This window comes from Uloborus diversus, chromosome 4 (genome assembly GCF_026930045.1).
Source record: "Uloborus diversus isolate 005 chromosome 4, Udiv.v.3.1, whole genome shotgun sequence".
Taxonomy (NCBI): Eukaryota; Metazoa; Arthropoda; class Arachnida; order Araneae; family Uloboridae; genus Uloborus; species Uloborus diversus.
Genome location: NC_072734.1, coordinates 185,279,561 through 185,381,718, shown reverse-complemented (window position 1 = coordinate 185,381,718; position 102,158 = coordinate 185,279,561). Strand labels below are relative to the sequence as shown.

Here is a 102,158-nt window from a genome sequence, read left to right as displayed (position 1 = left end):
ATCAGAGCTTTCGATGGACATATAATGTTAATATGTGCAAGTGTTTTTTTCATCCCCATATTAGAGAATTTATACGAAAATTGTGTTTTATTGCCCCCCTAAGGGAGTTTTGCCCCCCGTAATGGGACGAAAACTACCCTATGTGTTATTCTGATGCATAAGCTATATTATTGTAAAGTTTCATCAAAATCCATTCAGTAGTTTTTGCGTGAAAGAGTAACAAACATCCATACATCCATACATCCATACAGACTAACTTTCGCATATATAATAGTAGTAAGATATTTACAAAACATAATTTTTCACCAAAAAAAGTGTTTTATTTAAAGGCTTATATCTCTTCTAAGCTTTTAAAAAACAAGACAGTTTTTGTTTCGTTTTATGTAACGGCTTCTTACTCTAGCATTTTCAAATTTTTATCACCTAACCCACATCCCGTTTTTGGGGACTACAGGAATGCTTAAATTGTCCTTTCTGACCGAGAAATAAGGTTATTTTATCCTTTTGAGTGCGTTATGAAAAGTGCTTGGTATTTTTTAAAAAATTCTGTTTTTTTATTCTTTTTATTCAACCATGATTTGACAACGGAAAATTTCTAATTACTCTTAAAATAAATCTTTTCTTTTCATGCACAAATAAAAGTTCATTCTTTCACCTTTAAAAAAAAGACTCGTTTCTGGAATTTTAGAAAAAGGATCAAAAATGCCAAATTTTACTCATCCGCGGAGCAAAAAAATAGCTATGTCTTAGGAATCAAATTTTTCCAAGAAAAAAATATGTATAACAGTTTAGGGGTAAAGCATATTGGTACATATTACCTACCAAATTTCATCAAAATCAGAATTGGTGGGGCACGAACATTTCTGAAAATTTGTTGGTTTTATATGGAGTGACCCCCTACGTCGGGTCACATTTTTGTCTTTCTACTAGGGTTATCTAACAAATTATTAATTTAAAAACATACACACATGTCAAGCAAATACTAATTAAAAAAAATTCAGATGCTCTCCAAATAATCGGCTAGATCTACCACTTTCATAAGTTATAGTTACATAATACATTTTTTTCTTCCATCGTGGTCGAGGATGAAAAATGGCCTTGATAAAGTTTCATTTGACATTCCTGATTTGGTTTTTTACTTTTTGGTTTCTGTTCCTCAAAAATCTCTTAAACACGCTGATATGGAGCTTTCTCGTTTCTTTCTCAGTAAAAAACTGAAAAGAAAATCTACGTGTGTAATCTAAGTAATAAATTCCCAATTGTGCAATTAAGTTTGATCACGAAACGAAGCAGTTTACACTGATTCTCCTCAATCGCTTGACCTTCAATCAAGCCCGCGAAATGTTTTCTTTTTTTCCTCGAACGTGTTTTAAACATTTTGAAGGTTGAAGTTTTTTCATCCAAAGAAGGTAGGAATCCACTGTTCATGAGTAGCTTTTGAATGAGTAGTAATCAATCCGGTCCCTACCTCCTACGAATGGGCGTTCCAGCTTTTATAAAGAGCGGTGGAGGTTTTGTCCGTTTCGTCTGGCAGGATAAAGATAAAATGTCAGCATAAAAAAAACGAAGTATTTGACAGGAGTGACGCAATACTGGCGAGAACTTGGCAAAACCCTAGACCAAATTTGGCGCCCAAAATAAGATGACAAATATCATTTGTGGCCCTATTCAAACTATCACTGGCGATACTCGTCAAGGTTCCAATAGAACCAGGGGTGCCCCGACGAGAGGTCACCTTTGGTCATGACCGTGACCTTTCAAAAATGTCCTTTTTTCGTCAAATTTTGTCTGATGATTCTGCATAATTTGAAGTAAATTATCAATCCTCCTAAGTTCGGGCCGCCCCTAAATAGAGCCCTATGTTTTGCTAAACTAGAGAGATTTCTGTGGACAATATTTCTTGCTTTTTGTAACCACAAACTAAGAATTGCAGGTGCATTTAAAATGTTCCTCTCTTCACCCAGTGGCGGATCCAGACGATCCCGTTAGAGGGGCGATTGAGTAATGTATTATAGGGGGGGGGGGGGTACTACTGAAAATATTTTTTTTTTAAAGTTTAAGAAATGAAGCATGGTGGTTTTTTTTTTTTTTTTCGAATAATGTATATCGTTCAAAAGGTTGGAATGAAAATTTAAAGTGTTTCGAGTACCAAGAATAAAAAATTAAAAAAAAAAAGTATTTCTGTTAGTGGATCTTCATTGATGTTAGGGGAATGGCTCAGGGTCGGGGGGCTCTATCCCCCGGAATTTTTTTCGGAATTGAAGTTCTAAAAACGTAATTGAAGGCCCTTCGTTTACTAAATTTTCGAAAACGCTTTCGATTCCACCGATTTTTTCAAAATTGAAGCTCTAAAAATTCAAAATTTCGGCGATCTTTGATGACATTGGCGAAAAGGGGGTTGAGGGACTCTCCCCTGAAAATTTTTTGGAATTGAGAGTCGTAAAAATACAGTTGTAGGTGATAGGGGGGGGGAGAAAGAGTTTGGTGACCTTTTCCTGGAAATTTTTCAAATTTACAACTCCGAATTAAATACCCCCCAAAACAAAAGCCACCCCCCCCCCCCAAAAAATACCCCTTAAAACCCCTCCAAAAATTTCGATCGCGCGATCTGAGCCATAGATCTCTTCCTCCCAGGTGAGCACCCCTGGGTTATCCCATCGGAACGAAAATTCATGTATCGAAAATGTCTCTGCAAGCTACCAGCAGCTCGCCATCAACGCTTTGGCGGCGATCACTGCTGGCGAGAAAGTACGTTTATATTGAAAAGTAGATCTTCCTCTCCCTTTCACGCGTTCACTTCTCTTATTTCCATTCCATTAAATAATTTTTATTGCAATTTCAGGTTTTGAAAGCCCAGGAAAATATTAAATTTCTTTTAGTTTAGTTAGAAAATGCACTTTTTTTAAGTGCATTTTCTAACTTCACTCAAAAATGAATTTTGCAACACTAAGAAAGAATTTACATGGCGTCATGAAAATACCAAGAGCGATAGTGGCGAGATGGATTTGGAAATGATCAAAAAACAGATGAAATTGATTAAAAATTAACCAATTTTATTCAGGATGTTTCCAACTTCGAGCAGCTATACAGTAGGATGGATGTATTGTACATAACATAAAAAAGAAAGTTGAAATCTTTATTTGGCAAACCAGCCAAAGTTGTATAATGTGACCAGACGTCCCGCTTTTGGCGGTACAGTCCCGCTTTTTGTCTTACTGTCCCGCCAAAGTGTCCCGCTTTGTCGAAAATGTCCCGCTTTTTTGTTTAAATTCAATACACAATGATTATGTTCTCCTGAAAACTTACCTCTCCCAGGAAAAATTAACTCAATGGGCTGCAGAAGGAGTCTCTGGAGATAAGCAATGGGCGGAGATATTTACTCACTTTCGCACTCAGGCGATTGAAGTCAACTGTTTGACAAAGATTGTTAAGTTTGGTTTCAGTTTGCCAGGCACAACAGCAGTTGTTGAAAAAAACATTTTTCCTTGGTGAATAAAATTTGGACCATAGAGTAATAATAAGAATAGACCGAGCTATGGTAACCCTTTTGCTGCTCATAAACCAAACCATGTGACTAGTGGATATCTTAGCAATAGCGGGCGTTGATCGTAGCAAACGATTAACGCCCGCGAGAAAGAAAATAAATAGAAATGATGGAACATGGAAGAATGATCTTTTATGGAGTCCGATTTGTAAATTTGTTATTCTAAGTTGTAAATATTTTGTTAATATAGTGAGTTTTTTCGGTATAGACAGTACTGTGCATTTTCTTTAGTCAATTTCAATAACTCTCTAAGCAAATAAAGATGCTAGTGCTCAAAAAGAATAGGCAAACGGTAAGATTTTTACCTACAATTTCAATTTAAAATACCGATTGGCACATTTTTGCGTTAACGTATAATGTTTACGCCATTACGTTCACGCCAACGCTGACGTAGCAGTTCCAAATGGAAATAAAAGTTACTGAAAACTGTGATCAAAAACTAATTACTTATGTCAAAATAATGCATAGCTAAAAGAAAAGCATTTCAATCTCTGCACCTGGGAAAAAATTATAATGAAAAGACATTACGTCTTAAAAAAAATGTCGAGTGCCAAACTATAGATAATGTTGCCATCTAGCAACCATGCTGCCAAAGTTTTTCGCCAAGCCTCCCACCAGTCACAAGATGTATCCATGAACCAATTTTTTTCATCAGCAAGTCTGGGAAAGCTCGGTCTACTCTTATTATTAGTCTATGATTTGGACCATAGACTAATAATAAGAGTAGACCGAGCTATGGCAACCCTTTTGCTGCTCATAAACCAAAACCATGTGACTGGTGGATATCCTAGCAACAGCGGGCGTTGATCGTAGCAGACGATCAACGCGAGCGAGAAATAAAATAAATAGAATTGATGGAACACGGAAGAATGATCTTTTATGGAGTCCGATTTGTATAATGTTATTCTAAGTTGTAAATATTATGTTAATATAGCGAGTTTTTCGTTTAGATAGTATTGTGCATTTTCTTTAATCAATTTCAATAACTCTCTAAGCAATTAAAGATGCCAAGCTCCCAAAAAGAATCGGCAAGCGGTAAGATTTTTATCTACAATTTCAATTTAAGATACCGATTAGTACATTTTTGCGTTAAAGCAAAACGTTTACGCCAACGCTGACATAGCAGTTCCGAATAAAATAAAAGTTACTGAAAACTGTGATCAAAAACTAATTACTAATGTCAAAATAATGCATAACTAAAAGAAAAACAGTTCAATCATCTCTGCACCTTGGGAAAAAAAAAAATATAATAAAAACACATTACGTCTTAAAATCCAATTTTTTCATCAGCAAGTCCGGGAAAGCTCTGTCTACTCTTATTATTAGTCTATGATTTGGACATTAGAAAAAAACGCAATTATCAGTTGCCACTTTAAAAAGTCTTCTTTTAACTAAAATTAACTTTTCTTCTTCATAGCAAGGAATTCCTTGATTTTCTGAAAGGCAACAAGAATTTTCTTCTTAAAATTGCTTCTAACAGCAAGTACAACTGAAAATAATAATTTTGATTAATAAATTTGATGTGTGATGCAATATTCTTTACATCAATACTATTAAATTTATTTTCAACTTGAGTTCTTTATCGGTACATTTGAGTTATTTCTTGGCATTTTTTCTGTTACGTAAAATATTAAGCCTGTGGGAAAAAAAACTAACTCTCCCCCCCCCCCCCCCGTCATGTGTCCTGATTTTTAGCTTGAAAAAATCTGGTCACATTAGCTAAACACATGTAAATGTTATCAAATTTGAACACCTCTTTGTGGCTTCAACCACATCCAGAATTTCTCTAAAAATAGGAAAAAATTGTCAATTTTGAAATTTTCTAATGAAAATAGAAATGTTTAAAATTTTTGTTCTAATATATCATTCAAATGCATTTGTACTCTTTGAACACCCCAACTGATTTTCAAAACCCAGTTCAGCTATCAGTACCTGAAAAAATTCTGAAAACGTGGCTTTGAATTGTGTTCACAAACGTAATTACGTTTTAAGATGCAATTAAAAAAAAAAAAATAAATAAGTAGTCTAAAATAGTTTTATAATTTACTCTCAATAAAGACATTTTTGCGAAGTACATACTAAAAATTAATTTTACCCAAACTATAAGTGTTCTAGTCTATCTATTGAGAACTATTCCTAAAAAAAGAAAATAAAAATAATTTTTTAAAAAAGCTGGGAAAGCAACTTCCGACAGCTCAAAGGTTTAAGCCGGGCCTTATCGAGAGTTGACTGCATAAAAGGGAATATCAAAGCTCGTCTTTTTTAGTGCTTAATAATTAAAATTTGGTATTAGACTATATGTCCTTTGTTTCTAGTTTAATTTTAATAACTCAGACTTTCATGTTCACAGAAAGTGGGGGGCCCCTTTCAAATCGTTTTTGGGGCCTACTCATAGTTCATCTTGTTAAAACTGATAACCCTTTGAAACTTGAGATTAGAGAAAATGAGCTCTAAGTCGTTGTTTCTACAAGGGTCATACTCAATTTTCAAAATAAAAAATTAATTACTTTTTGAGCATCTTTTCAAAAAAAAAAAAAAAAAAAAAAAAAACTAGCCTTCTGGGCAAGGTGTATGGGAAGGGTAGGATGGAACAAGTTCGGCTTGTCCTTGTGATGGGATCTTGGTTGTTAATGTAGTAAAATGTAAAATCCCACCTCCCCCCCCAAATCTCAACCATCTTTCCCTTTTTAATCTTTAGCTCTCTTTTTTATTTTATTTATTAAAAAAAAATATTTTTTTATTTCTTTATTTATTTTTAATTATTATCATTATATTATCATTGTTTATTTTTTTTATTATTATTTTATTAGAAAAGTTCTGAGCAACGCCAATAACCTACGCACACCTCACACACAAACTAAATAAATAAATGAAATGAAATATAAACAGGATAAAATAGAATAAAATAAATAATTTCAACAAATAATTTTAAATAATTAAATAAAAAATTGAAATAAAAAAATTAAATTTTTTTTACGCCCCCAAAAAACTATGGCGCCCCCCCCCCCCCCCCGCTTAAGGTACCTGAATTGTACTATAGAAAAAAATACTGCCATGTGCAAAAAGTAAAAACTGGATTTTTGGTTTATTTCACAAAACTTTACGACTTTTGTGTGAACTGAAAACTGTAAAAGAATGAAAATGACTTAAAAAATATCGGAAAAAAAGTGAAAATAGACAGCAGTTGAATTTTATTGGAACGCAGTTTAAAAATATTTGTACTTTGATAAAAAGTTTTGAAATTCGATTAAAAAAATAAAAGGCGAGTTAGTGAAACAAGGTTATTTTTGTATGTCATTATTTGGTAATTTTGCCAAGTATTATCGTAATTTTCTTTTACGCTGTTTTATAATTCATTCTCTTGAATTCAAGATACAGTTTTTACTGTGTACAGTAGCTTGTTTATGTAAATGGGCTCAATTTATAAGTTATTCTGTTCAATCCGTACCTTCATTACATGAAATACACTGCCAGCTCAGTCAATTCCAGCCGAGGACTGCAGTTTCATGCTTATTAGCACTCATCAGCCCGGCATAGGAAAGTGACTGAGCTGGAGGTGGGAAACCTCTTAAGGAAGCCAAGAGTGCCAAACAAACTGGTAGCTAATACAGAATTAGCACTGACCAGACCAGTGGCGTAGCTAGACCCGACTTTCGGGGGGGGGTTACTTCTTTTATATATATATATATATATATATATATATATATATATATATATATATATATATATATATATGTATATATATATGTATATATATATATGTATATATATGTATATATATATATATATGTATATATGTATATATATGTATATATATATATATATGTATATGTGTATATATATGTATATATATATATATATATATGTATATATATGCATGTATATATGTATATATATGTATATATATATATATATATATATATATATATATATATATATATATATATATGTATAATCGCTTGGAATTTTTTTCCTTTTCTTCTTTTTTTTTTCTTTCTCTTCTCTCTTCTTTTTCTCTTTTTTTTTTGAGACTAACTTTTCGGGGGGGGTTTTTGTCCCCAAAACCCCCCCCTTAGCTACGCCCCTGGACCAGACAGGTGACTGAAGCAATGGTTCGGTTCAACTCGAAGATTGAAGGCAAGGCAAATATATTCAGTAAGTTACCGTCCTATAGCGGTGACTTACTAAAATTTACTGGAGGTGTATTTCATGTATTTCTGCCTTAGCCCTGGCTATAGGGCGGTAACTTACTGAACATACATTCATTAATTTAGAAGACATGGATTCCCTATTAGTCTGGGTTGATGAGAGGTTCTACTGCACATGTAACTTTTGATTAAGGTTAATGCACAGTAAAAAAATGTACTGATGTTTATCTAAATACACATCCATCTCTTTCACAGGGTTGCTACGAAATTCTGGAAAAAAAAAATTCGATGTGTTTTCCCCGTATGAATATGCAGCATTACAAACAAGCGAACGCTGATACTTGAAAAAGAACATCAATATCCTGAAAATTTCATGACAAGGGGAAAAAGCTAAATAAATAAAACTAAGGGGAAATAAACTAGTACTCATTAGAGCTCAAATAATAGCATGGTGATTGAAGAGATTTAACTTTTCCTTTTATATAAGAAAAAAAAACTTCTCTAAACCATTCATTATAGTCCAGTCAATAGATACATTTTACCTTGCAAAAATTGGGGTCAAAGATTTTATTTTTTTAATTTGTACATATTGGTGCCGACATGGAAAAACCAAGTTATCCAACACGAAAGACCCCGGGAGAACTTTTGGGGGCCGAAAAACCACAAAAATTTATGACTTTTTTTCTTTTTTCCAAAATATCTCCGAAATGGTTCAACTTAGAAAAAAGTTTTAAATGTAAAGTTTAAAGAACATAAAATTTCCTACAACTTTTGTATTTACAACTTTTTTGTAGCAAAAATAACAAGCTTGCTACAACTCTTTGAAAATAGGCAGTTTTCCTCCACTCCGAAAAAAAAAACTTTCACACCGAAAGCAAGGCGTCATAACTATTAGAACTTGAATAGAAAATTTAGTTTCAGAGAGTTTATTGACAGTTAGAGTAGTTTGAGTTTTTTGCTCCCCCCCTTCCCCCCGCTGGACACAGAGTAGCAATTCTGGCTGACAGATTAGTTCCCGCTAGACTCCAGAAACAAACGATGTATTATTAAACTGAAATACATTTATACACATTCATTTAAAGCACATACGACGATGCAATAATAAAAAAAACCCTTCCCCACTGCTCACGAACTAACTTTTCTAATCTGACAGAGGTAGTCTTCATCAGACTCCAATAACATATGATTTATATTGCAGTTTGTAATTGAATTACATAATCTTCTCATTCATTTAAAGCACATAATTCGTACCATCTATTCTATTACAAGCGAAAATGCAATATTCGAATATAAATGTGAATGAATAAATATTAGGGTGATAATGAGCAAACAATAGACATAATAATGCGTAAATAAAGGTACAATAGTAATATGTAATGAACACTTTGAAAAAATTCTGCAGAAACTGACTTTTTCAGGCATGAAAAACCCAAAAGAATTACCTTTCAAAATGAAAATCAAACTGTAGAAGCTTAATACAGATTAATTACAGACAGAATAATACAGATCTAAATTACAGAGAGATTCATTCGACCTTAAAGCAAATAGAGAAAGGACAACAGCGTATCTTCGAAGCCGTTTTGAAGGTCCAGGTTCTCCCGGTTCAGAATCTGTAGGGGGTAGAAAGAAGCTGTGGTCCTTTAATTGTTCATCTCCTTGTTGCTCTAATCCCAAAAGCTCCTGGAACAAATCATCTTCTTCAGCAGTCTCATCCAAAGATGAAATTTCTGCAACATTTTCACAATTTGTGCTACTGCAGTGTTTGCACGTGCTGGAGCATTTTAAAACTTGCCTTGTGACAAGAACAGGCTCCAGTACAATTTTTCTTGCAGGTACAAGGCACAATCTTCAAAAGATTCTGAGTAACTGAATCTCTTTTCGTGTCAACATGCATTAGACCTTGCTTTCTGCGTTGCCAACCCCATTTCTCTGGTTCAATTATGTTGCCCAACCAACTTTGAATTTGGTGGTAGAACCGATATGAGTGATAACGTCCAGCATCCTCCCCCCCCCTCCCTGCACGTTGGAGGTAGCCCTGCAAGATTTATCTTAGCCCTGTATACTAGTTTCATAAAAAGATTAAATTGCAAAGTGGCCAAAGATAGGTTCAAATACTTTACGTCACCTGTGCATAATATTTGAAAAATGTTTTCTAAAGCTGCAGCTAAGGCATCATGATGACAGATTGGGTCCATAAATACTTCAATAGCTTCCTTAATTTCAGGAGGTTTTTTTGACTATTTTGTACAACTTAATTTTGCCTTGGCCAAAGATTGCCGAATTCGTATCACACCCACTAAAGCATGGATGAAAAGAATATTGCTGGGGTCAAACTTAAAAGATATAGTGGGGAAAAAAACAAATCACAAGCATTCCCTCTTCCAGGTTTTAAAAAGAACAAGTTGCTGAAAGGCTGTCCTAAATCTGTCATCAGCACCAACAGATCTATATCCTCTCGCCCACTATTACAACCTTTTCAATTTCTTTTGCCTTTGAAAGAGCAGTAAGTAAGTCGGCATCATCTTGAGTCTGCCTGACTTCAATGCCACTCTTCGAAATATGTCTCAAGAAGTTGAATAAGACAATTCCTGTTGTTATAATTTGCCAGTAATCTTTCTTGAGGAATTTAGTTAACATGTTAGGTTCAACCATTACTTCAAGGGAAGATATTGATTGCTCATTGATATAGCATTTGTGATAGGCAGTGTGAATTGTCACTTCTTTTAAGAACTTCAAAAAACGCTGATGTTCTTCATTTTGGCGTTTTGCGCTGCATCTTTGCAGATTTTCAATCCCCTTCTCCTTCATAATCTTTATTTCGCATTCATGCCAACTGATTTCGCAAATAATAATAATAATAATTTAAAAAAAACACCTTGGTCAGGCGTAATCATTTCTAGGGAAAAAAATTATAATACAGAACACACAAATTGATAAAACATTCTCTCCCTCAAACCCTGAAGTGACCAACATGAGTAGCTATTGAGTCGATTCATCTCATTTGGAGGGAAAAAAAGGGGGGGGGGTTGAATGGGGGTGTTTTGTTTAAGTTAAAAAGAACGGAGGCATTTACCCTCAACTGTGAAAGACAAATGATTTCCAAGGTCAGACTGCCGGCGTTTCTCCTTTTTTCCTCCGTTATCCGATGCGTTTTCACGCACTTCGCTGGGGGCTCAGAAAAAGTGTGACTTTCAAGAAGTTGTAACTCGCTTGCTTTTCATGCTACAAAAATGTTGTAATGACAAAAGTTGAAGGAAATTTAATCCCCTGTAACATTTGCACTTTAAGTTTTTTTGTAATTTTAACCATTTTTGAGATATTTTGAAAATACCACAAAAAGTCACAAACTTTTGGGGGTTTTCGGCCCCCAAAACTTCTCCCGAGGTCTTTCATGTTGGATAACTTGGTTTTTTCATATTGGCACTAGTATACACAAATTTAAAAAATAAAATCTTTGACCCCATTTTTTGTAAGGCAAGCCCGTTTTTTTCTACCTATTGACTGGACTATTACTTGGACCAAAAAAGATAAAACAAGCAGAAGGTAAGCAGAACAATGAATATTAATAACTAATTTTAGGCTCTCTAAATGAAATTAGCATAAAATTCATGCTACATCTTTATTAATAATAAAGCTGAAAGTCTATGTATGGATATCTGGATCTCTGTGACGCACATAGCACCTAGACCGTTCGGCCGATTTCCATGAAATTTGGCACAAAATTAGTTTGCAGCATGAAGGTGTGCACCTCAAAGCGATTTTTCCAAAATTCGATTTTGTTCTTTATCAATTCAATTTTAAGAACATTTTACCAAGCAAATTATCATAACATGGACGAGTAAATTACCAAATTATCATAACGTGGAATCGTAACATGGGCGAGCAAATTCACCATCCATCATTTGTAAATATACAGGCGAACCAAATGACCTTTATGTTCTCTACTATGGGCAAAGCCGTGCGGGTACCACTAGTGTCAAATAAAACGATAAGTAATTTTTGCTTTTATGATAAACATTTTAATAGTAACTTAACCAGAAACAAAGAAATTACCTTTTTTATTTTATTTATGATTTTTATTAGTTTCTTTTTGTTATTTTTGCATTCCGTTTCTTCAGGTTCCCCTGTGGTACGTCAACCCCGTTTAAGTTAAACTGTATGCAGCCTTGAATTTTTGCAAATAATTTTATAAAACCTTCAATTACTTAGAATTTAATATGGTTCCTTTCAGACCGGTGGGAGCTAGTCAGGCTGTTATTATAGCCTTTATTCCCATCTTCTCAATCAGCCAGTTTTGAATAGACAGGGCAAAATATATTGATGCGCCTGTAATTTTATTTTATTTTTTTATTTTATACTAGTGGCACCCGCTCAGCTTTGCCCATAGTAGAAAATTAAAAGGTCTTTTGGTTCACTTGTATATTTACAAATAATGTATGATGAATTTCTCGGCAATTGGCTTGCTCATGTTACGGTTCCACGTTATGATAGCTTGGTAATTTACTCGTCCATCTTATGATAATTTTGCTCGGGAAAATGTTCTTAAAATTGGAATAGAAAAAGAACAAAATCAAATTTTTTGAAAAATCGCTTCAAGGTGCACACTCCCATGCTACAAACTAATTCTGTGCCAAATTTCATGAAAATCAGCCGAAGGGTCTAGGCGCTATGCGCATCACAGAGATACAGACAGACAGAGAGATATCCAGACAGAAAGACTTTCAGCTTTATTATTAGTAAACATGTGAATAGAATTTTTGTAAAAATATCCCTTGATTGAAATAAAATTGCAATTGAAGCCAGGATAACTTAAGCCATTCCCATTCTAATCATGCCATGTGTAAATAATTCGAGGAAGTAAAGCAATAAAAATATTGTTTATTCAAATATATTTACAAATATATTTAACAAATTTAAAAATAAATAAAATACATTCAATTGAAAATGCCCTTAAAGTACTATAGTACATAACAGTTATAACACAGAACATATTTCATTGAAAAAGCTGCAGGTAGTTTTTAAATTAGAACACAAAGAGACTTTCTGGAAATGGAGAAGAACATTCTTCCAGCCATTATATCCTTTTTCTGTTTCATTCAAATGCAACTGTTCTTGCTTCTGGAAATAATCAGCTTCGCATAACATTGACATCTCAAACTGTCTCAAAATAAGATTGAGACATATCTCACCTTCAGACGAAAATATGAGTTTTGGTACGACGCACTTTTTGTCTTCTTGTAAGCAATTATACAACCACTCAGCCACTTCAGGAGAGTGAGATCCTTCATTGAAATGCAATATTAATGTTAACACCTTGAGCACAAAAGAAGCGGTTAGATGGTAGTGTTCCTCGGCGACATTTTCATTTAATAATGGAACCCAGTGTAAGGTAATTTTCTGAAGAAGCAACAGACACTTTTTAGTGTTTAACATTTCTTCAGAAATGTCCAAATTTGAGCATTTTGATTTTTCTAATAACTTGGTGCCCAAGTCATAAATTTGTATCATGTGATCGAAAGATAAACTAGATGTGTAAACTGTGACATGCACTTTGAAGTTTTTCACGAAGTCCAGGACAGATTTCAGTGTAGTAAGATAAATTGTTAAATATTCAGCATCTAAGAGCCTGAAACAGAATTAAAAAATAAAAGACAGTGTTACACAATTACAGACAGGGACGTTGACTCTGGGGGGTGCTCGAGCACCCCCTAAAATATTTGCGGCAGTGCTGGGCACAGTCAGGAAGCAGAAAATATAGGCCAAACGAAAAGGGATAACGTTTTAAATATTTAGTTAAGCTTAACAAAAAGAACAAATTACTGTTGTATTTGGGTCATTCCGGTGAACATGGTACATTTCAGTTTTCAAAACTGTTTTTTTCAAAGTCATCTAATCCAACAAAAATTGATGTCAAATAATAGCAAAAGGGTTTAATTTATCTGAACTATGAAAATTAATTAGCTCAACTTGGTATTAATATCCAATTTTCTCAGTTCTTTTATCAGAAATGAAGGATTTTTTCCACTCTGTTACACATTTAAAAACAACAACAAATTCAAAAATTTTCAATTATTTTTTGAATATTTTTGTTTAATATAAACAAATGGAACATACAAATGCTTAAAATGTTATTGTAAAAGGCACATTTAAGTTTTATTGCTAATTATCTTACTCAAAAATACAAAATTAAAAAAAATCATTTTCAAAAGTTAGATTATTATATGAAACAAACTTGAAAAAAGATTGAAGTTGGATTATTCTAGTTAGTAATTGTGTAGTTCTATGCAAATTAACCTTTAAATTAAATATTTAAAAAAAAATTACAATCAAATCAGTTAAAATATTCCTGCAACAGAGAGGACACTATTATTGAAGATAGAAGTAATCTCTATGTTTAAGCATAGAAAATAGATAAACAATGTTTCATTTTTTAAAATTTTGTATTTAATTCAATTTTTCTATAAATTTGTTAAGCTAAGCTTTTTGAAAAACATCAATAGCATATGCGACTTGTTTACTATTTCCATAAATATTGTCCACCAACAGAGTGAACAAATAAGTAGTTAATTTTTTTTTCTAAACCTAAACATAAAGTAGCAGATAAAATAGTAATACAAAAGCAAAGAGTAACTCTAAAATTACTGCTTTATACATAATTTAGATTTTTTTTTAAAATTTTAATTAGTAAAATTAATGTAACATAGTGTACATTTTGTTACTCAAATTTACTATCAGAGACAAAGAATGAATCTTACCTTGCTTATAGACTGTTGAATCCACTAGGGTTAGCTAAACATGGAGTTTTTACCATGTGGTCATCTCAAAAGTATTGCTAGTTTTTTTGTAAAAATATTTTTTTATTCTTTAATAACCGTAACAGAGTGGAGATTTCAGAATTTGTAAACTGTAAGGTGTTATGTGAGATACATATGGACGTACATATATACATACACACAGATGTCACGAGAAAATTCGTTGCAATTAACTCGGGGATCGTCAAAATGGATATTTCGGGTGTCTACATGTTCTTAGGCATATATCCACGTGTGGTCGGGTTGGGGGAAAAAAACAAACAATATTCATTCGGGGGCGAGCAAAATGGAAATAAAGGCGGATTTTTGAGTGAATTTTTTTTTTTGCGAAAACAATACTTCCTTTACTATGTAAAAGAAGGTAAAAAGAGGCACTCACCTTGCTTTTTTAAGAATACTGAGAAGCATCAACAAAAATTCATGAGGGAATGATATGTACATTGAAATTTTATCACTTGAAGATGAACTCTGATCTGCTGTGGGATCAGAATTTGTCTTCTTTTGGAAAGTGCACTTGTTGTGAACAGTAATCCACAGCTTTTTCACCAGCAAACATATATTCTTTAAAATGTCTACATCTGATAAATTTCTGCAGAAAAATAAAACAGAAAGTTAAGGTTTAAGAAAGAGTACAATGTATAAACACTACAATTATTAATCTTTAAAATATAATTCCGTTCATGAAAAAAAAAAATAAATGCAATTGTATGTTTTATACTTAGGGTTGCCAACACATTTCAGCTAAAGAAATGAACAATAGAGGACGTAGGAGGATCATTTATGCTGCAAAATAAAAATGTGGTGTAAACTACACTACTTCCTTTTAAGTAAAAAAAAAAAATCAGTTTTTTAAAAAATTTTTAAGAATGAGTGTGTGTACTCATGTAGAAGCGTTTTTACACACATGAAAGTAAATATAGAAAATTTTACTTTCAAATGGTGATGCTTTTATTAGCATCTGTGATCTAAAATTTGCATAAAACTGTTTGAAACGTGTATATGGAACAAAAATACGATCTAATAGTACCTAAAAGTAAGCAAGAAATAAGTAATTACACCCCTGGAACCAACAAAAAATGTATTTTACAGTTTCACTTTCTAAATTTCTAATATTTTTCTGTAATTTTGCAATCAAGATTAATTAATTACACCTTTCAAATAATTCACAAATTCACAAGCAAAGATGTACTATCGTGTGACAATAAACACAGCTTAAAATTTCAGGATTCTTTTTAAAAATCGGTGCGAAAAATATATTAAAAGTGAAATGATCTGCAAACATGTTCACTTGTACACAGAAAAAATACTTAAAAATTTAAATGTAGCATATATAAGTAAAAGAATTTGATTAATGTATGAATAAGTGAGAATACATTTTTTGAAAGGTTAGGATTTTTGGTCTTAGTGCCATTAAAAAAAAAGCAACTTTCTGTCACAGCAGATTTTTGGCTTAAAGGTCATCCTTATTTAGGAAATAGATTTTCCCTTTCTTTTGCCTACTGACCTTATTTTACCTTGCAGTAAGGGTTCCCAGCACTCCTACAAATACCTTGGGAGAGAAAACTGCAGCACCCCCAGAGTGGGCGCCCCTGAGTATTTGTATATGTTTCCATTTACTCATTTTGCTGAGGGAATTTTTGTCAATTTTTTAGCATTCATGACAAAAATACTTCAACAATATTTTACTATTTTTACAATTTTTAAAAAGTAACTTGATAACTTGAAAAAATAGCAATTCAATGTTTACACTTGCAAACAATACAGAATGGAAAAGCAGGAGAAATAAAACGAAAAAGCAGGAGAAATATTATACTTGAAACCAAATCACTCTTAGTATAAAAGTGATAATTTTCATGTTCTTAGACATAAATCACAATAAAAAAAATTCATTCATGAAAGATAATATTTTCATTTAAAAGTTCATAGTTTTTTTAAAAGGTTATTTAAAAATTAAAAACTAAACACTGATTTATGCTACTTTTGTCACTTAAGATTAATCAAAACATTATTTGAAAAAACTTTCTTCTAGCGATTGATTAAAGAGCGAAATTTTAAATGCAACAAAGAATAAATCTTTACTAATAATAAAGCTGAAAGTCTCTCTGTCTGGATCTCTCTCTCTGGATATCTGTCAAGATCTCTGTGACGTGCATAGCACCTAGACCGTTCGTCCGATTTTTATGAAATTTGGCACAAAATTAGTTTGTAGCATGGGGGTGTGCACCATGAAGCGATTTTTTGAAAATTTGATCTTGTTCTTTTACTATTCCAATTTTAAAAACATTTTTCCGAGCAAAATTATCATAAGATGGACGAGTAAATTATCAAGTTATCATAACGTGGAACCGTAACATGGGCAAGCCAATTGGTGAGAAATTCACCATACATTATTTGTTTGTAAATATACCAGGCGAACCAAAAGACCTTTTAATTTTCTACTACGGGCAAAGCCGTGCGGGTATTATTTTATTTATATACCACTAGTACATAAATAAAATAAATAGTTATAATTAACATTCGTACATGGTCATAAGAAACAAATAAATAAAAAATATATATTTGTTATTAAAATAGCAGCTAGCTAAATCCTGGAAAAAAAAAAAAAAAAGAATTTTTTTCAAAAATATAAAGCCTAAAATTTTGATGCAACAAATATCTGATTCCTTTGCTTTAACAGTCATTAGGTTTTCTAAATTTCACTAAAATGATTGCAAAATTTAAAAGACTGTACTCTTGACAAGCCAAGGACGCATCCAGAAACTTTCAAGGGAGGGGCGATAGAATTTTATTACTTACTTTTTACTATGTATACCGATTTAAAAATATTAATCACAAAGGTTTTGAACTTTAATTCCAAAACAGCCCCAAACCGAAACCTTCCTTCTTCCAACATCAATGAAGCTTGTCTAAATTTGCGTTTTTTGAACTTCATTTTTGAAAAATTACCGGTAGAGAGTCCCTCAAGGGAGGGGCGGTCGCCCCCCATCGCCCATTCCTTGTATCCATCCCTGTGACAATCACTTTTTAATTTCGTAAAAGCAGAAGAAATTTTCTCTGTTAGCAGGAAGCAAAATATTGAACATGAAAGCAAGAGCCTCCTGTCTGAAACAGGAGAGTTGGCAAATCTAAACATTTAAGGTTGAATTATTTTAGCAAGAACACTCATCACAGCCGAAGTAAAAATACACATGTACATTGCTCAAAGTTATATCATCATGCCAAAATCTGTGCAATTTGCTACTCATTTTAAAATACCATAGACATCATTTTTCATTGCTGAAAAATTAAATTCATTTTACTTACATTGTTTCGATTATTCCATGAAGCCACGAAATTAAATTGCTCTGGCAAAGTATCCTAGCAGAAGATCCAATCAGTACTGCTGATTGCAGAAAGCCAAGTAGTGCAATCTGAAAGTTTTGAAAGAAAAAAAAATAAAAAGTGAGCTGCACTTAGCAACAATTTCTAATTAACTTCACAATATTTATTCGTAAATAAATTTTAAAATTAAAAAACAATGGGTCTTACCTTTTCCTGTTGTGTTGAAAGTGAACTATTGTAATGTGACAAAACAGTGCTAACTATGTGACGCTTTTCACAAACGTGAAAATCTAAACTTGAACGCAAACCTTCTGCAAGAAGATTTAAGAGCCACATTCTTTGAATTCGGTGCTAAAAGGCCAAAATGAACAAATTCACAAACTAATAATAAAAGCTACAAAGTAGATATCAGTTTATATATGTATATATATATATATATATATAAAGCCATTTACTACCACATAAAGATTACATTTTGGTTACAGTTTGAACTGAATAATTCTAATGTAATGTGTACTAAATATGAAATTTGAATATTACAGGAAAAATACAATAAATAGATTAATATTTGTTTTTAGTCATTCTAATAGAACACTGCATCTTTAGATGCTAAAAACTACTCATGACAACTGGTTCTCTAGCACATTAAGCAAGATATTGAAATTTGGCTGAAATCCATATGTGAGAACAAAAGAACAATCAATAAATATAGATTTTAATTAAGGAAAGAAGGCTCCATTAATGAAAGTAAATAATCAAATTGCAAGACTTTCACGGAACAAAATGAAATTATGATATTAATACTATATTACTTTTCTCCTTCAAACGAAAAAGTAGACTACCTGAATTACTAATAGGAGGACCCACATTTTAAAAGGCTGTAGGCACATGTGTATTTTAATTGATAGACTGGCTCATTTTGAGCAAATAATAATAAAAAAACGAATAAATGCACACACACACACAATATATAAGTTTGTGTGTGGGTATATATAAATGTATCAAGGTCCACCAAATACTGCCCACTTAAAAAAATATCTTAGTGACTGTTTATTTTCAGAAGAATCTTTCAGAAGCGAAGTTACACTGAATTTTCTTATAAAAGCTCTGGGAAATAAAATGTCTTCCATCAGGCCCGGATCTATACAGTTTTGTGCCTCCCTGCAACAAAATCTCAACCGCCCCTCCATAGAGGCCAGCAGTGTATATCTGTAAAATTAATGGGTCTTAGTGCTAGTTTTTTTTTTTTTTTTTCAATTTCTTGGGCAGTTGGGCCTCTTACGGACGTTGGCCCCCTACAATGGGTATGCAGATCCAGGCCTGTCTACCATCTTAAAGTGTTTTCCTGGCTTATAAGATTTTTAATTTTCGTTGGCCTCTGTATAGATGACACTTTGACTGCCATGGCTATCTTGCATGAAAGCCAGTAATGTTTCCAATGGGACAAGATGGGACAGCCCATGTCCCAATAGTTGTCTTGTGGTGAACATTTGCAATTTTGCTTCAAAACATAACAAATATAAAATATTTTTAATCTCAAAAGAGTTGTGCAAAATTTAAAAGTTTAACAAGGTAGCAGAAATACCAATGCAGTTCTAGACATTGAAAATACTAGAATATGCTTTACAATGAGATAACAAAAAAAAAAAAAAAAAAAATAATTAAAACTTGTGCTACCAATTTAAAAAAAAGTTTGTTTTTTTTTTAAGTTAGTATTTCTAAATTTAAATTCTAGGTCAAGAAACTCTTACCATATTATTGTTTGTAAGCACATTTTGTCTTTTCAAAAAACCAGCAAAATGTTAGTTGTTATGAGAAAATGGTAGAAAGAGGCTTTAGAATCAGGTTTATAAACCACAAAGTAATGAGTTACTATTAATATTTTAATATTTAAGCTAATTAAGTTCAGCAACAAGGGATGGGGAGGGGGAAGATAGGAGATAAATTATGAATATTAAAATGGACTACGGAAATGAAGGAAGTTTAAATGATACCTCAATTTCAATGCTGTTAAACAAAGTGAAGAATTCAGGAACTTGTCCAATGTCTAAAGCTGGCTTGCACATAATGAATTTATAAAGAGGCTTGTATAAATTACTCTCTGGAAAATAAAAGAAGAAAGGAGATTAGCAATAATGTACCTAAAACGCAGAATTAGAAAAATTTTACATTACAATACAATCATCGGGGTGAAGCAAAAATTTTTTTTTTAATTTTTGAGTTGCTACAGTGCGGAAAAGTAACGATTGTTGAAGACTTAAAAATAGATAAATAAATAAAATATTGCAATAGGACAATATCTTTCAACTGCAAAAGGAGCCTGAAAATTCTAAAAAATGAAGAACTTCACTTTCTTTATGATTTGCAGTTGTTAAAAGATTAACAGTATACAGTAGAGGTAAAATAAAAGCATGCAGTAGCAAAAGAATTTTCAATTTACTGAATTCCGGATAAAATAAATAGCAAGATAGGAAACATGCGAGTAACAAAAAAATATCTTAAGCAATACGCTACAGAAACATAAAAACCATGATTTTTATTTTGGATGCAGTATTTAGCCAAAGAGCTGAACTTGGTACATTTTGGCACTCCCCACCCCCACCCCTTTACATCTTGAAATTTTAAAATTCAAGGTTTATAATTATATTTTCCTACATTTTTAAGGCTTTGGAAATGAAATTTGTTTTTTCAAATACTTTTATTTTTTTTTAGTGGTAAATTGTACAATTTTTCAGAAGCACTAAGCTATATCTTGTTTTGCTTACAGCTAAATCCAACACTGGATCCAATTGGATAATAACTTCCAATCGTGCAACAAGCCGGAAAATTTAAAAAAATGAGAAATGTCAACTTTTTTTTTGGTGATTTTTTTACATTTTTGCTTTAAATTTTTCAAAAATGCTATAGTATGGAAAATTAGCTTATGGTGAAGACTTACAAAAAAAAAAAAAAAATCTTATACATATAAAATCTGAGTATCTATCTATCTATCTATCTATGTCCAAGCTTCTTCTCCCGAACGACAGTGAACTGACCATCGAACCAGGTATCGATGGATTCGTAATCCTCCCGTCTTCATGTTTAGCTATTTAACATAATTCTCCGATAATAATTAGCGGAGATATCAATTAAAAACTATTAATTATGACTCTTAGATTTCAAAATCAAATCCATATTTTTCGAAGGCTTTCCTCCATTCAAATTATTATTCAGTGCTTCATCTCAACTTTCGGCAACAACGCTTTTATTAAAATGTATAGCGTGAAGAAAATCATTAAGATAAAAGATCTGTTGCCATTTTTTTTCTCGAATATGAACAGGTAAAATTATTAACGTTGATGAGGTATATTCAGTTATATCGTTCAATCTTTGAGTTGAACCGAACCATTGCTTCGGTCACTCGTCTGGTGTGCTAATTCTATATTGCTACCTGTTTGTTATGCACTCTTGGCTTCCTTAAGAGGTTTTCCATCTCCAGCTCAGTCGCTTTCCTATGCCGGGCTGATGAGTGCTAATAAGCACGAAACTGCAGTCCTCGGCTGGAAATGACTGAGCTGGCGGTGTATTTCCCGTGTTGATGAGGTGTTTTGGCAAAAATATGTTTTACTGGTGTTTTGCAAACCTTGCTTTACGCGCATTTATTTATTCCTTAACGCGTTAGAAACTAGTGTCAGTGTACTACAAAAGCATCAACTGGACTGCTCTTACATTTTTTAGGTAGCCCGTGCAACGCCGGGCACGCAGCTAGTCTAATAATAACTGCCGATTCCACAACAAGCCCACCCCAATGATCATGCTGACTGCATGTTCAGATACAGTTATCTATTTTTTTTCTAATAAACGTGCTCCAACGCATCCTCCAACAGTTATTAGTCTTATGCTGTTATTTGTTCCGTTTTGATTAACATTATAATTCACAATCTATGCTTCATCAGCATTAATAACTTTTAAAATAATACACAGCTGCAAAATCAGTTTCTGACTATTTTTTAAAACAAATTGAACAAACATTCTTTATTGCAATATTTTCATAAAATTTAATAATCTACAAACATTGTTCTGCAAAGTTATTAATTTACAAAGGTTATTTTAACAACTTTTGAATGATTGAAATCAGTGGCGGCTTGGGGGAAGGGCCGGAGGGTGCCTGTGCCCCTCACTATTTTCAGACAATGATTTATATTTTTATTTATTCCCCCCCCCCTCTTTTTGTGCGCGTACATGCTTGAAATTTAAAAAAAAAGGATTGCAGTCTTTTCCTGCGTATAACCCGCGGATTATCTGTTAATCAAGTGTAAAGTTAATGAGGTACGGATTATACTCTGCCGCGGATTATCTGTTCTTTTCCCCCTCAACACCAATGCATTGAACCCCAATATTTACAGCAGGATTCACAGAGGCCGTTGCCCTGCCTGTATGCTGTTTATTTTACATAACTTGAATGTTCAGGCTATGTAAAATAAACAACATACAGTAAGGGAAGAAGCCTTCATTTGCACAAGGTTCGACTGTTTGCTCCTTTCTTGACTCTTTGCCTTGAAGTAATTAGTGTACGATAATGATTATTTAGACTTTAAAATGAATTTAATTTTATCTATTTAACACAAATAATTATTTTTAAAAAGTTCAAATATTAAAAAAATATTTAAAAAAAAATATTTTTTCTTTGGGGGGGGGGAGGATGTGTGTGCAAATGATCTGGCCCCCGTCACTTTTTCAAGCCATGAGCCGCCACTGATTTAAATAATTATTTAACATGACACACACACACACACAAAACGTTTTTCTATTCAAAAATATTCCTACATACCTGGTTTAGTGAAAATATCAGCCACCTTCGCTAAAAACAGAGTAATAATGCTCGGTATCCTAGGATTGGACGAAGTTAGAGAATTTCTCACGCTGTCCAATAAACAAAGCCAAATACCCTTCTCACGAAAACGTGCACCTTCTAAGTGCTGGTAAAATTGAGAAAGACAGTAGTATCCCATAGCTCTAGTTTTTGGATCAAAACTGCTGAGTGATATAAATATAAGCATCAGAACTTTTGAATTCACAAAACTGAAAATATGGACAAAGGATCCTAAAAAAAAGATTGCTTTTAGATACAAGAAATATACTTTTGACTTTAAAAAGAATGCAGGAGAAAATGCAAAAAAAAAAAAATATTATCACAGAAAAAGACATTCACTTGAAAGATTAACGTAAATTAAATTTAACTTGGAAGAAGAATATATTTACAGATCATTTCTATGCAGTGTAGTGCATAGTTGCAAAAATAGGTATTCTACTCCCCCCCCCCCACACAAAAAAAAAAAAAAAAAAGGAAAAATTCATATCAAACTTGCCAGCTTTTGGAGATGGGGACCAATAAAACTTCTATATAAACACCTCTCATCAGACTGGAAGTTTGCTTAAACTAGATTAAAATGGCCCAAAACAACAGATTAAGATGGCCAATAAATACGAGGGCTACAGGTTAGTAAGGCTCAAACATTTTATAATTAAATTAACTCATATAATCAACGAAACTTTAAATAAGGCTAAAAATAAGTTTAAAACCGCAAAATTTAAGTATCGAATATACTCCCGTTATAAGTCGAGAAATTTACTGCAAAAAATGACGTTTTAAGTTAGATGGTCGACTTATTCGCGGGGTAGCATTTCCGAAAATTTTCGCTCGACAATTCTTAGAAAAAAGCACTTGAAAACGTGAATATTTTAATAATCTAACACATTGCATAATCTAAGCCCAAAAGCTTTCAATTTTTTTGAATTAAAGTAACAATTTATTCTGCAACACTTTTTTAAAGTAAGAAGACATTTCATTCCAAATTAATATTGACCACAAACATTGACAAAACAATTGACAGAAGTCAATTTGAAGTTTAGGACAGCTAAAAAAAAAAAAAATCTGCAACATGATTTTCAAGCTTAAAATATAGCAAGCAAATTTTCAGTCTTTATTACCAATTAATTTCCAAAAGCTAAATATTGCCTTAAACATTTAAATTTTTCAATAAAACTACTGTTGTTAGTATGAATTTCAAAAAAAAAAAAAAAAAATGCAACTAGAATTTGGATGCATGGGGAAACAATTATATTTAAACATTAAAAGCCATTATATAATCTGCATATGAGAGAAAATTTGAAACTTTGATCCCTAAAATTTCAACTTGTGCAATGCAAGTCAGATTTTCGCTATAAGACTGAGCAATATGAGACAACTGTTGGGAATTGTTGTACAGCTTTAAAAATATGGAAAAAGAATCACTGATGAACATGACATACCTGGAGATAATAAATTTGAAAACAAAGGTAGAATAAAACGCAAGTCATATATTTTCTCAGGGTGCACATTCTCATCATACATAGAGTCAAAATTATGAACAGAAGGCTGAAATACATAAAAGAAAGTTTACTTGCCAAAAAATTAAGACATTTATTTTCAACAAACATATCATATAATTTACACACTCTTTAGCAATCAATTTTACTAATCTTCAAGTTTCTTATTTTTTAGCCATTGAATTACTAAACAAGTAAAATAAGAAAGATAAGATTTATTAACAAAAACACACATACATAACAAACAGTAAGCAAAATAAAATAAAGTTAAAACATACAACCTGAATTACAAATGACAATCACAAAACATTAAGAAATTTTCTATTATATTTCAACATGAATTAGTAGTAAGAATTCAACACTAAAGAGCGCCAAAGGCACTGTCCGCAGTGTTATTAAATCAGTTTAATTTGGAGTACAAACACATAAATATGTATTAAACAATATAATACTTACAATTTATATATATATATATATATATATATATATATATATATATATATATATATATATATATATATATATATATATATATGTATATACACGCACAGCACATCACAGTATACACAAGAAGTAAATATTAAAGAAAAAAAGACTTTAGAATACCGTAAATGGTCCAAACATTTTTTTAATGATTCAATTTCATAAAAATCTAATTTTGAAGTTTTTATTTTTTATTTTTACATACAACGTAAGAGTTTCTTTTTAACTTCTACAACACATAAATTTGATACGTTTTCTGTTATATAATGTACTTTAACACATCGCCATCTCAGGGCAACAGTAAGCCATCTAATCCCAGGAATGACAGTAAGATATCCTACCGTTGCTCTGAGGCAACGACATGGAAAATAGCTCTCAAAGCTAAACATGAAATATTGACTTTTGATAAACACAAGTGTTGCTGAAGAAACTTCAATATTGAACTCAAGTTAAAAAAAATGCTTACCATTATATCTAATTCAAGAGGATAATGTAAAATTGTATAGTCAATTTTTGACGAAATAAATATGCCCAGAACATCCTGCAGTTTTGGTTGCTTCCACAAATACATGTTCCCTGCATTCATCACCGAGTAATGAGTAATAGCTGATTTCCCCCACAAAAAAGGCCTAAAATTGGAAACCGACAATTTAAAACTATTTCTAATATCTTGGATACATTAATTAAGACATTAAAAATGTAGGAACATAAACTTAAACTTAGAATTTTCGTAAAAGAATTATTTAATACCTATATTTGCTCATATCTATTTCATTATCAGACAATAATTTAATCATGCACAGCAATTTTTGATCTAAAAAAGAAATAACGTTGTTATAAATGGCGAGAAAAATACTTTAACAAATAATTATTTCATAACACAATAAATTATAATAGCACAATTTGGATAGAAATTAATTTTCTATCTTTTCAATCAGTTGTAGATAAAAGCTTAAATATGGGATAAAATGTAGAAATAATTTTCTCAAAACAACAAAAAGTATATCAGGGGGAAAAAATGAGAGATTTGCTTAGTTACAGGAAAACTAACGCATGAATGAAAAATAGGGTGCTTGTAGAAAAAAACAGACATAAGTTGTTGAATGCAAAAATATTCTTAACCAAAAATGCTAAAAAAGTTACCCAACATTTAGCAAACAAAATGTGGTAAAGAAATAAAGAAATTTAAAAATAAATGAGTAAATAAATAAAGGAAATAAGAACTAAAAATAAATTTTTGCTTTTGGGATGTAACGATTCTGAGGCTCTAAGCACATGCATCTCAATCCATAAAAAGTTCTAGACAGAGGACCCGGAAAAATGATTCAAATTCACTTGGGATGTCCAAGAAATAATAATTAACATTGGAGTTATAGGATCTATAAAATTTGCTTCTTTCAAGTTGAAGATAGGTGTGATAATGTGGAAAAAGGCTGACGAAGTAGCTTAATAAAAACCTCGAAATAAACATCCACTTCTTCATAAGCTTTCATCACGCTAGGGCAAAATTTAGGGAGGTCTGCAAAGTGAAAAGAGAACTGAAAAAAGGCCATAAAACACAACACAGAAATTTTGGATTTAAATTCACTAAAACGCTTTAAGTGGCTAATAAAAAAAAATATTTTGTGCTTGAATTAAGAACAAGCTAGTGGAGTTACTAATAGAAACTTTAACTATAATGTTTAAACTATTTTTTGAATATTGTGCCACAGGGCAAGCTTTGAACACTTTGGAAAATTCCTTATTCTTGAAAAATGTATAAATTAATCACAAATACTTTTTATTAAAAAAATAAAATTAAATCTCTTAAACACTAATAAAATCAAGAATGAAACTAATACGATGAATGAAATTTCATAAACAAAGTATACCAGATGAAGACATTGTAGCCCCATAAGAAGCAAGAAACACGCCTAAATGATTTTCGTTGCAAACTTTACCATCCAGTTTTATGATGTTGATCAGAAGGTCTACAACACTTTCTAAAAGCAAAAAAAAATATTGGTTAGTTAAAATTTTATGGTACCTGAACTATAATATAACTAGCAAAAATACCCAGCTTTGCCTGGGTCAGTAATAATTGTGAGAAACAATTGCTACTTTCATTCGTTTTCAGTTTTAACTGAAAGAACTCAAAAAAAGCTTTGACGTGATTAAAAACAAAAACCAATTTCCTTCCTTACCCATAAAAGTAAAATAGCAATAAGTATAAAGAACTAAATAGTATTCAGTTAAAACCAAAAGGACGAAATTTAATCATATAAAAATTTGAAGAATTTCCAAAATATGAGCTAATTAAAACAAAGATCACTAAAAAAAACTGCACGATTTATTTATTTAATTAAATAGTATGCATACACACACACACACACACACACAAAAAAAAGCTATCTACTATGTTTCCCTAAGTGTGCAAAAAGTAGAGTTTCCCAAGATTTAAATGACTTTAAATTCATGTTTGCTCCGGAGAAGCCTTGATTCAAAATTTCCATTATGATTACTATTAATATTGCTGTTGTAAGGCATGGAATTTTTGTAACAATGAGTTTTGTATTCAATCATTTAATGGGGAAATTACATGAAATTTACTGTTCTTCATCACTTAAACAAAGGTTTTTAGAAATAAATTATAGCCTATGTTGCTTCCTGATAATGTAGCTATCTGTAGTGAAAAAATGGTTAAAATCTGTCCAATAGTTTTGAAGTTTACCCTGGACATCCTTACATACAGAAGTAGCCATTTATGTATAACTAGCAAAAATGCCCGGCGTTGCCTGGGTCAGTAATAATTATGAGAAACAATCGTTACTTGCTTTTGTTTTCTGTTTTAAGTGAAAGAATTTAAAACACATCTTTTTGACGTGATTAAAAATCGAATTTCTTCCTTACCCATAAAACTAAAATAGCAATAAGTATAAAGAACAAAGTAATATTGATTTAGAAACGAAAGCACTATATTTAAGCATATACAAATTTAAAAAACATGAAATTAATCTTCTCATATTTAAAAAGATTAATCTGTTGATACTTTTTTTTTAACATGGAGTCTAAAACCTTCTCTGTATGGCTAATGAAGTACGAAGTGATTTAAAAAAAGTAGCTGCGCTCGTAATCCCCTTATACTTGCTTTAGTTATTTCGGGAAATTTCAATCATTGTGGCTCTTGGTGCGATTTTACCGAATTTGCGAAAGTCGTTTCGGGGTACCTTCGATGATGCTCCCCCATTCTTTCCTTACTTTGTAAAACGATATGATATTAATTTTCGTTACAGAGATATCGTCGCTAGATGCTGGGATATTTTTGGTCACCATAAAGTGGCGCTAAACAGTTTCATCCGAAATGTTACCAAAATAAGTAATACAATTTGGTGATTGTTTGAAATTGTGCAAAAAGGAAAATTAATGGAAGTTTTTGTGCTGTTTATGGATTTGCCTAATTTAGTTGCTGGATTATTTAACACAGTAAAAAAGGTCTTTTGAAAATTCTTTGATTGGCGATATTTTGTTTACATGGTGAAAGCTGAGAAACATTATGACGTAGTCTTCGGCTTCAAAAACAGCAACGTTGAAAAAACTGCCAAATGCATCAGCTACGGAAATCTTTCTGCAAAAATTTTGGCGATCTGCTGGTTGTTTGGATAATGAGTAAGTGTTCAATCCGCATAAATAATAATAAAAACCATTAATTATATTAAAGTTCCGTTTAAATGGAAAATCATCAGCCAAATCATGTATTATTTGCCAATCTTGTGCAAAAATCCTACTTCAAGATTTGACTTGAGAAAAGCCTTGAAAAATCACGAAAAGCAAAGAAAGTCAACAATACAACAATTGTCGCTATCGACAGGGAGTTGAGATGATACACTAAATACTGTATTGAGTTGGGGAAAGCCTTCGAACATGGATCTAAAAAGCTCATAACTCGTTTTTTATTCTACTTAGAAATTTCGAACAGGTGCCATCTTCAGCAGAAAAATCAGAGCTTTCGATGGACATATAATGTAAATATGTGCAAGTATTTTTTCATCCCAATATTAGAGAATTTATACAAAAATTGTGTTTTATTGCCCCCTAAGGGGGTTTTGCCCCCCATAACGGGACGAAAACTACCCTATGTGTTATTCTGATGCATAAGCTATATTATTGTAAAGTTTCATCAAAATCCGTTCAGTAGTTTTTGCGTGAAAGAGTAACAAACATCCATACATCCATCCATACATCCATACAGACAAACTTTCGCATATATAATATTAGTAAGAAGATAATGGATACTGAAAAGATGACATAAGCATTTGGTATAATCAAATTTTGCTTATTTATTGTTGTAGATAAATTACTGATAACTCATATTTTGTACAACCAGGACAATATAACTAGTTTACTTTACCCACAAGAAATGTTTTCCATTCAACGCAATTTGTTTTAACATTTTAAATTGGTTTTGAAGTCATAGCATAAAGACTGGACACCTACTCACAGAAGGTCGGGCAATTTGTATCAGATCAACAACTCAGAAATTGTATTTATTTTTGTTGTTTGCAATTTCAGATCTTAGACGACAAAATATTAATTGTGTTTAAATTTGAACATGCCATTATCTATGTTACAAAACTTTATAGATGAACAAATGTAAAAATTCCAAAAAAAAAACTAAAAATTTAATAAAACTTATGAAATTAAGAAGTATTTATCAAACATGCATACAATAAAACCATTTCTTGAGAATGACTAGAAAACATTGATTACTTAATTTATGCGTACAAAGAAGTTGCATGGTGTCAACTTCAGATTTTTAATAAAGCCAACAAAAAGCATTAATGTATAAAATACCATCCTTTTAAAACACACCTTTTAAATATTCTTCTTTGTTAGATAGCATAATGTCAAAAAATTTTGAATGACCGACAACAAGCTTATAAATATTATGAGCTGATAATTTATTGCCACCATCCATATTGCACAGAGATGTCAAAATTCTCAGAAATTTTACTCCATGTTCATTACACCTGAAATTAAAACACCAAAATAAAAAACTAAATACAAATAAACAAATAAATAAGTACAATATACACTACTCAGTGAATCATCACACAATGCATACTGAAACACAAAAGGTAAAATTCTCATTTGAAATTTTCAGTCACTTTACAAACAAAACGTGAAATTAAAGTAATTGACAACAATAGTCATACTAATAAACAGATATGCAAGAAGCAACCACCAACAATGACACTAATTCACATGGTTTATTTCCCTTACATTAAGCAGTTCTATGTTTTAACAAACAGAGAAACATTCTAATCAGTAGCATTCTACAAATTGTCAAAATGTAATGCATTATTTTCTCTTTAGATTATATGATTAGTTATATTTTATTAGACAACTAAACATATAATTTATCCGAAGGAGTAAAAAACTGTTTCCTGCATTTCTCATTTGATTAAAATTCATTGCCAGCCAAGATGCTATTTATAATCCACTAAAATTCAGTAAGCCAAAACTAGATCTTAATTTTATTTTGATAACATTAAAGAAGAATGTAAATTTTATTACCAATTTGCCAATTTTTTTTCATACATAAAAAATTGGAAGTTAAATAGAAATAAAACAAAAAGTATTGATATGCCCGCAACTCAATTGCCCCCCAAAAAAATTGAATTAGAAAGAAAATTCGTTTTCTTATGGTTTCGATCAAGTTTTTTTAGTTTTTTTCAAGCAAGCGTCCAAAAACTTATTTTTTTTTTGGGGGGGGGGGGCATGATCCCCCTCTTTTGTTCATCACTGGTTTCAGGAGAAATATTTTATACTATCTAGTGAACTTAGTAGCACTGAGTTTTTGCTAACATTATTATGACCACCGAAAGAAGCAAATCCTTCGTAGGATGTTGTAAAAATTGTAGAAAGAACAAATTCACTAAAAAATGAGATAAAACATTTTATCTTTCAGTGAGAAGATCAAAGAAAAAAAATGGAAGTCTTCTGTCAAAAATGAAAAAGTTTGTAGCAATGTAGAAACTGAAATACCTATTTTAGTCAAATATATATATATATATTAGGACTCGACCGATGCATCGGCCTGGCCGATGCTTCAACAAATTAGCCATCGGCATCGGCATCGACGGCCGATGCTAACTTGCAGGAAACATCAGCCCATCGGCCTTAAAAACATCGAAAAGCCGATGGAATTGGCCGATGTTTTCGAAAAAAAAAAAAAAAAAACAGACCCTTGCTGTTTTACTTTTTAATGCAAAGTAAAGGGAGTTATTGTTTTCATATAAAATTGTTTACTTAAACTTCAGTATTATTCTACTTTAGTCACCCCTCAAAGAGTTTTTAATACTGCATTCAGGTACCAAACAAGTTAATTATTGCGTTGTTTCCTGCGGCTGGATGTACCACGTATGTATCTCTTATAAGTCATAACTCAAAAATGGTAAGCTATAGAAGGTTAAAATTTTGCATGTGGGGTGTACGTACGCTCCAGTTGTGCACTTCCCTTTTTGTTTTCGATCGGGTGTTCTAAAAAGCCTATTTACTCATTTTTTGTGGCTATTAATTACTTATTTCCATACAAAACTAATATATCGTCTCAGACTGACGATCATTTGGTGATACACTCTATAACAAAAAACTCGACTCACCAAGAAGGAGTGATCCGATTGAGACGAAAATTGGTGGATAGGAAGACAATGCACAGAATAGTAAATGATTAAATTCTTAGAACAATTGAATAAATTATGTCAGAGTTACAGTAACAAGTTCAATAAGGTATTGACCCGTCTCTAGCCTAGATACAAGCTAAAGCACGACGTGGGAAACACCGATAAAGCTCCCAGAGTTTGTTCTGCAGTATTTCCGGCCAAATTCGCTCCAATTGTCGGACGAGGTTATCAACATTGTTTGCCAGATACCACCATCCCATCATATCCCAGACATGCTCGATGGGAGAGAGATTTGACAATCTAGCAAGCCACGGAAGAGTTTGACAAGTTTGCAGACAGTTCATAGCAACACATGCCGTATGTTATCTGGCATTGTCCTGCTGAAAACCAGTCGAGGGTACTGCAAAAGGAACGGCAACAAAACAGGTCTTAGGATGTCGTCGACGTGCCACTGTGCAGTAAGTGTACCTCTAATTACGACCAAAGGGGTCCAATTATCAAAGGAAATGGCACTCCAAACCACAATGCCTTCTTGAGGGCCAGTGTGGCGCGCAAAAGTGAAACCAGGATCCCTACTTTGCCCTGGGTGTCTCCAAACATATCTTCGATTATCGTTATGACACAGTTGGAAGCGGGATTTGTTGCTACAGACTACCAGTCGGCACCATTCCAACCTGATCGAACCATGCACCACTGTAATCTGGCTCGGCAGTGTGTAGGCGTCAGTGGCAGGTGGCGTAACGGTCGACGCGAGCATAGATTTAATTGTCCAAACCGTCTGTAAATGGTCATGATGGACACTGGTGTTTGGGTTGAATGTCTGATGGTTCATGGAGATGAAGAAAGCGATGTGACAGCTGATCTGACAATTGTGACTCTAGGTCGACCGCTAACATCCTGACTCTGAACTCTTGAACTCTGCCTTTTTTCCACCCATCCTTGCCAGCATCTTCGAATCATAATACGCTTCGACTCAAATGACGAGTGATTCTCCGATTTGACCAACTGGCCTCTTTCAATCCAATGATATGACCTTGTTTAAACTCCGACTCTGACAGCTGCTCGTAATGAGCACGAACCATGCGGCGAGGTATTTTTAAGTTGTTGAAAGGTAAATTGAATCGCAATCAAACCGAAAGTTTTAACAACTGTTGAAGAACTGCTCTTTATATACATCTGCTGGACGCACAGTTTCGATGCGCTGGAGATCAAACTATTCGTTCATTGGACACAAAATTTTAATCATTTGCACATCTAGTCAAAACAATCATGCATACAAAATCTCAAAGCAATCGGATGATTGCTTCTTGATGCGTCGATATTTTTGTTATAGAGTGTATATTGCCGAATTGAAAACCATGGAAACAGATATGAGATGGTGATACCGGTTTTTGTGTCATTTTGTTAGATTCCCGTTGAACCGACGGTAATTTTTAGAACACTTGCGTGCCCCCCTCCCCCTCCCTGTGTTTCTGAAATTAAACTCTAGTTGCACTTTCGAGTTGTTTAAAACTAACACCATTCATAAAATTAGAGATGTTTTTTTACAAACTTAATCTATTGTTTAGGAAGAATTTAGAGCATTGATGTAAGAAATTAATTAAAGACGTTTTGAATGGTGACATAATTCGGGAATCAAAGGGACTTTTGAACTTTTTCTTCAGAAGTGCTGAAGTAGATTCAGAAACTCTTCCGAGACGTTGGTGGTAGCCGTTCTGTATTAAAAAAATGAGGCCGAAGTTGGGGCCGAAGTTTAATGTTGTGAGTTAATCCAAAATCAGAGGGTGACCCCCCCCCCCCCTCTCTCGTCGTTTCAAGCATTTCTTAAATATTTAGCGATTATTTATTTTTGTTCAAGAAATGTCATTTTGCGTATTTCTCATTCTTGTTTCATCTTTGTTTCGTAATGCGCCATCTTTTTGCATCATTTATAGCGATTGATTTTTTTTCTATTGTAAGTAGTTATTTTCATGTATTTTTATAAAATCAATGAATAATCGTTTTCATCATATCTTTGATAATATGTTACAGAAAAGTTTCAAGGATTTTCTATTACGCAATTTTTTAAATTTCAGCAAATTATTGCTAAATTGAAAAAATTAATTTGAATTTGTAGTGCTTCATAAAAGATTTTAAACAATCAAATTGTTCAATATTATGTGCGAAAACATCAGATCAAGTAGTACATGTATTCAGTTATTATTAACTTGGAGTAAATATCGAGTTTGTTTATTGTAGCTGCGTTTTAAGAACCTCACTCTTTTCATGGCTATTTCTTTTCTCAGTAAATTTATGTCACTGTTATAGCTTTTATGAAAAATGCAAATTTTTCTATTCATAAATTTTAAATAAGTATAAAAATATTCCTATTATGATTTAATATTGTAATTTATCTGTTACATTTTTTGTTTCATTTAATGACTAAAAAATGTGTACGTGCAATCTTTCCACTTTAATTGCGTAATTTGTTGACGGTTTCATATTTTTATTCTTAATTTTTTTGGAGTGATTAAACAACATAATTTAAAGTTTTTTAACTTCTTTAAATCTTAGTTATTTGTTCAATTGAAAAAAAAAATCAGTTGGTTATTAAGCAGTGTCTTTGTTTTTCTTTCTTTCTTTTTTTTTTTTTTGGCTGTTTTTCTTTCTTTATCATCATACAACAGTCAAAAAAGAGAAGCATAACTACATCCTATTTAGATTGTACGTAGTACGATCCAAAATTTCGGGGACAAGCTGTATAAAACTTTAACCAGAATAGTTCACATTACCGAAGCACATCCACCTTCAAAGGGTCACCTTGAGGGACTATGTACTTCTGCCAATGTTCATATAACTTTTTGAAACACTCCTGGAAACCTTTTTCGCAACTTACTATGATGCAGCTTTATCTTCTCCTGACGGAAGAAAGCGGTGTCCATGCAAATGTTTTTTTGCAGGGAACAGGTAAGTCTCACGGAGCTAAGTCCGACGAAACAGTATGTTATTTCTTTGTCATATCAGAGCATTGATCAATCAAACCGTGTATCCTCAACATGAAAGTCGCCTTCTTCCCCACGATGAAGTTAAAGCAGCAGCGCAAGAGGCCTTACAGGAGGTTGTGAAAAATGGCTGCCACGAGTGCTTCTAAAAGCTATACGAACGTTGGCAGAAGTGCATAGTCGTTCAAGGAGATTATTTTGTAGATAGATGTGCTTCGGTAGTGTGAACTATTCAGGGTAAGGTTTTATACTGCTTGTCCTCGAACTTTTAGATCATACTACGTACGTATGAGTTTTCAACTTACTATTTCATAACGTTTCTGAGTGACGCAAGTTTACGCGTATGAAGACATCACAAGAGAACTTGTGATAATTAACTTAGGAGGTGTTCAAAATGGATATTTTGGACATCAATATGTTCTTAGGTACATATGCGTGTACAGATGTACCGAAAAAACTTGTGAAGTTTAAATTGGGTGATCGTAAAATAGAAATTAGTTCGAAATTTGATTTTTTTTTTGATTTCAAGTCCTTATTTGTAGAAAGGAAGTAAAGTGAAATGAATAAATAATCCTTTAAATCCCTGACAATCTTATTAATTTCCGTTAGATTTTTTTTTTTTTTTTTGCCATCGGCCAACGGCATCGGCCATCGGCAACCGGCCATTTGGAGGAAAACAATCGGCAATCGGCCATCGGCCATCTTTTGAACAATCGGCCAACAATCGGCATCGGCCCATCGGCCAAAAAATGCCATCGGTCGAGCCCTAATATATATATATATATATATATATATATATATATATATATATATATATATATATATATATATATATATATATATTAATTACAAAACAAGTTGTTTTGAAAGAAATTATAACAATGAATATTTACTTACTTCATGGCTACCTTCAAAATTTTACTAAACAATTTTTCAACATCAACAGCTTCACTTATGTCTACATTTTCTGTATTCTTAAAAAGAGGAAAAAATAAAATATAGAGAGCAATACAGAATGTCTATGTTTATTAACTTCTGAAGGAAGAGTTTTGCTCAAGGAAAATTAAAGAAAAAAATTTAAATTTATACAAAATGAATGAGGCACAAAAATACTTACTTCAAAAAGTTCTTGCACAAAATCTACAAGAGGAGTAAACGAAAAATCTGAAGGATTTTGAAGTTTAGACACAGCATCTGTAAACCAATGCAGAGATATCTTCAAAATCCGGGTAAGAGCTTTTGTTTTTCCTTGTGCAGTTATTTTCAATGCATTCAGCAAATTTAAATAAATTGACAGCTTTAATGAATCAGGAGCAGAACTGTCCTGGAGGTTTTCTTCAATCATTTTTAAGAACTTGGACAATTTCTTTGAAGCTAAAGATTCAAATATACACATCAAATAAACATTTGAACGTATTTATTGTCTAATGAAAGAATAGTTGTTGCTGAAACTTTTTGAAATGCTTAATAACATACTTTTCAATTTTGAGCAGAGGCGCACTGATGGGAAATAACATCCTGGTGCTGTTTTTCTGGAAAAATAGTTTCCTTCTCCAAAATGTGTTTGAATTTAATTTTTGATGAAATTTTATGTTAATCTTAAGCATTGTTATTTTTTTCAAATGTACTTAGCTGGATGCCACTGGTTGAACAAAGCTAAGTAAGAACTATTTCAATGACAAAACTGTTTCTTATTCCTTAAAGATTCTAAACTTTTAGTAGAATTATTTTTTGCTGTAATTATTCTTTAATAAAGGCTGTTTTGATTAAGTACATACTGAAGTATGCTAAAATTATTTTGTTTGGAGAGCATTTTGCTTTTCATCAATGCATGCATTGACAATGAAAACGGAATGGACATTTTCCATAAATTACCATATCCTCTCTGTGGCAGTGCAGTATAATCTTGCAGCCTTCTGTAATACAAAATAGAATGTTCTGGTACTGGAAAAGTTACAGGTGTACACTTGGTGTCTTGGACACCAAAGGTGATGGGAAAGAAAGAACTTGCTTCTGCTCGAAACATGAGTTTAGTGTAGATGAGGAGCACTATCATCAACTGCCCTGGCAACAGCTATTCTTTCATTAAACAAATAGTTCTGACTTTCAGTTAAAAAAAAAAGTATTTAGAACAAAAAACTGAAGACAATTCTTGGAAGGATGCATATATATATCTCACTTGGTTATGGTAGTCTATTATTGGATATTGAAACAAACACATATAATATCAATCAATATGAATCCCTTTTATGCTTTTTCCAAGTGATGTGCTTTGCTGCTTTTAATTACCATTTAGCTACAAAAAAGTTTTTAGTTTCATCAGAACATTCCAACTGAGAATACTTTCTGGAATGATTGATGCCACAAGAACATTATTCAACAAAATAAAGGGATGTAACTCAAATAATGGTTGCTTAAGCAAAATGGCTCTGATAAGACATCCATACATATATAATAACTCACTAAGTACTATCAATACATAACTCTTTAAGTATTACATGAAATGAAGCCACAATGAAGCTTTATTTCCTTAAGAAAATAAGTAATTTATTCCTATCATTTTGTTAAAATAAAAATACGTAGGTCAGTCAGAAAGTTAGTTGCACTACTTTGTAAACATGTTCCGTCTAAGACTATTTTGATGACACCATGTGTCAACACTGCAGACATGTACCTTTATCACGTAACGTAATGGCTTCCTTGAGTCAAGTTTAGTTTTTCTGATAATCAGTTGCAAACATGTCTCGACAGCTGCAGGTAGCGTCCAAATTGGAAATGTATGCAATGATTCGTTTTTGTGGGCAAAAAGGTGCAACTGCACTGAAATTATGGGCAGTTGCATGAAGTGTATGGTGAAAATGCAATGTCATGTTCAACTTTTTTGCGAAATGGAGCTACATGCTTGAGAATGGACGTACAGATGTTGACAACGCTGAGTTTGAGAGAAGAGAAATTGTCAACTGACAATTTATGCAAGGGATCATTCTTCTTATAGCCTAGACATTTCACCTTGTGACTTTCATGTTTTCGGTCCCATGAAAGATTAACTTTTAAAACGACTATCGAATGATGAGGTTAAAGCTGCAACCCAAAGACGGTTATCAGGCATTGGACGGTATTTCTTCGCAGAAAGCATTGGAAATCTTGTACCACGACCAGACAAATGTTTAAATAACGGAGATGACTATGTTGAAAAGTAGATTTTTAATGGAATTTTAAGATACCAATCAAGTTATTGTAAAATTTTATATCCTGTTTTGTTTTCTTGAGCAGTGCAACTAACTTATTGATTGAACCTCATATTTGTAGGCCTACAAAAAAATCAAAACTGTGAAAAGGAAAACAAGTGAGATGCTTTTATTGCTTAATGTTTAAAAAATAAAAAAGTAAACATTTTTTAGTTGGGAACATTGACTGTCTGGAGGAGATAGGATTACAGACAGACAGTTATGCAGTTTAATTATATAGACTCAATACAAAATTAAATTTTAAGAAACTATTTCACTTACGCAAAATTTCTTTTTGGAATATCATCATAACAGCCTTCTCAACTACATTTTCTTGAAATAAAGGTTCAGGTAATTTTTCCTCCATTTGCAGAAATTTGGTCAATTCTTCCCAAAATAACAGTGCTATTGATTTCAAAAAATTTTCATCTTCTTCCAAGGGTGATGCAAAGTTGTTACATTTCACTATGCATTTACTAACAAAATATAAAAAAGCACAGGTTTTGAACTTGGAAGGGTTTTCTATTATTTCATTTTGCAATAACCGTCTAAAACATTCATTGTAATCAATCAGACGACCTATGACAGGTAACTCTTTGCTTGGATTTTTCATCAGGTAATGACAAGAATCTAATGGAAAAAAAAATCCTTTAAATACATATCAATGAAAAATGAACATACAGTAAATGAACAATGCAGTAGTATTGAAATGACCAGTAAAAACTTCTTTGAAACTTCAATCATCTTTAAAGTGATCAGTCATTATGTTTATTACTAGACTATAGAGCACAGGTTTTAACCCAAAATCTAAGTAAAATTCTCATTTTCAAAAAGGGATCAATTTGTTAAAGGCGATTTGCTTGTAAAAATAAGTATAAATAAATATTCATTCTATGGACAAAATTATAATCTTACATTTTGTAAAAGTCACAAACTTCAAATAGTATACTGTTCAAGTCACATATTTATTATTCATAGAACATACTTGAGAAAAATGAACATGAGCTAGCTTACGAATTCATTACAAATTCATTTAAGATATTTGTATCATGATATAATAAAGATACAATAATAATTTTGTGAATTTGATTAGGATAAAGCCTTTTTATTTATTTATTTATTTTTTGTTCTATAATCAAGAGATTCATTCAAAAAAAAAAAAAAAAAAAAAAAAAAACAGTAAATTGAAAGGATTCCCCAAAGTGTAGGATATTCAATACCCCTGCTTAAGGCTCTAGACTAAGAATTCTGAATGGTAATCACTGGCAACCAAAGTCACAAAAAATGGCAGTCACTTTGCTAGCCATTTTTTATAAAAAGTTTGCATGCAGCTATAAAAGTAAATACTCTATTTGCTATTAATAATAATAACAAATTAAATAATAAGGATACTTTACAAAAACAACAAAATTTCACTGGACATATTTTTTAATATTAATATACAAGTAAACAACAAAAAGAAATATTTTACAAATGTTTATTTATAGTACAAATGTAGGCAATTATGACCAAACAAAAGCATGTGAAACTTACACAGGCTTTAGTTCATTTATTAGTCAGAAAATGTCAGTCGCCTGACAATTTCTTTTTTTTTCAGGGAATGTTGAATTTCAAAAGGCTGTAAATGCATAAACGAGACCATTTGTTGCTACTTTTGTTGAAAGACTAGGTTCTTGGGTAGCCATTTTTGGCGACCGCTAACCTAGAGCTTTACCCCTGCTATAGAAGGTACATTGAGAATGAAATGTGAAATAGCAAGTGTTTTGGAAAGCAATCTAGAGTTCTTGTTTTAATCTCGAAATAATTCCAAATACTGCTCATTTGGTGAAAAGTGGTTAAGATATTTTGAATGGTTTTAATTTGAAAATAAAGAAAGATTGCATGAGTGTTGTGAAGCATAGATAGGGAAAATGCTTTTGCAACTTGATGTACTCTTGTCCAATATAACTTTATTCACATTTAAGTATTAATATTACCTATGTGTTTTAAAACATCTACTGAAATTTTAATTTAATCAATACATGTAGAAGTCTTTTTAATTACATGTAAAGAAATCGAAAATAGTTTCAGTAACTAGTTTTTAAAAGTAATAAAATGTAGCAAATTTATACTTTGATCATTTAATATTAAAACAGAAGAATTTTATCTTGAACTTTATGTGTATAATTATGTACTTAGGCAACATTCAAAATATTTATTATTTCTTAACTTTTTCGGCCATGTTTTTGCCTTTCGGAAAAAAATGGAATGTGACCCAAAAATTCTTTCAAGAAAGCCAGGATCCTTGGTTGAATAAGAGCCAGTAGTAATTTTGAGTTACTACATGTTGTTATAAAAAATAAGAATTAAAGCCAAAAATTAACAGGTGTGGAGGTTTTGAGCCTCAATTATATATTGAATCCGTTGCTGCATTTTTAAAGGAAATCTACAAAACAAATTTTGAAGAGTGAAGAGCTTGATGGTAGAAAGGGTGGGAATAAAAATCTGCAGAAAAGAGAAACGTTTTTCCAAAACGTTTCAAAAAATTTGAAAAGGAGAGCGAATTACAGATCCATTGATGTTTTTTTTCCTTGAAAATAAAGGTCTTAACTTGGAAGTGATGGCAATAAATTCGGAATAAAGGAGGGGGGGGTGGGAGTGGGGAACTGCTGTGATTTTTTAGTGATGTGAAAAAAACATATTACAGCAAAAATAGTCAACAGCAATAATAGAAGAAAGAAAGGCTGAATAAAAAATTGGTGGATGCATGGTGCAAGTTATTGGGGGAAAGTTGCACTTATGACACAATTAGCAGCAGAAATATTTTGGCAATTTAGTTCAATTGGAACAGAGGTCAATCTTCTTTACTGTAAGATATTTATGAAACATATAACTTGCTGCTAAGCTAGCAATAATAAAGATAGCATGTAAAAACTACTTTTGTATTTATATAAACTTTTTTTTTTTTTCAAAAATAAAAAAGATTTAAGTCTATACAAAACATAAAATACAAAGATTAAAAAATAAAATAAAATAATTAAAAAAAGAACCATAATTATAATACATCCCTGGCTATAGGGCATCAACTTACTGAAAATAATAATAATATTTTACTAAAATAACATGTGACCATATACAATTGAAAAAAAAAAGAAACTTACCATTTTTAAGAAGTAATGAAAAAGATGGATGCATTTCTAATATTTTTACTATGTATTCCACACATAATTCCTTCTGCTTTTTTGGTAGTGTGACATAGTGAGAAAATAATGAATTAATACAGTCTGAAGAAAGAAAAATAGATTCTGCTTTATCAACATACAACTTCATCAGCAAAGTTAGAACAGTTGATGAACTAGAGTTTCCTGCATCAAGTCCTTTGCTCAGAATATTTTCTAAAAGTCTTGTTACATCTACAGCAGTTAAAATGTTTGAGAAGGATCCTGTGACAACAAACAAATCAACATCTGTATTAACGAGTTCAACTTCCGAAGCATGGCTACTTTCAAAAGTTAGATTAAAATTCAATAGTTTATTTTTAAATGGACCCAAATGCTTCCAACAATTAGCAAATTGAGATTCATTCAATATTTTGTCAGCAATATGGGCAACCAGATCAGTACAGGAATTCACACTCATTTTAAAGACATCTTTTTGACAATGAGGTGAACATTTAGCTTGAAGAAAAAGTTTGTGGACTATGGGATGGTATAAGATTTCAGAAACAATTTCTTGAATTTCAAATTTTAAGTGAGGTTTATCCTTAAGAAGCTTAGTTGATTCCGTTTTTATTCCTGTTGCTTCATTTGTAAGCACATTGGACACAAAATCAAAAAGATTTTTTAGAAGTATAAAATAATCAAGGATAATTTTCGCATCAGAATTGCTGTCCTGAAAATAAAGAAAAAGACAAATCAGAACAAAACATTGTATACAAAATAAAAAAATTTCAGCATAACTTATTTAAGGTTAAAAAACATAGAAGAAGTGTCGATAAGTTTTCAGAATGTATTTATTATCAGCGTGGCCCTTAAAGTTTGATCTTTAAAACACTTTAATACAAGTTTAAAAATCATTTTTTCAAAATAAATCACCAAATCATTGAGTAAAAATATTTACAAAAGAGAATAAATTCCGAAATCAATAAATACTAATTAAAGTTTTTATTTGAATATTAAAATTTTAACTTAAAATTAATTTTTTGAAATTAAAATTTGAAGATTACAGATTTGTTTTTCATATTTTTAACCTTTTCAAGCACTTGAAAATGAACTTTTTATAAAAGCAGTTCTCAAGGTGTTTAACTGTGGGCATTTAAGTGAAGAAAAACATACATTTGAGCTACAAAAAAAAAAGGGCAGAAAATGTCGTTGCCTCAGAGCAACAGTAAGATATCTAATCCCAGAAATAACACTAAGATATCTTACTGTAGCTGTGAGGTGACGATGTATATTAATGAAGAAAAATAGATCATCAGTTGAGTACTACGACTAGGTAACTGCACATTTGGTAAAAATAGAATGCTTCAATTATGTTGAAAAGTTTTGTTTGATACAAGGCATACATATTCCTAGTTGATAAAAATTTAGAACTGGCAGTTCAATAACATTTAAATCAAGTCTTTAGATTCATTAAAAATTGCCGAAAAACATTACTTTGTCGAGTTTTCCTGGAAGCAGTATGAAAGAAACTATTACAGTTACCTACATGTAGTACCAACTCTAAATAATATAAAGATACATATGTACCATATGAGGCAGTGAGAAGCAAAGGGATGCAAGTGGCAAAATTAAAAATTTGGAGATAACCAGTACACATGGTAGGTGAACCTCTCCTCTGTCTTGGGACAAGAGATGGTACTAGTAGCCCTGGTGGTTGCTGCTATACAACATGATTTAGAAAAAAAAAATCAATGAAACTATGTTATCTTTTTTAAACACGTTTTACTCAAAACTTGAAAATGTCCACTTACATCCCTTTGCTTCTCAAAGGATATGAGGATTTCAATACCTATTTTTCGACAAATTAAAATTAACTAATATTTAAAAAGTATATGAAGCATAATATACTCACAGTAATGAGAGAAATGTCAACACTAATGTACATCAATATTTGTGAAATGATTCTCCTGGTGTAGCTGAAGTCAAAATCATCAGGTACATCTACTATATTGCAAGCACAGACAGTTTCTGAAGAATGAGAAGTAATGAATTTTTTTCGCAAATGCTCTCCAATTCTTGAATTGCAAACATTGTCGCCAATTAAATCTGCCAATTCGTCAATCTGAAAGTAAAGAAACAAGTGCCTTAAGAAATCTGTTCAATATTACTAAGTTAATGTAACAAATCAAGTAGTTTTTACTTGCAAAATAAAACCAAAGCAATGCTTTTATTAAAAAAAGTATTTTTAAAAATACAAAAATTTAATAATAAAAGATTGCTGCACAATTACAGCAAAACGCTAATGCGGTATTGATGAAACATAATGAAAAGAAGCTTGAAATACTTTGTTTTCAAAAAGGAATAACCAATTCCTAAGACTTTTAAACATTCAAAATTAAAAAAAAAATAAAATGAAGAAATAATTTTCATTAAAAAAAAAAAGATTTGAAATATAAATTTTTAGGTTTAGAAACTTTTTGGCGTTTGGGATTACAAAATTTGGGCCCAAAACTGCACTCAAAAAGGAACACTTTTCTGATTAAGCATGGCCCCACTAGATGGTGCACACTTAACGGACCTTGACAATCATGACTTTTCTGTGTTAAACCGATGCAGCCACCAACCAATGGCAAAGTAATGGAAACAGGGGCTCCCTGTAGCGCCCTTTTTGTTACCATGAGTTTCAGTGATAGTCATGCCCTATAGTAATTAAGTGGGGGGGCCATGGATCAAGTTACCCTTTAGCTATGATTTTACACATGTTTTGAAAATAATTCATGTCTGGCCCATTGGGGCTGCTTTTGTAATTTTTGTTTTTTTTTTCAGCCAACACTTTATGTTATTCATGTGTTTGTACCATACACATTGTGTGTTTGTGCCATCACTTTAGTTATTTAACTGGTAAACGTTTTCTTCATAGCCATTGCTCAACACTTTTTTTGACCAAACAACATTTAAATCAGTTGCTTTTTCTTTTCTTTTTTTTTATTTAAAAAAAAAAACATAGAGCCAAAAGTATCTCTTTTCAGATAGAAGATAGCTGAATGAATATAAAACAAATTACTAAGAACTCTAAACTGCTAAACATTGAAAGTAATCAAACACACAAATTTTGAAAATGCTAGATATCATTCACAACCAAAAAACCTATGTTTTAAATAACAATGTGAAAGGAACAAGAATTACGTAACAAGTTTACCTTACAATCAAAAGTGCATGTAGAGAGCATTTCCCAATATTTATAAATGCTGGAGTTGAGAGCTGGTTTATATTTATTAATAATGGCAAAAAATATTGATGGTAAATGTTGATGGTGAATTATATCACATAGAGCAGTTTCCACAAATAATTTGCAACCTGAAAGAAAAATAGAAAACATTATGAAGTAGCTTTCAAATTATGTTACCAAGTAATGTACAGTTGGTAATGTTGGAAAAAGACTTTTCTAAAAATATCATACACTTTTGCAATACTACAGTGCTGGGGAAAAAAAATGCATCACCCTCGCATTTTCACAAAAATGGGATTATGTGAGAAGTTTTGGTCGAGCGATTAAAGATGAATGTATGTGAAATTCTGCAAAACTTATAAAATAAGAATTTAACAGCAGGAATCAGATAATTGTTTACGCAAATCGGGGCTGTTTCCAGGCCAAGGCAAACTGCTGACCCCATGCTCATTTTTCCATTTCTGAACATGCGTGTGAGTTTAGAGAAAAAAATTACTTAACCCCATGTCAATTTAAGTCTAATGGCAGGATAAAGGTTTTTAAATTGTTACTTACCAGTTTGGCCCTATGGCACGGGGTAGGATCATCTTGGAAAATGAATTTTGGACCTGAAATAAAGTGATCCCGGATAGTAGGAAGCAATTTCTCCTCCAAAATGCCAATATACAACTGAGCGTTTACTGTTCCTTGTACAGAGTGAAGCAGACCAACTCCTTGATCAGAAATACATCCCCAAATCAGGGGATACGGGATGCTTGACTGTGTGTTGAATGCAGTCGGGATGATATTCCTCTCCTTTGCGGCACAGGTGATGCAATTTTTTTTATCACGACTGTATAAAACCCATCGAGAAGAGATAAAATGGAGGGAGTGGAGACTTTCGTTCGTGAAGGAAAGCCCCCAAGTCATGTGACAGATTTTAAAGAAAAGCTTTGGAAAAAAAATCAGGTTTCTTTCCATAGTTTCACGCAAAACATGTTGAGTCATGGGACTTAGGATTTTCACCCCAGCCTTTGCTAAACCAATCATTGGACTTGCTCCCTTCATTTTAAATCCTGCTCTAAGATAAAACCTCTATGAAAGGCCACAGCTCAATGTAGAAACTTGCTATGTTTGAAACAATGCTTTGAAAGAAGTTAGCTACTGGATTGACATAAGACAGAATTGAAAATTACTGTAAGCAAGGCACAAAGTCAGGGAAAATTGTGTTTTTGATGCAACATGGCACAACAAATGCATTTTTACTTAACTGCTACAGATGTTTGAGTCCTCAGATGAAAAAGAATGCCCCGTATTTTCCGTAAATTTCAATGATCTATGATTTTATCTGAAAATTCCAAGTTTTCTTGGTGCTTGGCAATTCTGTAACTTAACTCAACTACACAATAATTTCCTGTCTCCCAAAGATACTTTGAAGTAAATGCATTTTTTTAGTGTCAGCTGAGCCAAATGATACATTTATGTCAAAATCAAATAATAAATAATATGGCTTTTAGCTAGGACTCAATACATACTGCTCTCTTAATTGTGAATACTCTTTTCTCATACAGCAGAAATTCAGAAAAAAAAAAAAAAAAAAAACTGAAAATAAGTGAATAGAATGGCTATTAGCTAGTAATATTTTTTTCATAATTATATACATAACTAATACAACAGAGAGTTCTCAATAATAATTCAGTAAATAACCTTTTAACAATTGTTGAAAATATTGAAATAAGGAATTTTGTTTATTAAAATAATATAAGGTTTTAATTACCTTTATTTTTATGATCTGATATTTCGTTTAGCTGCATAAGAACAGCTGGCACAAAGGAACTAAAACACTGCCTGAAATGAATAAAAACAAACAGATTATGCTATTTTCAAAACATTCCAAATTGCAATAGAAAAATACTTTGCTCAGGCCTGCAGTTAAGCATTGTACCCTGCTTTTAATAGAATATAGGAAGTCTGCAAATTATTACTGGAGTTACATTTACTCGTTATCAGTAATACATTTACTCGGTTATTTTTCCACTCTGAGCTTAGAACATTTAATTGATTTAAGAGAACATTTATATTATTTTAAAACATTATTAACTCATCGTGTTTAAGATCACTGACTTTATGTTCGATTATACCAGCTGCATGTATTTTTTTTTTGCCGTAATTTTTCTATGCTTGGGGATTTTAAAGGTTAGAAAAGCTTCACAAAGTCTTAGCAAAATTGATCTTAGCGGTAGCATGAAATGCTTTTGTATGGGGAAATCTAATAAATACATTTTTTAATTTAAGGGATTAAATTAAGGGAATACATTTTTTAATATTTGAAAGGGAAATAACCCTTTCAAATATTTATTTTTTAATTTTTTAAAACAAAAATTTTAAATTCATTCAAAGAAAGCAGTATGTGGATTCAAGTTTAAAATTTAACTTCAGAAAGTTGAAAATATTTACTATTTTAATGTACACACACATACATGTAGAAAGAAAGTAAACTGAAATGCATAAAGTAATAAACCAAGTTTAAAATTAAATTGCACAAACATAAAATGCACATACTGAGTGTGATGTTCAGAGTCATTTTCTTTCCCTGTATTTTCTTCCGAGAGCAAATCTAGAAAGAAAAAAAAAATTACACTTGACTAATAGAATAGGAGGAAATAAATACATTAATTTAAAAAATAATTAAAAAAAATAATGCAATGAATTTAAATAACATAAGACAGATTGATTTAAAAACATGAAAAAATAAAAAAATTAATAAATACATAAAATGCAATCTACATTTTTTAGTATGATAAAAGAGGAGGAAAATGGAAAACTATAATAATAAATACTTAAATAACTAAAACAAATACATTTATAAACCTTCTAAATATTTTGAAGAATCACAAACAGGTTCAGAAGAAGATTTCTCCAAAGTAGTATTAACAATATCATCAATTGTCATATTGACTGTTACCTTAATCCTCATCGTTATTAGTATTTAGATTTTGGCAACACTGTGCCATCATATTACAATAATTGCTACACATATGTCTTACGCTTAGGCTAATAAACCATTATAAGTGCTCTATGAGTTGCTACTTTCTAGTAAACATTTGATACATAAATGTTACATATAACTAAAACAAATACATTTACAAACCTTCTAAATATTTTGAAGAATCATAAACAGGTTCAGAGGAAGAAGATTTCTCCAAAGTAGTATTAACAATATCATCAATGAACTTGTTTGGTTCTTGTAATAATGTATAGATTGCATCATTAATGAATGCAATTATTGACGGTACATGTCTAGCTTTTGCTGATTTCAAAGCAGAGACCCAGGCATCAGCCTCCCACTTGCATTGATCAAATATTCCAGTACCGACTAAAAGCTAATTTCAAAATAAAAGATGCATTTTAAACATTGCAACAATTTACATATACATTTTTGAACTAAAAATATAAATGGTATAAAACACTTTATTATACAGTAAACTTCTAATTATCTGCAGAATAATGTGGATGACAAACGTGGATAATTCGCAAAATAGGTAAACAATGACAGAAAACTGATAACACTCGCATATATTTAAACTATAGCTAAAAACAATAACTGTAAGTCAGCTCATTGCAAATAGATTACACACATATGTGAGCAAATCGGCCAGATCAGGTTAGCCTACACACAAAAAAAAAAAGCAAAGAGGAGGGGAATCTTTCTAAACTAAACTGGTCACTCATTTACGCATGTAAGTAGTGTAGACCTAAAATTAGATGTAGAATGCATAATTCTACAAGTTTAATTAACTATTTTAAAAAGTATCACTTGGGTAAAAAGAAGTTAACAGGCAGATTAGTTAAATAAGATTCAATAAAGAAATATTTCTTCAACTGGTTCGGGTTCAGTCAAAATAGAAGCTTCATTCAAAATGGTTAGCCGGAAGTTTTTACTAACCACTAATTTTAGCTAAAACTGCACTAAACTATTTACGAAAAATAATATGCTGCACTTTTTTCAACACCAAGAAATATTAAAATAAAATAAATTTATGTATTTCTGCATCTATCCTTATAATATTACAACAGTCATCAGGATGTTGAATAACTAAAAAATGAAATACAAATGGAAACACAATTTACCTTGTGAATTAGAGCTGCTATGGAATGCTTCACTGAAGGGTTACTTGAAGTGAGAAAAATATCAAGATTAACCAGAGGAGATTCTGCTAAATTCTAAAAAGAACATATGTTTTAACAGTTAGATAAAAAATTAGAACAATAAGGCTCTTTTATAATTGAGCTCTCTATTTATCAAAAGAGCTACTAACAACTTTTTTTTAAGGCAGTTTCATTTTTAGATGGTCTGGGGGCTTGCACATTCTTGAAATGAGCTAACATGTTTGTTTCATTGATCCATAAACATTCAACTCTGAAAAAACTCTTCAACTGAGTTATGATAAATTTAGATAAAGAAATAGATTTAAAAAAGAAACAGGCGCCATGGCATGAAAATTTGATAATACGTTTTAGTAATGGTTAACATGTAGGGAAGGGTTTATTGTGACAAGGCTGAACTTGATCCGGTAACTTAACTGTTTTTCTAGTAAGACTGTCATTTCAGGGGAATGAAGAAACAAAAAAGCAGTCAACTATGAACGCTACCTAGTGGAGTTTAGGGTTAATCCACTGGAGTTAGGGTTACAATTTCAACTATCAAAATATCATCAAACAGGCAATGGCTTCGTTAAAATGTGGAAGAAGAGAAGCAATTTCACCCATCATACCTTGACAGATGACGTTCTAGTTTAAAATATTGGCTTTTAAAATGAACAACCCTGGAAGTGAAGATACAAAAATTTAGTAAAAAGAAAACACATTCTCCCCAAAAATTTGAGATAGGCATAAATTAAATATCAGACAATTGATGAAATTTACCTCATTGATTGAAACTAAAATGTGATAGAAAGCAATTGAAGTAAATTACATGCATAGTGGCTTACATTAGTAATAAATATTTTATATATTCAAGTATGCCTGTACCATTAAAACGAACCATTTCATAAAAAAAGTCGCCATTTTGTCCCGCATGTGAAAACACATATGTTTCACCAAAAAGTAATCATTTGAAAATGTAACGAACAAAACTTATTGCTTAAGAAATAACACCTACATGCGATTTAAAAATAAATAAATAAATAAATAATAATTTTTAAGGAACTATATGAGCTGTCACATGCGGGGAAAAAAAAGTTCGCTTTCCTGAGGAATGTAAGCCAGTAATGATTGCAAAGTTACTTGATAACAGTTAATTTTTATTAATAATATGAACTTTTTAACCATTTTTAAACCAAATCATCAAATTTTACTAAAAAAATATGATGGTATGAGTTATTTAATGGTTTGGAATTATGATACAATGGCATTTTTCTTTAATGAGGAAAGTACAATGCAGTTGCTCCGTAGAAGTACATAATGGATTTCATACTACCAGAGTTAATGTTGCAGTAAAAACAGATTCATTTCCCTGCAATACATTGGCAGAGAAACAATCTTTATAGGAATAAGTATAAAGTATGACTTGCTGAAATATTAAAAACAAAAGTCAAGGTTAGAAGCCTAAAACAGCAATAAAAACTAGCACAATACACAAGTTTCAAGGTTAAAAGAGGTTAACTTTATCCAATGGCTTTAATCTTGAAAACAAACAAACCTTAGTCCAAAGCGAGGCAGTTGATTCACCTTTAGCAATGAAAAGGTCAATAACTTTCATGTGAATAGAAAATAATTCTTCTGTAGAAAATGTATCTCTACACTGTTGCAAGCAAGAAAACAATTCATTCAAATTCGAATCAAACTTCTGATGGGAAAGCACGTACATATTCTTTACAAGTTTTACAGCTTCAAGGAATTCTGAAAGTTGTTTTGAAAGGGCAGGCAGAGGAATTTCTAAAAAAGTGGGAAACAAAAGGTGAGAAACGAAAAAATATAATCATTTAAAACAAATAAATAAATGCCTTTTTTGATGTGATTATTATATGCAGATAACTCTCGATAACTCAAAGCCTTATAATTTGAATATTTCATTTTCTTGAAGTTTTCATTGGGTCCCAATCTCTTGAGAAAGCTGTGGGGACTTTCCGTAAATTGAAGGTTTTAGTCGGTCCCTTGGGACTTAGAGTTATCAAGAGTTCAATGCATTATTATGTTAATACTCTTTCTTTCTTGGGTAATAATTTAATTTAATATCAAGGACAGGGAAAACACCGGTTTTACAAATTGAAAATCAATACTAAAATTAATTACTTTCAGATTCTAAGTTATTATTTTGCACTGTAGTAGCAGACTGGTTTTCAAGAACTTCATCCACTTGCATCACTTCACTTTCATGTTCAGAAGGTGTAGAGTCAATATCTGTAAGATATGATAATGGTGAGCTATTTTATGCAGAATGTCATGCCAATTCGTATATACAGTGAGTCCCACAAGCACCCGAAAAACTCTGCATCGCTAGATTCTATGTTTGGAGTAAAAAAAATACCCCAACAGAACTGCAGTTCTATGATTCAATGTTTAAAAAAATGAAATTAAAAAAAAAAAAGAATAACAGTAAAAAAAAAGTAAAGTATAACGTCATATGTCCTGCGTAAACAAAAACTAAGTGTGATCAGCCATTCCAGACTTCATGACTCTAAATGAGCAATGGACTTTTAACATCTGATTTGTAAACTAATATCAAAGTTCATGCTTCAGTTAAAGCCTTTTTTTCATTTTTCATGTATTATCAAGCTGTGATGCCATTCTTTTCTTTTGCATTTTATTCAAAAATCATGAGTCCTAGAGATACAGTTCTTCAGGATATATTTTAATGTATGACAAGCAAGGGATTTAGAGGTGCAAAGTGTATCTGGTGTTGATGGGACACACTATATGTATGTATAAATACACACAAAAAATAAATAAAAAATAAATAAAAAACAATAAATAAAATAAATGAATAAAAGGTTTTAACCTAATCCTGAGTATAGTATTCGCTCCATGATGTATAGGGGTTTCCTCCACACCATGAGGGACTCTCCACACATCTCCTCCTCCCCCCCCACCCCCAAGGAAAATTTTCAAATTTGTAGTCCTAAAAATGTATTTTAGCTTTATATTTTTCAAAAATTTGCAACTTTGCATTGGGTGTCACCCCCGAGACGGGTGACACCCAGGGCAGCCCCCCCCCCCCTGTAGTGATGCCACTGATATATAATATATATGTATATCCATTAAGAATGAATTAAAGAAAAAATCATTCTTTTAATTTTTACCATAGTGCAGTACAACCTCATTTATTTGGACGAACTGGGATCAAAGATAATTCAAACAATTGAAAATGAGGATATTATAGGTAATATGGATTAATAAGCAAAACAGAACCTTCAATAGGCAGATTTATTGTTTATTACAATTTTCAAAAAAAAGTATGCTTTTTGTCACAAAATTACACAAAATTGTTTACAAGATGGTAAAAATTATAAAAATATAGCTTTCACAACTTAACAAAGAATTAGAAACTGTCTTGTGTTTTAAGCACAAGGGGTGTTTGAATGAAGCACAGTCAGGCAAGTGCTTTATCCCTTACCAGTCAAAATAAAAGAGAATGTTTGGCGCAGTGACGGAATTACCTTGTCAAAAATATTGCAATTGAGAGGGGTCAACACCTCACAGGCGCCCCCTTAATAACTGAGAGTCGGACCCCAACAAAAGTTGGAATTTCGGATGATAAAATCCATTATTTTGGGGAAAATCATTACTGTTTTAATTCCAAAAATGGACAATAATTCACAGTTACATAACACATAATTTATTACATGAAATGCAGTTGTGAAATGTTTAATTATTATGTAATTAAAACAAAAGGAACTTTACGACCACAAAAGGAAAGCAACTGTCTTCAATGAAAGCTTAGAAGCAAAAAATTATTGCTGAAGCAGTGTCAGAAGTCTAAACTACCTCGCAAGCAAGTACGTCATTTAGAATTTTTATGGGGAGGGATGAGGGGCAGAGTAAATACTCCATGGAAATTATACAAAAAAAAAAAAAAAAAAAAAAAAAAAATCAAGAATAATTTTTATTTTCTCCATCATTTGCTGTGGAAGGACAGGAATTTCAGGGTCATACATTATGTCGAGGTTAGAAGACGCTTAAGATCCCCAAAAAACTTTTCTTGGTTTTTACGAAACTTCTGCAAGAGCAGAAGACCACCTCTTATAACTGATATGTCGCCCTCTCCCCTTTTTTTTAGAAGTTGCCTCTTCAATTTCATTTTAACGATAAAAAGAAGAAATACTTTCAGTCTTAAAAATGGACAGGTAAATGATAAATAGGGATACAATAAAAGTGAAAAGAAAATATTTCTTTTCTTTTTTTCCCCAAAATACAATCTTAAAGTATTATTTTGGCACATCGAGATTCTGTATTATGACCTTACCTGGGCAACCTATACCTCACCTGGGCAATTAAAATATGTTTCCATTAGAAAAAAAGCTGAAATACACGGAGAGAGAGAGAGATTTGAAATATTGTAATGAATAATCACACTACAAGTAATATAAAGTAAAAAAATAGACCTAAAGTATCAGTGTACAGTATTACACTAGTTCAAAATGTTAAAAGTGTTTTTACTGAAGCCACAGACTTAATGTCAAACAAATAAACTATCCAGCTGGAAATTGAAAATTTTTGTATAGAAAACCAAAGCAGTCAAATGGCTTTGAAAAAGAAAAAAAACTCTCCTCAAGCCTTATCACTTCAGTTTCCTTTTTCAGGTTTAGCTTAAAATTCTGTTTTTAGAAACTTTGGTTTTGAAAGCACGGGAGAGCATCCAAATCCCATTCTTTCCCCTAACGTCAGCAACGATAGCCTACAATTGCGTAATTCAGAATTTAAATGTCGAAAAATTCCGGGAGAGCACTCTCACTGTAATCTTGGCAAAACACCCACTCCCCACTATTAAAGAGTGCTTTCATTTCACAGCTTCAGCTTAGAAAATATTCCAGAGATCCCCTGAATCTTCCCTCCCACAAATAGAACTAAAGAGCGTCTAAAACTTTGTGTTTAGTCCTCCATTTTCTAAAAGAAAATTGAAATGAAGCCTTTAAGGTCCTTTCCGAACACCATCAAAAGTTATCTTAATTCAGCTTTTTTGAAACTTCAATTTCAAAAAATTGTTTGTTCAAAAACATGATCTACAATCGTGTTTTTAAAACTTCAATTAAAACTCAATCTCTCATCTCATAAACATCACCAATAATCATCTAAAATTGCCTTTATAGAACAATAGTTTCAAAAATTTTTCGGAAGAGAATTTTCCCCTGCACCCCCCCCCCCTATTTCGGGGTCAATATTATGCTTCAGTAGGTTAACTCAGCTCAAAATACAGAAAAAACGGTTAAATCATGCAACGTTAATGCTTCATTAAAATATCTTAGAAAAAATTCTCTACAGGAAAATAACACACAGTTGCTAATCAAGGTGTTTCAGTTTATAAGATTATGTATTAAATGATGTTGTTAATCCATTTTTACTGTACATGCTTTTTTTTAAATGCAATTTGAAATTAGCAGTTTTAAGTTAGTCCCCCACAATAAATTTTATCTGACGATGCCAATGGGCGTCCTGAAGAGGTTTCGAAAACCTACATGAAAAACACTTTTCATAGTTCTGCTTGTCTCAAAGGGGCCTCAATCATATTATTTAAAAAAGAAAAAAAGAAACACTTTCTTTAAAGATGTTGCTGCAAAATACTCAAGTATCTTCAGCATGATTTTCAATAAAACAACTTTTACTGGCTTTTTTTAAAAAAAATAAGTAAAGTTAAAAACAGCACTCCTTCAATAATAACAATAGAAAACAAAAGGACATATATTATAGAATTACTACATTTAAAAGAAAAAAGGAAAGGATATAGAAACCATTATATAAACAATTAACTACTTTCAGTACTATCTGTTATGGCTTCCATTTTTTCATCTGACTGTGTTCCCTTCAGAAGTAATGCAAGTTTTGCCAGGTAACTTTTAAAAATTTTCTCAAAAGGAAAACTCTAAAAAAGAAACATAAATAAGTACATAAGTATTCTTACATTAGAAAAAAATAAATTATATTACGCACAAATATACCTAATGAATACCTGAATGACAGCAGCTAAAAATAATTGACAAAATGAAGACATATCCATCGCTGAATACGGCACTTCTGAAAGATTGGCTTGTTCACAAAATATGATAATATTTTCGACTTGTCTTAAAATGCAAGTCAAGAATTGACACATGTAGTAACACAGCAAAGGATCTCCATTCTGCAATCAAGAATTGATAAAAGTAATATGGAAAATAAAAAGACGATGAAGGAAAAAACTGAATTTCAGTATTTTGTACACATGAGGTTTGTGAGTAACAAAAAGAATGAGAGTGGACATCTTCGTCTAAAACGCGTTAAAAGAGACAGCCCTAGGTAGGTTTTCATTGGAAAGTTTTACCAAATCATGCTGTATAACATCACCTACCAGGGCTACTAGTACTATCTCTTGTCCGACAACAGAGAAGATGTTCACTTACCATTTGTACTGGTTGTCTCCAAATTTTTAATTTTGGCACTTACATCCCTTTGCTTCTCACTACCTCACCATATGAGGCAGTGAGAAGCAAAGGGATGTAAGTAGACATTTTCAAGTTTTGAGTAAAACGCGTTTAAAGATAACGTCCTAGGTAGGCTCTCATTGAAATTTTTTTCGAAATCATGTTGTATAGCAGCACCTACCAGGGCTACTAGTACCATCTCTTGCCCCAAAACAGAGGAGAGGTTCACCTACCATTTGTACTGGTTATCTCCAAATTTTCAATTTTGCCACTTGCATCCCTTTGCTTCTCACTGCCAGATATGTAGTTTTAAAAGTGTTTTGTTAAAATAAGGAAACCCGTACTATTTATAAGCATTACTGCTTTTATTGAAAGTTTTGCATGGATGTTTTCCAAGCAATAATAAACTTTTAAAATCTTACATTACTTTATTCAAAAGTAAGTTACTTTCAATGGTGAGGAAAGGTTATTTCCTGATTTTAAATGAAGGTAGACCAACAAGTGAATGAACAGCTCATTATTTTTTTTTTAATAAGGTTTTCATCGATTTTTCTTTGCTAATTGGCAATAGTAATTTCTTTCTTTACATTTCTAATAAGAAAACAACAAGAAAATGTTGTGTTTGTCCACTGGTTGGGGTGTTTGTTCACTGGTCTGAGGCACTTTTCTTCATTTCTACCCTCAAAACACCTGATGCAGAACTGTAAAAGTTCTCAAATTTTTTGAAAATAATTTCATTCATAAATGAAAATGTTTTTTACTACCATGGGTTAAATGCAATCCCTTTTTTTTTTATCAATGTTACAGATTTTTGAAAATTAAATTGCGCAAAAGTGTTAACTCACTGGTCAGTCTACCCTCTTTATTTTAAATTTTTGTATGGAAAAAAACCCCCTTGTTTATCAGAAAAAAAAGAAATTATTTTATTTAATTTATGCTCGTTGGATGTGAAACAAAAAACACTTTTATATTGATAAATTAATACATTGCTGATACTGGCACACAGTAACTTACTATGTTGTTTAATCACAAAACTATACTTGCAAGTGCTGTAGCTATGAAAATGGTTATGCACACTAACTGCAAAAAAAGATTCCACATGATCTACTTTGCTTGCCTATAAAATATGTATTCAAAAAAAAAAAAAAAAAAAAAAAAAAAAAAAAAAAAAAGACAAACTATAACTTAAAATGCAAAAAAACGGGGGGGGGGGGGGGGGGGGGGGGGGGGGAATCAACAGCGCAAGAAGCAGAAAATATCTCAAGCAATGAAAATCTAATTTGTCAATACATAATTTCAGTTTGGAATTTTTTCTATTTTTCTAAAAAGATCAATTTAATTGTTGAACAGTATATAGTATATCAGTTCACACATAGTCACTTTTAATTTTTTTCTTTGTGTGACATGCCTTTAAAATCATTGACTGAATTAGAAGTATAAACTAATGTTACTATCAAACATGGTGGCCACATAGAGTGGTATTTCTCTGCTGCTGCTAAGATAGAAGTAAACAAATTTGCCAAGTACCAATGCACATAATATTTCACCCTTTATAATACCATGTTTAATTTTCAAACTCAAACATTTTTTTCCACCCAGTTTTCTAAGGTAATTATTATTCACTTAAATACCTGAAATGTTTCTTCTAATTCAGATGCAGTTATAATGTCTGGAACACATAATGTCTTAGCAATAAGAACTAATGAAGGAAGAGACCTTTTTTCTTGAGTTCTGAACAGGCAAGAAATAGGATCTTGAGAATTTATTATCTAAAAGGAAAAGAAAAAAAAGTCAATGAAACATTTGCAACAAATAAAGAACTAAATGCTTTATTAATTTATTCACACAATTTTCTCAAAAAAAAAAAAAATAAATTAAATATCACAACCTTTTTTTGAAGTTTAATAATTAGAAAGCTAAAAATTTGATTTTTGAAACTTTACGACACAAAATTTATGTTAGAATAACTTAAAAACCTAATCCAAATGCCATTTTAAGAATCCAGTCAACCCAAAATCTAGCTACATATAAAGACAAACATGTAACTGTCATTTGAGTCAATTAATCAAAAAATGGAAAATATTAATTAAACAAGTGCATGGAACATTAAGAAATATGTTCTAATTGTCATAACAATCCTCCATGGTACAACCAAACAAATTCCTAAGTGATCATGAGAAATTAATTTTTTTAATAATATTAAACTATGCAATAAAGTATACAAAAAAATAAAAAAATCTATTCTCACAAAAGTAGATTCCTATGCTGAACCTTCTAAGAAAATAAATAAATAAAGATATATCGTTGCCTTGGAGGTGCAGTAGGATATCTTAGTGTTATTTCTGGGATTAGATGTCTTAGTGTTGCTCTGAGGCGACGATATATGAAGATCAAATAAATTTTAATTAAAAATGAAGTTAAAAATAAATAAATAATAATAATTTCATTTATTGAAGAATTCACATCTTTTTACTACCTGTCTACAAAAGGAGAAAGTCAGTTTTTGAAGGGAAAAAAAACAATGGTGGAGGGGAAGGGGCAGATTTGAATGAAGGAACCATACAAACCATTGCAACACGGAAGTTTCATGCCTATGATACTTTCAATATTTCAGGAAAATGGTATCCACTACGAATGTTAGGAATCATTGTAGGACTTTATATTCTCACATGCAAAATGGTAAAAGCCAATCATTGCAGGGCACACTAGAGCAAAAAAAGGGGGAGGGGGACAGAAATCTTCGAGATATTACATCATTAAATTTTTAAGATAATCATTTCTGTAGGAATGAAAAAGTTCAATTTTTTACTTAGACCAGGAATGCTCACCTGGGGGGGGGGGGGGAGGCATGGCACAGTGTTAATTTTTAGAGGGGAGGTTGAGGGGTATTTTTCTCTAGGGGGTGGGCACCCCTGACTTAGACCAATCAGACAATGAAAGAGCTGGTGAAGTGACAAACAGGATAAACAGAAATTAACTAGAAATGTTACATACCCTTTTCAGAAAATCCACTGTTTGCAACCAGGCAACAGAGTTTCTGGGACGAAAGCTATTTTTCAAACTAGGCAGAAAAAATTTCAGCTGATCTGGACAAGCCTTCAAAGCAGATATCACAAATTCGGACATTAGCCAGTTTGAATATGGATTTGGAAAATTCTTCAAAATTTTTGTCATCACATGATTCATATTACTGAATTAAAGAAAAAAAAAGGTTAATTGCACATGGATTTAAATATAAAACTTTATAGCACAAGAAATTTGAGTAGAAAGTTCACTGAGTTTATTCAACACTGAAAATATGTCTCAATGAAACTGGTGAAAATTAAAAGCTGAATATACATTTACTAATTCAATGAATGTGTATTATTATTTACTGATGATCCAACCAGTCATTAATACAAAAAAAAAAAAAAAAAAAATCACAGATAAAACTCAATTCATAGCCAGCACTTTTTAAGTGCAGGGAAAATACTAGTTACAGTTATTCTTCTTAGCAGGATGCAGAAATGTAGTATACGCATTGATTTTGACTATTTTTATCTATAAGTACTAGGAAAAAATGAATTACATATAATTTCTACTAAATTAATGTTTAAAACCAGAACTTTAATGATTTTTAAAGCAAAACAGAACTACAAAGAATAATGTTTCGCAAGGGAGGAAATATAATACTAAAATAAAACACAATCAATATTAATGAAACACTAAGGTAGGTGGTACAGGATTTAAACTTTTTACTTTTTGTCAAATGGCAACCACTAAACGTAAACAAAATGCCATTGCACATTTCAGAACTTTTGATTTAATTTAGTTAAAAGCGCATGTTTCTTGCTAATTTTCTGAATTCAATAATTTACTAAAACTAAGAAAATATAAGCTTGAAGCAGAAAAGTAAGCTTGAAGCAGAAAAGTAAGCTTTTTACACAGCATTAGTCTTTTTACTCAGTAAGAAAAAAATAATCTTGTCCCAAAAACGTTAATGTAAGAAGCAAAAAAAAAAAAAAAAAAAAAAGTAATGAAAAAGACAGAGAGAGAGAGAGAGAAAAAAAAAAAAAAAAAGAATGGAGAGAAAAAAACTGAAATAAATTAAAATTCGACTTTTTTAAAAAAGTTACATGAAAAACAAAAATTTTTGAAATGAAAGGAAAAGGATAAGTTTGAGGCTACAGTTTAACAAAATTATGTAGTTTTTAAAATTCATGTTAACAACTTATTTATCCTCCTATTTATATTTTCAATAAGAAGCTATGAAATAAAGTTCATGCTTATCTTTCCTTTTTGTACAGATTCTTAAAGAACAATGAAGAATATGAATGAAAAAACAATAATAGTATGTAATACTGTAAAATAAACAAACATGATTTTAAACTGTGACAATATAAAATAAAACTTGAATGTATGAGCAGAACTAATATTTATAATGTTGCGAGTATATATAAAAACTTACTGTCCTGATGTACCAAAAGTTCGATCATAAAAGATAATTCCATGTTTGTGAGAACAACAAACTGATAACATAAATTCATGTGCCATGGTTTGAACAGTTAGAGCTTCTTGTTCATCCACCTCCTATTAAAAATAATTTATTTTTAGAAATGTAATCATGCACACAGAGATATGCACCAAATGTGACTGAGCAAAATGTGTTGAGCTATGAAAGCAATTTATTGTCTAAATACAAATGAACACTATGGCTTTTTACAGAAGGAAATATAGAAGATAGAAATAAGTAAAGGTAGGATTGCTATATATTTTCTTTGAAAATGATCAAACATAGCAAAGTCAGTCAAAAATGAGCTTTGCATACATTGGAGATGCCTCAAAAATAGCACCTTCATCGAGTAAAGCTTCACTGACTTGCTTGATGAAAGTTTTCTACACTTCAAATGCGGCTTCTGAAGCCTATCCCACTTACATCACCAAAAGAAAGCCAAAAGTAGTCTACAACTTCCAAACATTTCTTGCGCCCGCAATTATAATCCCCAATCGTCGCCTCTGTTTGGTCAGATTAACAAAATTTAAATATAGAACTCATGATACGTTGGTTTACATATTGCAGTCAGCTTCTTAATGGACATTTTGAAAAGACATTCTGTAGCATTTGGAGTCATTTCAATGGATATGAATAAGGTATTTTTCCCCATTAAATTATTCATTAAACCAGGAGTCCCCAAACTGGGTGCCGTCAGAAAATTCTAACTCTTCAAAGGGTGTCGCTAATTGCAAAAATTTGGGAACCCCTGGCTTAGATTGTACACCATCTAACTCCATGATAGGTAACTTTTCAGGAGGAAATAAAAACTGGTTATGTTTGTAGCATATTGTGCAGCCAGCGGGTTTTAAGACAATGAATTTTTTTATTTGTTGGCAACATTTGGAGTTACTGTTGGCCCTGCTTTATCGAATATCGTCGGTTCCAAGAAATATTATTCGATTAAGCAGGGAAATTTTCTTTACCTTTCTAAATTGACAACATCTTTCTTAAAACGTAATATTAATAAATCAATAGCTATATAAGGGGGAATAATTAATGTTATTAGTAAAAAGTTTTTGAAATAAGCAAATCAAAATAGTTTATGAAAATTGATATAAAAGTAACTTACAACTTGAGTTATTAAATCTTTGTTTTGGCACTTTTCTTCAGTACATAACATTTTGAAAAATTCCATAAACGTGAATTGCTTGCCCAAGGTCTTTTGGGAACACATTTTCTGGCTCCCTTTTTATCCATTTAACCTACAGTGTTATATATTAAGTATTCATGAATTTATTATCATCTAAAATGTGTACATTTCTTTGTGTTATTTAATTTGATTACTGACTGTGCTATTTATTGTTTTTTTGTGATGGCAAAGACAAAAGGAATTTGATAGATCAGCAGACATGTTTTGATGGAATATGAATGTTGTTTTCTCGGCTGTCTTCAGTGAAAACTATTGCTTTTTATTTTTACGTCAATAATGGTTCTTACTTAATTTATTTCTAATTTATTCAAACTTCTCAGCAAGAATATTTGCAAAAGTTGATCAATATTATTCAATTATCCGGGGAAAATATTCGATTAAGCGGGGATCTTTAACATTGTGTCTATGGGGAAATACTCGGTTCTGGGGTTTTTTATTCGTATAAGCGGGGTATTTGTTTAGCTGTTACCTGATAAAGCAGTGCTGACAGAGCTTGTTTTTCCTACTGATGCAGCTAGAAATAATAAGTAAGTTAAGAAAAAAACCTTATTTTTGACATTGCGCAGATAGGCTGATTTACAGTGTAAGTCAGGGGTTTCCAAAGCGGGTGACGTGGCATTTTAGGGTGCCACAGAGGAAGACGAGGGGGGGGGGGCAGCGAAGTGTCCATGATATCAACATTTCATACACATGAAAAATAAATTAGGGTGGCGTGAGAAAATTGGAACTCTCCAAAGGGTACCGCGAATTGGAAATGTTTGGGAACCCTTGCCTTAAACAACAGGGCTTAAATCTATGCATAAAAGATTAACTGTAAAATTTTGAAATCGACACAATAAATGGATAAGAGTGGAAAATATATTTTAGAATCCTAAAAACATTATTGAAAAATAATATAACAATTATGAAAGTTGTTTTTCATAAATTGAAATTACACTTAAATAACTTTATTTACATAAGCAATTGGGTCAACATCCTCTCCCAACTTTCGCTTTTTGGGTTTTGAACTTTTTCTTGCTTTCTTTGGTCCTTTCCATGTGTATAACTCTATGACAGACTTCAATGTATAATCTGTAAATAAGTGCAGCTTGCTAGTTCGACTTATATCAGGATTTTCAACAATCTAAAATGGAAAAAGCAAAATTTAAAATTCTTTTCATTTATCAAATTCACTGATGAAATACAAAACTAAACAAACAATTTATTAATCTTCAAAAACAATAAAATTAAGAATATTTAAGAAGTTGTAAAACATCAGGTATCATTATTTCGAAAGTTAATTTTTAAATCCCAGTGGTCAGAACCAAAACACTAAACTAAACTTAGCTGCTCTTAACAGCCTATAGGGGCCAAGGCCTACTGTGCTCATCTCAATTTTTCTTGACCGAAAGCTCTGGGTTGCAAGGCATATGTTTTGATTAGGTGACCAGCCGAATGCGGAACCCCATTGTTTAGTTCCCAAGCAGGCTTGGTACTCATTTCATCGACACCACTGAAGAGATGAAAGGCGGAGTCAAGATGACCATCCTGGGGATTGAACCTACGTCTGAAGCGTTGAAGAGCGAAGAGCTACCACTAAGCTAGTTAGCCAGGGTCCATGAGAGGCTGAGTCAGCTTATTCAGAAACTAGAGGCCCATCACTTAAGGGTGGGGTGGGGGGGTTGAATTGTATAAATTTGACAAGTTTTATGGGTAGAAGGGGGCCCGGTAACCAAACTGACAAGGGACCGCCCGTCTTGGCTCTTGCTGGCTCTGCACTGATCTTCACCTTTCTGGGAAATTCACTTAAACTCTACTAGTAACAAAAATAGTGCAGTTACAACCTTTCTTCATAGCTTGTAGTGAAATGTGCTTCTTTAAAAAAAAGGTAGTGTGCAGTGAGTAGTGCAACATAAAAATAAATAAATAATAATATTCTAGAAACTTTTTTTATCATTAGTTTAGAAAAGAAACAAGGTTCAAAAGCAACTAATTTTTCGAATCTGACTGGTGGAAATCTTAAGCAAGTCTGTCAGTGAATGAAATAAAAAATTCTCTATAGAAAGCATTTTAGATTAAAAGTCACGTCTGGTGCTCCAAAGCATCCAGTTTTTTCCTAAAGGTAGGCAACACTTTCTTTTGGGTCTGTTTTCTGGAGATCTCGTAATCAAAATTGAAAGATAACTTCTAAAATCACTGTCACTTTCAATTATATACATATTGATTTACAAAAGGTAAAAACAGTTTCAATTCTATTTTTAAAGTCACATCTTTCACATAACATTTTTAAAACTAAAATATACTATGCTTGTTTTTTCAGCATTTATAATTCATTATCATATAAAATTCTCTCTTTTTTTTTTGCAATGAATTCACCTTGACTTGATGTGTTCTTAGAAGATAGACGACTTAGTCATTAAAAACCATTGAGCTATAATACTAAAAGAAAAAGAACTTCCCATTTTTCAGCAAGGAAGCTTGCAGTCAGAATTTCGAGCAAATATGGCAAATACAAACCTGTGTTTGAAATGTTTTCAGCAGCAATAATATTGTTGAAGCATGATCGGAGATAAGTCCAGGCATCATAGCATTAAGAAAACCTGTAAATAGAAGTAGCTTTAATAATGTATCATTGAAAAAAAATTATTAATAATAAAATACCATAACTTAATTTCAATAAAAAATCAGATATAAAAAATGTTTCAACAAATTTAGTAGCATTCTAAAGCAACACACAAATTAATAAATTAAGGACAGAAAAGTTTTTTTTTTTTCAATATTTTAAGCATCATATTTATTTTTATTCTTACGATACTGTTATTAGAATAAATTTGCCACAGGCAGGTAAAGTGCAGTAACTGCAAAATAATATTTTTTTATTTTTAGGTCATAGATTATTTGTTAGCTTTAGGGTACAAGCTTGCTTGTTTGGTTTCCGCTGAAAAAAAAAGCACAATAAAAATGTCTAATTCCAACATTTTCCTATTGTTAGTGTTGAATCTAAACGCGTTTCTTTGAATATCTTGAAAATTCATTTCTGCAGATAATGCCGTTTACCTGTCGGTGGCAGAAATGTTGAAAGTAGTTTCAGTTTTTATATCAAAAGAGCTTTGCGAACATACAATATTACATATCGTTGCCTCAGAGCGACAGTAGGATATCTTACTGTTATTTCTGGGATTAGATAGATGTATTACTGTTGCCTTGAGATGACTATATGTGAATAAAAACTTTCCAGAAAGTTTTACCATGCAATCTGCGTAACAATCCATGTTTTGCATGTAAAAGTTATTAATACTTTCAAAAAGTTCAGTACATAAATAGCAAATCTACAGTTAAATAAATGAGACTACAATTTTAGTTATTATTTCTTTACAGCAGTGATACAACTTTGGAATGAAGAACTATTCGTTTCTAGTACAGTAATTTTATTAGCATAAGAACACAAGAAAATTAGAACATCATATATGCTCCCTGAGAATTGAATGTCCCAAGTGTTTAAACCTCCTTTGTTGTATAACATATTGAGGTTTTTCCCTAAAGTATCCGAAGTTCTATTAGTATCCGAATACCTTGACGAGTTTTTTTTGTTTTGTTTTTTCGATTTTAAAAGGTTACAGCTAAAGCATTTAATGATTTTATAGTTTTATGCTTTAAAATAAGTTAACAAGCTTAAATGCACTTTAAGTGAAGTCATTTAAAACATTATATGACTATTATAAAATACATTTTAACTTTCTTGTCCTACATTATTAGTGACCAATCACTTTTGTGTGTTCCTAGTACATGCTGAAAAATTCATATACACTATCAGTATGATTCTGCTTCCCCATGACTTAGTTTAAACAGCATTCTTAAGGCCAGGGCCGGATTTAGGGGAAGGCAGGCGGGGCTACTGCCCCGGGGCCTCCACAACAAAGGGGGCCCCCCACAGTAAAATTTTTACAAAATATCCTAACTTTCACGGGTCAGCAAATTTTACGTTTTTTCTTCCTTTTTTTGTATTTCTACAAAGAATGCTTGTATAAAAATAATATTATGATTGATATATCAGGAAGCCCTGATTGCAAGTATTCATTTACTATCAATTTTTTATTTGATCGAGCATTTCAGTGACAACATATATATATATATATATATATATATATATATATATATATATATATATATATATATATATATATATATATATATATATTATTCATTAATTTGTAATTTGAACCTATGAGTTAAAGAGAAATAAAGTACGCAAAAAAAAAAAATCCGAAAAATGGTTAACTTTGAAGGTCATCCTCAGAACTTCTCGCTTCTTGAGCTCAAAAATTTAAAAATTATTTGACGAAATGACTTGAATGGAATTTTTTAAATCGAAAATATCGGATATTTTCGAAAATATGATGATCTTTTCGAACCCTGATTAGGGGTCTCCACTCCTTCATTGCCCCGGGGCCTCCATACTTCCAAATTCGGCCCTGATTAAGGCTTTGTATTCCATAAAAATATTTCATATATTTTCTGTTATGTACAAACCTTTTAGTTCAACTAGCTTTATTATACTGCTTTGGTCACACACTCTCATAATAAGTACAATAAGATTAAGAAAAGCAGCTCTAACATCTTCTTCATCCTAAAAGAAAAATATAATGTATTTTAATATTAAGAATCTCACCAACATTGGATATTTTCTCAGCAGCATTTTTAAGCTGCACATACAGTTGACACAGTTGAAAAGTATACAAATATCAGTCAAACCGAATTTTTAAAGACTGTTAGTCTCAATCTCTTTTTATTTTAACTCTCAGCAATAAAACAATTATCAAAATTTTCAAACTAATTTTTTATTCTGAATATTTACATACTTTACAAATAATAACTAACAGATTTGGCTATAGATAAAATTTTGTACCAAATTTCTGATCCTTATATTTTCCATAAAAAATGCGGTTAATCAAAAGCCAACTTTCAAACTTTTCATCTGAAAGTGATCAACAAACTGCAGTGATTTTTTTTTTCTTTTTGAAGAAAATTCACATGCATTTGGCATTACTACAATGAATACGCAGAATTCTTAATGTAACACATAACATATGCTATATTTTGGAAGTTTTACATATAACTTAATTTCTAATCATAAAATTGATGCTCACAACAAGTTAATTCTCTCTTCCATTCGAATATTTACATAAATTTCAGTTACCTGAAGTGCTGGCGATTCAGAATGAGCTATGTTGATCTCTTCATGAAGGTCAAGGAGTAAAAAAATGAAAGACATGAAGATGCCAAAACTTTAAACAGGCAGTAAAACCTAAATTTGAGCCTAACAATGTTTTGTATGTTTTCTTTAAAAAACATTAATAGAGCACACATGCCAAGTTTCATCAAAATCCAAGACTGGGTACTTTTTTTTTCTTTACTTTTTTTTGAGCAATGACGAATTGCTATTTGTGTTCCTATGATTTTTCAGATTACCTTAAAGACTTAACGACTACCTAAATAAGTCTAGCTCGTAGTTTTCAATATTTATTTAGAGAGTAATTTTTGTTGTCATTACTTACTAATTCCTATCATTAAAGATTGATTATAACAGTTTATACACTACAAATATGATCTTTGTCGTAAGTGTCCGGGTGCAAATTGGCCATACCAGAAGTGGCATAGGGAGGTCGTGGCATAGACAGTGCCATTGAAATTGTTAGGGGGGTCTTTTGAGGGATATTTTTCTAATTTGGGGGGCTCTTGGTTTTGGGAGGGGGTCCTTACAATCTTTAGGGGGTGCACCCTGGCTCTTAGGGGGTGGACACCCCTGCCATAACTTTATTGTCACAGCCACATCCTAATTACTATTTCTTTTTTCACGGATGTGCCTTGAATTTCATTATCTAGAAAATCACCAGCATAGTATCTGTATATCAGAGCCAGAGTGACGTAAGTCCAAAAATTGCAATTTTCCATTTATTAGTGCATTGCATGTAGAAGTCTTTTCCCCATTGAGCCATGTGAACCTAATTCTTAAAAAATAATAATTTTCAATTTTTTACTGAGGTTAAAAGAGCGTGCGTCCCATCCTTTGCAAGCAAAAGAAAAATAAATTCTCTCGTGTAAAATTATCATAATGTGACTAACGCCTTTCTGGCTCTGAGGTAAGGATATGATGGGTAAGAATTTTTTCTCCATTTCTGTTCCAATTGTAGAAACAAGAAACTCAACATGTAGGGTCCCATCACAATTTCTGATTGCAAAAAGCATAACTTAAATTCAAGATGTTAAAACTCAAATGAATGCAAGTGGCTGGATTTTTTTTTTTTAAATTTTATGTAATAATGCACCCTATTGTTGGATTATAAACAACAGATAATCTGTTAGAAAAGGTTATTTGAATGTATATTATACGCAGCATCGGATTTTGGAGACAAAAAAATAACAGCGTTTCTTCCTTTTGTCAAAACTTTGTGAGTCAAAGTTTGATTCTTAGTTTAAATAAATAGGAGTCATTTTTTTCAAGAAAGATCGATTTAAGCAAAAAACGTGAGTAGGCACAAGTCCTACTGGTAGACATTCAAAATTTAATTCATGCTTTATAGAAACGTTACATGTACAGTGCTGGCCAAATTGTTAGACTAAAGAGTTTTTTTTTGTTTTTTGTACACTATTTGTACTAAAATACTATTTATTTTACTGTTAAAGTACGGTACATACTGTACACTGCTTATTACGTTATTTTAGCATAATTTAATGTTTGCAGGTGGCAGCACTGTCTGCTTTGTTTATGTTCTTTGAGGTTATGTTCCTGGTAGGCAGATAAATAATCAGCTTAAACAGTTCACTAGTTCTTTTTATTAGTGCTACTAGTTTACTAGTTCTGTTACATTTAAAGTTAGTTTTAGGTAATTAGTGAGTATGTGTATGTGAGTATATATAATAGTGAGTATAAACAATTTTTTACCTCCTTTTTTAAAAAATTAAGAAATGGTGTAAATTTCGTGAAAAGTATGCTAAAAAGACTTAAAGTGCTCATCAAGAACAAGGGAATGCATACTAAATACTAGATAATTATTTCACTGTTTGTTAATGTGTCTATAGTTCTGTAATCAATAAAGAATTTGCTTTTAAAACAGTCTTAGTCTAATAATTTGGCCAGAACTGTAACTGAGTCATTATGAAATTTTTTTACTTACTGACACATTGGATCTATTTATTAGAGAAATAAATATAGGGTTGGAGAAATCCAACTGAGCAAGAACTTTGTGGGCTGCTTGCTTTCCTAAAGCAACCATCGCAGACAACAGGTGCAAAGCTGCCTTACTTCTTGATGCTTTTTGTTTAAAGTTCAAAAAGTTAAAAACAGTTTTCATTCCATGAGCAAGAACTTCATTAACAATAGACTGTCCAGTTGATGCAAAAATACTTAAGTCCTTTGCCAAGCGCAACAATATGTGAGTTAAGGTTTGGAATAAAACAACAACCTGAAAAAGGAAAATAAATAATATTTCAAATAGACATAAAATTAATTATAATAGGAACTATGAATAAAGTAAATCATTTAATGTTTCTCATAAAACAAAATCAAAATTGATATATTACAAAAAAAAAAAAAAATAAATACTGAATGGGTATACATAAAGTTACTCTGTTTACATCTACATAGAGCTGATATAATTGTTAACCAAAGCACAATTTAATTACAATACTAGCTGAGTCGCCCGGCTTTGCACAGTCCACCTCGAAAATAAAAGTTATATCAAGTGATGCCTGTTCAACAAACAGGCTTAAACAAAAAAAAAAAAAAATAAAATAAATCAGTAAAATTTTGCGGTAGATTTCGGAAAAATAACCAAAAAGTAAACATTTTAAATCCCCTGATTACAGGAGAAGCCTTCAAAACAAAACCCAATTTTATTTGCTCATATTCGAGACAAAAAATGGCAACAGATCTTTCGTCTCCATGATTTTATTCACCCTATACATTTTAATAAAAGCATTGTTGTGGAAAGTTGAGAAGAAGCACGGAATAATAATTTGAATGGAGGAAAGCCTTCAAAAAATAGGGATTTTAAGTCGAAATCTAAGTGTCATAATTAAAAGCTTTTAATCTCCACTAATTATTATTGGAGGATTATGTTAAATAGCCAAACATAAAGATGGGAAGATTAGGAATCCATCGATACCTGGTTCGATGATCAGTTCACTGTTGTTCGGGAGAAGAAACTTGGACATAGATACATAGGTACATATGCTCAGTGTTTAAATATATAAGATTATCACAATTCAAAATCAAATGTTACATTGTTTAGACTCTGCAGTTGCTTCTTAAAAAAGGTGGTTTCAAAAATCTAAACAGTTTTTTGATTTAATGTTTACAAATGAGAAATATTCTTGCAACAGAAGAGCTAGTAGGCCATGCATCAAGGAGCAAGCAATATTAGTGAAACGTTCACTTTATTGTACATATTTTTGTAAACTGGTCCACCATGTAGTAACTGGGGGAGTGGTAAATATTTGACTGGAAAAATAAGTTTCGAGAAATGTGGCCAATTCGTTTGCAAAGCTGTGACATTAGGTACAAAATCTAGGTTAATATTGGCAAGAAAAATTCTGATGCTTTCTTCTTGAAGCACATAATAATTTCAATCACAAGCAATTTAGATGAAGCATATAAGTGAGCAAATAACAATCAGCAACGCCTGTTTAATTTTGTATGTCACTCTTTTTTTCTAAGATTCCATATGATTTTCTTCCTTTGTTAGATTAATCCAAATATTATGTGCATCTGCAATTGAAAATCTGCCCTTTCTGAACTAAATAAAGGGCACTAGCATAGGATTTTTTTTTTACCATGATGAAATGAAGTTAAATTTTTTAGTTTTCATAAAAGATTATCATTTAATAATTTTTTGAGTTATGAAAGACGTTTTTAAGTTTTTGCCAGTTTCTACCGGTTATAACCAGTTTCTGCTACTGGCACAGCAAAAACCAGTTTATGCCGGCAAAAAGCCAACCCAGATTCTAATATACATATGTCATTTAAATTTGGTATATAAATGCAATATGGACCATGGGAAAAATAAATACATAATAAGTAAATAATAGTTCAAATACATGAAATACACCGCCAGCTCAGTCAATTCCAGCCGAGGACTGCAGTTTCGTGCTTATTAGCACTCATCAGCCCGGCATAGGAGTGACTGAGCTGGAGGTGGAAAACCTCTTAAGGAAGTCTAGAGTGCCAAACAAACTGGTAGCTAACATAGAATTAGCACTGACCAAACGAGTGACCGAAACAATGGTTCGGTTCAACTCGAATATTGCAGGCAAGGCAGCTATATTCAGTAAGTTACCGCCCTATAGCTAGGGCTAAGGCAGAAATACATGAAATACACCGCCAGCTCAGTAAATTCCAGTCAGTGCTAATTCTGTATTAGCTACCAGTTTGTTTGGTACTCTTGGCCTTGTTAAGAGGTTTTCCACCTCCAGCTCAGTCACTCCTACGCCGGACTGATGAGTGCGAATAAGCACGAAACTGCAGTCCTCGGCTGGAATCGACTGAGCTGGCGGTGTATTTCATGTATTTCTCCCTTAGCCCTAGCTATAGGGCGGTAACTTACTGAATAGTTCAAATGTTTTATCATCAAAAATAGCAAAATGTTCCAAACAAAGCTTTCACAGATGCTGCCATAGGTATAAATTGTAGTCTAACTGATATTTAAGCACACAACCATAGGCGACCAATATGTGGGAGGAGGGGGGGGGGGGGCAAAACTTTCAAAAGTACTTACTATTTCTTTCAAAAGTAAGGCTTTGCCCCTTCACTTTCCTTAGCTCAAAATCAACAATCAATTGAAAATTGATTCACACATTAAAAGAAAGAAGAATTAAATTAATAAGAGTGCACTTCATATTTTTTCCATGTTATTATTTTATAAAAGTTAAAATGTAGCTTTGAATTGGAAGAAGGGAGTCTGCCATGTGACCATCTGTCCTGATTGTTGAGGCAGTGTCCTAATTTTTCAGAGAAGGTCATTCAATCATTAATGACGCTAAAATTAAATTAAAAAAAAAGGGTCAGGGGCTACCTAACCTATCCCCCCCCCCCAGCACCTCCTTTGATCCGCCCACTTTTTTGAGGTCTATGCATACAACAGTCAAACATGAATGCTTGTTGCCATACAGAGTTAGAAATCAATAAAAAAATCCTACTGGTCCTTTGGACCAGTCAACATGAATATGTACTGGTCCTCAAACAATATCACTGGTCTGCTTTAAATTAAACACTAAATATGTTTGTACCAAAAATTATTTACACTTTATGATGATTACATTTATTAAGTTATTTCAAATATAACTTTCATTTTTAGCTTATTGATTAAACATTAAATAAAACACTTAACTGATCAAAATGGTAAGCATAATATGAATTAACAATGCAAACACTTAATATTGAATGACAATGCAAAACAGATAAGCACATTTTTATACTGATGAGGATTTTTTAATATACTTGAATGTTTCAAAATTTAAAATCTATGTTTGCCAACACTTAAATTTGCCAAGTATACAGTCTCATAAAACAACCATGTAAAAAAACACAACCAAAAATTTGAATTTAAATTGATTATTTTTGCTTAGTTTGACGATGTTATTTTCCCCTCCAAGTGTGATAAATATTAAGTAAAATCATAGGCCGATTTAGGACTGAGTTCCTGGGGGGGGGGGGGGGGGGGGGGGGCAGGATTTTTTTTTTGAGCAACATTTTTATAGCCCCCACCCCCATATTTTTGTCGGTTTTCTGTGATGCATGTCCATGCTTTACTTTTTTGTGTGTTGCTTTCATTGATGTGTGTTTTCATGCCGTCCTTTTTGAATTGACCTTAAGAGAGGGGGCTGGTATCGAGAGTGACGCAGGGTTCCCTTTTAAGTGGGAAATAGAATATCTCCAATTTTAGGGGCAACGGGGGTTTCTCCCCCGGAGGAAATTTTGTAAAATGGATATAAAATTCTGCATTTTGAAGCCTTATAAAGGTTAATGGGACAGACATAGAAATCGATAACTAGATTTTACAGTTGTACAGTATTGTTCAAACTTTGTAAGCAACAGCCATTTTAAGTTTGAAAGAAAAAATAAACTATAGTTTTCTCATTACAACAACCTTTTTTTGATTATAAGTAGTGCAGAAAAGGAATAGAGGTAGTGTATCATTTTTTTTTCGGGCTAAACAGATTAACAATATGCAGTAGAAGTAAGATAAAAGCAATCAATACAAAAGAATTTCAAAAATACTGCATTCGGGATTGAATATACAGCAAGATATGAAACATGTGAGTCACAAAAATTTATTTCGAATAATATGTTGCAAACATGAGAACCATGATTTTTACATTTTTAATGCAGGATGTGGCAAGGAGCTGAATTTGACAAATTTTAGCATTCCTCTCCCTCTACTATTTGTTAGAAATTTTAAAATTTAAGGTTTGTAGCCACACACTTCCAAATATTCAAAGTTTTCAAGCACTTGAAAATGAAATTAGTTTTTTCCACCAATTTCCATTTTTTAAGGAACAAATCATGCAATTTTTTTGGGAGTTAGGGACCCACTTCAAAGCATGGGCCCTAAGCGATAGCTTGAATATCTTATAGGCAAATTCAGCCCTGTTTGTAATTCACTCTTACCTGCAGATTTTTTTTTTTTTTTTTTTTTGTAATTTTTACAAAAATTCGTCAGTTTCTACGATTTTTACGATTTTACCAATCTTTGTTAGGTTTTTATAGATTTTCATAAAATTTTAGCAAATTTTTCCAAAACTTTTGATGACTCAATTATTTAGATTTCAATAATGACAAGGACTGACTCACTTAGATGATCATGACTTACCTTACTTTTTAAACAGTATTTATAAAGCAAAATTGTATTTTCCCTCTAAGTAAAAAGATTCAATTAATCACAACACTCAGATAGCTGAAATTTATTCAGTTTGTGATAGAATTTAATTTCTCTCTTTCTCTCAAAAAAAAGGGGAGGGGGGGACTATTTTTTAGAATCGCTCAAAAAGCCAATTAATCTACTAAGAATATAAATATTATGCACAAATATACTTTGTATGTGGACATAAATCATAACGAGTAGATCGTTCTGTTAACACAAATGGGGGGGGGGAGTTTTCTCCTCTCTTTGTTTTAGGTTCTAACTTGTTAAAATAATCATCAATTATTATAAGTGTTACAGTTTAATGTATAGCTTGTTTAGCCAATATTTTCATACACTTGCCCAAATGGTTTTCAGTCCTAAATAGTAAATTTAGACACATTTTCAGCACCCCAGTGACAGTTGCACTATTTGTATATAATGTTCGGTTTTTTTTTTCCTTTTCTTTTCGCCCATCAGAAAAGAATCTATATTTTCACTGAACTATTCAAAAAAGAGAAAAGTCATGATTTTTTTTTCTTTTAAGATTTTGGAAGATGTGCAGTTACTATATAAAGTCCTCTCAAAACTGGGGGGTATCGCCCCTATGACCCCCCCCCTGCTATAAATCTACCCATAATCTTCTAAACTATTCGAAAAAGAAAAAATAATGATTTTTTTAAAAATTTTTGGCAGATGTATTGTTACTATATAAAGTTCTCCCAAAACGGGGGGGGGGGGGGCATTGCTGCCCCCCCCCCACAAATCCGCTCATGAGTAAAATGTAAATGAGTGATTAAAAGTTAATTTTTGAAAAATAAAAATAAAATAATTGTAAAAAATGTCCCTAACGGTTTGACTAATAAATAGCTAAACATTGTCTAGTCAAATGCTTTTGAATGTTTTCTAGCACAGTGTGATCAAAAATAGACAACGGTTGGTGGTCCCAGGGACCACCAATTATTTTTTTATGGTGGTCCGAGGCAGGTTTCACATGTCTGGGACCAGTGGACCAGCAGTAATTTCTAACGCTGCCACATATATGAAAATGGGTACAAGTTCTTTATTCTGTACATTATTTTTGAAAAGATAGAACAAAACTTAGCATCTAATATTTTAAATAATTTTATACATATTCTTACATACTTAAAAAACAAATATATAAGTTTTGAAATTATTCTTGTACATGTTTTCCAGTTATATAGATTAACAACCAGTCATGCTTCGTTGATGAGTTCCTATCAGAGATTACTCATTTTAAGATAGGACTGACAAGTTTTTTTCTAAAGGTGGATAAAAACCATGGAACATTTTTGCCAAAGTGACAAAAACAGGTGTTTTTTTGTTTAAGGGTTATTGAACATAGCCTACTTTTATTTTTAGTAATTTTAGCTCTAATGTAATTATCTTTACGTGTTTATAGTTAAAATATTCAATCTCAAATGTGTATGCATATTTTCATCAGGAAATTCAACTTAGGTAGGTCCTACTACTACGAAAACAGAAAATAAGCTTACATTATGAGCATTAGATGCTGATGTGTTTTTGATAAGCTGTAAAATTTCTTGACAGTTCACAGATAATTTCAAGTAGTCATGTACAACATCACAAGAAGTTTTCCCAGCTTGAAAATCTTCTGCTTGGCTGACAAACTCTGTTAAACCTGAAATAAAATCCACAATATTATCTGAATTTTAAAGGAAAGATATAACAATAACATTATGAAATATTGGAGTGGATAATATGAAACCTTTATTTCTTACATTGTGTGTTACAGTGAAGAACCAATTAATACGTTTCTCTTTTATACATTTTTATCAATTATACGTTTTTAAAATTGGTCCCTGCAGTCTAATACACAATAACCTATACCTGTTATAAGATTTTTTCATAGTCCCTTCAAAAACGTATAAACAGTGCTTAACACTGTATTTGAAAATAAACAAGCGAGCTTGACATTATTTTATGAGGCACTTTGAAATTGAAAGCAACATATATTTGATGCAGTTCCTATTATATACAACATACAGTATAACCTCAATTTAACAATTGTCAAGGGACTGGAAAAAGTTATCGTTAAATCAAGGATAATATCAATTAATCAAGAAGCATACATAGACATTCAATGCAGTCAAACCCGGACCAGTGAACTATATCATTAAATTAAGAAAATCGTTAAATCCAGTATTGTTAAATTGAACTTATACTGTACCATCTCAGAATCAGAATTTTGTTTAGTTGTATGAGTAGTGAATGCAGCTGTTGCTTTATTACCTCTCAGTGTTAGAAATCAGTAAAAAATCCTACTGGTCCCTCGGACCAGTCAACGTGAATATGTACTGGTCCTCAAACAACATCACTGGTCTACTTTAAATTAAACACTAAATATGTTTGTATCAAAAAATTACTTACACTTTATGATGATTACATTTATTGAGTTTAAGTTCATTGATAAAACACTAAACTGCAAAATTACTGTACAGCGAATAAAATTCAAAATGGTAAACATAATATTAAAAAACATTGTGAACACTTAATATTAAAAAACAATGCAAAACAGATAAGCAACAAATATAAAACATTTTTCTTCTGATGAGGATTTTTTAAGGTACATAAACATTTCAAAGTTTAAAAATTTTTAATTGGCAAAGTTTGGCAATAAATATTGATATCTGTAATCTTAAACAGCCAAAGTAGTCTGAAAACCAATTTCATTAAACAACACTTAAAATAAGCTACCAAAAATTTTTGAACTTAATTTGACCATTTTTAATTTGTTTCAGGATGTTATTTTTCCCTCCAAGTGTGAATGTAAATGTGGGATTTAAAATCATATAAAACTTTTGAAAATAAAATTAACTGTAGTTGGTGGTCCCATGGACCACTGATAATTTTTTCTGGTGGTCCGAAGCAGGTTTCACTGGTCTGGGACCAGTGGACCAGCAGAAATTTCTAACGCTGCCTCTTTTTTGTGATTTTAAAACTTAGTTTCGCATCACTTTTTAATCCATCTCAAGCATGAACATTAAAGAGGAATAAGACTGATTAGCATACACAGCTCCAATGAAATGACCTCTTTGCCTCTAACTTGGTTGTTTACAATCAAGTTCATAACAAGGAGGAAACTACGGTCACTGGATATCAAAACTAACTGTCAGTACATTACATGTAAGACTGATGTGTTTCCAACAAAAAATGTTCAATTTGACAAAATTAAACTGTGCTCTTAAAAACATCTATAATTCAAAATCTTGCCCTTTACTAAATTAGTTTTGGTGCAGATTTCATGGTAAAGTTCCATGTTTTATTTGTACTCCAAAAAAATCCTCGATACATTTTTTTTTTTTTTTTTGCAGCACACAGTACATGTTGGCGTGCATGTGTATTAGGGTCAGGGTTCGAAAATATCCGATATTTTGATATAGATCGGATATTTTGATATCTATCTGATATTTTCAATCAGCACAAGCTATTATAGTTTTTAAAAGAGTAATTGAATCTTTAATCACTCTTTATTTTTTTATATTATTTTTGCAATATGTAGGGTTGAAAGTAATGTTTCTTTCATCATTTATATCTAATATTTTATTTTACACTTTAATCAGTTTTAATGGAGTTATAATGTGGTATTAGCTGTTTTACTCAGTTTTCCTTACTTTAACAGTTATATAATTCATAAATAAAAAATATGCATAAGTCAGTGTATAGTCATAAGACATTTTCTTTTTTTCTGAACATTTAATGTTTAACTAGGCACTTTTAAACTGTATTAAAATTGTTACATGACTAAACATTTTATGAATACAAAATAAAAATATATTACTTATTTATTGTAATCAAGTATTAATTTATCATAAAAATATAGTACATAACTTTTTGGTTATTTTTAATAATAAATGAACAATATTACTACAGTTAATATAATTTTTATATTGAAAATATCATAGTTGAAAAATAAATATTGAAAATATCATTTTCAAAATAAATATTGGATACATATCGTGATATATATTATGATAAATATCAACTGATAATCGATATATTAGCGAACCCTGATTACGGTGGTCTAAAAGTGAAAATTTCAGAAATTGTATTCTCCAGGCTTATTCTTGATCCGTATGACATTATAGCAAGGGGGAAAAGTCGGGTGAATTGGTTAATGTTTAGGCATTGCAAAGAAAAGGTTTTGAAGATTAAGGGTGCTCTTCACTGAGAGTCTGAAAGCTTCGGATCCAATGCTAACCTACGGGGAAAGTTAAAGGTTATTTTACAAAATTCCTTTGAAGTTTTCGGGTCAATTTTTTTTCTGAGTATTTTTCAAGCCTATGTCTGTGTATTTTAGTTTTTACTTTTTTGATACGTCCATTCTTCGATTTTTTAAAATTCGAGAAAAAATTAATTTCTTCGAAAACGAGGTACTGTTGGACTTTTCGCTCTGTAAAAAAGCTGCAAATCGTGCTATCGAAATTTTAAGAACGCCCCAACACGCAAAATATTTCCAGCTCTCTTTTGAGACTAAGTTTGAAATGATGCGACCATTCCTAAAAAAATATCGGAGTTCCAACCATCTGAAATATTTTCGAAAAAGCTCAATTTCTCTACTAAGCCACGCCTTTCACTGGTCCCTCCTTTCTTGAGGGGAAAAACCGGGTGAGGTGTACAAGATTTACAATCATTAGCGCAAACGACCGTTTCCATTTACTACTCCCCTCTTTTCCGGAGGCATTTTTCAATGAAGGAAGGAATGAGTGCTTTTGAAAGTGAATCCACATGCTTGGAAACATCTTCACGATTTGATTTGTGTTTAGAAAGGATATAGTTTTTAAAGAGTGCTTCTGAGATAATTCTTGTGAATTCTTGTGCTAAATGACCTCCTGAATCCAAATATGACCACCTTTTCCCATTCAAACGTCCCGCTTTTTTGGATATGTCGTCCGCAATTTTTTTCAGTTTTTGAGTTTCATAGCCATTATTTTTATTTGGAGGGGAAGGGATCGTTATATTATACATTAATACTTTTCTGAGGGGCTAGAGAGGTGCTACGTTTGTACGCAAGAACATATGGAGGAAATTGGTTAACTCATGGGGGGTATTACCACTTATTATGTTTTTAAAATCATCAAAATCCATCCTTTTTTCTAAGGGTTTGTTTTACAATTTTTTCTCTTATTTTTTGGCATGAAACCAGAGTATAGGACTCACACCTATAAACCCTATATCCGAAAAAAAAATTTCACGTTGTAAATTTAAAAAAAGGAAGTATCGCATTTTGCGTGAAGTTGCATCGCAGACCTTCAGTGAAGAACCTTTCCGTGTTATTCAAATTAATTCACGGATATAATTAAGATTAAAATTATCTTAAGTATGCTTATAATATAGCAGCAATGAATATTTCTATTTCTGGGGATGCACTACCCCCATTACTTTTCACTACATCAAGAAGGCATAAACAATGGAGCTGGTGCATCCAAAGAAAGATAAATATGTATATTAATGCTACTTTATAAGCAAATTTAAGGATGCTTTTCACTGAGAGTCTGTAAGCCTACGGATCCAATGTTAACCTGCGGGGAAAGTTGGATGAAGGTTTTACAAATTCCTTTGAAGTTTTCATGTAAATTTTTTTCCGAGTATTTTTCAAGCCTCTATCTGTGTCGTGTACTTTTTGCTTTTTTGAAATATCCATTCTTTGATTGTTTAAAATTCGAGAAAAAATGAATTTCGTTGAAAGAGGTGGTATGTACTGTTTAACATTTTGCTCCATAAAAAATCTGGCAAAATATTTCCAGCACTCTTTTGAGACTTTGTTCGAAATAGTGCGACCATTTCTTTAAAAAAAAAAAAAAAAAACCGGGGTCCAAAACCGTATTCCAGATACTTACTAGATATTTGGCATCTATTTTTGTCTATATTATACTATGTTACCACAAATGTAAACGCATAAAATGCTTTCCACAGCTCAACAAACATTTTTGAAAATAATTTCTCGAGCCAAACTCGTAAAAAATTCTTTACAAGGTATGTACACATTGATCATGTAATTCATAATACAGTGAAATCCAGTAACAATGAACTTCAAAATCGGGACTGAAAACTTATTTGGTTGAAACGGGTATTTCGTTTTACTGATATACGTTGTAACAGGATTTCACTGAATTTTTCTTTTGAAGACTTTCTAAGGAGAAAAATGATACATACCTGCATTTCTTTAAAGCATGAATGAGTATAAAAAAAAATTGTTTTAAAGCAGGGGTGGGTTCCCAGGGACGTGACCCCAAATGGGGTCGTGTAGAGTTTCTTATTCGGTCGAAACATTATTCCTACCACAGTATAGTTGGGGGTGGATCGAATCTAACATAGCAGTTTTGTAATGTAGGATCTAACGTAGCTTTCACAATGTTGCCAGGTTAGGTCCACACCTAGCGATACTTTACTGACATGTAGGCTACGGGATCACAGGTCCTTTACTTAGTCAAAAAAGAGTCGCAACGTGCAAAAGATTGGGAACCACTGGTTTAAATTTACAGATAATTAGAGAACTGATGGGGGAAGGGGGGGAACACTGACCATTTTGTTTTTAACTGGATGAATACACCATGTTCTAAGAATCTTTCGGTAGTCGTGTTACACTGAAATTTTCATAAGCTCAGACAAATAATTTGTCTGACGTCTAAAACATTTCCCTGAAACCTAAGGTTTTTCAATTTTAGCCGGTCTTTATCAATATATATTTGTGTGTATGCACTGTGCAGTCGTGCCTGTTCATAGTGAAGTCTAAGGAACCGAATAATAATTTCGTTTATAGCCTCAATTTCACTATAAAAAGGTAAACAACAAGAAGGGAACTGAACCATAAATACAATATATACGGCTTGAATATTAATACGAAAAACCAAATTTCTAGTTAAATTTTAATTCAAAGTGTCAAAGGTCAAAGTTTTTTAATATCCTGGATAAAAAAACAAATACATAGCCACAAGTTTTCAATCAAGCAATGCATTTTCTACACTTATAATTTACATCTTTTACTTGTGCTTTTAAGACGTTGTTTTTGACTTTTATCTATTTCTTGCACAAAGCTCATGCTTTTCAAAGTGCATATTTTATTTACAATTTACACATTTAAAAATTGAAGATATTTTGGAACACCCGATTTAAAATGGTGTTAAAGCTTCATTGAAACATTATCATTACTTAATATTATTCATAAATGGGGGAAAAAAATTCAAAAAAAAAAAAAATTAATACCAAACAGAAAAGAAAGAAACATTTAGCATCCAGCCCATAGCTTTCATTTGAATTTTGACGTCTTGAATTTAAATTATGTTTTTTACAATCACGAATTGTGGTAGAACCCTACTCGTTGGGTTTCTTATTTCTACAAATGGTTCCTATCCGAATTATATTTGTAAAAGTCATGATTTGAATATAAGACGTCTACATTCAAATGAATTCCAGGGGCTGGATGCTGGACGTTGTTGACTGAATGCTGTTTTTGTCTGAAAAGTATTGTGTAAAATCAAGAGGGTCGGGTATAAGTAAAGTCGATGGCGGGGGACATGAACTTCACCGCCCAGGAGGAGGGACATGCTCGCGAAGACACGTGGAACAGACGAGTTTGCATTAAAAGCATAGAAAATTAAAGTCGAAAGAACATCAACTACGGACAAGTGAAAACAATAACCAACTGTGGTCGCTCAAAAAAAGAATATATTTGGTCTTGGTCAAGCAATAATAAGGTATTCGAGGGCGAATGATTGGTATTAGTCTCACGCAACTTTGCGCACATCTCTCAACTTTTGTTGATTTTAAATGTTAACATTTATTGACATAGAAATTACACTATTTTAATGTACAAACGTGCAAATTAAATTACACTTGTTTCGGGGTTACTAAGAACATCTTTATCAATAGAGATAGATACATGTGTTTCTGTCTTTTACATCATTCAAAAAGTTTTTATTGGGCCTGACAGATTTCTCTTCCACGTTCTGGAGTTATTTGAGTTACCCTAGTTTTGCTAACAGTTTAAAATTTCCCCGGGAAGTCGAGAAGAGATCAAAAAAAGAAAAATTAGAAAAATTAGAGCAATAAATGTTAGTACACTCAACAATTTATAAATTCTGCTTCATGAATACTTTTATACAAAAAGAGAAAAATTAAATTGAAATATTTTTAAAATTTAAAGGATAGTATACTAATGTGTGTGATTTGCAAATGTCGGATTATATTTTCAATTCTGACATTTTTTTCTGAATATAAACTACGTATGTAAGACATTGTTCACGTTCTTACAAGCAAACAATTGACGTAAATAGGAAATATTCCACGTAATTGTTACGATTGTTTGATTGATTGCAATAGTTTGCATCAATGAAAGCTTGATTGAGTGCAGCTATCAAGTTTAGGATTTCGTTTGCACGAAGCTGTCAACATTGTGTGGTAATAAAGAGGTTTTATTTAATTTCGAAATGCGAGCATGAATGAATTTTCTGAAAATTATGCTTTTAGCCGTTGCTTTTCTCACCATAGTATCCGCAGAAAGGAAAGCATTTCTGATTATGTTTATTGTTATTATTACTATTTTGAATCGCAGAAAGCAATGCATAACTAATGTAACCAAAAATTGAAAACCATTAGAAAAAAAAAAGACCTGAGAAGAAGAAAAAATCAAAAGTTTTAAAAAGTTATTCTATTCCTCCTAACATTTTGCATTTGAATAAGTCGAAGTACATTGTTCCAAGTGTACTACATGTAAACTGCAGCTTGTATTTTTAATTTAAGTACATTATTGCAAGTAATTCCCTGTTGCTCGTGTAATTCCACCCACGAAATGTATTTTGAAATGTTCTCAAACATCATATAACTGCGTGCTTCGAAAATACACTTCAATAAAAGACTTACCAACTACTTATTATTATAGCCTGTTGCACTTTTCCTCTGATGCGTAAAATATTATTTATTATTAATATTATTTTTATTATTATTATTATTTTTTTTGAAAAAGAATTTCAAATTTAAGAAGTATATTAATCATTTAGTCTTGTGTATGCTGCTCTAGTCACCACGCTGATTATCTATGTTTTTGCGGGATGATTTGTTTACTGATAGTAAACAAATGCAGCCCTGCGCATGATGAATCACCGGAAAAATATAAATAAATATCTAAAACATTAATTGATTAATTAACAAAAATGTCAGTTCAGCGTTGCATATCCTCCATCGAATTGCAGAAGTATTCCTCTTTCAACCATATATACATATATATATACTTATAATAGCGGGATCCTCCCCCCCCCCTTTTTGAAATGTAACCATATCCTAATATGAAATTGTTTTCTGATTACGACATTTCTGCCGTCCTCCCAATAATTAAAAATAAAATCAGCATCGTTCCACCTCTTGACTGTAAATATCCGATAACCGATATGTAATCATCCCTCCTCACCCCTCACCCTTTTTTTCCGGGACTACACCACAGTTTTACACTAAGCTTATACCTCTTATGTTTTTTTTTTTATATATATATAATCATATCCTAATGCAAAAAATTGCATTCTTTAATTAAACTTCAGACAAGAAACGAATTAGCTTTATGAACGAAATAAAATTCGGACGTGGTAATTGAAAACATCGTTTAAAAAAAAAATAAGACAATCGTTTTTCCTGTTCAATTTATGATAAATTTTCATTTCATTCATCAATTTTTCATGAATATAAAATCTGGGAACGCATATCCAAAAAAAAAAAAAACTTTGTTTCAAAAATTACCGCAGACCCTTTGGTACTGACTATTATTTTCTGTTCTGTTCAACCTTCGCGTCGGTACTGTTCAAGTGGGGTTTTGGCCGCCAGCTAATATCCTTGATTGCTCTTCACGACGGGGGTCATTTAGGGGTTCCTTTCCCTCCAGAACAATGACATCTGTGACAGGTCACGTGTTCCTGCCTTACATCGATTACCGTCCACTTCATTGGCTGTTGAAGTGTCAATCATTTGATTCAGGTTCACTCCCGTCGTTCAAGGAAGAAAGTCATTTACACCCTAACTTCAATGTTTTCCCTCACTGAAGAGCAGCCTTAATCACCCCATTACTTTACTAGTCATGAGCCAAGTACTGCATATTTTGACTATTAAGACAAATAATTTTTTATTGACTAACTTGGAGAAACTTAAAAAAAATATATATTTCTATAAATAATTAAGTATTCTGGACCTAGCAGTAGGATTTAATTTGAATACAAGTTTTATTTTCTTATAACAGCATTGTACAGTAGACCCTCCTTTTACACTGTTGAATCTCATTAACAAATCCTATATAGATTCAGAAATATGTATTTAAAAAGATCTTGGATTATAAGCAAAGAACAAAAGCTAAATCTCGATGCAGCCAATAACTTTTAAAAATGAAATGATTTTAACAATACTGCTATTAAGTTCATAGAGTCACTCTATTATAACAAGCTCTGATTTAACAAGAACATGGATTTAGAGAGGAAATTAGACGTATTTGATTGGTACAACGTTAAAGTCTAAGGGTGCATGACTTGCATTTAGTAAGCAAACACGGAAATAGCACAAATTGTGATGTAAAAAGTCTATTGAATTCCTCCACCAAACTCAGCTAAATCCTTTCAACATCCCATAACCAACAAGAAGGTAGTGATGAATCATAAATCCTGAGAACAAGTTGCTCATGGGGTGCAATAGTGGCGCAGCTCATAATTCAATATGAGGCCAGAAGATTGCAGAAGTAGAATGTATTTTCCGTAGCAATAAAAACTTTAAATCTACTTATCTCAAAACATGATTTTTTGAGTTGTGCCGCTATTGAGCCCATAAGCGAAGTGATGAAGTCGTTTTTTCATTCAAAAACTTTTTTGAAACCAGGGATGCAAATGTCGGTTTTTCAGGACATGAGTTTTCTCCGATGAACAATGTCACAAAAGAAAGTGATAATAAGAAAGTTCGAAGCAAATTAATCAACTTCTTTGACACTATAAAAATACAACACAAATAAAAAAAATATGTATGTTTTTTCATTATTTTTTTACAAATTTGTATTTCAGGAGCACTTAGTGAAAGTAAGCAAACATCGTGGTTCTTTTTCGCTCGTCATACGCGAATTCGACTGTGTACTAAATTATTTTTGTACAAAACGTAACAAATACAAGTACACTTTTATGAAAGGTAAAGTTTTCTCAAATTGAAATAGCACAGAATCTTACTCTGAAAAGGATTCTCCGCTTGTAAAAGCGTTTTGTATAGGTTATCGGCAGAAGTCATTTTTGCAGATCATAACATAACAATATAAACACAAAACCACATGGCAATTCAGTAGCGTGACATTAAAAAGCGCATTCTTGCAAATGACGATGACAGAAAACGTCGACTATATTTGGCATGTAATCATTTCACCATTGCGCTAGCTTCCACATTGGTGCTTTCCCACTTGTTAATTTATAACAATATTGTTTGCGTTATATTCGTATTATTTGCTCCCGAAGCGCTATTGATTGATCTAAAGAAACTTTTAATGTGTAATAACTCAATATAGTGACTCAAATGAATCAATAATTACAAGTTATCTGACACACAACGTAGAATGCCGCCAAACTAGACGCATGCGCATGTCATAAACCTATTACAACCCTGTTTTTTAGATGAGCATTGTGAAAGAATATTCGTGATGTTTAAAAGAAATTTTCAAAAAACACAATTACAGTTACATCTAATTTATCAAATGCCAAGTGAAAAGTGAACATCTAACGACTATACGATTTACTACAGCTGCAAAATAATTTAATTACCCTGAAAAATAATTTTAAAAAGTCTAGTTTCATTTCGGTCCATTTCGTTGAATTTCGCAGTACATGCTCCCTCCCGTTGGCAATGATATATTTGTTGTCATTCGGGACTGGATGGCGGGTAGCGGATTTTGGTGTGTAATAATGATTTTCTTTATTTTGCGGGAAATCAATGAATAGTTAAACATGGATTTATATGTTTCTGTTCAAAAAATGTACATATCTCTTCTTTTAGACTGCCTCTCTCCTTCTCTTGTGTTGTGACTTCAATGTAGCGAAAGAGAAAAAACAAAACCAATTCTGTTTAATTCAAACATTTAAACACATATATTAAAGAATTCTCTGCTGTTACCGCTCACCACCTTCCAGCACAATGGACTTTACTTTTAAAAAATCCATAAAGCGGAATTTAAGAAAGCGAAATATAAGTGATGATGAAAATTCTAGTGGAGAAGAAACTGCAGTTTTTAAAAAGGAAAAAAAGTCAGTATCAAGTAATCCAATGATACAAGGTACCAGTACGAAAAAAATTCGAGATGTGGATCACAACCCAACTAAATCAGACAGCGATGAGGAAACTTTAATTCCTGTGTATAAATCGGCAAAAACAGCTCAACGAACAGGTCCAGCAGATATGGGAGCAACTTCAACAATACAGTTTGAAACAGAAAAGGATAAAGACGCTCAAGCTATATTTGAAAAATCGCAGAAAATAAATGAAGAATTAAAGGGCAAAGGAGATGACAAAATCTACAGGGGTATCAATAATTATCAAAAGTTTTCTATAGCGAAAGATACCTCTCAAGGAAATGCTTCTAGTGGCATGGTCAGAAAAGGTCCCATTCGAGCACCGGACAATATCAGATCAACTGTTCGATGGGACTACCAACCAGATATTTGTAAAGATTATAAAGAAACTGGGTTTTGTGGATTTGGGGACAGTTGTAAATTCATGCATGACAGATCAGATTATAAGCAAGGGTGGCAGTTGGAGATGGAAATGGCCAACAATACTTACGGTGCCGAAGACTCTACAAAGTACGAAATTAGTTCTGATGAGGACGACTTACCATTTAAGTGCTTCATTTGTAGAAGTTCATTTAAAGACCCTGTGGTAACCAAATGCAATCACTATTTTTGTGAAAAGTGTGCTCTAGAGAACTATGCAAAAAGTACCAGATGTTACGTCTGTGGTGTTCAGACATCAGGCCTGTTCAAAGCTGCTAAAGATTTAGCTGCAAAGTTGATTGCAAGAAAAGAAAGTGCATGTGGATCAGACAGTGATTCTTGAGTATGTCTCTTGGAAAAAAGAAAAATATAGTGTGTCAACAGCATCTTGGTGACATTAAAACAGTGTAGCATTAATAGGATTTTTTAAAGAAGATAATTTAATCTTCAGGAATTTGTTTTCAATGCATGTTTTACAAAGATGAATACATGTAAATTTATACATATGTTGATGACGTGCTTTATTTCACTATTTTAGTAGAATTGTTTGTCTAACCTTTTGTATAGTAGGGGGATTCGGAGCATGTTGGTCCACTTTTCTAGTTTTCATCTTGAATTGAACAGTTTGATTTCCTACAGTAAGTTTCATTAAACATTTCTCACCATCCCAGATTATTTTGAAAATGTTGAATAGATAACATTTTCTCATTAATTTCCTAATGGAACCGGGAAACCCAACATGCACTGTGCCAGGGGTTCATTTGTCTCTCATGAACAGGGGAATGTTGACCGCATTACGCAAACAAATTCTGTTACAATTTTAGAGATAAATATTATCCAATATTGCAACTAACATATTTTCTTCTGTGTGAAGAATGAATAACAGAAAGTTTAAAGATCATTAGGTAAAATAGGGATTTAGAAAAATACGTCACTGGTTCAATGGATCAGTAACTACAAAATTTCTCTAGTCCGTACACTTTTAGGAGTTCATTGTTGCGTCCAGGTTTTTAAATAATAAAACCTAAAGAAAAAGATAAATACAGTAAACACTCGATTTTCCTGGGAATAGGGTGGCACAGTAACCACAGATAAGCGAAAAGCGCAGACAATCTGAATAATATGTAGAAAACGATACTGTGTACAATATAGGGATGAGAGTGGTCAGAGAGCAAAAAGGAGGAAATCCAAAAAAATTTCGTAAAAGGGATGATATCCAAAAAATTTCGTGAAAGGGATGATTTCCAAAACCGCATCAAAATAGAATCTAGAAGCCATGATATTCAAAAATTCAATAAAAAAATGGCTAATTTACCAGTTTTAAAGGTAATACATATTTGATTAATTATAAGTAATAGTTTTGTACAATTTGCAGCATTGTAACATTTCTTGCAAGAGTGTTTATTCCTAAATAAATCTAAATTTTGAAAAAGAGGCAACAATTTCTAACACCTGAGTTCTTGAACAAAGGGATGGGGGAGTCGGAGGTCAATCTTGGCTGCATCACACAATAGTGGCAACTTTTCATATTTTTTAGAGAAAAATACATTTTTTTTCATTTAAAACATTTGAGTTTATAGTGTTAAACCAGTGAGAACATAAGTTTTAAAATTAGGTCTGTTTATAAAGTAAAAATTTACAACAGAGAGAAATATCAAAAATTTCTTTATGTGGTAGAATTCTTACTTTTCATAGTAAGAATTGAAAATATATAAATATATATGTATATAAACGATTGGTTATCTTTTTCCTTGCATTGGAACCCAAAATTTATCTTTAAAAACTTCTTAATACAATATCAGAATCAAAAGAACAACTTGCAGCTGCCCCATTTAATCATGAAACCTCAATACTTTTAACAGGCTGTAAAGCCTAAAGGGTTTGAGATTCACTATAAATATTTTTTACACTTTCTTAAATACACAAAAAAAGTAACCATGCCAAGTTTCAATAAAATTCGAGACTGTGTGTGCTAAGCCACTTTTTCCGATTGACTTTTGCATTTTTTTAAAAATAAATTAAAGAAATAAAAATATTATTGAAATGATGAATAAAATAAGCAGATATAGGGTAGCATATAGTAAAAAAACACCCAACATTAAAAATAATTGAAATACTTGCAGGATGCAAAAAGATTGAAATCTCAAACGAGGCATGCAAATTTTGGCACAGCACATGTTTCACATCGTTGGCACGATTCCAAAACATAAGTTTTTGGCAGATATCGCGGATGATGAAGATTCAAAGGAGAAAAATAGAAAGAATAAGAAATTGGGGACTGAAAATTTTAAAAAATCGTTTTTTTCCCCTGATTTTTGAGAAAACTAAGGCCTGAAAGAGGCAAAAAAGGATGGAAAGGAGGAAAGGTTTTAAAAGTCAACAGAAAAAGCCAGAATTCCGGCAAAAGCCGGAAAAATCTCATCCCTGGCAATAGTTAAAAAAAATTAATAACACTCGCACATACATTTAAATTGGTTTATTTAGTTTGATTTATGATAACACACATTGGAGTATATAGCTATTCTCAGCAGAGAAGATTTTACCTTTAATAATCCACAATCTTTTTCCATATTTTATTTCTAGGACAATACACATGAAAGATGTACGTTACAAAGGAATGAAGGAACATCCAGGGCTACAGGCGGGAATCGAACCCACGCCTCTCTGCTTACAAAAGCAGTTGGCGAAACCACACGGACACCGAAGCCCCACATTTAAATTATAACAAAAAACATTGCTACATTACATTTACTAACATTGCATATAAAAATATATGTAAAATCTAAAAGCAAACAATAAGACTATCATAAGTTTTAAAAAAATGAAAAGACCTGCGGATAATCGGGAGTTAACTGTATGTAAAACAAAATTAACACATCAAATGTAGTCAATTAGCAATTTTCAATAGACATGCCTGAGTGATTGTGGCAGAGAAAAAGCTACAGGCATCTTTCTCTTTACCAATACTGGTCAAGGGATTAAGGCAACAAAACCTTACCTGTTATGTGTTACAATGCTGTAGACATTTCTGAATTTATTTTTTCTTGTAAAGAGAACCTAAACGTTGAAAATAAAGGTAAAGCTTGACTACGGAGAGATGGTGAATAACCTTGAAGCCGAAACATCATTTGTAATAGATTGTTATTATTTTGTAACTAGAATGTTTGTTATTATTTTGTAACTAGAAAGTCGCTTGTCATGGTATGACGGGTGAAAATTTGCTGCTACGTTTGAACACAGCCATTGCCTGTTTCGTAATATTTTGCTAGTTTAAGTTTTTACCATAGCTCCAGTGGATTAATCCCATAGAGTAAAGAAATTGCATTGAGAGTCCCCATTATACTAAAAAATTGACGCCGGAAGTTGCACCACTGTGTGCCAAGATCCTTAGTTTCTTGCTAAATATCTTAAGATGCATTTTGATTAAAAACATTCCATTACTGAATCTCAATTGGTTGTTAATTTAAATTCAGATATTGCTGCAAGTTTATGAAGCACGTTTTTGGAATTGCATTAAACATGAATTAAAATACGAACAAATCCGCAAGCTACTTTATTCAGTGTCTTTGCAAGATTTGTGAAAACTATTCTCGCAAAGCGATCACATGTTATCATAACCCCGCCCATCATTGCACCGCTGTATCCCATAATTCCGGCGTCAATTTCATCTCCTTTTCACCATAGGCAGGGCCTCTCTATGTAAATTTCTTTGTCTGATTAATCCTTAACTCCAGTAGATAGCGGTCATTGTTGACCATTTTATGTTTCTTCATTATCCTAAAATGACAGTCTTAAGACTAAAACAGATAAGTCACCGGATCGAGTTCAGCCTTGTCACAATAAAGAATTTCCCTGCATGGTAGACTCTACCGAATCATATTATCAAATTATCATGCTGTGGCGCGAGTTTCATTGTCGAAACACGCGGGTTGCATTATCATCGGCTATTATTTATATGAGGATAGATTGAATCAGCAAGAATGCATCTCTTACCACTTGGTACTTTTCGATTACAAATTGATGTTTCCACTGTAAGGTCATTCTTCATCGCTTTGTGGTCAAGCTTTACTAATTTTCTCTTAACGGCTCCAAAAAATAATGATGGTTAAGATTTTTGGAAGAAAACAATAAAACTCACAGGTCCCATGGACCACTAAAATTAATGTTTTGATAGTCAGATGAATGTTTTTGTGGTCTTGGACCAGCCAACCTCTGTAAATTTCGAGCCCTGATTATAACACATTAAATTGATGTTAATTGATAAATAATCTTTAATTAAAAACAACAATAATAAGTAGTATTCACCGCATTAGTATACAATTGTTTTTTAGAGATCAAAATAAAAATTAAATGTTTAATGTTCATGGGAAAATTAACACAGATTAAAGTTAGCAAAAGGTATGTTAAAGTGATATCTAGAAATATAAGAGTTGTATACTTCCTGAGCAGACACTGGGTCCTGGGAGAATAAGACATATACAGTGGAGCACCGTTTATAGGTTTTTGAAGGGACTATGAAAAAAGCGTGCAAATGAAAAAACATAATAGGTATAGGTTAATGTGTATTAGACTCTACAGGGACCAATTTAAAAAACGTATAATTGATCAAAACGTATTAAAGAGAAACTCGTAAACGGTGCTTCACTGTATGTCACTTTTATGCACAGTTGAGCATCAATATTTGCTGGGGGGAATTTTTTTTTCTTCATTGAATCACATGAAACGAATCTCATAGTGCATTTAATTTTGAAATCACTAATCCTTCATAATGTACTATTACCGGAATCATCTACATTTTCATAAGACTCGGCACAACTTTTATCTTCATCAGCTTTACTACTGAACTGACCAAGACATATGTTTTTTCCCAAGAATTTTAATACATAGCATGAACAACATATTTTATTTGGAAAAAGTAAACTGCGAAATAAATAAGTAAGATGCGAAATAAATCTGTTGGTAAAATTAATTTGGTATAATTTTTTCCAAAAAAATTATAAAATATACCTTTTTTTAATAAGTTTTTTTATTGTTATTTCCCAGCATGTATAACATGAAATTATGTATAATATATAAACAATTCATATATTGTCATAATTATTGAGATTTAAAGCAAAATAAAGGTTTTTAAATAACTTGGGGTATGTGTTGGTCTAGTCCGGGGCTCTACAGTCTGTGGGCCAAATCCGGCATGCAAGCATATTTTTCACGGCCCGCTGGGAGATTACAAATTGGACACTTTTTTTTAAAAATTTAACAATATACAGTCGAATCTCAAAGCCTATAACTTGAATATTCCTTTATCTCAAGGTTTTCATAGTCTCCAACTCTTGAGACTGTAGTGAAAACTTCCCATAACTCACATAACTCAAACATTTTAGCCGGCCCCTTGGGACTTCAAGTTATTGAAACTTGATTGTATTTCTTTTTTAGCATTTTGAAAGAAAACATCCAAGAAAATCTCAAAAATCAATACTAGCATGATTGTAGCCAGTGGGGAGGGGGCAGGAAGGGACAACTGCCTCTCTTTAGAAGAGTCTTAAACTTTTACTTTCCTCCCTTCAGTCACAAAAGATAATTTAGAATTGCATGTTTGAAACTTCCATTTCCAAAAATTTCTGGAGGATTTTTCTTCATTTGATTAAAAATATCCTTAAATGGTGTTTTTAATTTCAGAGATTCCAAGGGTCTTTTTCAAATGTATACATACAACATATATAGCTTAAAATTGTGTTTTTTGAACTTCAGTATCAAAAAATTTCTGGAACAGGTCCTGAATTCCGACATTCTTTTAACATTCTCAAAGATATCGTGAAATGTGTTTCTAGGACTTCATTCACAAAAAAGTTTTGAAGAAGGATCTGAACTTTCATTTCCTTAACATCACAAATCACCATGATCTAAAATTGTGTTTTCAAAACTAATTTGTATTTTCTAAGAATGAAAAATCTTTGCCTTTTTCAAAGATAACCTAAAATTGACTTCATTTTTAAAAATAATTTGGGGGAGATAATTACAACCTCTCTTTCCCTTAATTTGACTACATTTGCCTGAAGATGTGTATTTTGAAAATTTTCCCTGAGGTGGACGCTGAACTTTTCTTTCGACCATCTCTAACACCACCAAAAATTGACTAAAACTGCATTTTTCAGACTTCAATTTGAAAAAATTTCCGCGGGATATGGCTGGAGCTCCTCATCTCCGTCTTACAGCATAAAATGTTTTAGAACTTATAACTTTTCTATTTCTTTTTTCGTTTAGAACTTATAACTAATCTTTTCTTCAAAGCAAATTTTACAAATTTACTCAATTCTTTTTTATAAAATAAGGAAATTGTAGCAACATGGGTAAAGGAGGCAGCATCAAGTTATTGCCTGGCCTAGAAAACTGGCACTGGGGCGAAACGGCAGCTAAAAATCACCATCTTGTTGTACCTCGGCTTGACTATCCCTAACGTGAATCCTGGCTACACTCATGCCCCATTTAAACTAGGCTATATACCACAGGTGGCTCGTATGGAGGGCAAGGGGGGGGGGGGCACTTTTCAGAATTAAAAACTAACGATCAATTGGAAAAATTTTTTTTTTACAGGTAGATTGATTTATTTCACGAAAATAAAAACTAAAAATTCGAAATAAATGGATTTTTTTCATGCTATTTCATAAGAATGGAATTAAATTGGGGAGAGATATTAAATAAGAGTGATAATTAAATAAGAGAGTGCGGTGGTCATTTGCTCCAACTTTCTAGGTCACATCTGACATTCTTCGGAGGTCACTTAATCAGTAATGTGAAAATCCTGTGACATATAGCTAAATTTTACGAAAACAGGGGAAAAAAATCAACTTTCGGGTACCATCCCTATTCCGCATACCTCTTTTGAGCGCCAGCAGCCTATGCATATATCCTTACTAATGTTATTAAATGCGAAAGTGATTTTGTTTGTGTGATAAGCTTTCATTCCTAACTACTCTACTCAATTGATCTTCATGAAAGTTTGTATACACATTGTTATGAGTACATAATAAGACATAAGGTACCTTTCATCTGGTAAAAAAAAAATTCCAAGATTTTTATTCCAACTTCAATAAAAATCATAAATTTGAAGAACTATCTTATTTGATCGAGCACAACATACACAAAATGAAATTTACCCGGAGTTTGCAATAATTAGAACACCCCTATTTCTTCATTTCAAGTTTTTTCACTCTAGGATAAGAAGGTATTTCATGGCTAGTGTTAAAAGGGTGTGCATAAAATAGTAATTTAGTAAAGTAATTTCTGTTTATAGAAATAGCAATCCTATTTGAGGCAGTGAGAAGCAAAGGGATGCAAGTGGCAAAATTAAAAATTTGGAGATAACCAGTACAAATGGTAGGTGAACTTCTCCTCTGTCTTGGGGCAAGAGGTAGTCCTGGTAGGTGCTGCTGTACAGCATGATTTAAACTTTTCAATGAAAGTCTACCTAGGATCTGATCTTTAAACGCGTTTTACTCGAAACTGGAAAAAGTCCACTTACATCCCTTTGCTTCTCACTTTCTCATTTGCGATTAGTTTGGTCCTTTGTCAAACACATTTTGGTAATCATGCAAGTTTCATCTGCTTTAAGCTACCTCTAAATTAAAAATATTCAAAATATCTTCCTATTTGTTTTCTAATGTATTGAAACCAAATGGGAGGGTTGAACTCGCACCTTCAAAATTTTGGACCACCCTAATAATTATTGTAGTTTTTGTATAGTTTCATCCCCCCCTTTTTTTTTTGCTTTGTACAGAAACAAGGTGATAAGGAATAAACAGAGAGATGATTCTTTATTACTTAACATAGGAAGTTACAAGAAAAATATTTTCATATATATATAAGGATAATAACTAGAACCTGGATTATATGCAAGTGCATATTTTTGCATACAATGGCAAATTTTCAAAATAAATGTTCTTGCAGATGCTTTGCTGCTATAGAACATTGTGTAGAATTCACCTGTGTTGTTCTGCTGGTGTTATAACTCTTGAGACTTTAAGCTAACTACAAATTACAAACATTCACCTGATAGTGTTCCTTTTAACGACATTAAAAACGCAATTTCTGAATGTCTTAACACACATTGGCAGCAGACATGGAATCTTGAAACGCTAACTAAATTACATTCGATCCAACCATCGGCTAAAGGTTTCAAATCATTACAACTTTCCAGGAGAGAACAAGTTTTATTAACTCGTCTTTGCATCGGTCATACCAGGTTCACCCATAAATACCTCTTATGCCGTGAACCAGCTCCAACTTGTATTAAATGTAACGTCAACCAGACAGTGTTGCATATTTTATGCAACCGCCCAAATTTTAATCAAATACGTTTTAAATATTTTAATGATTTTAATCCATCTTTGAAAGACTTGCTGGGGGACCCACCCCATTGCAATTTATACTCCTTCCTCCGGGAGATTGGATTCTCCTTTTTAATTTAGTGTTTGTCTCACCATTATGTGATTTCGTCCTTTCCTTATTTTTCAAGATATTGTTTCATCCATTTTTCCTTATCTGTCTTCAACGTTTATATGTTTTTAAGGCTGTCCTTTTTTAATACTAGCACTTGAAGGTTTATTCTTTTGATTTCAAAATATACTTACTTTAACTTATTCTTAAATAAAAAATAAATATTATATAACAAAAAATTGTTTGGCGCGGTATAGCCCTCACGGGCTCTTGTGCCATAAAAATCAAATCAACCAACCAATCAAACATTCACGCATATCTAACATAATGTTAAAAATAAAAGGGGGGTATGACCATTTTCAGACAACTCTTGTTTTGGTTTGGTAAATCAACTTCAAATATTTTCAAAATTTCTTAGCAAGACATGAAAAAATCTTTTAATGATTAAAGTTATGATTTGTCCTACAATATACTATATTTATTTAAACTCCCCTTACTGAAATTTCTTCAGGTTTCCCCATTTCAATGTTTTTTTTTTTTTTGTACCTATAGTAATTACAAATTTATGTGCAAGTGAGTTTTCAAATGTGCAGTTATAACTTTTATTTTTCCCTTTTGCATTTAGTGAACTTCTAAAATTGTAATGGGATTGTTTTTTAAGTCTTTGCTCGATGACTCCCGACTCTAAGAATGCGCATAAATTTTATACCTACAAATATGTGTTTAGGCATGGCTATCCGGATTTCAAGAAAACTTTCCAGAGACAATCAAGCAGAAGAAAGATGGCTAAGTGATGACACTAATTTTCACTTCGAAGAAATATTTGAATAGACTGTAAATTAATCATAACCAGAGATTCATTAGCATGGGATCTCAGATCTTGCCCTTTTTTCAAAGTTATAGGAACTTTCACACTATCTATGCATTAAAATACGTTCTGAAGACTCCAGGGCTCCTGCACTTTTATCAGAAATTAAGACCCGATTATAACTACCAACATAACCTAATCTGTATAAGTAAAACAAAGATATATGTGTGTATGTTCCATATACAAATACACTGTTTACGTCGGATGTCAACTAGGTTTGGCAGGGAGGTACTTGGGCATCCAAGAAGGAACCTAGGGGGTTTTCAAACTCAAAAAAAAAAAAAAAAAAAACATTCAAATTTTAATTTTAGGACTCAAAAATGTTTTACTATGATATGAGGGCGAAAAATTGCTCTAGAATAAAATATCCATAGAGACCCCTGATTTTTACTGCATCAGATAAAATCTAATCCAAAAAAATTAGAACGTGAATTTAACTGTTTTTAACTAATTCCATGCTAAAATGTAGGTAAGCCTTCAATCAGAAATTAATTGTTGAACAATGCTTTTATTTAAATTTGTAGCCTGAAGAAAATCTTTGAGAAGAAAGACCTATGGCTATTTTTTTCTTGAACATGAACAAATAAAATTCTGGCTTTTGTTATGAGGATTTTCCTGTAATCGGGGGATTTATTTATTTATTTTTTTTTTTTGGTGATTTTTAGACTACCTGTCGGGAAATTTTAGATTTTATTTTTTTTTTTAAAGTTTGACTGTTGAAAATGCGTCACTTGACAAAACTTTTATTTTCGAGATAGACCGTGCAAAGCTGGGCGACTCAACTAGTGCACAATATGACAAAAAAGATAAATTAAACTTTCCAACTCATTTGTATAAAATATTTTATTCTCTAAATTTTTATTCTATCACTTTTGTGACATTAAAAAACCTGAATACAATAATAAGACTGCTTAAAAGCTATATAAATGAGTATAACAATTAAAATGAGTCTGTACAATAGAAATTACAATCTATTTGTGTGATATCTATTAAACCATTTATACATATATACTTACAAAACATATGCTTGATATATACAATTGCTGAACAAGTGCATTGGTATAAAAATACATTGCAACAAAAGAACAATACATAAGCACACAAACTGCACTGTAATTGGGAATTTAAGGGGGAAAAATAAGATTTTTAAAAAGTAAGATACTGATATGAATTCTTTAAAATATTTTAATAAAATTAAGTAATTGTACAAATAGTAAAAAACACACGATTTCAGCTACTTTTCAGATTGGCTTTCATGTTAATGAAAATGAATATTTGACGTACCAAATAATATTATAATTTTGATTATCAAAATCTGTAAATGTTTTCTTTAGAAATAAGCAATGCAAATGTCTAAACATTTTATGCTTAAGAAAACCATTGCGCCGTAAGAAGTACATTTTGCATAGTTCAGTACACATTGTACTATGACTACTTTAACTACATTACTGTATTTTTGTTTCAACCAAAAATATGGAAAGATTGGAGACTATCAGTAAATTTTAAAATAATGATTAGGTGTTTTCTGTAATGGAAATTCTGTTACAATAGATAAATTAATAGCTTGTTTTCCTTGCAAATTCTTTGGTCCAGGTAAGTTTCATTAGATTAAGATAACAAGAAGAATTTCCAACATAAATCCATTGAGTTCAATATTTTCAAAATGCATTGCTAGATTTTTTTGAAGCATACTTTCCATTAAATGTTTTAATAAATAAACTATACAGCTGCAAAGCAATCAGATTTGCATGTAAAAATATATTGCTGTTTCGTACAACTTTTAACTAAATTTTTTAAATAAAAATTTCTAGCTTCATTTTTTTTTAATCAGGGAAAATGTCTCAATATTTGTACTCAATATTGCAGCGACACTGATTAGTAGTGCCCGGATTATATGCAAATGTACATTCTTGCTTCTGTCTTTTAGTGTACACAAATGCATAAACATATTTTTTAAAAATAAATGCTTATGACTTGATTTTATATTTAAAAAAGGTTTAGAAAAAAAATCTTGTTTTTTGAAAAAATAGTCAATGAGGTTTGAAAATATAATTTGGGTAATACAAGTAATTACTGAGGATGCCATTTTCTTTGTGATTAATTATTTCAATAATAAAACACCAATCATTTCTTAAAATCAAACAATGAAGCTGAAACCTGTTCCATAGACTTGATTTATATATATAATTTTTTTTATGCAGTTTTACATAGTAAAGATTAGGCCGGCCCTCTTAGGAATTAAATTAGACAACAAGAACAAGCAAGGAAAAGTAACATTAAAATTTGCAGAAAACTGGATTCAGCAGATACTTTAGGATTATACAGAAATGCATTTTATGTAATTTATAAAATAGGTTCTATTTATTAAGAGTTTTTTTTTTTTACTAAATTGTTTCCATAGATGATTGATTTTTGTAATAGAATATCCTTTTTTTTTTTGAATAAAAAATGGGAGACATTCAGAGCCATTATGATATGGAAGGATCCAAAGGCATAGTTTCATAGATTTTCAATACATTATTAATGAGGAAGTACATCAAATAAAATTCAAGAATACTATACATAAAATTAAGTCAAGTATATGAATTAATGAGCCTTATAAAATTCTCCTGACTTGGTGACGTATGTTGCATACTTTTGAGAAAATTTGCAGACTTGCTGCGAGGAGAAAAAAACTAAACTTTTTAAAGAAAACGATCTTAAATTTCAACGAATGAAGCATTGTACCGTAATTCCTGGGATATAATCCAGGTATCATGTATTAGTAGTGTTTTAAGCTTAGTATCCTATTTTTAAGTATTTCTCATGCCAAATTTAAATTTTACATGATTAATCCAATGTCAGATTACCCCACATACTATTTTTTGGAATTTTTAATTTGCCTCACAGACTGACATGAGAAACTGATGTGAAATTCTATTTGTAATGGCTATCACTGTACTGATTCTCACACCAGTTTCAACAGTAATAGTCTTGTTAATGTATTTCATCTAAAAATCAATACACTGGCAGAAATTTTTAATGTAAATAAGTGAAAAAGTCGCATCAGTAAAAAAGTAATTCATTAAAAAGTATTTCACATTGAACAAGTGAATAATTGAGTACTTCAAGGTGATTGATCAAGTTTAACATGTAATAAAATAACATGTAATAAACTTATATTTTGAATTAAAATATTTTTATTATAAACTTATATTTTTATATTTTGCCTTTACTTTTTGAGCATAAGCGTTGCCCCATTATTCAGGATAAAATCAAATTTAAGTATTTTATGAAAATTACATATTTAAGAATATAAAACAATTTATACTCTAAGCATGAAAGAGTAAAGAATAAACAAGGTAAAAGATTTTTCTGTACTTCTTAAGTCATTAAGTACAACTGGTTTAAGAATTCGTGAAAAGAAAAAATGTATTTATGGAAAACCCTAACTATAGAAATAAAACATAAACATTAGTTATTTTTAGAACAAAGAAACATACCTGAGTAAGAATATGAAATTAAAAATATACACATTTCAAAGGTGCAATAAATCATTTTTAATGCATAAAAATGACAAAACTTAATAGATAGCTATTTCTACATAGATTCAGTACTACTCCTCCACACTATAGACAACAGCAACAAAAGTCACATCTTTGCTAATGCACTGTGAGCAAAACTGAAAGGTTGAAAGCAATGTAGAACCTCAGGGGTTGAGCAAGAAAATTTCTATGGCTGTTGACTGGGTTTGAAGGCAGTTTAACAGAGTAAGTTTACAAACTTTAAGCACAAATCGGCTTTTTTATAATAATCTACTACTAAAAGCTTTTTTTTTTCTTATAGAACTATATAAAACATCACAAATGTTAAAAAAAACTTTAGCAGCAAAATTGGATAAAATACTTTTCTTTCGCATAAAAAACTTCAGTGCCGAAAATGAAGAGATTTTTCACAAGTAAATGTCCAATGTATATATGCCATATCACTACCACTTTTGATTTAGCAAATTTGTCATTAAGGAAATACATTAAGTTTAAGTAGCACTTTTTATTTTACAAAAAAAAAAAAAAAGAATTCAACTGTTTGCCACTTTTCTTTTTGGCTTTTCAAGATGAAGTTTTTTTTAGATATATAAGCCCATATTGTGCTTCACATTTTGTTAAAAATTGTGTGTCTTTTTTGTATTATTTGGCCGCACATATAAAAAAAAATTTGCATTCTTGTCAAAAGGGGAAAACCTAGGAGGAAATCAAAGTTAATTAAGTGTCTAATTAAATCCTACAAGCTATTTAAGAGCACGAGCCAAAAACTTTAGATATTTGCGAATGATTTGTCTTTTGCTGAGATGCATTTTTTTTCTCTTTGTAACCTATGTTACTAAATTTTGATCATTTTTTTTTGTTCAGATTTTGGGATAGTTATAATTAAAATAACTATAGAGTCCTAACATGAAATCATTTGAATCAAAGGAAAGTTCATAAAATACACCGCCAGCTAATGACTAAGCTGGCAGAGTTATTTTATGAATTTCTGCCTTTGCCCTGGCTTAGGGCAGTAACTTACTGCAAAAGAAAGTTGTTTTCGGAATTTGGCTTTCACTTTATAAATGAAACTTCTGTTACCAAAACATGAAAGTAATGCAGGTTATATATTTATCTAACTAATTGAAAAAATATAATATACCTCAATAGTAACATTAGATTTTTAGTTAAGAATACTGTTTGGGAAAATGCTACCAAAAAGCGACCATTATGACGTTTGCTATATTCCAGAGTGGAGTCCTTTTTAAAACTCATGATTGCATATAGAGCACTTGTTACAGCAGTTTAAGAAAAGGCTGTTAATGTGGTTCAAGATCAGTCGTAGCTTGTTGTATCTTACAAGTAAAGATTTCAATGCAATAACTATATTTTTACTAGAAATTCGCCCGTCATGGTATGACGGGTGAAAATTTGCTTCTACATTTGAACGCAACCATTGTTTGTTTGGTGATATTTTGGTAGTTTTAAGTTTTAACCGTAACTCCAGTGGATTAACCCTTAACTCTGTAGATAGCGATCATTGTTGGCTCTTTTTTTGATTATTCATTCTCCTGAAATGACAGTCTTACCAGTAAAACAGTTAAGTCGCTGGATTGAGTTTAGCCTTGTCACAATAAAGCCTTTTCCTGCATGTTAAACTCTACCAGATCATATTATCAAATTATCATGCCGTGGCACAGGTTTCACTGTTGAAAAATGCGAGTTACTCTATCACCGGCTCTTATTTATTTGAGGATGACACAGTCTTACCAGTAAAACAGTTAAGTCACCGGATTGAGTTCAGCCTTGTCACAATAAAAACCTTTCCCTGCATGTTAAACATTACCAAAACACATTATCAAATTATCATGCTGTGAGTTTAAATTGTTGAAACACGCGGGTTACTCGATCATCAGCTATTATTTATATGAGGATCTTTTGTTGTCATTTTAAAAGACCCAACTTCATATATTACCTATATGTATTTATATTACTGGTTGGAACAACTCAAATTTGTTTTCAAATCAATCTCCTGTTTTTCTGTGTCGAGTTTTGAACAATAATAGACCATGCAGCTCTTTGTTTGACTCTTTTCTCTCTTTTAGTTTCTATCTTTTATTTTTGTGAACTCAATTTTTAGATCATTAGAATTTGATTTTTTGTGTTTTTCTCGTGTATTTCCTTCAGAGTACCTACATGTTGAACTACAATCTTTTTCCACCCTAAAAAGAATAGCAAATTTAGATTCCATTTTTTTTTTAACCTTTTACTAATTTGGGTCACATGCAGTGTAAACCAAACCATTAAACAAGTTGTTAGTATTTTTTTGGCCGTTAATTTTTGTGTATGATTTTATAGCAATTCTTTTGTGACAAAAGTTATTATTACACCTTCAACTGTGTCAACAACATTGTCTTAAATCAAAAACATTATGCTCTATTAGCAATAAGGGCGGATTCAGAAAATCTTCAAGGAGGGGACAATCAATTTTTATTACTTACTCCTTACTGCATATCCTGTTTTACACATGCATGCATACACACACAAAATAAAAAAAGGGTCTGCATATTGAAAATAAAAACTGGAGAAGGGCTTGACCAACATTTTAAATTAAAACCAAAAAGGGGAGATAGAGATTTAGCCCGAGATGGAGAAGTTTCCCAAACTCAATTCCATCTTTTTAGTCACCAAGGCTAGTCTAAAAGTACATTTATCTCAGGAAAAATTTGCAAAGAGTCCCTGAAACAGCACTGAAAAGGGAGTCAAAAATTGCATCATCCTAACATAATCAAAAAGCCTCTAAAACTGTGTTTTTTTTTTTTGGAACTTTAACTTTTTTTTTAAATTTCCATAGGAGAAGACAGAGCCAAATCTGTTCCAACAAGGCAGCCTACAATTTTGTTTTAAGTCTACAATCTTAAAAAATGTAAGGGGGAGAGCCCTCAAATCCTTCCTTTATCCAACACCGTCAAAACTCGACTAAAATCATGTTTGTGGGACTTGAGTTTCAACCTATAATAAAATTTTTAAGTCTTCAACTTCGAAAAATGCACAGTAAAAGGCAGCCCAAACCTCTCCTGTCCCTAAATCCAGCAAAAAGATCGCCTAAAATTGCATTTTTTAAAAATTAAATTCAAAAACTCTTTGATTAAGTTCTGAATCCCATCTTTTCCTCTGTCATCAAAGATGGCATACAATTGCCTTTTTAGGACTTCAATTCCTAAATGCTTCCAGGGGAAAGACCTAAACTTCTCTTCTCTTAGCATCATTGAGTATCGTCGTGAATTGTATTTTTGGGACTTCTTAGTAATTATATTCTTAAAGTTAATTACTATTTAAAACAAATATTGGGGCTTGAGGGAGGGATGATTGCCCCCATCCTCCTTTCCTTGTGCCAGCCCTTGATTAGCAACTAATTACTATATTTAAATATTTGTTTCATTATTCAAACTCCAAATCTGCAACTAAAAGTGGAATGACATATTTTCAATTCACTTGTTAAATAAGAAATGTTTTTCAAAATTATGTTATTATTGTATTCATTGTTATTATTGTTTCATGTCTAACGAAAATGAATATACAAAGATAATTTACTTTTCCATCATTTAATTTATAAAATTAATTATATAAAGTATTTAAAAAATTCAACCCCTCCCCCCAAGTGACTAAGATTAAAAATGCTACTAGCATGATTGAAGGTAAAATAACAATTTCTTAGAAAATTCCTTACGTCACTTTAGGAATAAAATATAACTTGATAAAATATTAACTATCAAAGACAAATTATATAATACATAACATTTATATAAATTAAAATATATACAAATATATATAATATTAAAAAAAACACTTTGTGAAAAGCATAGAATTTTTCATACAGCTAAACTGTATGCAGCTTTCATAAGGCAAACCTTTAAAACTAAGTATAAAAAAAAAAAAAATGAAGTGGGGAAAAAAAAGAATTTGAGTTTGTGGGAAAATTTTAATTGAGAAGCAATATTTTTAAAATAAGCTAAAGGAAAAACATTTTTTTTTAGTTTAACAAATGAAAAAACAAACCTCGAAAGCTTGCAAAAGGACTATTTTTTCCCAATGTTACACATATAATGTTTTAAAGTAATATTCTGTTATAAGTAGCAGGTAAAAATTAAAAGAGTACTGCAATCTTAACATTTGAAATATTTCTACAACTAACAAATTACGAAAACTTGAAAAAGAAAAAAAAAAGTTTTAAAATTGCACATAATTCAAAATTTACCCATGTGTTTAAAATATAATAAAAATAAGTCAAATGAACCTACAATTTATTCATTGTAAAATTTAAAAAAGGATATTAAAAAAAAAATAATTGCAAACAAATGATCCCCATCAAACTAACAAGTTCATTTCACATCTAGGATCCAAGAAGAGAACATACAAACATCTGCAGCAATTGTGATTAATTCAACACAATTTTAATGTAAATGTTAAAATTTGTACTAAATTTTAAAAGCTAACCCTTTTAAATCCATACAGACTTTATATTCAAAAGCTACCTTACAATTTTGTATGT

General features: G+C 31.7%; 2 protein-coding genes across 2 annotated transcripts; one reads left to right on the top strand and one right to left on the bottom strand.

The window, feature by feature from the left end:
* Positions 1–12,646: 12,646 nt before the first annotated feature.
* On the bottom strand, positions 12,647–83,333 carry LOC129221043 (nucleolar pre-ribosomal-associated protein 1-like). The gene is made up of 35 exons (XM_054855479.1): positions 83,276–83,333; positions 73,565–73,710; positions 67,326–67,613; positions 64,681–64,777; positions 62,668–62,750; positions 61,127–61,294; positions 58,935–59,056; positions 57,482–57,677; positions 56,119–56,256; positions 54,040–54,207; positions 53,844–53,952; positions 50,169–50,276; positions 49,576–49,811; positions 48,006–48,098; positions 47,026–47,257; positions 46,437–46,491; positions 45,652–45,722; positions 43,866–44,023; positions 42,579–42,788; positions 40,667–41,396; positions 37,809–38,156; positions 35,417–35,673; positions 35,197–35,273; positions 29,505–29,662; positions 26,528–26,638; positions 25,407–25,470; positions 25,101–25,285; positions 24,299–24,321; positions 24,117–24,171; positions 22,636–22,908; positions 19,820–19,926; positions 18,033–18,176; positions 17,808–17,914; positions 14,884–15,093; positions 12,647–13,318 (listed from the first exon to the last, which is right to left on the bottom strand). Exons 1-35 carry the CDS (start codon positions 83,331–83,333, stop codon positions 12,667–12,669), a joined length of 6,237 nt encoding a protein of 2,078 aa, XP_054711454.1. The 3' UTR covers positions 12,647–12,666.
* A 645-nt stretch (positions 83,334–83,978) lies between these two features.
* On the top strand, positions 83,979–85,295 carry LOC129220432 (E3 ubiquitin-protein ligase RNF113A-like). Its single transcript, XM_054854855.1, has one exon. It carries the CDS (start codon positions 84,228–84,230, stop codon positions 85,143–85,145), a length of 918 nt encoding a protein of 305 aa, XP_054710830.1. The 5' UTR covers positions 83,979–84,227; the 3' UTR covers positions 85,146–85,295.
* The last annotated feature ends 16,863 nt before the right edge of the window (positions 85,296–102,158 follow it).

Excerpts from the sequence above, each read along its gene's own strand:
- LOC129220432 (XM_054854855.1), top strand. The coding sequence starts at position 84,228 with ATGGACTTTACTTTTAAAAAATCCATAAAGCGGAATTTAAGAAAGCGA.
- LOC129221043 (XM_054855479.1), bottom strand. The coding sequence starts at position 83,333 with ATGACTTCTGCCGATAACCTATACAAAACGCTTTTACAAGCGGAGAAT. Across the intron at positions 59,057-61,126 it reads ATGTTGACCCAATTGCTTAT|GAGGTGGATGAACAAGAAGC; the intron begins GTAAATAAAGTT and ends TATTTTTAATAG. Across the intron at positions 48,099-49,575 it reads CTGCCTCGCTTTGGACTAAG|AATTTAGCAGAATCTCCTCT; the intron begins GTTTGTTTGTTT and ends TGTTCTTTTTAG.